This window comes from Dipodomys spectabilis, unplaced genomic scaffold (genome assembly GCF_019054845.1).
Source record: "Dipodomys spectabilis isolate Male_0828 unplaced genomic scaffold, ASM1905484v1 ptg000207l, whole genome shotgun sequence".
Taxonomy (NCBI): Eukaryota; Metazoa; Chordata; class Mammalia; order Rodentia; family Heteromyidae; genus Dipodomys; species Dipodomys spectabilis.
The window spans coordinates 9,899,329-10,015,653 of NW_024870884.1; the positions used below are offsets into that span (position 1 = coordinate 9,899,329).

The 116,325-nt window shown below is 42.8% G+C and overlaps 4 protein-coding genes across 18 annotated transcripts; 1 reads left to right on the top strand and 3 right to left on the bottom strand.

Annotated features, from left to right (window-relative positions):
* Nucleotides 1-13,051: 13,051 nt before the first annotated feature.
* Nucleotides 13,052-31,158, bottom strand: LOC122122370 (phenazine biosynthesis-like domain-containing protein). Of its 2 annotated transcripts, XM_042696532.1 has the most exons (9): nt 31,023-31,158; nt 26,931-27,030; nt 25,600-25,698; nt 24,569-24,678; nt 24,453-24,482; nt 21,489-21,577; nt 17,055-17,233; nt 14,379-14,441; nt 13,052-13,934 (listed from the first exon to the last, which is right to left on the bottom strand). In XM_042696532.1, exons 1-9 carry the CDS (start codon nt 31,104-31,106, stop codon nt 13,822-13,824), a joined length of 867 nt encoding a protein of 288 aa, XP_042552466.1. In that variant the 5' UTR covers nt 31,107-31,158; the 3' UTR covers nt 13,052-13,821. The 2 variants fall into 2 exon arrangements, with proteins under 2 accessions (XP_042552466.1, XP_042552467.1); XM_042696533.1 differs by lacking the exon at nt 14,379-14,441.
* Nucleotides 31,159-38,318: 7,160 nt separating this feature from the next.
* On the bottom strand, nt 38,319-72,545 carry Pbld (phenazine biosynthesis like protein domain containing). 3 transcript variants are annotated; one of them, XM_042696416.1, is made up of 9 exons: nt 72,341-72,496; nt 60,001-60,140; nt 51,613-51,712; nt 50,439-50,537; nt 49,171-49,280; nt 49,055-49,084; nt 45,614-45,702; nt 44,387-44,565; nt 38,319-39,194 (listed from the first exon to the last, which is right to left on the bottom strand). In XM_042696416.1, the coding sequence occupies exons 2-9, from the start codon at nt 60,082-60,084 to the stop codon at nt 39,082-39,084; spliced, it is 804 nt and encodes a 267-aa protein (XP_042552350.1). In that variant the 5' UTR covers nt 60,085-60,140; nt 72,341-72,496; the 3' UTR covers nt 38,319-39,081. The 3 variants fall into 3 exon arrangements, with proteins under 3 accessions (XP_042552350.1, XP_042552349.1, XP_042552348.1); XM_042696415.1 differs by lacking the exon at nt 72,341-72,496 and adding an exon at nt 39,636-39,698; XM_042696414.1 differs by lacking the exons at nt 38,319-39,194; nt 44,387-44,565; nt 45,614-45,702; ... (3 more) ...; nt 51,613-51,712; nt 60,001-60,140 and adding an exon at nt 61,749-63,959 and having other exon boundaries at nt 72,341-72,545.
* Hnrnph3 (heterogeneous nuclear ribonucleoprotein H3) lies at nt 71,677-81,952 on the top strand. 6 transcript variants are annotated; one of them, XM_042696417.1, is made up of 10 exons: nt 71,677-71,840; nt 76,633-76,767; nt 77,256-77,394; nt 77,906-78,090; nt 78,525-78,611; nt 78,790-78,905; nt 80,068-80,203; nt 80,440-80,535; nt 80,625-80,717; nt 80,824-81,952. In XM_042696417.1, the coding sequence occupies exons 2-10, from the start codon at nt 76,656-76,658 to the stop codon at nt 80,898-80,900; spliced, it is 1,041 nt and encodes a 346-aa protein (XP_042552351.1). In that variant the 5' UTR covers nt 71,677-71,840; nt 76,633-76,655; the 3' UTR covers nt 80,901-81,952. The 6 variants fall into 6 exon arrangements, with proteins under 6 accessions (XP_042552351.1, XP_042552356.1, XP_042552352.1 ...); XM_042696422.1 differs by having other exon boundaries at nt 77,906-78,045; XM_042696418.1 differs by having other exon boundaries at nt 71,677-71,820.
* Rufy2 (RUN and FYVE domain containing 2) lies at nt 73,089-115,670 on the bottom strand. Of its 7 annotated transcripts, XR_006150143.1 has the most exons (19): nt 112,164-112,347; nt 110,326-110,443; nt 109,062-109,163; nt 107,432-107,555; nt 106,753-106,814; nt 106,207-106,272; nt 102,056-102,125; nt 99,376-99,477; nt 99,165-99,281; nt 95,882-96,049; nt 93,829-93,926; nt 91,230-91,349; nt 88,376-88,505; nt 87,299-87,393; nt 85,463-85,511; nt 85,247-85,324; nt 84,959-85,164; nt 84,414-84,505; nt 73,089-74,227 (listed from the first exon to the last, which is right to left on the bottom strand). XR_006150143.1 is itself a non-coding variant. In XM_042696412.1 (18 exons), exons 1-18 carry the CDS (start codon nt 115,601-115,603, stop codon nt 85,021-85,023), a joined length of 1,818 nt encoding a protein of 605 aa, XP_042552346.1. In that variant the 5' UTR covers nt 115,604-115,670; the 3' UTR covers nt 84,576-85,020. The 7 variants fall into 7 exon arrangements, 4 of the variants coding, with proteins under 4 accessions (XP_042552346.1, XP_042552344.1, XP_042552343.1 ...); XR_006150144.1 differs by lacking the exons at nt 73,089-74,227; nt 84,959-85,164 and adding an exon at nt 82,552-82,672; XM_042696412.1 differs by lacking the exons at nt 73,089-74,227; nt 84,414-84,505 and adding an exon at nt 115,600-115,670 and having other exon boundaries at nt 84,576-85,164; nt 102,056-102,122; nt 112,164-112,337.
* Between the last annotated feature and the right edge of the window lie 655 nt (nt 115,671-116,325).

Sequence of the window (116,325 nt, forward strand, 5' to 3'; positions counted from 1 at the left end):
GATCTGGTACACGGACATTTTGATGGTATCTAGTAAGTGAATTGGGACAAATTATTAATATCACTATGCAACTAATTTGGCTATTTTCTGTGAAATAACATATCAAAAGGTATTAATGTGTACATCCAAAGCCATATTCTTCTAATTTTGTGCGTGGATTACATGATTTCAGATGCCTAGGCAAATTATTCAGTGTCTATATGTTATTTCCCTTGTTCATAAATGTTTGTGGGATACACAGGAAATGATCACTAATTCCTTAGTTTTTTTTCCATTTAAATCTAATAAAACCAATAATACACATATTTGTGCAAAGTGAAAACAGCTATATAATTACGAAGTTTTAAAAGATAATTTCTAAAGGTAGATCGTTTTTCCCCTCTCATTTTTCAAGGCTGCAGATACTTCGTACAACTTAAATATTCCATTTGCATCACGTGTCCTAAGGAACAAATCATACTTTCACCCATGAGAATCAGTATATGATGTATATAGAGAAACCATTAATTTGATGCTCTCATGTCAGCTTGTTCATTATTTGTGAGAAGACCCAAGAGGCAAGGAAACTAGTTCCAAATAGTTTCCATTCAAAACAATTTATGGGTATTTCAGGATATTTCCAAGCAAGCTCTCTGTCCTTCTGAAATCTGGACATACCAGTATTATTCTGGTATGTTTGTTGGATTAAGTCATCAACAAACTCTCACCAATCAAGAGTCCTTTAACTGTGACTTGCTTCTCCCTGCCATTACCTTGGACCAACCCCATTGTCACGACCCTGACTCCAACTCCTTCTGCCCATAAATAGTTGATTAATCCCAGCTGAAGCAGTGACAATGAAATGAAGTTGAATAACATGAAGACAATAAGATGCACTTGAACATTAATGACCTTCAACATGACAGATGTTGAGCACAGACTTTTGCACGGAGCCACTCAGCTCTGTTACTCTGGGTCATAACAGTCTTGGTTGCCAATAGCCCTCCTGTGATGGCAAAGTTGGTGCTGGCTAGTCATCAAAAAGGCAAATGTATTTGAGTTTTTGTGGAAATCTGCCCTTTTCGCTACTACCATTTCTCCTGTTCATTTATCTCCCTCTATGCTGCTCCATGGGATATTTCTTTACAAAACCATCCCTGGGCTTTTTCCCATCACTATTGTCCAACATATTAATGAGATGGATGGTTTTATAAGCTATGTTTCAGAAATGTCTTGGGGTGGGGCTGGGAAGATGGCTCAGTGGTAGAGCGCTTGCCTTGCATGCCTGAGGCCCTGGGTTTGATTCCTCAGTACCACATAAGCAGAAAAAGAAAAAAGCCAGAAATGGCGCTGTGGCTCAAGTGGTAGAGTGCTTGTCTTGAGCTGAAGAGCTGAGGGACAGCGCCCAGGCCCAGAATTCAGGCCCAAAATCGGACCCCCCCAAAAAAAGAAATGTCTTGGGATATCGGGGTGTCGTGGAAAAATAAGGACACCAACTCACAAAGAAATCAGCAAGGCAAAGTTTACTGCTGCAGAAGGGTGCACTACTGACAAGTAACAAAAGTGTGAAGCCTGTGTGTCTCTGATCATATAAAATAATATTTAGCGAAAAGAACTCCAGGAAAGGGAAAAAAGAGGGTTTTTTTTCTTTGTTGTTGTTTTTGTTTTCTTTTTTTTGGGGGGGGGGGTCCGGTCATGGGGCCTGAACTCTGGGCCTGGGCGCTGTCCCTCAGCTCTTCAGCTCAAGGCTAGCGCTCTACCACTTGAGCCACAGCGCCACTTCCGGCTTTTTTTCTTTTTGCTTATGTGGTGCTGAGGAATCGAACCCAGGGCCTCTGGCATGCAAGGCATGCGCTCTACCACTGAGCCACCTTCCCAGCCCCTGTTTTCTTTTCTTTTTGTCTTCTTATTTCTTTTGTCTGTCTTTGGGAGGGTAAAAGGGGTCACAGAAATGGAGGAACAAAGGGTGAACAAATGCAGCAGTGGCACTCTCTAGATACTATGCTGAAAATTAACTATACAGCTTGGGGATGGGAGGGAAAAACTGGGAAAGAGCAAGGGAAGGGATGATATTGTCCAAAAAGAAATGTCCTCTTTACCTGGCTTATATACATGTAACCCCTCTGAATATAACCATTACAATAACAATAAAAAATAAAAAGTAAAAAAGGGAAACTAGTAACTATAGCCAAACGCTGGTGGCCCATGCCTTTAATCCTAGCTACTCAGGAAGCTGAGATCTGAGAATCCTGGTTCAAGGCCAGCCCCAGCAGGAAAGTCTGTGAGACTCTTACCTACAATTAACCACCAGAAAAACCAGAAGTGGAGCTGTGGCTCAAAGTGGAGAGCCTGTCCCTAAGCTCTTTGGCTCAAAGAAGGCGCTCTCCACTTTGAGCCAAAGAGCTTAGGGACAGAGCCCAGGCCCTGAATTCAAACCCCACAACCACAATCAAAACCAAAAACCTAATAACTATACTAAAATATTTTGAAATGTTAAAAAATAATGAAGCCAAGTAAGCAAGATAGCTGGCAGGCAGATGGCCAGCTTTTACCTTTAATGCAAGAACTTAGGTTCACAATCTTGTACCATTGGTTAATTTCAGAGGGGTTAACAGTTTAATCTGAGCAATCAACCAAAACCAAGACACTTGTATAAAATGTGTTAGAAAAACAAATCTTATTCATCTGGTGTTCTACCACTTGAGGCCTGCCTCTAGTCCTTGGAAAGACAATTCTTTTTTTTTTTTCTTTTTTTTTTTATCAGTTGTGGGGCTTGAACTCTGGGTCTGGGCGCTGTCCCTCAGCTTTTCAGCTCAAGGCTAGCACTCTACCACTTGGGCCACAACACCAATTCCAGTTTTCTGGTGGTTTATTGGAGAAAAGAGTCTCACGGACTTTCCTGCCCAGGCTGGCTTTGAACCACCATTCTCAGCCTCCTGAGTAGCTTGGATTACAGGTGTGAGCCACCGGTGCCTGGCAACAATTCTTATAAACAGGATGTGATAAACTAAAATAGTTTCTTGTAAGATAGCAACTACCCTTAAAATGGTGGTGCTTATGTCAAACAACCACTTTGACAAGAAAGATTCTAATCTCTCCATATGTGCCCAGGGCTGGTGAGAGGAGCCCAACCAAAGCATCAAAAACATAACTTGAGCAGGCAGCAGTGACGTACGCCTATAATTCTAGGTACTCAGGAGGCTGAGATGGAAGGATCACAGTTCAAAGCCAGCAAGGCAAGAAAGTCTGTAAGACTCTTATCTCTAACTAACCACCAAACCTCAGAGGTGTCTCAAGTGGTAGAGTGCCAACCTTGAGTGAAAAAGCTAAGGGACAATGCTCAGGCACAGAGTTCAAGCTCCAGTACCAGAACTTGAAGAGAAAAGATCACAACTGTGACCAGTCAATACCTATACCTCAATTCTGTCTTCTACTATATGTGCTTCCTGTCTAAGCATGATACTGGCCAAAATACTTGAACCTACATGGTTTCAATTCTAGAATCATAAATAAAAGCTAAGAGATTTAAACTAAATTGTTGAAACTCTCTTCTCCTTCCCCACTCTCTGCTGGAATATGAAAGCTGGGCCTCAAACTTGCTGGTCTTGCTTGCTCAGCTGGCACGCTTCCACTTTAGTTATACCTTCAGTCCAGCTTTTTGCTGATTATTTTGGAGATAGAGTCCGGCAGACTTTTCTGACCCAGCTGCCTCCAACCTCAATCCTCTAGATTTCAGACTCCTGAGTAGATAGGATCACAGGCATGAGACACTCTGCCCAGTGATCGGTGGGAACTTTCAACAAGAAAGCCCTTTGGCTTCAGGAAGTAGCTAGGATTACAAACTTGAGTTGCCAGAGACCATTGATTGATTGATTGATTGATTTTGCTGGTTCTGGGCCTTGAACTCAGGGCATGGTTGCTGTCCCTGGGCCTCTTTGTGCTTAAGGCTAGCGTTCTACTATTTGAGCCTCACTGCTACTTTTAGCTTTTTCTGAGTAATTTATTGGAGATAAGAGTCTCATGGACTTTTCTGCCTGAGCTGGCTTCAAACCAAACCCTCAGATCTCAGCCTCCTAAGTAGCTAGGATTAAAGGCGTGAGTTACTGGTACTGGGCTACAGTGATTTCTTAACTGGTCAGCTCAAATCTGCCAACTATTAACAAGTGAGGTTTGATCACCCAGCAAAAGGAAAGATGCCATCCACAACTAAGGAGCTTGTCATTGAAGTCCTGGAAAGTTTCCTGAAGAGCTATGTGCTGGGTCTGATTTGCTATCTCAGGCTGTGCAGCTTTTGGCTCAGGGCCCTCCTTCTTTAGTTTCCAGCTCACCCTCACCAACTCTAAGACTCTTGTCCTGACAAAAGCCTGGAAGGAAGATAAATTCCATTCCACCTCAGAAGGACAGCAAGTCCTGCTCACAACCAAGACAGCCGTTTGAGTGGGAGATCAAGGATGGACCCATTACACCTGCCTTGAGGTTGCTCCAGCTTCCAATCAGAAGGAATAATGCGCAGTAGTCCCATGCCAAAGCCCTCGGGGGTGGGGAGTATTAAGCCTCACCCAGTATCATGTCATCCAAATGATAGTTTGCCTGGGCTGCAAGACCTGGACAGAGCCTCAAGTTGATATGAAATTGGAGCCTCAATTGGTAGACTTAAGTAAACTTAAGTCATGCTGGGTGCTGGTGGCTCACACCTGTAATCCTAGCTACTCTGGAGGCTGAGATCTGAGGATCATGGTTCAAAGTCAGCCTGGGCAGGAAAGTCTGTCAGACTCTTTTCTCCAATTAGCTACCAGAAAAACTGGAGGTGGAGCTGTGGCTCAAAGTAGTAAAGCATTAGCCTTGAGTAAGACAAGCTCAGGGACAGTGTTCAGGCCTTATGTTCAAGCCCCAGGACAGACCAAACAAACAAACACACAAAACCTTACGTCATAAATCCTCTCACTTGGGCTGGGAAGGTGGCTCAGTGGTAGAGCACTTGCCTTGCATGCTCGAGGCCCTGGGTTCGATTCCTCAGCACCACATAAGAAAAAAAGCCGGAAGTGGTGCTGTGGCTCAAGTGGTAGAGCGCTAGCCTTGAGCTGAAGACTGAGGGACAGTGCCCAGGCCGAGTTCAGGCCCCACGACCGGAACCCCCCCCAAAAAATAATGAATAAATAAATCCTCTCACTCCAATGGGTCTACCTACGAATACAACTTCTACTGCTACCAGACAGGAAGTGTGTAGAGGCAAAGGCAATGCTTTACCATTCCAGCATTTCATCTTTCTGACCATCCAGAACACCTTACCACAGGTAAGGATAGACTTCATCCCTAGAGAGTCATTTGACCCTCACATTTCCATCAATGCTATTAAGGTCCCCAAGGCCATGGGGCAAGATCTCAAGGCCCTGGACAAAACATTGTCTAATTCCATCAATAATCTGGCTTGCCAAGACATCACACTCCATTGGGACACTATTGGAAGGATGCTGTGAGCTCTGTCTGGTCCATTATGGGCTATAAATTTGTGCAAATAACCATAAAATTAAACCCACCCAGGGAGGACCATTGATTTCCAATTGGCATAGTTTGCCAGATGCTGTTTGGTCTAAGAACTGCTTTGACCTCTCCCAGTGATGCCACCTGCCCTGGGCTTTACAGGGTGTGTTCCCAGCAGGGAAGGCCTCTCCACTAAAGCTGGTTGCTGGAACTTGGGCTGAAAGCAAGGCAGGTTCCCCATATGTTGCAGGGGAAAGGCCAGCCACACCCTCTTACCCAACTCTAAGGCCCCCAAAGCCACCCCCAAGAGATGACAGACAGACGCCCCTACTCTCAATCAATTAACTAGGTGGCCTCCTGCTGCTGAAAGGGGAATGAGGGCGGAAAAACAAGAGGATGCCTGATTTAACTAGGACCAGAGTCAGTAGTTCACCAACCAGCCCCCAGCATCACTGAAGCATGCCTAAACAGTCTCTAATGGGTCCGGGTAGTTCTGTGCCTGAGACCTGGAGTTCCGTGTATTTTCAGCCCTTTCAAATCTTGTAGGCATATAACTCTTATTAATTTAAATACACTCATTAATATGTTAATGGATATATCTTAACTATTATAATCATACACAAACTCTGGTATTCAAATATTGCAATGGAAATTATTATCAAAGACACTATTTTTTTTCTCACAAGACAACCTGATGATTTGTATACACACACACACACACACACACACACACACACACACACAGCAGACTTCTAGATTCAAAGCTAAGGATAGGCTTAAGTTATCAGTACTGAATTTAAATATCTATGCAACTATAAGTTTCAATAGAAACCAAAATTGTGGTTTTAACTAAGGATAGGAACCTCTTAGATCATTTCCAAGTCCCAGCAGGTCACTGGCTCTTTAGATTTTGCTTCTGCCACAGATCCTTTAGAAGGAAAGAGGACCAGACTTGCAAAGAGGAAGACAGTTGTAATAATGGGAAATTGAACTAAATTAAAATGATCCTAAATCAAAGCACATGCCGGCCTCTTTGTCACCAACGTTTGATATTCTAATTAGGGTAAATGCAAATCAAATCAGTTACTCTTTTCCTCTACCCCAGCCTAAGCCTGTGATGGTTGCTGTGTGGACTGTTGGTGGCATAATTAAAACTCTCCTAAAAGTTGAATGAGAAATGGAAGATAATCTCCAGAGATGCCCTACTTTGTGGGTGACCCTGCACAGCTGTCCTTTTGTCCTGCCTGTCGCCAAGATGCCTTGAGTTTCTCCATCAAGTCAAATAGAATGTGACACTTGAGGTGTTCTCAAGCTTTGGTCCTCGAGAGTGGGGTAGAAGACAGCCGGTCAGGAGTCCAGCACCCCAGGTCACCTCCTTCCCAGATCAATTAGCTGAGCCAATGGGGTTACAGAGAGAACCCAAGCATAGCGCTCAAAAGGCACCTGATTTGTTGGGGGAGGGGTCAATATATGAAATTGGTCATGATTTGATATGTTTGAAACTTTATGGTGAGCACGTGTCTGGATAGGGAAGGAGTATATTTGAAAATTTCATAATCAAAAAAAATGATGCATACCCTACCAAGAAATAGCATCTGTCAAGGGGGAAAAGGTAGCTTCTTTGTTACAGTACTGAGAATTTAGCTCAAGGCCTCACAGTGAATCGGGGATGCTGAATCTAATCAGCACCATCTTGGCCACATGATAGATGTTGGAATGTTGGGTTAGACTGGTGCCATCTTGTCTTCATGGTGGAGGTGGGTAGGATCCACCTACCCAGTGATAGGCATGCCTGAATCCCTGGGCGTAGGGGTTGGGACTTGGACAGTGCTGGACCTGCCAGTCTTGGGTCATGAATCCTTGAGCTCGCTGTGGCCCTGCTCCCTGACCTGACCCTATTTGTTTCCAGACCAGCTCAGATGCCATTATACCATGCTTTGTGTGCTGTGTCTCCTGCGTCTCCTGTGTCCTGGCTCTCCTCTGGTCACCATAGTGTCCCAATTCAGCTCTCCATTGGAGCTGATCTGGTTTGTTGGTACTGTTTTTCTGCTTTTTCTCTCCTCTCCTGCTCTTATGGCTCAGTTTTCTGCTTGTGTTAAGTGTATTCTCAGGGCTGCAGGTCTTCGCAACAAGAGTCTGCCTGCTGTTGATGATCTTTTAATAAAGATTCTTAATTCGACCTCTCAAAATGTGGCTTCTTTGTTTTCTCACTGTATAACAACAGGAAGTGCTCTACCACTTAAGCCATGTCTTCCAGTCCTGAGAAAGTTCCTAATAGCAAAAGTCAACTTTTGGGCCCCTTCTTCCTCTTCCTCCTTTCTTCTTAATAGAGAAGGGTCATAGAAAAATTAATCTTTACAAATGGAGAGCTGTGTGTGGTGGTTGTTCTAGCTGCTTGGGAGGCTGAGGTTAGAAAATTTCTTGAATATGGGTGTTCTAGGCCACTCTGGGTAGTATACCAAGACTGTCTCTAAAAGGGGGATTGATGGGATACAGTTATTATGTCTCGTTAGAGACATATAATGTGTAATTGACACATCCCCTGATCTAACCTATCCCAATTGCCCCTGGCTCTTCCTAGTGGAGCCCTAGCTGAAATCAAAGCCAAGTGACTTGGAAAGATGGAGCTAAATAAGAGGCAGACATTTTCACAGAATGGAAAACAGTAAGTAAGACTCCCAGGTAACCCACCTGGAAGATAACTAAGAGGTAAGTATGAATGACTTCCATGCCATTAAAAAAAAGCAATATAATCCTATGACTGCAAAACAAAAATAATTAAGGCTCTTATTTTTTTTTTTTGTTGTTGGTCATGGGGCTTGAACTCTGGGCTGGGCGCTGTCCCTCAGCTCTTCAGCTCAAGGCCAGCGCTCTACCACTTGAGCTACAGCGCCACTTCCGGTTTTCTGGTGGTTTATTGGAGATAGGAGTCTCATGGTCTCTCCTGCCCGGGCTGGCTTTGAACCGCGATTCTCAGATCTCAGCCTCCTGAGTAGCTAGGATTACAGGCGTGAGCCACCAGCGCCCGGCAAGGCTCTTCTTTTTTTAAAATGCTAGGTTATCCAGTAGCAAGTAGTCTTATGATGGACAAGCCCTCCTTGGCAGCCTTGGGTGAGGATGGAATAGGAGAAGCAGTTGATGGTCTGGGTGGATAGGTGGAAGGTTTTGTTTTGTTTGTGCTGCTACTGGAGCTTGAACTTGGGGCCTAAGTGCTGTCACTTAGCCTTTTCACTCAAGGCTGGCACTCTACTACTTCAACTACAGCTCCACTTCTGACTTTTTGGTAGATAACTGGAGATAAGAGTCTCATGGACTTTTTACTGTCCAGATTTGGACTTTGATCCTCAGATCAAAGCTACCCAGATCCTGAGTAGCTAGGATTATAAGCATGAGCCACTGAGACCAGTGATAGGTGGAGATTTTTAATAGGGGAGCCCTTAGGCTTCAGGAGTCGGAGCTTTGGAGATCTCCTGTTTTGCAGGTTGTGAAATGATGCTTTTTTTTCTTTATCTTTTAGTAGCATCCATGTTTAGAGTGACAGTAATTAATGAGGTAGGATAAAAACTTCCCCAGCCGGGCTGTGCCCCTGTATCTCATAGCTTTGTTAGAAAAACTTGAGAGAATTAGGATAGGCTAATTAATTGGTCTTCAGGTAGGAAGTAAATCAAAGATCCTATGTGCCCTGGGAAGCCAGAGTCTCCTCTTTCCTGAGAATCAATCAGTTGAAGATTGATGAAGGGCTGCTGAGGTCAGACTTAGAAACACAAAACCATCTGCTAACTCTCTAGGGTTGGTACCTGCAGTAAAGCAATTTTAGAAGAACAGGTGTTCACTTTTAACTTACCTCTTCTTTTCTTTTATGCTGAAATCATAGTTTTAGCTGGAGAGAGCCCTCTGTTGAATGACGAAATTCACAAATTGTCTGTTGTAACTTAAAATAACCTGGCCCAAAGGTATTTCAATAACCTCAGCTGGCAATGGATCACACAAAGTCATACAGCAGTCTCACAGTGACAGCAGCCACTCTGGACTCTCTAGGAACCCTTGGCAGCCTCAGGAAACTGACTCCAAGGCACTACCCAAGAGAGTTACCAGCAAGGAATCACATCTCCAGTGACTGATGCAGCAATACCCAACAGATTGAGTTTGGTCCACGTCCTTCATATGGTGAACCTAGACCCAACCACTCTAACTGGCTGACTGACCTTAAACAGATTGTTTTGTGACATGGCCCAAACATTACTTTTCTCACATATAAAATGGGAATAACAATAACCACTAGGATATTCAGCAAATTACACAAGTCAAGATACAGAACAGTGTGACTAGGTAGCTACCATTAGTGAAAGACAATGAAATGGTCCTATCTTTAGCCTTCCTCTTAGCTGAGATCACAGGCTTGTACCACCATGCCTGCCCTTGCTCTAGCCCAAAGCCCAGTATATTTATTATTATTATTTTTTGCCAGTCCTGATGCTTGAACTTTGGGCCTGGGCACTATCTCTGAGCTTCTTTTGTTCAAGGCTAGCACTCTACCACTTGAGCCACAGTGCCACATCCAGCTTTTTCTGTGTATGTGGTACTGAGAAATCGAACCCAAGGGCTTCATGCATGCAAGGCAAGCACTCTACCACTGAGCCACCTTCCCAGCCCACCCAGTATATTTCTGATCAATCTAGATTTAGTAGCAGTCACCAGCCCCTAATTTGCCAGGAGAGGCAGCCCTTGGCCATTGCCCAGGCACTCACGGGAGTTTACCAACTCAAGGTGCCAGGCAATGATGTTTGGACACCAAATAACCCAAACGGCCAGTGCTCACAAACTGCAAAGTCATGAACTGCCTTTAACCTGAATTGAGTGTGGAACACCTCCTGTGATTTAGCGCTCCTTGATTTTCCTTGATTCCTCCTCAGGGAGATAGTCTTACTTATTTCTCTGCCCCAACGACACCAGGCTGTTATCCTCTTTTTGTGGGGGAGAGGAGGTAAAAAGGATTTACTGAGGTTTGAATTTAGGGCATTAGGTTTGTTAGGCAGCTGCTCCACCACTTCTGCCTTCCAGCACCCCATGCACACACCCAGAATTGGAGTGATTTATTTACTTATTTAGTTATTGATGTTCCTGGGACTTGAACTCAGGGCCGGGGCACTCTGCCCCTAAGCTTTTGTGTTCAAGGTTAGCATTCTATCACTTGAGCAATGGATCCACTTTCAGCTTTTGGGTGATTAATTGGTGATAAGAATCTCATACACTCCGGGCGCCGGTGGCTCACGCCTGTAATCCTAGCTACTCAGGAGGCTGAGATCTGAAGATCATGGTTCAAAGCCAGCCTGGGCAGGAAAGTCCCGGAGACTCTTATCTCCAATAAACCACGAGAAAACCAGAAGTGGCGCTGTGGCTCAAGCAGTAGAGCGCTGGCCTGGAGCTGAAGAGCTGAGGGATAGCGCCCAAGCCCAGAGTTCAAGCCCCACAACCAACCAAAAAAAAAAGAATCTTATACACTTTCCTGCCTGGGCTGGCTTTGAACTATGAGCCTCAGATCTCACCCTCCTAAGTAACTAGGAATACAGGTATGAGCCATTAGTACCCAGCATTGATGTGAGAATTTAACCTCTTTCTTTTCTACATCCACCCTGTAGAATGGACTGTGTTATAGCAGTTTGCATGTGCATAAAACACAAAACACTTCTCCCTTAAAGGTTCACTGGAGTACTACACACATATTGATGCAGGGATCCCTACTAGAAACTATTCTAATATTAATGTGCAGTGATTAATTAATATTGCCAAGTGAACTCCCTAATACTGCATAGTTTGTTCTAGCTCCTCTCAAAAATGAATATTTCTTATTCTTGCCGATCTCAGCAGCCCACTTGTTCTGCATATGGCTTTGTGTTTAATTAGTGGTCCTTCAGTGTCTACAATTAATATTGTGATGATTAATAAAATAACTTCTTTAAAGCTCTATTTGCTAGCAGAACTGCACAATCAGGTATAATAAATTCATCATTAATAAATCATGGCTGATTAGCTAACCTGTTTATTACTAACACATTACTGAACACTCCTCACATGAGCACAGATCATTTTTCTATGCTGAAAAAAACTAGAAGATGATTTTTTTAATGTTTTTTAAAGCTCCTCCAAAAGTGCAGTAAACAGCAAATCTATATCACAGCCAGAGGGAATTTGAAGCCAGGCACATTTAGAAGTCATCTGCTATACAGACAATTGTCACTTGGGAGTGAAGAAAGCAGTGGCAAAATCTGGAAGCTGGAACATCTTGTGGTTAGATTTAAACATAGACCAGAATCACCTGGAGGTTTGTTCAGACTCAAAGCACTGGACTCCATCTCCAAGCCAGTGTGATTTTTAACTCTGTCTTCTCTGAATCCAGCTCATAGACCCACTGCTTATAGAAGTTCAGAGGTATGTGAAAGACTCCCTTGATGTGGGACAGAGCCTGTGAATTTGCACTTCCAGCAAGATCCCAGGTGGCCTCATGCTGAGGATGAGGGCCTCATTGAGAGAATCTACTTCTACCATTTGTCTACTAGGGATGCTCAAAGTTGCTATGATTCTCATGTCCTTTTTTTCTTTTCTTTCTCCTTTCCTCCCCACCCGTCTCTTCCCCTTTCCTCCCCTCCCTTCTCCTCCCTTCCTTTCTTTTGCTAGTTCTGAGGCTTGAACTCAGGGCCTAGGTGCTGTCCCTGAGCCTCTTTGTGCTCAAGGCTAGCATTCTACCACTTGAGCCACAATGCCACTTCCAGCTTTTTCTGAGTAGTTTATTGGAGATAAGAGTCTCATGGACATGCTGGGAAGGTGACTCAGTGGTAGAGTGCTTGCCTTGCATGCATGAGGCCCTGGGTTCCATTCCTCAGCACTACAGAAGCAGAAAAAGCCAGAAGTGGCGCTGTGGCTAAAGTGGTAGAGGGCTAGCCTTGAGCTGAAGAGCTGAGAGACAGCACCCAGGCCCAGAGTTCAGACCCCACAACTGACCATAAAAAAATAAAATAAAATAAAATAAAATAAAATAAAATAAAACAAAAGAGTCTCATGGAGTTTCCTGCCCATGCAGGCTTGAAACTGCGATCCTCAGATCTCACCCTCCTGAGAAGCTGTATCTAGAATACAGGCATGAGTCACAGAACATTTTGCTTGCTAGGCAGGTGCTCTTACCACTGGAAGCTATGCTTCTAGCCTTTAAAATTCTTTCTATAGTTCGGTCAAGGTTGGAGAAAGCCTCACAGTTGTTGAAAACCTGTCAGTGATTCTCACCGCTGGTATAATGGCTCATAACAGTGTTGTGAATTGTTGTTAGTCATTCAGTTAACTGTTAACTCATTCAGTTGAGCCCAGGCTGACCCAGAACTCTTGCTCATCTTGCCTTAGCCTGACAGATCTGGTTAAATTCACTCTTAATTAGCAAAAGTAAATAAAAATAAGAAACATGGTAGTAGCAAAATTGCTAACATTAGCCTAGATTTTTTTTTGTGAGATGGCTAAGAATTGGCATCAATGACCACAATGAATCCTCTTAACCCCAAAGCCAGCTGTAGTACTGAATATGACAGATGTCACTGATTTAAAGTTCTGTTAAACTCATTTTATTAAGAGAAAGGAAGAATCCTTTTAAACTTATCACTCTAAAGCCATATATCAAAACAAATCAAGACACAGAACTTAATTTTACTATTATATTAAGTAGCTTACATACATACCTAGCTTTGTGGGGTTTTGTTTGTTGTTTGTTTGGGTTTTTTGGACTGGTACTGGAGCTTGAACTCAGGGCCTGGGTACGATCCTTTAGCTTTTTTACTTAAGGCTGGTACTGTACCAGCCATAGTTTGAGTCATAGCTTGACTTCCGGCTTTCAATGGTTAATTAAAGATAAGAGTCTCACTCAAACTTCCATCCTCCTATCTCAGACTCTTAAGTAGCTAGGATTACAGGCTTGGTCACCTGGCTTGTACTTTTTTTTCTTGGCATTAAATCATAAAATAGCTTTCTCTATATCCTCACAACCTTTCAAAGGCCCACAGATATTCTATAAGGCATTCACAACTAAATTTACATGGCTTCTCACTCTTCCCAATATATTCCCTCCCCCTGCATTCTTTGGTATTATCATCAAAAGAGATAGCATTATTCGAGTTGCTACCATCTCAACTAGAGTTTTTAAAATTCCCTTAGTTAATTATTCTGGAAGCATTATTACATTTCCATGGCTATGTCTTCCTTTTTCTATTTTTCACGTGAGGATTGAGTGGGCTACTAGGCAGGCTTGCTAAAGGCAGCCTCTTTCTTTTCATGCAGAAAACACTTTGTCCTCAGAGACAGCGGCATGCTAGTACAGCCTGTCTAGACCATCAGCGTGCCCTCTAAAACCACAGTAGCTGCACCCTTCACATCCACTCGTCCATCCGGTCGCAGAGAAATGTTCAGTTCTCCTCCTCGTCTGGAACACTGAAAGGCTGAACAAAGCACAAAAGGAGTTAAGAGTATAGTGAGGGGATAGTGAGAGACTTCTCATTACCAGCTTGGGAGTCCTCCTAAGGCAGTTGATGCTTTGGAAGTTTGTTGTTGCTGTTGCTTTCCCCCATCCTGGGGCTTGAACTCAGGGCCTGCCTACTGTTCCTGAGGGTTTTTGTTTGTTTTTTTGTTTTGTTTTGTTAAAGGCTAGCACTCTACCACTTGAGCCACAGCAAGTTAGTTTTAGTCAATGAACACTTACTGCGCACTTGGTGTATCCAAAGTGTCTGCATGTTGAGGGAAGCAGAGGTAAAGGGGTTTAGAAGTAGAGTACTCTTAAATTATGGAAGACTGTCGCACATGAGTGATACATAACATTTTACTACATTTTCAAGGGCATAGGAGACAGGCAAATAAAAAAAGCAATTGGAAAAGAACTGTCCTACCACGCATTTCTTTCTTCCCGAGCTGCTGGGACCAGTAGCTGCTGAGGATAGTGTGTGCAGATCCTAAAAAGAAGGGAAAAACTGTAAGGCAATCTCAAAGAAAACAGAGGTGCCTTTTCCATCTATATGTAAGTGATCACAATCCATTGTCTAGTTTGATTAAACCTTAGATCATCTAGTCTTCAAATTAACCTAGCCACAGCAGAATTTAGACTTATGAGCAGAGACCCAAAAGAAGACACAGAATTTATGAATAAGCTTCTTCCAGCTGACTGCAGATTTAATTTTAATTTTAATTGCTTCATATTAGTACTGGGGCTTGAACTCAGGGCCTGGCTACTGTCCTTGAGTGCTTTAGACCATGTTATACCACTTGACCCAAAGCTCCACTCTGGGTTGGTTTGAAGGGTGTGGGGGGAGTTAATTGGAGATGAAAGTCACACAGACTCCTGTTCAGGCTGGCTTCAAGCCACTATCCTCAGATTTGAGCCTTCTGAGTAGCTAGGATTACAGGTGTAAGCACTGGCTTCCAACTGCAGGATTTAATTTTTGTCCTTCAGTCAGTGCTTGATGGGAAAATCAAGATCTTCACACACATCTTTCCAGTGAAAGATGTAGCATGTCCTGGGGTGCACATGCAAGGAAAGTGGGGAACTCTGACAAAAGGCTATGCCCCCTTCCCCACAAGAGGTGCTTAAAAGCTGCCAAGAAACATTAACTGTCTTACCTGGGTCCATAGATGACCCAGGAACAGAATAAAACCTCGGCATCCTAGAGGTTTTCCATTTTATATCTATTTCTTTTCCCTAAGCCATTCTCTCCTATAGTCACTTTGTAGCCATCCTGGTTTGCACAAGGTGTGTCTGGCATGTAGCACTGCAAAGTCCACATTCCAAAAAGCCCCTGAATCTCAGGCCAATGCAGAAGGTTGCTCATCATAGTCCAAAGATCTTAGCACTCTAGAAAATGTCACTACACAGGTTAAAAAAATAACAAACCAACAAATATGCTCTGTGCCAATTGAAATCTTTGGGAAGCATCTGTGCTCCAGTGAATCTGCTCAGAATTTCTCTTCCATGGGGGGAAAAGAAGTGTCCATGTTGGATGTTTTCCTGAGGTGGCAAAAGGGCTGGCTTGCTGAACTTTGAATTTCTTTTGTTTTATTCCTCAGAGAATAACTAAGTCAAGGTCCTGAAACCACTCTCGCCCCCACCATCTGACAAGAAAGGGAGCCTTGAAACTAAGGGAGGCAGCAAGCAAGATCCCTGGTTGCTAGGACAACAGATATGGTTCCCAGGGCCCTGGATCTGCACACAGGATAGCCTTTCTTGACCTTCAAATAAAGGTCTGAGGTTAGCAAGTGGCTTACCAAATGATCCCTCCAGTAAGTCCTACCAAAAAGGGCTCCTAAAGATGCTGATCAAATCTCTAGGCTAGGCCCATACCTGGAGGGCATTAGGTAAGCAGGGCCTCCCCTTTGTATGCATGCATGAGGACAAGAATGATTATCCCACAATGACCTCTTTGCCCTATAATGCCCAGGAACTGGGTGGTTCAAGACTATTTCACCTCTATGAGGAGCCTGTGCAAATACACCTCTGGTACAGAAGCTGTACCTGTCAATCAACCTGTCCATCAATATTCACACCAAACAAAGAACCACCCACATCTCACCCTGACCCAAATAAAATCCCAGTCAAACTAAGCCTGGAACTATAGAACCTTGCTCAGCCTGCCCCTTGCTCTGCCCTCATTCATTTCAATAAACTTTTTCTATTATTCTCATGATGCTTTGTGTCTTGCTTGGATTTATCTCTCTCCAGATGGAAAGAGCTAAGGTAGATGTGTGGTACATTAACAAAACTTCCACACAGCCTCCTTCAGAGCTGGCATCCATGACACCCAGAATGATTCCCATCAACCCTTCCTCCTCCCTGGACTGCTAGAGCCATGGTTTTCAATGACCTATGAAAGGAGGAGGCATTGCATTCCTTTGATTTCATCCCTCTCTTCAGGCTGGTGGAAGATGTGTCCTTGGTTCAGTGAGCTAGTTGCTTAGTTACTAGAACAGCTCCGGTGATTAGTCAGTTTCTGAGTACTGTGTGCATAAAGCTAACTTGTCATCTGATCAAGATGGAGAACTGAAAGTTAGGAATGCATACCCAGGCTGTCTGACCCGGCTATAATGCTTTTCAGTGAAGAAATGGAGGGAGACAGAGAAACGAAGGGAGCTCAAGCAAGCATGGACAACTCATGCCTGTAACCCTAGCTACTCAGAAGGCTGGATCTGTGGATCAAAGTTCAAAGCCAGCCAGAAAGTTCCTGAGACTCTCAACTCCAATTAACCAGCAAAACTGCAGAAGTGAGGTATGGCTCAAGTAGTAGATCACCAGCCTTGAGTGAAAAAAGCTGAAGTAAGAGTGTGAGGCCCTGAGTTCAAGCTCTAGTACCAGCATATACACATAAGTAGCTCAGAACTAAAGCAACCTTGAAGGCCATGTGAAGGTCCTCTAGAGAGTTATTTGTTATCCTTGTCTTTTTTTTTTTTTTAAAGATGGGGTTATCACTATGTTGCTTAGTTTGGTCTTCAACTCTTGGCCCTCGCAGGTACTACCACTATACCCAGCTTCTCCTCTTTCATGTTTAACCCCTCCTGTGGTTTCAAAGAAAAAGTACCTGTTACAGGGTCCTCAGCCAGACCCCACCATGGAGCAAAATATCTGGAGTAGAAGTCAAATGCTTGGGTCTGCCCACCAGGCTCTCCTTTCAGAGTGAGAATGAGTCCTTTCACCTTTCCCGTATTTTCAATGTGAGGCAGAGTCTCTGTGTTCACCTTCAGGGTCTCTAGAAATGACCTTGGGTAGAAATGGTCTGGATTAGCACAAAGCCAGGTCATAGACTGCCGACTCCAGAAAATGGGAGTCAGGCCAGGGCAACTGCCCAGATGGCTGCGCAATACAGGGAGGCCGAGCAGAGACATGAGACAGAAAAGCCAAAAACATTAATATTGAAAACTTAGAAACTAGACCCAGAAAGTAAAGTGAAAAACCACCAGCTCTCTGCTCTTTTCTAGCTCTTTCTCAGCTCTTTCCTTCTCTTCTCTTTCCCAGCTCTCTTCTCTTTCCCAGCTCTCTCTCTTTCCCAGCTCTCCCAGCTCTCTTTCCCAGCCTTTCCCCACCGCATGGAGGACCAAGATGGCCTGGTGCCAGCCTGAACGAGGAATAAACCTACCCCTTACCTGAATACCATGTGTGTGCTGCTGTTCTTACTCACCTACCTAACATAAATGGTGCTGTGACTCGGATAAAGGGCTTAAAGTCAGGATAGGTGGGATTCCTCTCTGTTTTTTTTCCTCTTTTTTCTTTTTTGCTTGTTTTTCCCTTTTTGCTCTGAGGAATACCCACAGTTCTGACGGCCTTTTGCGAAGCAGTCTGTCTGCTGCGGACACAGCGCATCGATACCATTGCTGCCTTCACATCCACGTCCACACCACTTCTCTACTCTGGTGAGTGAAACTACTGTCTACGGTTCTCTGTTGCTCAGTCTCTGTCCAGACGTGGCGCCACGCCAGAGAACTCCTACGGCCTTTAGCTGAAAGGCCGGTCACCTCTGAAGCCGAGGACGCTTGGTTTTGGGGGTTTGGCCATTTCTCTCTAGAGGGCTCTGGGGAAGTCAGGACGCCGCTTCTGCCTGGTCAGCTCTCCTTCACTCACCAGACTGACTCTCCTACACACTTAATGGGGTGCTGCAAATCACACCTGAGCCGTGAAACCCCTTTGAAATGTCTCCTGTGCTCCCTGGAAAGCCAGAGCACCTCATTTTTATGCCATTCTCAGATGTACACAGCTTTAGCCACTGCAATGGTAAATGGTCAGAAGTCTCTTTACTTTCAAGCTCTCTTTGCTCTCCCTGCCATTCATGTCCAACTTTCCCTATCTCTCCCTTTCTCTTTTCTACATTTTGGCTTGTGTTCTGAAGAGTGCGATGCAGGCTTGGGCCCGGGGACCCCCCTCTAAGTTCCCTCTCAAAGGCTAGCCAATGTAGGCTTGATCTGTTTGTTCAGGGTTTCTTTGCATTCTTTCAGAAATTCGCCATCTTGAATTCGCCATCTTGGCCACATGGTAGGTTAAGGGTTTGGCCCCAGCTGATCCTTAACCTTCCACTAAGTTTACTACTCCATCTATTCTAAGGTGCCTTGCTAACAAGTTGCTCTTTTCACAGGCCCTGGTAACTGAGGCCCAACCATGTGATGTGCTTTGTTAGCAAAGATAGCTAAACATTGTTGTCAAAATTTTAGGCTTTGAGGGGCCGGGATGTAGCTCAGTGGCAAAGGGCTTGCCTAGCAAGTGCAATGTCCTGGGTTCGATCCCCAGTACAAAAAAAAAAAAAAAAGACAAAAACAAATACAGTTAAAAAAATTTTAGGCTTTGAGTTTTGTCTGTTTCGTTTTGTGTTGTGTATTCTACTGACTACATGGTTCTAAAATACTGGGCATATCTGTGCTAAAATTCTCATCACATCTAATGAGTTTTGTCATTTCAGAATATTTGTTGGCAATTCTTGATAAGGACCAGGTAAGCTCTACTTATTCTATTTGATCTCCTTGTTGCTTTAATTGGAAATAATAAAGGGCTTTTGTGACAAAGATTTCAGTTCAAAGCCAGCCTGGGCTGAAAAATCCCGAAGACTCCATCTCCCAACTACCCTGCAAAGAGCCAGGCTAGAAGCATGGCTCAAGACTCTTATATCTAACCAGCCAAACTCTGCAAGTGGTACTATAACTCAAAGTGGTTCATTACTAGCCTTGAGCAAAAGTGCTCAGGGACAGTGCCCAGGCCTTGAGTTCAAACCTCCTTGAATACCAACTGGGACAAGCCATCCCAGCAACGAGCACCTAGACTCAGCCAGTCTGGGGAACAAGGGACCATGGAGAGGAGTAAGAGGAGATGATGTCACATCAGCCACTTTGTGCCTGCCCTTTCAAAATTAACCAGAGCCGGGAGGTGAGTGGAAGTAAGAAGCCTGCCCATCTAATGTCTATACCTGTCTACCTATTAACTGAACAGGAATTTATATTGTTGCCTTTGTCACCTGACTTCTCTACCTAGTCGCCAGATGTCAGAAGTAGCTAGGGACATTTCTACCAACATTTTCAGCCCCAAGTCCTTCCTCTTGCCATTTATTTGCTCTCTAGTATTTTTTTTCCAGCCCCTCAGTGCTCATGAGATTTCTCCAGACTTCATCTAAGGATCACGCCACCAAGGGACAGCTACTTCTCTGGGAGGGGACCAAATTCCAGCCTTTTACCCCTATTGTCGACGTCCCTTGTCAGCAGGAAGTAGCCAGAGAGAATCCGCGCCCTATTTCATGATTATTAAAAGGCTGGAATGTAAGGTCCGCTCCTGGATGGCAAGCAGACCCCACCCTCCTCGCAGCAAAGTCTCCACTCAGTACCTGCGTTACCTAGGCAACCGGGACACCTGGAAGAGGTCACATCTGCATCTGCTGAGGTCACATCTGAATTTGATGTGGCCACACCTTTCTCCGCCCATACCCTAGATAAGGCCTGGCCCAGGCCCAGATGCCCTCTCTCTGCTCTTTACTAGCTCTTTCTCAGCTCTTTCCTTCTCTTCTCTTTCCCAACTCTCTTCTCTTTCCTAGCTTGCTCTTTCCCACATCTTTCCCAGATGCTCTCTTTTCTAGCTCTTTTCTCTCTCTTTCCCAACTCTCTCTCTTTCCCAGCTCTTTCTCTTTCCCAGATCTCCCAGCTCTCCTTCTCAAGCCTTTCCCCACCACGTCGAGGACCAAGATGGCCTGGTGCCAGCCGGAACGATGAATACACCTACCCCTTACCTGAAAAAAAAAAAAACACTAGCACTCTTCCACCAATTTCTCCTTTCAGTACAAGAATAAGAGGGGCTGGGAAGGTGGCTCAGTGGTAGAGCGCTGCCTTGCATGCATGAGGCCCTGGGTTTGATTCCTTAGCACCACATATGCAGAGAAAAAAAAAAAGCCGGAAGTGGCGCTGTGGCTCAAGTGGTAGAGCGCTAGCCTTGAGCTGAAGAGCTGAGGGACAGCGCCCCGGCCCAGAGTTCAGGCCCCATGGCTATACCTCCCCACACCCCCCCAAAAAGGAATAAGAGACAAGGGCTGGGAATGTGGATTAGTGGTAGAGTATTACCTAGCATGCATGAAGCCCTGGGTTTGATTCCTCAGTACCATATAAACAGAAAAAGCCAGAAGTGGCACTGTGGCTAGCCTTAAACAAAAGAAGCTGAGGGACAGTGCTCAAGTACTGAGTTCATGCCCCAGGTCTGGCAGTGAGAAAAAAAAATAATAGCAGACAACCAAGGCATTGTGGCATAGTCCTGTTATCCTAACTACTGAGGAGGCTGAGATCTGAGGATCTCAGTCCAAAGCCATCACCTTTTTGGCATCCCAGATCAATGATTAAGGGATTGATAAGTGATATAATCATGCGTGTATACCCCCAGCTCAGAAAGTATAAAAGACTGTACATAAGAACCACCATCTTGTGGCATCAGTGGCTCATGGCTGAAATCCTAGCTACTTAGGAGGCTGAGACCCAAGGATCATAGTTTGGAGCCAGCCCCGCCAGAAAAGCCCCTGTGAGACTCTTATTTCCAATTAACTATCAAAAACCAGAAGTAGTGCTGTGGCTCAAGTGGTAGAGCACTAGCCTTGAGCACAAAAAGGCTCAGGGACAGCACCCAGGCCTTGAGTTCAAGCCGTATGACCTGGGCGTGTGGGGGGCATGTGGAGAAACATCATTTTGAGACTTTACCCCCCTTTCTTGCATGGAAAGCAACCACTTTATTTCTCACTATGTTATCCTATTATTCTAAAACATTAAAATAAATCCTTGCTAAAACTTCCAACATGTGAAGTTCTTCTAGCTGTGATACATCTTGAAATTCATTCCATGTGTGGATCTCCAGTTCCTGTAGCTTTGAGTGCAAGCTGGGAGGCTGAGGAGACCCCTCTTTCTTCATCCAGTAAGTGTGGGCACAGAACAGGCAGACCAATACAGACCTAGAAATCCAAGGGTTCAGCCTTTCCAGTGCTGACTCCGTTCACCATTGTGTTTACCTTTTGTAAGAATCACTGAGCCGGACGAGAAGCTTGCGGGTGTCTGGAGAATACTGGATATCTTGGACCAGGGTGTCACCTATAGCAGTCTGTGCAAGGAGACAAAAACTCCTCAGAAACACACTTAAGGCCAAGGCCTTGATCCCACAAAAGAGAAGGAAGTATTCATGAAGCATCTGCAGTTCTCAACAGGATTAGTTCAATCTCATGACTGGAAGGTATTCCCGGCACCACAGGGCTTTCCAGGGCCATGTCGTTTGTACTCTTTGAGCTCAAAACCTGCTCACAAGGGACTTGTTTCATGTTAACTGGAAAGCCTATATCTCCACTAGAGCTGGAATTTTTTGGTCTCACAATTGCTAGGCAGGCATTTTACTGTTGAGCCAGGTCTCTAGTCCTATTTTTGCTGGCTTTTTTTTTTTTTTTGCTAGTCCTAGGGCTTGAACTCTGGGCCTGGGCACTGTCCCTGACCTTCTTTTGCTCAAGGCGAATGCTCTACCACTTGAGCCACAGCACCACTTTTAGCCTTTTTGAATAGCTTATTGGAGATAGGAGTCTGCTGGGCTTTCCTGCCAGACTAGCTTCAAAGCCTGATCCTGAGATCTCAGCCTCCTGAGTAGCTAGGATTAGAGGCATGAGCTACTGGTGCTTGGCAGAGGCAAACTTTTTTTTTTTTGGTATGGGGCTTGAACTCAAGACCTGGACATAGCCACATGTCCCTAGCTTTTCTGCACAAGGTTAGTGCCTTACCATTTGAGCTACAGCACCACTTCCTTTGCTGGCAATTTTTAAAGAAAAGTTCTCACTTCCTATGCAGGCACATACCTGGGAATGACCCGCTTATATTATGCTTCCCAGTAACTAGGCCCAGCACTTTATTAAGCAGGAGCCTTGAAGCCAGGAACTAGGGATTCACTCCTGTAATCCTAGCTACTCACGAGGCTGAGATCTTAGGATCACAGTTTGAAGCTAGTTCAGACAGGAAAGGCTGTGAGACTTACCTCCAATTAAACACCAAATAAGACAGAAGTGGAGCTGTGACTAAAGTGGTAGAGTACTAGCCTTGAGCACAAGCTCACAGGCAGTACCCAGGCTTTCAAGTCAAGCCCCAGGACTAGCTCCAAAAAAAAGAAAAACCCGTTCTTTCTGCTCAGACTAGAGTCAAACCTCGATCCTCACCATCTCAGCCTCCCAAGAAGCTAGGACTATATGTATGAGACACCAGCTCAGCTTGGCATGTAATGTCAGTGTCTCAGGAGAAACACAGAAATGACAATATTTATATACCCGATTATCCCTTTTCACAAACGCTGACCCAAGATTTAGAGAGACAAGGTGATGTTCTTCCTACCATAATAAAGTCCACTATAATTTTCTGAAGACTTGGACAATGCAAAACAATAAAGAGATTGTAAATGCTACAGCTGTATGTTAACTGAGAAACACTCCAGTCATTCCCACAACAGGCTATCCACAGCACCATTCTCTTTCCATGCAGCCCATGTGTTAGTCCAGACCTTCTTGCCTTCTCTGCACTCTAAGCGCCTGCTCATCTGGGCTCCTCGGGAACCCCTGTGGGACAACTGCAGTGACTCCTCACTGCATGACGCTAAGAATGAAATGGGATAATTCGAGGGAAACACTTAGCACCCATACGTTCAGAGGCAATGCAAAAACCAGTCACTACCCCAGCCTCTAGTGGCTAGTGGCTACAATCATACCAATTAAAATGTTTTATAATCATAAAAACGTAACTAGTATTCAATCATAAGGGTTATATAATTATGAATGATATAGCTCTATAATTATGGTGACATAATAATTATAAAGAGGAAATACAATTATATATTATTATAAATTTATTAATACAAATTCATATAGAATTATGTTATTAGCCCTACCTGTACATAGAGTCTCCATGAGGACACCAGGCTACATTTCCTGTTTTTTCAGGAGGCACCCACGCTTTCTAGTCTTTTCTATGCAAGCATATCTCTCCTGCCTCAGTCTCATTTTCCCCACTGAAACCAGGCATGCTGACAATGGCCAGGTGGTTTCCATTCTTTCCCACCAAGGCTTTTCTCTATTTATTTCATGGAATGATTTTTTTCTGTCCCAAATCCCTGACTCTCTTGAATTTTCATGATCATCCTCAGGATTCATCTCTCTCCTTGTAGCAAGAAATGGATAGAAATGCAACATCCCTTCATTGTGCAAAAGTGCCAGAAGATGCCCTACCCGCCTTCCTCACCAGGAATCCTCCAGGGATGTCTTGCACTTTCACGCTCTCTCCAACAGTCTCTCCTTCCCTCATCCCACAATGGAGGCTGATGTTCACAATTAAGAGTCAAGAAAACTGAGAGTGAATGGCTCACACCTATAATCCTAGATCTGGCAAGGCTGAAACCTAAGGGTTGTGGTTGCAAGCCAGTCCAGACCAAAAAAATGTCTAGAGACTTCATGTCCAACTAAGCAGTAAAAAGCCAGGCCGGAGGTATGGCTCTAGTAGTAGAGTAGTTTCTGTGATCTAAAAAGCAAAGTTACAATGCCAGATCCCTAGTTCAAACACTGGTACCAGCGCATACAAAGTTCTTCTTACCAGATACATTGCCTATTAGACCTGAAATCTAAAATCACTGGCAAAAGCCTATCTTTGAGAATCAAATCAAACAAAACATTGAGTTCAAGCAAGAACAAATGAACAAATCATAAAGGCTCAATCAGATTTTTTTTGGGGGGGGGGGTTCCGGTCGTGGGGCCTGAACTCTGGACGTGGGTGCTGTCCTTCAGCTCTTCAGCTCAAGGCTAGCGCTCTACCACTTGAGCCACAGTGCCACATCTGGCTTTTTTTTTCCTGCTTATGTGGTGCTGAGGAATCAAAACAAGGGCCTCATGCATGCAAGGCAAGCGCTCTACCACTGAGCCACCTTCCCAGCCCCAATCAATCAGATTCTTTTTACCAACCTTTATCAAGGTCTCTACTTCATGGAAGTCCTAGAAAGAAGAAAAGACAAATCATTACAAAGCAGGTGAACTGTTGGAGGTTGTACAGTTGGTAGCTATGATTAGACAAAGCTGACCTGGGAGTAGGTTGGATAGAGAGGCAAGTCCAGGATAATGCCATCCTCCGCTCTTCTGGCCTTTAGTTCCCCACTCAGAGTGTTAAAGGTTAGAGTGCTATTTGTATTTTCTGGCCAAAAACAAAAAAAACAAAAAGGGGTTGGGGGAAAGGATCAAGAAATATAAAGACCATTTGGGTACCATGGGCTCATACCTGTAATCTAGCTACTCAAAAGCCCATAAATGGAACATTGTGCTGCTTAATTGGAGATGAGAATCTCATGGATTTTCTTGCCCTGGCTGACTTCAAATGGAGATCCTCCAACCTCAGCCTTCATGGGAGGTAGGATTGATTACAAATGTGAGTCACCAGCACCTGGATATCTTCTGCCAATCTTGATTTCAAGAACATCCCCCTCAGTTCTTCCTCCATGCAATAATTGTGTCTCAGAGCTTAATTATTAGGCGACTTTACCCTGCAACTCCTTCCTTTACCATCTCATGTAAATGAACAACCGTAAGATCCCCATGCCCCAATTCACCTTGCCACACCATTCTGTTTGTGTCCGTGTTAATTGCTCTGTCTTTTGTCTCTCCTTTGAGGGTACCTCCAGGCACTCCCCGCCAAAGACTTGATCATTCCTTGACCATTAAAGAAATAAGGTCAGAGTGGAACTGACAATATTAAGTCCTTAAGGGAGTCAATAAGGAATTATTCAAACTCAGTGCAGGTGAGCTCTCATCTGAGAGTGAATTTTAATATGAGTGAGGAAATACTTGAACAACATGTGCCTTTTGAGTTCTTACCCCATATATAGCATGCCTGTTCTACTAGTATAAATTCTCCCAACTTATCGATCACATGAACCAGAGAACCCCTACTGAAAATCACATTTCATGTAGGGAACAGGCCATGGATGTCCAGTGTGTTCTCAGAAAGATCAAGGGTGACTGAAGGTCACTGTTTTCTGCACTTGTATGACATAAACGCCGCCGTGTCTTCCTACCAGGAAGAGCACAGTGACACTCTGCTTAAAGAAATTCACATTACTCATTTTGTAAAACAGCACAGCGGCAGAAGCAAGGGTAGCATGGCCACACAGTGGGACTTCGCTTGCCGGGGTAAACCACCTGAGTCCAAAGCAGGAACCTGCCAGAGGGGAAAAGGCAGAGAGAGACAAAAATCACTGCCAGGCAAACACGTCGCAAACTTCTCAGATTCTTCTTCTTTCCCAAACATTATGCTGACACAATTAAGAACAGAAGTCTGTTATAAACTATAATGCAGTCCAGACAAGCATTCTGGGGTTCCCTGGCTCTAAATTAACCTGAAACATTCATGTTCACTAACCTTCCAGGTCTGCTTAGTATTGCTATTGCAGAATACCACAGATTGGGTCATTTATTAAGAAGAGAAGGGCATTGGCTGTATTCTAGAGCTTGGGAATCCAACTTGACAGGACTCGCACCTGGAGAGGGCTTTCAGCTGCATCATTTCATGACAGAAGGCAGAAGTGCCAGAGAACGCGCCTGTGTGAGCAAATGAACAAGAGGGGCCCTGAACTTGCTCCCCTAAGCAGCTCACTCTTGGCTGGAATTGTGGCTTAGTATATGGAACTAGGTTCAATTCCCTGAGACTTTTAACTTTTACACTTTTTCCTGAGTGTGGTAGTACATGCTTATAGTCTCAGAATTCAGAAATAGAAGCAAGAGGATCAAGAGTCCAAAGCCAGCCTGGCCTACCACACTTGGTGGAGATATGTAGATTTGGACAATAAACGCTATAGAGCTTCGACATGGTCTTGACATGGATCTAGAAAAGAGGGCAGATTTTGCTGAGTTGCCCAAGAAAATGTGGGGGTGGGGAGAAGGGAGGACAGGAAAGAGAGAGCAATAGAGAGGGACATTTGGGTTGAAATATACTATATGTGAAACAAAAATGAAGCCCACTCGAGATAAAGAACAAACTTCCACGCTGATCCATCACCACTTCTCAGGCTCGCTTTTCAGCACTCTTAGAATGTATTTTCCAGTGCAAGTGTAAACTATAAACTTAAACTCTAGACATTTAAGCATACCCTCTCCCAGATGATCCAGAAAAACAACTCCCAGTGTACTATTTCCTGCAAATAATAAATAAATTTCCTCACACCAATCCTAGCTACTCAGGAGGCTGAGATCTGAGGATCACGGTCCAAAGCCAGCCTGGGCAGGAAAGTCCACGAGACTCTTATCTCCAATAAACCATCAGAAAACCAGAAGTGGCCCTGTGGCTCATGTAGTAGAGCTCTAGCCTTGAGCTGAAAAGCTGAGGGACAGTGCATAGGTCCAGAGTTCAAGCCCCATGACTGAAAAAATAAAAAATAAAAAAAGCTTATTTACTTTGGGTAAAGTTGTCTGTTGGGCTCAATTTTCGAACAAATGCAGTTTCAGACAGGTTCATTTCCTTTGCGATGTTTTGATATGTGTCATTCTCCAGTTCCTTCATGAAAACACAAGGAGCAAAACATTATATGCTTAAAAGAAAACCCAAGAAAACATACTTGGTAGCTGTGTGTTTGTTTTGTGTTATTTAAGTGCTAGGAATGGAACCCAGGTTCTTTTTTGTTGTTGTTTTTGTTTTGAGTCTGGTCATGGGGCCTGAATTCTAGGCCTGGGCACTGTCCCTTAGCTCTTCAGCTCAAGGCTAGTGCTCTACCACTTGAGCCACAGCGCCACTTCCGGCGCTTTTTTTCTGCTTATGTGATGCTGAGGAATCGAACCCAGGGCCTCATGAATGCAAGGCAAGCACTCTACCACTGAGCCACCTTCCCAGCCCCGGAATCCAGGTTCTTGTACATGCTAACAACTTTGCTATGTTTTTATTTTTTAGGACAGGGTCTCACTATGTAGCCTAGCCTGGCCTTGAACTCACTCTATCGCCAGAGCTAACTCTGAACTCACAATCTTCCTGTCTCAGCTCTCCAGTGCTGGGATTCCAGGTGTGCAACACCACACTTGATGGAGGTATGTACAGTTTGACAAGAAGCGCTATAGAGTTTTGATAAGGCCTTGCCATGGATCTAGAAAAGAGGTCAGATTTTGCTGAGTTGCCCAAGAAAATGTGGGCACAGAACTTTGTATTGGGACAGTGTGATTGGTGAGTCATGAACTCACTTCTGTTCTCTTTGTTAATCAGGGATTAAGGTATGATAACTTTGTTACTCTAGAATTCTGTTAACACATATGCAAGCACAAATGCTGAGTCATGTCTGTTTGCTTTTCTGAGTTTCAGTGTCTGGACACTGAGCTTCTATCACCTGATGACCCCAAAGATCCAAGAAGCAGAGTAAACTTTTAAAATGCTTCCATCTTGTGGCAGTTTAGAAATATGGCAATATAAACATGACAGCCCCTCTCAGTCCCTGTCCCTCTGCTGGACAAGACTCCAGCAAAAAAGAAAAAGAATTGATGTAGAAAGTTCTAAAATCCACCTGGGAAGGACTGCAAGCATCCTGAATCAACCAAATTTCCCATTGTGAAGCTATGCCCAGACAGTGTGGAATTTAAACCAAGGAACTGAGTGAACATAATCATTCAAAAGGGGGGAAAAGATATTAAATGGAGACCTGGAAAACTATAACGAGATTCTTGACAAACAATTCCATCAGTTTTCAATAACATTCAGCAGGAAGCTGTGCTTTGCAGATTGTTCCAAAGGAAGTTCACAATTCAGAAGCTGGGCACAAGTGGCCCAAGCCTATAATCCTATTTGCTCAAAAGCCTGGGATCTGAGGATCATGGTTTGAATCCAGCCTGAGTAAACAAAATCTGAGAGACACTTATCTCCAATTAACCACCAATTAACCAGAAGTGGAGCTGTGGCTCAAGTGGGAGAGCACCAGGCTTGATCAAAAAAGCTAAGGGAGAGAATCCTGATCCTGAGTTGAAGCCCTAGTACTAGCAGAAAGGAAGAGGAGGGGAGGGAGAGAAGGGGAGGGGGAAGGGGGAGAGGGATGAGAAGAAGGGAGGAGAAGGGAGCGGAGGGAAAGGGATAAGTCTGCTTGTTAATCATTCTCTCACTAATCCTCCCACTCTCATTACTGGATAAAGTTCCTAAAGAAACTTCAGGACTTGGAATCAGGTTTATTATTTTTCATTTATCTTTCCAAGCTTTAAAAATTACTGGTGAAGTCTATTAACTTTATTGCTATCTAATTTTTTAAAAAGAAAACATGAGCTGCAAGCTTGCCTAATGAAAGCAAGCCAGGGAAGATAAGGGAAGGACTTTTGATCACCATTTTCCTGCTCCACCTGAAGGGAGAGAGGAAGCCTTATAGGATATAGTTAATAACAACACTGATCCATCTCAGTGAAACCGCAGCAGGTCTGTATGTGCCTGCACACTGGAATCAAAGGAGCTTTTAAACCCAATGCTGCCTGGTGCCCATGCCCAGATTTGTTCTGGTCTAGGATGTGGCCTGGCACATGACATTTTAATGCACCTGGTGTGGACAAGTTGAGAAACATTGTGCTCAAAGGCGCTAATGGTTGTTATGGACAGCTTCATCTGTATGACTTATTTAAGAGCATCAATTATTTATTGTCTTCCTTCTTCTCTTTTCCTTTTTTCTCTTTCTTTCTTTGGAAGGGAGGTTATTGTTTTAGCGTTCTGATTTTTTTTTTTTTTTGGTCATGGAGCTTGAACTCTGGACCTGGGTGCTGTCCCTCAGCTCTTCAGCTCAAGGCTAGAACTCTACCACTTGAGCCACAGCACCATTCCCGGTTTTCTGAGTGGTTAATTGGAGATAAGAGTCTCAGGGACTTTCCTGCTAGAGCTGGCTTTGAATACAATCCTCAGATCTCAGCCTCCTGAGTAGCTAGGATTACAGGCATGAGCCACCACATCCAGCTAAAATGAGATACTTTGCCAGCTAAGTTCTCTACATCTCTTTTCTTTTCTTTTTCTTTTTTTTTTGGGGGGGGGGGGGGGTCCGGTCGTGGGACTTGAACTCTGGGCCTGGGCGCTGTCCCTCAGCTTTTCAGCTCAAGGCTAGCGCTCTACCACTTGAGCCACAGCGCCACTTCCGGCTTTTTTTTTTTTTTTTTGCTTATGTGGTGCTGAGGAATCGAACCCAGGGCCTCATGCATGCAAGGCAAGCGCTCTACCACTGAGCCACCTCCCCAGCCCAGTTCTCTACATCTCAGAACTCAATTACTTCTACCTTTCTACTTGATTACTTAGTACTTTGCACAGTGTCTCCTTTTCTTGGTTCTGAGAATTTCTAAATGTCGGTGCTACCGATAAGGTTAAAGACAGCTATCTAAAATAAGATAAGGCAACTGTAATTTCAGCCATGACTAGTCACATAAAACTCACCTAATTTCATTCCCCCAATGTTTGGCTTTAAGTAAATGAACCCCCCTGGCCCAAAGGAGCCCTGTGAGGGCAGGGCTTACTTAGGAGAGCACCTGCTTAGGAAATGCCAGGCCCTGAGTTCAAACCCCAGTCAAAACAAAGAAAACAATCAGAAAACTAGTTATTCCTTTATAATTGCCCCCAGTTTTTCTTCATGTTTCTGGACTGAATCTAGAGATTCACATGCTTATCAGATAATCTGATCATGAGGACTGGGAATATGGCTAATTGGTAAGTGCTTGCCTAGGCACTTGCTAGCATGCATGAAGCCCTGGGTTCCATTTCTCAGTACCACATAAGCAGAAACAGCTGGAAGTGGCACTATGGCTCAAGTGGTAGAGTGCTAGCCTTGAGCAAAAAGAAGCTTAAGGACAGTACCCAGGCCCTGAGTTTAAGTCCCAGGACTCGCCAAAAAAAATTAATAATAATAATCTGGAGCCAGGGCACCAGTGGCTAGCGCCTGTAATCTTAGCTATTCGGGAGGCTGAGATCTGAGGATGGTGGTTCAAAGCCAGCCTGAGCAAGAAACTCTGTGAAACTCTTATCTTCAATGAATCACCAGGAAACCGGAAGTGGTACTGTGGCTCAAGTGATAGAGCTCTGGCCTTGAGCTGAAGATCTGAAGGACAGTGCACAGGCCCAGAGTTCAAGCTCACGACCGACATAATTAATTAATTACTTAATTAATAATAATTTGGTCATGACCAACTTGAAGATATACCACCCCTGATGCCAGGACAAAGAACACAAACCAGGGGCTGGGAAGGTGGCTCAGTGGTAGAGTGCTTGCCTTGAGTGCATGAGACCCTGGGTTCCATTCCTCAGCACCACATAAGCAGAAAAAGCCAGAAGTGGCTCTGTAGCTCAAGTGGTAGAGCGCTGGCCTTGAGCTGAAGAGCTGAGGGACAGTACCCAGACCCAGAGTTCAAGCCCTACGACCAATAATAATAATAATGAAGAAGAACATAAACCAAAGACCTCAACAAACAGGAGAGTCTTACTTTCTTTTTTAAAGAAGTACTTGGTCCTACAGGACTGTTCAATTTCAGTAGTGTACTTGAAGCTCGAGTACTTACATTTTCCAGGAGGCAGACAGCTGCAGGGTTCCCACAAAATGCCCTTGCTGTGAATGCGTCTGCAATGAAAATCGGGAGCTTCATCTTCCTCACTGCAGTTTTTCACGAGGTCTCACAATTGCCAGTGTTCTGCTTTACTTCTTGTTATGGCAAAAAATCAGAAAGTTAATGTTTTACTCAGTGTAGTGCAGCAATGAACAGGTCCAAGATACAAAGTCAAGCAATTATTCTAAAACACCAACATGGAAAGCCTCTACATTGCATTTGTTTAAAATACTGGCTGAACATGCAGAAAACTAAAAGTGGACCCCAGCCTATCACCATGCACCAACATCAACTCAAAATGGATTAAAGACCTTAACATTAAACCTGAATCTCTGAAACTACTGCAGGACAGAGTAGGAGAGACACTTGAACTAATAGGCACAGGAAGGAACTTCCTGAACAGAGTCCCAGGGTCACAACAAATTGGAGAGAGACTTGACAAATGGGACTACCTTAAAATAAAAAGCTTCTGCACAGCTAAATCTATCACAACCAAGCTAGAAAGACAACCAGCTAATTGGGAAAAAATATTTACCAGCAATATATCAGACAAGGGGTTAACATCCTGTATATACAGGGAACTCAAGAAACTAATCCCTCCCAAACCTAACAAACCAATTACTAAATGGGCAAGGGAACTAAAGAGGGACTTCTCAGATGAAGAAATAAAAATGGCAAAGAAACACATGAGGAAATGTTCATCATCCCTGGTGGTGAAGGAAATGCAAATAAAGACAACCCTGAGATACCACCTTACCCCAGTCAGAATGTCCCATATCCACAAATCAGCCAACAACAAATGCTGGAGGGGATGTGGAGAAAGAGGAACCCTATTACACTGCTAGTGGGAATGTACACTTATACAACCACTTTGGAAAGCAGTCTGGAGGGTCCTTAGAAAGCTAAAGATTGACCTCCCTTATGACCCAGTCATACCACTTCTAGGCATCTACCCTGAACAACAGGAACCAATATACAAGGACACGTGCACCTCCATGTTTATTGCAGCACTGTTCACAATAGCTAGGATATGGAAACAACCCAGATGCCCCACCACAAATGAATGGATCCAAAAATTGTGGTATCTATACACAATGGAATATTATGCAGCCATTAGAAATGACAAAATAATGGCATTTGCAGGGAAATGGATGGAGCTAGAAGGAATCATGTTGAGTGAGGTAAGCAAAGAGCAAAGAGACAAACAGTACATGGTCTCCCTGATAAGTGGATGCTAAATCCAAAATGTTAGGTGATACGACAAAACTAACAGGACTTAAGAAACAAAGAACTCCCACTCATCTGGTCAAACCACTACTAAATATCCCCATGCTGCTGATCACATGTATGGTGTATATGTGTACACCGTTATATGTTATAGACTGTGATAGACAATTTGCTCCAGGAAAGTTAGAATGAACTTGTGACTTTAAATGAGCATCATTATTCCACAATACTGTAAAACTTGGGAAATTATGTAATCACTTAATCACAATTTTGAAAAAAAAAAGAACCTTGGGGAAGGTAGGGAGGGAAGGGATGATAGGGGGAAAACAATGGAGGGGGTAACAATGCTCAATAGGAAGTGTAATCATTACCTTACTCATGTAACTGTAACCCTCTGTATAGTATCTTTACAATAAAAAATTTAAAATAAAATAAAATACTGGCTGAATGGAATGAGTTTTTCAAGTTTATATGAGCTTTTCATACCAAACCAAGAACTCAGCCTACTCACAATTATTTTCTTAGTTTTACCCTCTCTCCCTCCCTCCCTTTCCTCCTTATTTCCTTCCTCTCTTTCTTTGCCCCTACTGGTGCTTGAACTCTGGGCCTAGGTGCTGTCCTTTAGCATTTCCACTCAGGGCTGGCACTTTACCACTTGAGTTACAGCTCCACTTCTGTTTTTTTGGTGGTTAATTGGAGATAAGAGTCTCATGGACTTTGCTGGCTGGCTTTGAACTGTGATCCTCAGATCTCAGCCTGCATCCTGCCTCTAAGTATAAAAATCTTGAAAAGTCAAAGTACTGACCCCTAACCCACACAAACAGAAAATAACATTTGTGTTTTAAATATAGGTTTTTAATCAGATTCTTGGGCTAAGATATATTAGTTGTACAAACAAGATCTTTTCTAAATATATATATATATATATATATATATATATTTTGGGGGGGGGTCCGGTAGTGGGGCCTGAACTCTGGGCCTAGGCACTGTCCCTCAGCTTTTCAGCTCAAGGCTAGCGCTGTACCACTTGAGCCACAGCGCCACTTCCGGCTTTTTTTTTTTAATGCTTATGTGGTGCTGAAGAATCGAACCCAGGGCCTCATGCATGCAAGGCAAGCACTCTACCACTGAGCTACCTTCCCAGCCCCTCTATTTTCTTTTCTTTAGGTAGTTGTATTTATTTTTCTGTAGGTAGTTGTACAAAGGTGCTGCTCTTCAACAGAGCAGTTTATGAATACATTCTCACCCCTCTCACCCCCCAAAGAAGATTCTGTTGTGACATTTCCACACATGCTTATAACGTAACCTGATCAACCCCAGGTCTTCTACCCCTCTCCCCATCCCACTCCCCCTTTCCAGAACAATCTCAACAGGTTTCATTGTTGTATTTTCATACAAACTGTCTGACTGTATTCACCTTCAATGCTATTCCTTCTGGTACACACCCTCCTCACCACTTTCCTGTCATTCCTGTTTTCATTTTGCATTAGTTATACTAAGTTGCTCTCAACCATGATGTTTCAGGTGTGTACATTCCATACCTTACTAAGAACAACCATATTGCTTTCTCCCTGTCCATCCTCCAAAACCGTTTCAGAAAAATGTTTTCATTGTTTTGGGCCACCACCACCACCACCACCACCACCACCACCCTCACCCTATCATGGGGCTTGAATTCTGCCTTCTTAGTCAAGGCTAGTGCTCTATTACTTTGAGTCACAGCTCCACTTCCAGTTTTCTGGTGGTTAATTGGAGATAAGAGTCTCACAGACTTTCCGTCCTGGGATGGCTACGAACCGCATCCTCAGATCTCAGCCTCCTGAATAGCTAGGATTACAGGTGTGAGTCACCAGTGCTTGGCTTGTTGGGAATTTTTTTTTGGTCAGTCATGGGGGCTGAACTCTGGGCCTGGGTGCTGTCCCTCAGCTCTTCAGCTCAAGGCTAGTGCTCTACTACTTGAACCACAGCACCACATCTTGCTTTTTCTGCTTTTGTGGTGCTGAAGAATGGAATCCAGGCCCTCATGCATGCAAAGCAAGCACTCTACCACTGGGCCACCTTCCCAGCCACCCCCTCACTCCACCATTTTTTTTTTTTTTTTTTTTTTTTGTCAGCCATGGGGCTTGACCTCTGGGCCTGGGCACTGTCCCTGTGCTCTTCAGCTCAAGGCTTGAGTGCTACCTCTTGAGTCACAGCGCCACTTATGGGTTTCTGGTGGTTAGTTGGAGATAAGAAACTCAGATTTTCCTGCCCAGGATGGCTTTGAACTGTGATCCTCAGATTCATGAGTAGCTAGGATGATAGCCGTGAGCTTTGGGCACCTGGCTGTTTGGAAATTTTAACAGTTATGACTACTTTGTGCCAGATTCCAAAGCTAGTTGCCTAGGGGCAAGAAGTTTCTCACAGAATGTTTAGTCCCTGAACTCTGTGCTAATTCCAAATAATGACAGCAGGATTTTAGAAAAAAGGAAAATAAGTTTTATTGATCTGACAGGCAAAGGAAGAAAACATCACACTAACACCAAAAGCTGTCTCCCTCCGCTGTCCTCCATGGATTGAGGATTTTTAAGTAAAAATCCAAGAAGTGAGTTCTGTATATTCAGAAGCCATGATTAGAAGCCATGACTCAGTGCTGGACGGTGATCTGAGGGGATCACTTATCTCCCGATTACTGGTGCCAATTTTCAAAGATGTATGTCTTGCTGACGTTACTTTCTTGCTTTCCTATGTCAGCAAGATAGGGAGCCAAATGTTAATCTTGAATTCTAATTTTGAATTCCCCCCACAAGGAAGGAATGGGAAAGACAAGAGAAAGAAAGAAACAAAGAATATTGGAGTCATCACACAAAGCAGGCTGGTTAGTAAAGCAAGCTCGCTTCACTAAAACTACAACCAAGAGCATATTTAGGTTGTCACTTAAAATTTTCCTGTTGGCATTTTTTTCCCCTCCTGTTTCTATGAAGACATAAGGTTTTGCGATCATCATTGCTTTCTGCTGAAGTTGGGTGATATCAGAGACGTTTTCTGAAAAGTGTATATACTTTGTCTTTGTCAGTAATCTCTGTATCTTTTACAGGCCCAACTGTGGTTTTGCATAGGTAGGGTATGCAGAATGCCCAGGCAAAAAAGTATATATACTGACCCACACAATGGTCATCTCAAGATGCAAGATAACTAATAAAACAGACTAGATACCATTTGGGATACAGAGAACAAGACTACAAAATAGTCAACCTAGCCCTGAAATCATCTCAGAGTGGAGAAATCCACGGAAGCACAGTCAAAGCTGACAAAGGAGTCTTTACTAGCTAGCCAGCGATGGCCCAGGCCTGGAATACAGTGTCTCAGAACTAAGAGCAGCCCGGACCTCTACTGGGGCAGGGATTATAAAAGCAAAAGCCACACAAAGGTTGCGGTTTTGCAAGCAAGCAAGCTGATTTAAGCAATTTCATGAGGTCTCATCCCTGAGTCATTAGGGGCAAAGGTATTCTGCAGCTGCTGGACATTAAAGATAGCACATAGCTTGGTCTGGAGCCATTTGACCCATTAGGAGCAGGGGTACGCTACACCTGCCTCACACCCAGGGCTTCATGCATGCTAGTCAAGCATTCTACCACTAAGCCACATTCCCAGCCCAGCCAGAGGGAATTTGAAGCCGGCACGTTTAAAAGTCATCTACTATACAGACAATTGTCGCTTGGGAGTGAAGAAAGCAGTGGCAAAATCTGGAAGCTGGAACATCTTGTGGTTCTCAGGTTTAAACACAGACCAGAATCACCTGGAGGTTTGTTCAGACTCAAAGCGCTGGGCCCCATCTCCAAGCCAGTGTGATTTTTAACTCTGTCTTCTCTGAATCCAGCTCATAGACCCACTGCTTATAGAAGTTGAGAGGTATGTGAAAAGACTCCCTCAGTGTGGATGAGAACCTGTGAATTTACACTTCTAGCAAGATCCCAAGTGGCCCCATGCTGATGGTGAGGGCCACATTCAGACTTTTACCATTTGTCTATCAGGGATGCTCAAAGTTGCTAGGATTCTCAGGTTCCTTCCTTCCTTCCTTCCTTTCTTCCTTCCTTTTTTTCCTTTTCTTCCTTCCATCCTTCCTTCCTTTTCTTTCTTCTTCCTTCCTTCCTTTTTTTTCTTTCCTTCCTTCCTTTTTTCTTTTCCTTCCTTCCTTCCTTCTTTCTTTTGTTCTTATTTTGCCAGTTCTGAGGCTAGGAATAAGGGCCTGGGTAATATCCCTCTTTGTGCTCAAGGCTAGTGCTCTACCACTTGAGCCACAGTGCCACTTCCAGGTCTTTTTTTTTTTTTTGTCAGTTGTGGGGGTTGATCTCTGAGCCTGGGTGCTGTCCTTCAGCTCTGCAGCTCTTCAGCTCACAGCTAGCACTCTACCAATTGAGCCACTTCTGGGTTTCTGCGCATTTATTGGAGATAATAGTTTCACGAACTTTCCGCCCTGCTTGGTTTGAACCGTGATCCTCAGATCTCAGCCTCCTGAGTAGCTAAGTGTGAGCTACCGGCGCTCAGCTTCTGAGTAGTTTTTTGGAAATAAGTCTCATGGACTTTCCTACCTGGGCTGGCTTGGAACTGCCAAAGTCAGATCTCAGCCTCCTGAGAGGCTCTATCTAGGATACAGGCATGAATCAATAGAGCTTGGCTTAAGACCTTTCTATTTGTGTGTGTGTGTGTGTGTGTGTGTGTGTGTGTGTGTGTGTGTGTGTGTGTGTGTGTGTGTGTGTGTATACTGAAGCTTAAATTTGGACTGTGTATGTGTGTGTGTGTGTGTGTGTGTGTACTGAAGCTTAAATTTGGACTGGGCCCTATCCCTGAAGGTTTTTTCCTCAGGGTTAGCATGCTACGCTTAAGCCAAGCAGTGCTTTTGACTTTTGGGTGCTTAATTGGAAGTAATAGTCTCACAGACACAGCTGAGAACATGACTCAGTGGTACAGTACTTGCCTTGCATGCATGAGGCTCTGGATGTGATTCCTCAGCACCACATAAACAGAAAAAGCCCGAAGTGGCACTGTGGCTCAAGTGGTAGAGCACTAGCTTTGAGCTGAAGAGCTCAGAGACAGCACCCAAACCCAGAGTCCAGGTGCCACGACCAACAAAATAAAAGAGTTTCACAGACTTTCCTGGCTTCAAATTAAATCCTCAGATCTCAGCCTACTGAGTAGCTAGGATTACAGGTGTGTTTCCAACTATATATAGTTTTTGTTTTGTTTTGTTTTTATGGTATTTAGGTTTAAAGTGAAGACTTTTTGCTTGCTAGGCTGGTGTTCTGCCAGTGGAAGCCACACTTCTGGTCCTTAAAATTATTTCTATAGTTCAGTCAAGGTTGGAGAAAAACCTCACAGTTATTGAAAACCTGTCAGTGATTCTCACCTTTGGTATCCTTGCCTATAATCGTGTTGTAAATTGTTGTTAGTCATTCAGTTAACTGTTACTCATTCATTTGTGCCCAGGCTGACGCAGAACTCTTGCTCTTCTTGCCTTAGCCAGACAGATCTGGTTAAATTCACTCTTTTTTTTCCCTCTACCATCCCTTCCCTCCCTACCTTCCCCAAGGTTCTTTTTTTTTTTTTTAATTGTGATTAAGTGATTACATAATTTCCCAAATTTCACAGTATTGTAGAATAATGATGCTCATTTAAAGTCATAAGTTCATTCTAACTTTCCTGGAGCAAATTGTCTATCACAGTCTATAACATATAACAGTGTACACATATACACCATACATGTGTGATCAGCAGCATGGGGATATTTAGTAGTGGTTCGACCAGATGAGTGGGAGTTCTTTGTTTCTTAAGTCCTGTTAGTTTTGTCATATCACCTAACATTAAATTCACTCTTAATTAGCAAAAGTAAATAAAAATAAGAAACATGGTAGTAGCAAAATTGCTAACATTAGCCTAGATTTTTTTTGTGAGATGGCTAAGAATTGGCATCAATGACCACAATGAATCCTCTTAACCCCAGAGCCAGCTGTAGTACTGAATATGACAGATGTCACTGATTTAAAGTTCTGTTAAACTCATTTTATTAAGAGAAAGGAAGAATCCTTTTAAACTTATCACTCTAAAGCCATATATCAAAACAAATCAAGACACAGAACTTAATTTTACTATCATAATAAGTAGCTTACATACATACCTAGCTTTGTAGGTTTTTTTTTGATGTTTGGTTTTTTGGACTGGTACTGGAGCTTGAACTCAGGGCTTGGGTACTATCCTTTAGCTTTTTTACTTAAGGCTGGTACTGTACCAGCCATAGTTTGAGTCATAGCTTGATTTCTGGCTTTTGATGGTTAATTAAAGATAAAATTCTCACTCAAACTTCCATCCTCCTATCTCAGACTCTTAAGTAGCTAGGATTATAGGCATGGTCACCTGGCTTGTACTTTTTTTTCTTGACATTAAATCATAAAAAAGCTTTCTCTATATCCTCACAATCTTTCAAAGGCCCACAGATATTCTATAAGGCATTCACACCTAAATTTACACGGCTTCTCACTTCCCAATATATTCCCTCCCCCTGCATTCTTTGGTATTATCATCAAAAGAGATAGCATTATTCGAGTTGCTACCATCTCAACTAGAGTTTTTAAAATTCCCTTAGTTAATTATTCTGGAAGCATTATTACATTTCCATGGCTATGTCTTCCTTTTTCTATTTTTCACGTGAGGATTGAGTGGACTACTAGGCAGGCTTGCTAAAGGCAGCCTCTTTCTTTTCATGCAGAAAACACTTTGTCCTCAGAGACAGCGGCATGCTAGTACAGCCTGTCTAGACCATCAGCGTGCCCTCTAAAACCACAGTAGCTGCACCCTTCACATCCACTCGTCCATCCGGTCGCAGAGAAATGTTCAGTTCTCCTCCTCGTCTGGAACACTGAAAGGCTGAACAAAGCACAAAAGGAGTTAAGAGTATAGTGAGGGGATAGTGAGAGACTTCTCATTACCAGCTTGGGAGTCCTCCTAAGGCAGTTGATGCTTTGGAAGTTTGTTGTTGCTGTTGTTTCCCTCCATCCTGGGGCTTGAACTCAGGGCCTGCCCACTGTCCCTGAGGGTTTTGTTTGTTTTTTGTTTTGTTTGTTAAAGGCTAGCACTCTACCACTTGAGCCACAGCAAGTTAGTTTTAGTCAATGAACACTTACTGCGCACTTGGTGTATCCAAAGTGTCTGCATGTTGAGGGAAGCAGAGGTGAAGGGGTTTAGAAGTAGAGTACTCTTAAATTATGGAAGACTGTCGCACATGAGTGATACATAACATTTTACTACATTTTCAAGGGCATAGGAGACAGGCAAATAAAAAAAGCAATTGGAAAAGAACTGTCCTACCACGCATTTCTTTCTTCCCGAGCTGCTGGGACCAGTAGCTGCTGAGGATAGTGTGTGCAGATCCTAAAAAGAAGGGAAAAACTGTAAGGCAATCTCAAAGAAAACAGGGGTGCCTTTTCCATCTATATGTAAGTGATCACAATCCATTGTCTAGTTTGACTAAATCTAGTCTTCAGATTAACCTAGCCACAGCAGAATTTAGAATTATGAGCAGAAACCCAAAAGAAGACAGAATTTATGAATAAGCTTCTTCCAGCTGACTGCAGATTTAATTTTAATTTTAATTGCTTCATATTAGTACTGGGGCTTGAACTCAGGGCCTGGCTGCTGTCCTTGAGCTTTTATGCTTAAGACCATGTCTACCACTTGACCCAAAGCTCCACTCTGGGCTTGTTTGAAGGGTGTGGGGAGAGTTAATTGGAGATGAAAGTTACACAGACTCCTGTTCAGGCTGGCTTCAAACCACTATCCTCAGATTTCAGCCTCCTGAGTAGCTAGGATTACAGGTGTAAGCACTGGCTTCCAACTGCAGGATTTAATTTTTGTCCTTCAGTTCAGTCAGTCCTTGATGGGAAAATCAAGGTCTTCACACAAATCTATATCCTTCTAATGAAAGATGTAGCATGTCCTGGGGTGCACATGCAAAGAAAGTGGGGAACTCTGACAAAAGGCTATGCTCCCTTCCCCACAAGAGGTGCTTAAAAGCTGCCAAGAAACAGTGACTGCCTTACTTGGGCCTATAGATGTCCTAGGAGCAGAATAAAAGCTAAGAATCTAGACTTTTCCATTTTGTATCTATGTCCTTTCCCTAAGCCATTCTCTCCTACAGTGACTTTGTAGCCATCTTTCCCCCCCTGATCATGGGGCTTGAACTCAGGGCTTGGGCACTGTCCCTGAGCTTTTTTACTCAAGGCTAATGCTCTAACACTTTGACCCACAGCTCTATTTCTGGTTTTCTTGTGGTTAATTGAAGATAAAAGTTTCACAGACTTTCCTGCCTGGGCTGGCTTGGAATCATGATCCTCAGATCTCAGCTTCCTGAGTAGGTTCACAGGTGTGAGCCACCAGTGCCTGGCTTTGTAGCTATAAAAACTGAGAGGCAAGCAACTGATAGGGACTCAAGACTGTATTGGGGGACAGACCTGCTGGGCTGCTCCAAGCAGCAATGGAGGCAGCAGCAGTGGACAGGTGTGAGTGGAATTTAAGCAAAATATTAGGAAGCAGTTGTATGGGTCACATGGGTCACATTAGGTGGATCATGGGAATTAGGATACAGAGTCAGTTCCAGGAAGGAATTGGGCTATGAGAATTTCAGGGAGAGTCACATTCCAAGAAGGAGTGTAAAGAGACTGTTCCAACTGAGCCTGGAATTTGTATGTCAAAGCAGAAAAACATTACAACACTGGGGCAATAGAAACTGAACAGAAGTGGCGCTGTGGCTCAAGTGGTCTAGCGCTCACCTTGAGCTGAAGAGCTCAGGGACAGCGCCCAGTGCCAGAGTTTAAGCCCCATGACTGACAAAACCAAACAACCAAACAAAAGAAACTGAACAGATTTTTGTAAACAGATAGAACAAAGGACGGGAACTTAATCAGCAGGCTGACTCTCAGACCTTATAGTAGCCATCTTGAAAGCCAAAAAGGAATGAGGGGGAGACAGACCACGTGCCAGATGTCAGTGACTCATTGTGACAAGTCTAACAGATGACCAATCCTGAGACAACAGACTGTCTCCCCATCTCTGACCCCTTCCGTGACTTGAGACTATTTTGCTCTGCATACCTTTCACTCCCTGCCCCAACTCTACCATTTTAACCTAAGGCAAATGTCGATACCCAAAAACATCTACTCCAAAGAACTAGCTGAAGTGATGTCCTCCATGGCTGCCCATGCCATAAAATGAATCTCCTTCCTCTCCCCCTCACCGTGTATCTTTATTTAGTATATAGACCTGACGAAGGAAATGCTGGAGTTTGGTCCTGAGGTCTAACACTGAAGTTTTACCCTGAACCAGCATTCCTGGGCTTGGGAGAAAGGTGAGCCAAATGACTTTGTCAAGGACTTCCCCCCCCCCCCACATGATTATATCTTAAATTTTAACCAGAGATCAGATATGAAAATAAAGAAACAAAGGCACCAGTGGCTCATGCCTGTAATTATAGCATCTCAAGAGGTTGAGCTCTGAGGATTACAGTTCAAAGACAGCCTAGGTCAGGAAAGTCCAGTTGACTCTTAATCTCTTTAACCACCAAAATACCCAAAGAGTAGCTGTTGTTCAAGTGATAGAGCAATAGCTCAGGGACAATGGATTCAAGACCCAAAACAGGGAAATAAATAGTAAGTAATTCAAAAAATAGAAAAAAAAAGAAAGAGGAAAATTAAGAAGCAAAATGTAAAGTTATAACTGACTGAGAAACCTTTGTGGCAAGAAAAAGGTGTCCTCCCTCAGGAAAGTTTATCTACTGCAATGGAATGTTCAAGTAGGGGAATAGCCGTTCCTCTTTGTACAAGGTTTGGCTTGGTTTTAGCACTGCAAAGTCCATATTCCAAGAAGCCCCTGAACCTCAGGCCACCCCAGAAGGTTGGTCATCATAGTCCAAAGGCCTCAGCACTCTAGAAAACACCACTACAGGGGTTAAAATATGCTCAGTGTAGGAGCTGGGAAGGTGGCTCAGTAGTAGAGCGCTTGCCTTGTTTGCCTGAGGCCCTGGATTCGATTCCTCAGCACAACATAAGAAAAAAGAAAAAGGCGGAAGTGGCACTGTGGCTCAAGTGGTAGAGCGCTAGCCTTGAGGTGAAGAGCTGAGGGACAGTGCCCAGGCCCAGAGTTCAGGCCCCACGACCGGACCCAAAAAAAAAAAAAAAAAAATGCTCTGTGCCAACTGAAATTCTTCGGGAAGCATCTGTGCTCCAGTGAATCTGCGCAGAATTTCTCTTCCAAAGGGAGAAGAAGAAATGTCCACATTGGACATTTTCCTGAGATGGCAAAAGGGCTGGCTTGCTGAACTTTGAATTTCTTTTGTTTTATTCCTCAGAGAATAACTAAGTCAAGGTCCTGAAACCACTCTCGCCCCCACCATCTGACAAGAAAGGGAGCCTTGAAACTAAGGGAGGCAGCAAGCAAGATCCCTGGTTGCTAGGACAACAGATATGGTTCCCAGGGCCCTGGATCTGCACACAGGATAGCCTTTCTTGACCTTCAAATAAAGGTCTGAGGTTAGCAAGTGGCTTACCAAATGATCCCTCCAGTAAGTCCTACCAAAAAGGGCTCCTAAAGATGCTGATCAAATCTCTAGGCTAGGCCCATACCTGGGAGGGCATTAGGTAAGCAGGGCCTCCCCTTTGTATGCATGCATGAGGACAAGAATGATTATCCCACAATGACCTCTTTGCCCTATAATGCCCAGGAACTGGGTGGTTCAAGACTATTTCACCTCTATGAGGAGCCTGTGCAAATACACCTCTGGTACAGAAGCTGTACCTGTCAATCAACCTGTCCATCAATATTCACACCAAACAAAGAACCACCCACATCTCACCCTGACCCAAATAAAATCCCAGTCAAACTAAGCCTGGAACTATAGAACCTTGCTCAGCCTGCCCCTTGCTCTGCCCTCATTCATTTCAATAAACTTTTTCTATTATTCTCATGATGCTTTGTGTCTTGCTTGGATTTATCTCTCTCCAGATGGAAAGAGCTAAGGTAGATGTGTGGTACATTAACAAAACTTCCACACAGCCTCCTTCAGAGCTGGCATCCATGACACCCAGAATGATTCCCATCAACCCTTCCTCCTCCCTGGACTGCTAGAGCCATGGTTTTCAATGACCTATGAAAGGAGGAGGCATTGCATTCCTTTGATTTCATCCCTCTCTTCAGGCTGGTGGAAGATGTGTTCAGTGAACTAGTTGCTTAGTTACTAGAACAGCTCCAGTGATTAGTCAGTTTCTGAGCACTGTGTGCATAAAGCTAACTTGTCATCTGATCAAGATGGAGAACTGAAAGTTAGGAATGCATACCCAGGCTGTCTGACCCGGCTATAATGCTTTTCAGTGAAGAAATGGAGGGAGACAGAGAAACGAAGGGAGCTCAAGCAAGCATGGACAACTCATGCCTGTAACCCTAGCTACTCAGAAGGCTGGATCTGTGGATCAAAGTTCAAAGCCAGCCAGAAAGTTCCTGAGACTCTCAACTCCAATTAACCAGCAAAACTGCAGAAGTGAGGTATGGCTCAAGTAGTAGATCACCAGCCTTGAGTGAAAAAAGCTGAAGTAAGAGTGTGAGGCCCTGAGTTCAAGCTCTAGCACCAGCACATGCAAATAAGTAGCTCAGAACTAAAGTAACCTTGAAGGCCATGTGAAGGTCCTCTAGAGAGTTATTTATTATCCTTGTCTTTCTTTCTTTCTTTCTTTCTTTCTTTTTGCCGGTCATGGGGCCTGAACTCTGGGCCTGGGCGCTGTCCCTCAGCTCTTCAGCTCAAGGCTAGCGCACTACCACTGGAGCCACAGCGCCACTTCCGGCTTTTTCTGTTTATGTGGTGCTGAGGAATCGAACCCAGGGCCTCATGCTTGCAAGGCATTCACTCTACCGCTGAGCCACCTTCCCAGCCCCTTTCTTTCTTTTTTAAAGATGGGGTTATCACTATGTTGCTTAGTTTGGTCTTCAACTCTTGGCCCTCGCAGGTACTACCACTATACCCAGCTTCTCCTCTTTCATGTTTAACCCCTCCTGTGGTTTCAAAGAAAAAGTACCTGTTACAGGGTCCTCTGCCACACCCCACCATGGAGCAAAATATCTGGAGTAGAAGTCAAATGCTTGGGTCTGCCCACCAGGCTCTCCTTTCAGAGTGAGAATGAGTCCTTTCACCTTTCCCGTATTTTCAATGTGAGGCAGAGTCTCTGTGTTCACCTTCAGGGTCTCTAGAAATGACCTTGGGTAGAAATGGTCTGGATTAGCACAAAGCCAGGTCATAGACTGCCGACTCCAGAAAATGGGAGCCAGGCCAGGGCAACTGTCCAGATGGCTGCGCAATACAGAGAGGCTGAGTAGAGATAAGAGACAGAAAAGCCAAAAACATTAATATTGAAAACTTAGAAACTAGACCCAGAAAGTAAAGTGAAAAACCACCAGCACCCTCCCACCAATTTTTCCTTTCAGTACAAGAATAAGAGACAAGGGCTGGGAATGTGGCTTCATGGTAGAGTATTGCCTAGCATGCATGAAGCCCTGGGTTGATTGCTCAGAATTACATAAACAGAAAAGGCTGGAAGTGGTGCTGTGACTCAAGTAGTAGAGTGCTAGCCTTGAACAAAAGAAGCTAAGGGACAGTGCTCAGGCCCTGAGGAGTTCAAGCTCTAGGACTGGCCAAAAAAAAAAAGTATCACCATTTTGTGGCACTGGTGGCTCACAAGAGTAATTTTAGCTACTCATGAGGCTGAGACCTGAGGATCATGGTTTGGAGCCAGCCCCAGCAGAAGAGCTCCTGTGAGACTCTTATCTCCAATTAACTATCAAAAACCAGAAGTAGTGCTGTGGCTCAAGTGATAGAGCACTAGCCTTGATCACAAAGAGGCTCAGGGACAGCACCCAGGCCCTGAGTTCAAACCCTATGACCTGGGCAGGGCGGGGTGGGGGTGGGGGAATACCATTTTGAGTCTTTACTCCCATTTCTTGCATGGAAAGCAGGAAGTACCCCTCAGCCACTTTATCTCACCATGTTATCCTATTATTCTAAAACATTAAAATAAATCCTTGCTAAAACTTCCAACATGTGAAGTTCTTCTAGCTGTGATACATCTTGAAATTCATTCCATGTGTGGATCTCCAGTTCCTGTGGCTTTGAGTGCAAGCTGGGAGGCTGAGGAGACCCCTCTTTCTTCATCCAGTAAGTGTGGGCACAGAACAGGCAGACCAATACAGACCTAGAAATCCAAGGGTTCAGCCTCCCCAGTGCTGACTCCGTTCACCATTGTGTTTACCTTTTGTAAGAATCACTGAGCCGGACCAGGAGATTGTGGGTGTCTGGAGAATACTGGATATCTTGGACCAGGGTGTCACCTATAGCAGTCTGTGCAAGGAGACAAAAACTCCTCAGGAACACACTTAGGGCCAAGGCCTTGATCCCACAAAAGAGAAGGAAGTACTCAGGAAGCATATGCAGTTCTCAACAGGATTAGTTCAATCTCATGACTGGAAGGTATTCCCGGCACCACAGGGCTTTCCAGAGCCATGTCGTTTGTACTCTTCTAGCTCAAAACCTGCTCACAAGGGACTTGTTTCATGTTAACTGGAAAGCCTATATCTCCACTAGAGCTGGAATTTTTGGTCTCACAATTGCTAGGCAGGCATTTTACTGTTGAGCCAGGTCTCTAGTCCTATTTTTGCTGGCCTTTTTTTTTCTCTAGTCCTAGGTCTTGAACTCTGAGCCTGGGCATTATCCCTGACCTTCTTTTGCTCAAGGCGAGTGCTCTACCACTTGAGCCACAGCACCACTTTTAGCTTTTTTGAATAGATTATTGGAGATAAGAGTCTGCTGGGCTTTCCTGCCAGACTAGCTTCAAAGCCTGATCCTGAGATTTCAGCCTCCTGAGTAGCTAGGATTAGAGGCATGAGCTACTGGTGCCTGGCAGAGGCAAACTTTTTTTTTTTTTGGTATGGGGCTTGAACTCAAGACCTGGACACATGTCTCTGAGCTTTTCTGCACAAGGTTAGTGCCTTACCATTTGACTACAGCATCACTTTCTTTTCTTTTCTTTTTTTTGGTCAGTCATGGGGCTTGAACTCTGGGCTTGGGCTCTGTCCCTGTGCTCTTCAGCTCAAGGTGAGCAGTCTATAGCTTGAGCCACAGCGCCAATTCTGGTTTTTGAGTGGTTTACTGGAGATAAGAGCCTCATGGACTTTCCTGGGGCTGGCTTTGAACCTTGATCCTCAGATCTCAGCCTCCTGAGCCTGAGCCTGAACCACCAGAGCCCGGCTACAGCACCACTCTCTTTGCTGGCAATTTTTAAAGAAAAGTTCTCACTTCTTGTGCAGGCACATATCTGGGAATGACCCGCTTACATTATACTTCCCAGTAACAAGGGGAACAGGTGTTGGCTGATGGGCCCAGCACTTTTATTAAGAAGGAGCCTTGAGGGCTGGGAAGGTGGCTCAGTGGTAGAGTGCTTGCCTTGCATGCATGAAGCCCTGGGTTTGATTTCTCAGCACCACATAAGCAGAAAAAGCCAGAAGTGGTGCTATGGCTCGAGTGGTAGAGCACTAGCCTTGAGCTGAAGAGCAGAGGGACAGTGCCCAGGCTCAGAGTTCAGGCCCCAAGACAGGCCAAAAAAAAAAAAGATGGAACCTTGAAGCCAGGCACTGGGGATTCACTCCTGTAATCCTAGCTACTCACGAGGCTGAGATCTGAGGATCACAGTTTGAAGCTAGCTCAGGCAGGAAAGGCTGTGAGACTTACCTCCAATTAAACACCAAATAAGACAGAAGTGGAGCTGTGACTAAAGTGGTAGAGTACTAGCCTTGAGCACAAGCTCACAGGCAGTACCCAGGCTTTCAGGTCAAGCCCCAGGACTAGCTCCAAAAAAAGGGGAACTCGTTCTTTCTGCTCAGACTAGAGTCAAACCTCGATCCTCACCATCTCAGCCTCCCAAGAAGCTAGGACTATATGTAGAGACACCAGCTCAGCTGGGCATGTAATGTCAGTGTCTCAGGAGAAACACAGAAATGACAATATTTATATACCCGATTATCCCTTTTCACAAACGCTGACCCAAGATTTAGAGAGACAAGGTGATGTTCTTCCTACCATAATAAAGTCCACCATAATTTTCTGAAAATTTGGACAATGCAAAACAATAGATTGTAAATGCTACATCTGTATTTTAAGTGAGAAACACTCCAGTCGTTCCCACAATAGATTATTCACAGAACCAATTTCTTTTCATGCAGCCCTTTGTGCTGGTCCAGACCTTCTTTCCTTCTCTGCATACTAAGTTCTTTCTGGGCTGGGAAGGTGGCTCAGTGGTAGAGCACTTGCCTTGCATGTATGAGGCCCTGGGTTCAATTCCTCAGTACCTCATAAGCAAAAAAAGCCAGAAGTGGTGCTGTTGCCAAGTGGTAGAGTGCTAGCCTTGAGCTGCAGAGCTGAGGGATAGCTCTCAAGTCCCATGACTTACACAAAACAATATTATTCAATCATAATCGTTACATAATTATTGATGATATAGCTCTATAGTAGTTATAAACAGGAAATATAATTATGCATTAATATAAATTTTTAATACAATTTCATAAATAATTATATTATTAGCCCCACCTGTACATAGAGTCTCCATGAGGACACCAGGCTATATCCTTTCCTGTTTTTTTCAGGAGTTACTCAGATTTTCTAGTCTTGTCTTTTCTTTTTTTTTTTTTTTTTGGTTGGTCGTGGGGCTTGAACTCTGGGCTTGGGCGCTGGCCCTGCTCTCTTCAGCTCAAAGTAAGCGCTCTACTGCTTGAGCCACAGCACCACTTCCCATTTTCTGGTGGGTTTTATTGGAGATAAGAGTCTCATGGACTTTCCTGCCCGGGCTAGCTTTGAACCGTGATCCTCAGATCTCAGCCTCCTGAGTAGCTAGGATTACAGGAGTGAGCCACCAGTGCCTGGCCTTTCTAGTCTTTTCTATGCAAGCATATCTCTCCTGTCTTAGTCTCATTTTCCCCACTGAAACCAGGCATGCTGACAATGGCCAGGTGGTTTCCATTCTTTCCCTCCAAGGCTTTTCTCTACGCATTTCATGGAATGATTTTTTTCTCTGTCCCAAATCCCTGACTCTCTTGAATTTTCATGATCATCCCCAGGATTCATCTCTCTCCTTGTAGCAAGAAATGGATAGAAATGCAACATCCCTTCATTGTGCAAAAGTGCCAGAAGTTGCCCTACCCGCCTTCCTCACCAGGAATCCTCCAGGGATGTCTTGCGCTTTCACGCTCTCTCCAACAGTCTCTCCTTCCCTCATCCCACAACGGAGGCTGATGTTCACAATTAAGAGTCAAGAAAACTGAGAGTGAATGGCTCACACCTATAATCCTAGATCTGGCAAGGCTGAAACCTAAGGGTTGTGGTTGCAAGCCAGTCCAGACCAAAAAAATGTCTAGAGACTTCATGTCCAACTAAGCAGTAAAAAGCCAGGCCGGAGGTATGGCTCTAGTAGTAGAGTTCTTTCTGTGAGCTATAAAGCTAAGTGACAATGCCAGATCCCTAGTTTAAGCACTGGTACCAGCGCATACAAGTCCTTCTTACCAGATACATTGCCTATTAACCTCAAACTTAAAATCACTGGCAAAAGCCTATCTTTGGGAATCAAATCAAACCAAATACTGAGTTCAAGCAAGAACAAATGAACAAATCACACAGACTCAATCAGATTCTTTTTACCAACCTTTATCAAGGTCTCTACTTCATGGAAGTCCTAGAAAGAAGAAAAGACAAATCATTACAAAGCAGGTGAACTGTTGGAGGTTGTACAGTTGGTAGCTATGATTAGACAAAGCTGACCTGGGAGTAGGTTGGATAGAGTGGCAAATCCAGGATAATGCCATCCTCCGCTCTTCTGGCCTTTAGTTCCCCACTCAGGGTGTTAAAGGTTAGAGTGCTATTCACATTTTCTGGCCAAAAAAAAAAAGGTGGGGTGGGGGAAAGAATCAAGAAATATAAAGACCATTTGGGTACCAGTGGCTCATACCTGTAATCTAGCTACTCAAAAGCCCATAAATGGAACATTGTGCTGCTTAATTGGAGATAAGAATCTCATGGAAAGCTGGGGTGGCTCACAACTAATCCTAGCTACTCAGAAGGTTGAGATCTGAGGATCACAGTTCAAAGCCAGCCCTGCAGGAAAGGGCCTGAGACTCTTATTTCCAATTTACAACCAGAATACTGGAAGTGGTACAGTGGCTCAAGTGATAGAGCAATCACCTTGAGCTGAATGACCCAGGGACAGCGCCCAGGCCCAGAGTTCAAGTCCCACAACCAACGGAAAAAAAAAAAAAAAAACAATCTCATGGATTTTCCTGCTCAGGTTGGCTTCAAACCAAGATCCTCCCATCTCAGCCTGCAGAGTAGGTAGTATTACAAGTGTGAGCCCCAGCACCTGGTTATCTTCTGCCAGTCTTGAATAAGAACATCTCCCTCAGTTCTTCCTGCATGAAATAATTGTGTCTCAGAGCTTGCTTCTTAGACTTTGCCCTACAACATCTTCCCTTACCATCCCATGTAAATGAACAATCCCAAGACTCCCATGCCCCAATTCACTTTGCCACACCATTCTGTTTGTGTCCGTGTTAATTGCTCTGTCTTTTGTCTCTTCTCTTGGGGGTACCTCCAGGCATTCCCCCAAAGATTTGATCATTCCTTGGCCATTAAAGAAATAAGGTCAGAGAGGAACTGACGATATTAAGTCCCTCTTAAGGGACTCAATAAGGGATTGCTCAAACTCAGTGCAAGTGAGCTCTCACTTGAGTATGAATTCCAATGTGAGTAAGGAAATATTTGGACAAGATGTGCCTTTAGATTTCCTAATATTACACCATAACATGCCTGTTCTACTGTATAACTTCCCCCAACTTGTTGATCACATGAACCAGAGAACCCCTACTGAAATTCACATTTCATGTAGGGAACAGGCCATGGATGTCCAGTGTGTTCTCAGAAAGATCAAGGGTGACTGAAGGTCACTGTTTTCTGCACTTGTATGACATAAATGCCACCGTGTCTTCCTACCAGGAAGAGCACAGTGACACTCTGCTTAAAGAAATTCACATTACTCATTTTGTAAAACAGCACAGCGGCAGAAGCAAGGGTAGCATGGCCACACAGTGGGACTTCGCTTGCCGGGGTAAACCACCTGAGTCCAAAGCAGGAACCTGCCAGAGGGGAAAAGCCAGAGAGAGAGACGAAAATCACTGCCAGGCAAACACGTCGCAAACTTCTCAGATTCTTCTTCTTTCTCAAACATTATGCTGACACAATTAAGAACAGAAGTCTGTTATAAACTGTAATGCAGTCCAGACAAGCATTCTGGGGTTCCCTGGCTCTAAATTAACCTGAAACATTCATGTTCACTAACCTTCCAGGTCTGCTTAGTATTGCTATAGCAGAATACCACAGATTGGGTCATTTATTAAGAAGAGAAGGGTATTGGCTGTATTCTAGAGCTTGGGAATCCAACTTGACAGGACTTGCACCTGGAGAGGGCTTTCAGCTGCATCATTTCATGACAGAAGGCAGAAGTGCCAGAGAGCGCGCCTGTGTGAGCAAATGAACAAGAGGGGCCCTGAACTTGCTCCCCTAAGCAGCTCATTCTTGGCTGGAATTGTGGCTTAGTACATGGACCTAAGTTCAATTCCCTGGGACTTTTAACTTTTACACCTTTTCCTGAGTGTGGTAGTACATGCTTATAGTCTCAGAATTCAGAAATAGAAGCAAGAGGATCAAGAGTCCAAAGCCAGCCTGGCCTACCACACTTGGTGGAGATATGTAGATTTGGACAATAAACGCTATAGAGCTTCGACATGGTCTTGACATGGATCTAGAAAAGAGGGCAGATTTTGCTGAGTTGCCCAAGAAAATGTGGGGGTGGGGAGAAGGGAGGACAGGAAAGAGAGAGCAATAGAGAGGGACATTTGGGTTGAAATATACTATATGTGAAACAAAAATGAAGCCCACTCGAGATAAAGAACAAACTTCCACACTGATCTATCACCACTTCTCAGGCCTTCCTTTCCAGCCACTCTTAGAATGTATTTTCCAGTGCAAGTGTAAACTATAAACTTAAACTCTAGAAATTTAAGCATACCCTCTCCCAGATGATCTAAAATCCAATTCCCAGTGTACTATTTCCTGCAAATAATAAATAAACATTTCCTTTAGATATCATTCCCCCACCTAAAAAAGTAACTTCAGTACCATTCAACTGTTGTTGTAAAAATGCTTATTTACTTTGGGCAAAGTTGTCTGTTGGACTCAATCTTCGGATAAAAGCGGTTTCAGACAGGTTCATTTCCTTTGCAATATTTTGGTATGTATCATTCTCCAGTTCCTTCATGAAAAACACAAAGAATAAAACATTATATCTGGCTGGGCGCTGGTGGCTCACGCCTGTAATCCTAGCTACTCAGGAGGCTGAGATCTGAGGATCGCGGTTCAAAGCCAGCCTGGGCAGGAGAGACCGTGAGACTCCTATCTCCAATAAACCACCAGAAAACCAGAAGTGGCGCTGTAGCTCAAGTGGTAGAGCGCTTGCCTTGAGCTGAAGAGCTGAGGGACAGCGCCCAGGCCCAGAGTTCAAGCCCCACGGCCGACCAAAAAAAAACATTATCTCTGGAAAGAAAACCCAACTTACTTACTTAATAGATACGTGTTTGTGTTCTCTCAGTGCTAGGAATGGAATCCAGGTTCTTGTACATGCTAACAACACCCTTCCGTTTTGATATGTTTTTATTTTTTAGGAAAGAGTCTCACTATGTAGCCTAGCCTGGCCTTGAACTCACTCTGTCGCCAAAGCTAACTCTGAACTCACAATCTTCCTGTCTCAGCTCTCCAGTGCTGGAATTCCAGGTGTGCAACACCACACTTGATGGAGATATATACAGTTTGACAATAAGTGCTATAGAGTTTTGATAAGGCCTTGCCATGGATCTAGAAAAGAGGTCAGATTTTGCTGAGTTGCCCAAGAAAATGTGGGCACAGAACTTTGTGTTGGGACAATGTGATTGGTGAGTCATGAACTCACTTCTGTTCTCTTAGTGCATCAGGGATTAATGTATAATAACTTTGTTAATCTAGAATTCTGTTAACACATATGCAAACACAAATGCTAAGTCATATCTGTTTGCTTTTCTGAATTTCAGTGTCTGGACACTGAGCTTCTATCACCCGATGACCCAAAAGATCCAAAAAGCAGAGTAAACTTTTATGTTTTTTTTTTTTTTTTTTTTGGGGGGGGTGTGGTTGTGGGGCCTGACCTCTGGGCCTGGGTGCTGTCCTTCAGCTCTTCAGCTCAAGGCTAGGGCTCTACCACTTGAGCCATAGCGCCACTTCTGGCTTTTCTTTTTTTTTTTTTTCTGCTTATGTGGTGCTGAGGAATCGAACCCCGGGCCTCCTGTATGCAAGGCAAGTACTCTACCACTGAGCCACCTTCCCAGCCCCCAGAGTAAACTTTTAAAATGCTTCCATCTTGTGGCAGTTTAGAAATATGGCAATATAAACATGACAGCCCTCTCAGTCTCTGTCCCTCATCTGGAAAAGACTCCAGCAAAGGAAAAACAATTGATGTAGACAGTTCTAAGAACCAACTGGGAAGCAGCTGAATTTCCCATTGAGAAACTGCCCATTCAGTATGGTATTTAAACTCAGGACCAAGTTCAGTTGTTCCCAATGATCTCCATGAGTGCCCACTCCCTTCTGCTCCTTCTCAGAACCCAAAATCCATATCCACTTGTTTGAGCTGGGGATTGAACCCAAGGTCTCAACAATGGTGGGCAAGCACTCTACCACTAAGCCACTTCCTGAGCCTCCATGCTTCTCATACCCAATCTACTCTACCCTAACTGGTAAGACCATAAGATCAATAATGGTTAGTTAAATAATAACTCCTAGAAAGGGATTTTGCCATAATTTATAATAGTAATTGATTATAATTTTTTCACATTCACTCTACCAACAGCTACTTAGTGTAGCATATGTGCTGGGCAGGGTAGGTTGGATCAAGCTGGAATTGGTTATGGTCTCACTAGTCTAGTGAGGAAGACAGGCATTGAATGAATGATGTGTGTCACCAGCTGGGAAACAGGGTGCAGTGAATGTGGGGGTTTAGGGCAGAGAGGATGAGCAATCAGCACAGCTGATCTGGGATCCCTGTGGCCCCTTTGTGTGCTCACCCCAGGCAAACTTTCCTGTCCAGGTCCCTTGATCTGTAAAATCAGGGGCATGGATAGTAAAACCTACTGATAGAATGATCGTGAAACCGTCTGAGATTTAGGAAAACCCACAGGGTTTCTGGCTGAGTTTGCCAGAAATCCTTGTTCTCAAGCAGAAGGTTATGTCTAGAAGCCAGTGAGAAGGCAAGGGAAGCAGAAATTCCTACACCAACATCTCCTTCTCCTTTGACTCCCTCTCTTCTCTGCTCTAACCCCACATATACATATGTACAACCCCTCAACAACACAGAAGGAAAATCCCTGAGAGCTGTCTAGAATATGAATGAGTCTCAATGTGTGCTCTCTACCTTTGTCAATGTTGTTTCACTAGGTGGTAAAGGTAGTTTATCAATCAATCAATCAATAAAATGCTGCTCCTTAACACTACATAGCTGTCTGACCTAATTCTAATAGTAACCATGGTTGGCACAGTTTCTTAGCAACTGTCGTGATGACATATTTCACTTTTCGCATTGTTTCTATATATATTTCCATCATTCTATGTGACCTTCATTATCCAATAGATGGTGAAGCATCATTTTTAAAATTTTTCTTTCCTCAAAAATCTACTCCATCTTCCACTTAGCCCTTAATCTGCTCTTCTACAGTCTCCTATGTGCAATATTTTAAAAATAAGCTTGCCTTGAAAACAAAATGGCTTTTGGGCTAGGACCATACATAACTCAAGAGGCAAAGTACTTCCTGAGCACGTTCAAAGCACTGGAGTCAATCTCCAGTATTTGAAATAACAAAACACCTTTAGATTGGTATTGAAGTTCTTTGAACTTTATCACTCAGAATCTTCTTTTCTTCTAGCAGTCTTTCACTAAGTGTTCAGAAAGTTCAAAATACAATTAGTCTACCCATCACTCTATACACCAAGTTGTTCTATGCTTAGTCTCGTCTCAATTAAATCTTTTCTTTTTTTTTTTCTTTTTCTTTTTTTTACCAGTCTTGGGGCTTGAATCAGGGCCTGAACACTGTCCCTGAGCTTCTTTTGCTCAAGTCTAGCACTCTACCACTTGATCCACAGTGCCACTTCTGGCTTTTTCTGTTTATGTGGTACTGAGGAACCAAATCCAAGGCTTTGTGCATACTAGGTAAGCACTCTACTACTAAGCCACATTCCCAGCCCTTTTCTTTTCTTTTCTTCTTTTTTTTTTTTTTTTGGCACTTGTGGAGCTTGAACTCAGGGCCTGGGCACTGTTCCTGAGCTCTTTTGCTCAAGGCTAGCTTCTAGTTTTTGAGTGGTTAATTGGAGAGAAGCATCTCACAGGGACTTTTTTCCCCAGACTGGCTTGGTACCACAGTCCTCAGATTTGAGCCTCCTGACTAGCCAAGATTATAGGCTAGAGCCACTGGAACCCAGCCAAATCCCTAATTCAATTCACTTACTTGGAATTAAATTAGAACATAAAAGTTATACATCTTAATGTTGTATATTGCAATTTTTCATTCAGTTTATTTTTGTTGTTGTTGTTGGTAGTGGGGCTTGAACTTTGGGCTGAAGAGCTCAAGGAAAATGCTCTACCACTTGAGTCACAGTGCCACTTCCCGTTTTCTGGTGGTTTATTGGAGAGAAGAGTCTCATAGACTTTCCTGCCCAGGCTGGCTTTGAACCACGATCCTCAGAACTCAGCCTCTTGAGTAGCTAGGATTACAGGTGTGAGCCACTGGTACTCGGCAATAAGATCAAATTTTAGCCAAGTTAAAAGTAGGTAAGTAAAACAACAGAATTGCTAGTGAAGCATTGTACTTTAATTCCAAAGTTTTCCTCCATAAAACCACACATTGTTCCTTCTGAGTCCCCACTCTCTCCAATGTGTTTAGGTCTTACCCTCAGTGTGACTACTAAACAAGGTTTTCTTTTCTTCTTCTTCTTCTTCTTCTTCTTCTTCCTCCTCCCCCTCCTCCCCCTCCTCCCCCTCCTCCCCCTTCTCCCCCTCCTCCCCCTCCTACTCTTCCTCCTCCTCCTCTTCCTTTTGTTAATTGTGGCATTGAATTCACAGCCTGGATGCTGTCCCTGAACTTTTTCAATCTTCCTCAGTCACTTTGAGTACAATACCACTTCTGATTTTCTGGTGGCTAATTGGAGATAAGAGTCTCATGGACTTTGCTGCTGGGCTCAGCTTTGAACTGCAACTCTCAGATCTCAGCCTCCTGAGTAGCTAGGATTACAGGCGTGAGCCACCAGTGCCTCTCAAGGGTTTCTTAATTTTAAAGGCTGTCAGTTTGTTAGCCTTGTGCCTTTGGACCCTAGCCCAGAACCTGACTAATGATAGATATTGACAAATATTTGTAGAAGGTATTAATGGCAGGCTAGTTCTCTACTAAATTGTGTCAATATTCTAATGTTTGCCCTTCATTTGTGATATTTTCCAGTGTGTGCTGTGCTTTCTGTAAATATTTGGGAATATCTACCTTTTCTAAAAGGTAAAATCCTAAGGGGAGAAATTATGACATACTTCTACTATAATTTATTGTGATTGACAATTGGGAAAAGTGCTACATTAGACTCCAGGAAGAGAAGCTTCTCATGTCCAAAGAGTTTCCTAAATTTCCTTTAGATATATATTTAGGTGACTCTGAGAGGCCCTCAAATTAGCCTCGTCTCACAGGCTCAAGGCCCCAAAAAGTGAACTGGAAGATTTAAAAAGTTTTTGAATCATGGTCTCCCTTATCTTCCTTTCCCTTCTTCCATTACTACTGAAACATATTGCTTAACTTTTGATTTTCTAATTTTTCCATATATGCAAATAACATAAACTATATTTTAATGGAGAGATAGAAATACACATCGCTCCGGGAAGATCCCTCAAGTCTTACATTTAGTGTATATTTTGGAGATAAGTCAGGGAGCTGACTGCTAGCAGTGCACGCCTCTGTATACCTAACTACTCAGGAGGCTAAGATCTAAGGATCATGGTTCAAAGCCAGTTTGATCAGAAAAGCCCATGAGATTCTTATTTCCAGTTAACCACCAGAAAACTAGAAGTAGAGCTGTGGCTCAAAGTTGTAGAGTGTTAGCCTTGGGCAAAAACTCTCAGGAACGGGGCTGGGAAGGTGGCTCAGCGGTAAAGTGCTTGCCTCACATGCATGAGTCCCTGGGTTTGATTCCTCAGGACCACATAAACAGAAAAAGCCAGAAGTGGCCCTGTGGCTCAAGTGGTAGAATGCTAGTCTTGAGCTGAAGAGCTGAGGGACAGCGTCCAGGTCCCAATACAAGCCCCACAACCAACAACAACAACAACAAACTCTCAGGAAAAGGCCCTGAGTTCAAGCCCCATGACTGACAGAAGAAGAAGGAGGAGGAAGAAGAAGAGAATGAGGAGGAGGAAGAACAGGTGGAGGAGGAGGAGAAGTAGTATTAGTTAGGGAACAATGCCAATTTTTGTTATCTGGTACAACATGAACATATAAATCACTCAAAATTATTTACAAAATGTATATACTTTTTACTGGTGGGGGTGGTACTGAGCTTTGTACTTAGGACCTTAGGTTTGCTAAGAAGCCTCATCTCCAACTCTACTTTCAAAACCCTTGAAGAATATTCCATGGGCTACATAGCAAGACCTTGTCTCAAAGGGAAAAAAAAAGATATTACATGGAGACCTGGAACAACTATATTAAGATTCTTGACAAACAATTACATTCATTTCCAGCAATACTCAGCAGGAAGCTGTGCTTGGCAGATTGTTACAAAGAAGTTCACAATTCAGAAGCTGGGCACTGGTGGCCCATGCCTATAATCCTAGCTGCTCAAGAGGATGGGATCTGAGGATCATGGTTTGAAGCCAGCCTGAATAGACAAAATCTGAGAGACTTTTATCTCAAATTAACCACCAAAAAGCCAGAAATGGAGCTTCTGTGTTCAAGCCTTAGTATTGGCAGAAAGGAAGGAATGAACAAAGGAAGGAGAGAGAGAGAGAGAGAGAGAGAGAGAAGAGAGAGAGAGGTTCACAGATTTGAGTCTAGTTGTTAATTAGTCTCTCACTAATCTTCCCAATCTCTCATTTCTTCGAAAATTTAAGACTTGGAATCTGATTAATTATTTTTTCATTAATCTTTCTAGGCTTTTAAGTTACTGGATAAAGTCCACTGACTTTATTGGCATCTATATTTTATAGGCAATCTGTAAGCTTGCCTAGTGAATGCAAGCACTGCAGGATAAGAAAATACTTTTTTTTGGCAGGGGAGGGCTTGAACTCTGGGTGCGAGCACTGTCCCTGAGCTCTTAGTTCAAGGCTAGTGCTCTACAACTTTGAGTGGCACTTTGAGTACCACTTCCAGTTTTCTGGTGGGTAATTGAAGATAACAGCTTCATGGACTTTCCTGCCCTTACTGGCTTTGAACTGCGATCCTCAGATCTCAGCCTCCTGAATAGCTAGGATTACAGGCTTGAGCCACCTGTGCCCAGCCAAGGGAAAGACTTTTGATCACCATTTTCCTGCTCTACCTGAAGGGAGAGAGGAAGCCTTGCAAGGATATAGTTAATAACACTGACCCAACTCAGTGAAACCGCAGCAGGTCTGTATGTGCCTGCACGCTGGAATCAAAGGAGCTTTTAAAACCAATGCTGTCTGGTGCCCACGCCCAGAGAGTCAGTTGTACTGGTCTGGGATGTGGCCTGGCATGTGAGGTTTTAATGCACCTGGTGTATACAACTTGAGAAGCATTCTGCTCAAAGGCTTTAATGATTATTATGGATAGCTTAATCGGTATGACTTATTTAAGAGCATCAATTATTCATTGTCCTCTTTTTCCTTATCTTTTCCTTTCTTCTTTCTTCCTTTCTTTTTTTCTTCTTTTCTTCCTTCCTTCCTTCCTTCCTTCCTTTCTTTCTTTCCTTTCTTTCTTTCTTTCCTTTCTGTCTGTCTATCTGTCTTTGGAGAGGAGGTTATTGTTGTTTTAGCTTCCAGGATTTTTTTTTGAAATAGGATCTCACTATATAGCTCTGGCTAGCTCAAACTCTTGCTTTTAATTTTAATTTTATTGTCAGAGTGATGTACATAGGGGTTACAGTTACTCAAGTAAGATAGTGAGTACATTTCTTGTCAAACTTGTTACCTTCTTAGCTCAAACTCTTGATTTTACTGCCTCAACCTTCCAAATGCTGCTATTAGAAAGGCTTGCACCACCATGCCTGGATAACTGTCTCTGGAAGTAATTCTTAGATAATCTACTCTTATCCTAACATCCCTGAATGGAAGGGCACCTTAAATGTTTCCTACTACCCAGAACACAACACAAAGTCAAGAGGTATTTCACTATTCCATTAACATTTATCCTAATCAAAAATCCTTTTCTAAAGTAGGATGCTTTGTAAGCTAAGTCTCTACATATTAAAGCTCATTTACTTCTACCTTTCTACTTGATAACTTAGTACTTTGCACAGTGTCTCCTTTTCTTGGTTCTGAGAATTTCTAAATGTTGGTGCTATAGATAAAGTTAAAGATAGCTACCTAAAATAAGATACAGCAAATGTCATTTCAGCCATGACTAGTCACATAAAACTCACCTAATTTCATTCCCCCAATGTTTGGCTTTAAGTAAATGAACCCCCCTGGCCCAAAGGAGGCCTGTGAGGGCAGGGCTTACTTAGGAGAGCACCTGCTTAGGAAATGCCAGGCCCTGAGTTCAAACCCCAGTCAAAACAAGGAAAACAATCAGAAAACCAGTTATTCCTTTATAATTGCCCCCAGTTCTTCTTCATGTTTCTGGAATGAATCTAGAGATTCACATTCTTATCAGATAATCTGATCATGAGGACTGGGAATATAGCTAATTGGTAAAATGCTTGCCTAGCATGCATGAAGCCCTGGGTTCCATTTGTCAGTACCATATAAGCAGAAACAACTGAAAGTGGCACTATGGCTCAAGTGGTAGAGTGCTAGCCTTGAGCAAAAAGAAGCTTAAGGACAGTACCCATACCCTGAGTTTGAGTCCTAAGACACCCCCCCAAAAAAAATAATAATATGGAGCTGGGCGCTGGTGGCTCACACCTGTAATCCTAACTACTCAGGAGTCTGAGATTTGAGAATGGTGGTTCAAAGCCAGCCTGGGCAAGAAAGTCTGTGAGACTCTTATCTCCAATAAACCACCGGAAAACTGGATGTGGTGCTGTGGCTCAAGTGGTAGAGCTCTGGCCTTGAGCTGCAGAGCTGAGGGACAGCGCCCAGGCCCAGAGTTCATTCCCCACGACTGACCAAAAAAAAAAAAAGAAGAAGAAGAAGAAGAAGAACATAAACTGACAAAAAAGCAAAAGAAGATGAAGATGAAGACAAAGAAGAGGAAGAAGAAAAACCAAAGACCTCAACAAACAGGAGAGTCTTACTTTCTTTTTTAAAGAAGTACTTGGTCCTACAGGACTGTCCAATTTCAGTAGTGTACTTGAAGCTCGAGTACTTACATTTTCCAGGAGGCAGACAGCTGCAGGGTTCCCACAAAATGCCCTTGCTGTGAATGCGTCTGCAATGAAAATCGGGAGCTTCATCTTCCTCACTGCAGTTTTTCACGAGGTCTCACAATTGCCAGTGTTCTGCTTTACTTCTTGTTATGGCAAAAAATCAGAAAGTTAATGTTTTACTCAGTGTAGTGCAGCAATGAACAGGTCCAAGATACAAAGTCAAGCAATTATTCTAAAACACCAACATGGAAAGATAAGCAATCTCCTAGTCTAGAAGCCTCTACATTGCATTTGTTTTAAAATACTGGCTGAATGGAATGAGTTTTTCAAGTTTATATGAGCTTTTCATACCAAACCAAGAACTCAGCCTACTCACAATTATTTTCTTAGTTTTACCCTCTCTCCCTCCCTCCCTTTCCTCCTTATTTCCTTCCTCTCTTTCTTTGCCCCTACTGGTGCTTGAACTCTGGGCCTAGATGCTGTCCTTTAGCATTTCCACTTAGGGCTGGCACTTTACCACTTGAGCCATAGCTCCATTTCTGGTTGTATGGGTGGTTAATTGGGGATAAGAGTCTCATGGACTTTGCTGGCTGGCTTTGAACTGTGATCCTCAGATCTCAGCCTGCTCAATCATTAGGATGATAGGAGTGAGCCACCTGCGCCCTGCTTCTAATTGTAAAAATCTTGAAAAGTCAAAGTACTGACCCCTAATCCCACAAATAGAAAATAACATTCGTGTTTTAAATATAGGTTTTTAATCAGATTCTTGGGCTAACATACATTAGTTATACAAACAAGATCTTTTCTAAATATGTATTTTCTTTTCTTTAGGTAGTTGTATTTATTTTTCTGTAGGTAGTTGTACAAAGGTGCTGCTCTTCAACAGAGCAGTTTATGAATACATTCTCACCCCTCTCACCCACCAAAGAAGATTCTGTTGTGACATTTCCACACATGCTTATAATGTAACCTGATCAACCCTAGGTCTTCTACCCCTCTCCCCATCCCACTCCCCCTTTCCAGAACAATCTCAACAGGTTTCATTGTTGTATTTTCATACAAACTGTCTGACTGTATTCATCTTTGCTGCTATTCCTTCTGGTACACACCCTCCTCACCACTTTCCTGTCATTCCTGTTTTCATTTTGCATTAGTTATACTAAGTTGCTCTCAACCATGATGTTTCAGGACTTTCCTGTCATTCCTGTTTTCATTTTGCATTAGTTATACTAAGTTGCTCTCAACCATGATGTTTCAGGTGTGTACATTCCATACCTTACTAAGAACAACCATATTGCTTTCTCCCTGTCCATCCTCCAAAACCCTTTCAGAAAAATGTTTTCATGTTTTTGTTTTCATTGTTTTGGGCCACCCCCTCACTCCATTATGGGGCTTGAATTCTGCCTTTTTAGTCAAGGCTAGTGCTCTATTACTTTGAGCCACAGCTCCACTTCCAGTTTTTTGGTGGTTAATTTGAAACAAGAGTCTCATGGACTTTCCTGCCTGGGCTGACTTCAAACCGGGATCCTCAGACCTCAGCCTCCTGAGTAGCTAGGATTACAGGTGTGAGCCACCAGCTTTTGGCTTATTTGGAAATTGTAACAGTTATGATTACTTGGTGCTAGATTCCAAAGCTAGTTTTGTAGGGGCGAGAAGAATGTCACAGAAAGTTTGGTCCCTGAACTGTGTGCTAATTCACAAATAATGACAGCAGGATTTTAGAAAAAAAAAAAAATAAGTTTTATTGACTTGTCACACATAGGAGGAAAACATCACACTAAATATCAAAAGCTACCTCCCTTCCCTGTCCTTTACGGATTGAGGATTTTTAAGCAAAAGTCCAAGAAGTGAGTTCTAAGTGTTCAGAAACCATGACTAGAAGCCATGACTCAGTGCCGGATGATGATCTGAGGAGATCACTTATCTCCCGATTACTGGTGCCAGTTTTCCACGTTGTATGTCTTGTTGACGTTACTTTCTTACTTTCCTGTGTCAGCAAGCTAGGGAGCCAAAAAACTGCTAATCTTGAGTTCTAATCTTGAATTCCCCCCACAAGGAAGGAAAGGCAGAGAGAGAGAAAATTGTCAATTAAATGTGAATCATCACAAAAAGCAGGCTGGTTAGTAAAGCAAGTTAGTTTCTAGACTAAAACTACAACCATTTAAATGTCTCTTTTAAAATTTTCCTGCTGGCATTTTTTTCCCTCCTATTTCCATGGAAACAAGGGGCGTTATAAACATCTGTCCGCTTCCTGCTGAAGTTGGGTGACGTCAGGGAAATTTTCTGAAAAGTATATATACTTTGTCCTTGCCAGAATCTCTGTGTCTTTTAAAGCCCCACTGTGGTTTTGCATATAAGTATACTGAATGGCCAGGCAGGAAAGTATATATATATATTGACTATAACCCACATGATGGTCATCTCAAAATGCAAGGTAACTAATGAAACAAATTAGATACCATTTGGGATCTAGAGAAAAAGACTAGAAAATAGGCCTGTCAACCTAGACCCCGGCTGTCTAAAGTGGATACCTGATACTCTCATGCTAGCTTCAACCAAGTAGCTTTCTGCCTGATCTTTTCTATACTGGTTTCCACCAGAGAAGAAGTATTGATATAAGTACAACAGGACATGTTAGCAACTGCACACACCCCCCCTTGCTCAGCCTGCATGTAATCTAGGGCCATTCGATTATCCAGCATGACTTTGGCAAGAGAATCCAAGGAGTGATGTAGATCAGAAAGGGATAAAGCTGTTTCATTGGCTATAGTTATCAGAGTTTGGGAAAGGTTCTGAAGTACCCATTGATGGGCAGCCACTCCCCACCAGGGTAAAAAGGAATGACCAAAATTATACCATCTGGTACCTGGTACCTCTGGTACCTCTCTTGGTAAATCACGAGTCACTCTAGTCAAAAGCTTCAAAGGGCTTGCCCAATGAGAAGATTCATTTACAGAATGAATGGAGAATGGTGTAATGAGGGTACCCAGCAGACACTGAGTAGGGGTGGAAAAGTTTCTCAGGCAGTTTGTTGCCCAGGGGTGTCCACTAATTTGACAGACAAACACAAATCCTGAGGGGGCACAGAAAACCATTTCATCTTTAAAATACTTCAATGGATCTCTGGTGTGGAAGTATTCCCCGACTCGAAACCCTGTCCTTTCTATCCAAGGATGATTCTGGAAGGAGTAATCAGCTACTACTTTAAACTCCTCTGCAGAAAACCGAGTGTTTTTCTGGATACACATGGGTAACTGTCCTGACTTGGGAGGGGAGATCATTTCAAAATACTTGGGAATCCGAGTTTCCTTGCCATTGTCATCAATGTGGGTTATGTAGATGGCATTAGCTGCGATAAGTGGAAGAGTTAGACAGGGGACAGGGGACGAACCCTCAACTGGATAGTGTACTATCCGTACCCGGTACATAATAGTACGGGCCCTGAGGTCCAGTGTTGGTGTCCACACCCCATCTGGAACCTGAGTGAAATTAGTGACAGGGTGGACAAGAGGATCACTATGATCTACGACAGCTCGGGCTCTCGGGACACAGATCCAACAGTCTACTGCCTGCATGGAGGAAGCCAGTGACTGAGCAATACGGACCATCGAGTTGTCCTTCCATCCTGCAGAGAGGATACAAAGACAGAAACAAATTAGTAGGCTTCTGAGAACATTCATTGTACGTTTCTTCTCAATGGAAGCCTTTGGTATTCCAGGGGCTGGCTTTCCACTAGAGTTCTAGTTATGGCAGGATGTCTCCGTCTGAGCTTCTTGGCTTGTGCGGCGCATTCACAGCTGGACCCTGGGAGCTTCAGAGAGGTGTGAGCTGCCAGAGGCACTTTGGAAGTCCCTTTCTACTCTTCTTCTAGGTGTTCGGGCACTGCTCTTTCCAAGTGTTCAGAAGGACTTAAATCTCTTGTCTTGAAGGCAGGAAGAAGAATCTTCAGCTGGGCTGATGACCTGGAAGAAGCAAACTTATGGGTAGCAGTCAGTATTGGATTTATTGGTGGTATATACCGCTTTACCTTAAGTTTCTTCTTTTTGTTTATATTTTCACCATTTTTTTCAAGGGGCCAGAAGAGTTCACCAAATACTATTTCATGGGGGCTTAATAACTTCTCTCCATAAGTGGAGAAAGGTAACTGGCAATACCTTGTCCCATTTTAAATGGGTTTCTTGACATTGTTTTGGCTATTGTTCTCTTGAGCATATGATCCAGTTCTTTCAGCTTGTCCAGTAGATTGAGGGCTCTATGATGCATGTAATTGTCATCTGATGTCTAAGGCTTTACTTGCTTGTTGGCTAACTTCTGCTATGATGAAAAGTCCCTTGTCATTCTGGGTTGAAGGTGAGAGTCCATACCTTATTTATTTATTTATTTATTTGGTCATAGGGCTTGAACTTGGAGTCTGGGGGCTGTCCCTGAGCATTTTTGCTCAAGGCTAGCACTCTACCACTTGGAGCCATATCTCCACTTTGGTATTCTGGTGGATAGCTGGTGGTAAGAGTCTCATGGACTTTCCTGCCTGGGCTGGCTTTGAACTGAAATCCTTAGATTCAGCCTCCTGTGTAGCTAGAATTACAGGTGTGAGACATCAGTGCCCAGCTTTTTTTTTTTCTTAATGTAAGGTCTTTGTCACCTTTGATACTTTCTCAGTTTGGGTAGGGTAGACTTTGACTTACCCAAAAAAGGTATCAACTAGTATCAATAGACATTTGAAGTTGTCAGTATTCTGTAGCACTAAGGTCTACATTCAGTCTTTAAAAGGATGTTCTCCTGTGTATTTGGGTTCCTTTCTCTAAAAGTCTTTTTGTTCTACCTTACAATTATTCCAAGTGCATGAGTGATAGTTTTGAGTGACTGGTCATTCAGACTGTTATAGTTGAGGCTCCCATAGTTGAGGCAAGTTCTACTAATACATCATGACTACAATGTATTCCCTCATGCAAATGTTTTACTAGTTGCAGGACTGGTGCCTAGGGCACGAGTATAGACATGTTCCTGAATTCTAATCTTGGTTCCATTTACCCTGTAAATGCAGGGTAATTATAAATCTCCCTTGTCCAAAGAGCTTAGTCTCTAAGCCTACCCCTGGGCATGCCTGGAAACACTAGTACTAACTTTCTGGTAGTACTAACTTTCTGGAAACACTAGTACTAGCTTTCTGGTAGTCTAAGTTTGTTTGTTTTGGCTATAGACAACTGACAGTTGATTCTTGCTTGTCCATAGTGGTCATTTGGCTGCTGTGATAAAACAGGCCATTCATTAATAAACACCAGTTTGTTCTTTGAAAGTTTATATATTTAATCACATAGTGCTGGCACTCATAGTATAAATGAATGCTATTTTTTTCAATTAATGAAAAGAAACTGAGTTTAAAAAGGAATTAAATTGTAAGGAAAATGTTTTGTTTATTTGTTTGTCAGTCATGGGGCCTGAACTCTGGGCCTGGGCACTATCCCTCAGCTCTTCAGCTCAAGGCTGGCACTTTACTTGAGCCACAGAGCCACTTCCAGCTTTTTCTGCTTATGTGGTGCTGAGGAGTCGAACCCAAGGCCTCATGCATGCAAGGCAAGCACTCTACCACTGAGCCACCTTCCCAGCCCATGCAAAATGTTTTAAATCACAATTTGGACTAGGCTGGGTGTCAATGGCTCATGCTTGTAAGCCTAGCTACAGAGAGTAGAGATCTAAGGATTGCATTTTGAAACCAGCCAGGGCAGGAAAGTTTGTAAGACTCATTTCTTCAATTAACCATCAAAAAGCATGAAGTGAAGCTTTAGCTCAAGTAATAGAACAGCAGCCTTGAGCTAAAAAGCTAAAAGACAGCACTGAGTCTAAGCCTTAAGACCAACATTCACACACAAATTTGTGTGTGCACACAAGCACATGCAATAAAATTAATTTGTAAGCTATTTTCATCTAGCTGCACATATGCATTTATCAAGTTATATATGAGTATATGTAATCAACCACTACATATAAATAGATAGCTCAATACTTCATGTTTACTTTTACTTTCTGGACTTCAAAGCTCTGGAAAAACCTCTATGATTAGTCGTGAGGCCACAATGCTAAGTAAGTGGGGAGCCAGTCACAAAAGAACAAATATTCAATAATTCCCTCATATGAAGTATGTGTATTTTAATTTTTTCATTTATCTTTTTATTTATTGACCATGTGCTCCTTTACCTTTCTCACTCAAGACAGATACTCTACCACTTGAGCTAGTTCTCCATTTGGGGCTTTTTGATGGTTAATTGGAGATAAACGTCTTTCATGGGGCTGGGAATGTGGCCTAGTGGTAGAATGCTTACCTAGAATGCATGAAGTCCTGGGTTCAATTCCTCAAATCACATAAACAGAAAAACCTAAAAGTGGTGCTGTGGCTCAAGTGGTAAAGTGCTAGCTTTGAGCAAAATAGAACCTCAGGAACAGTGCCCAGGCCCTGAATTCAAGCCCTGGCAAAAGAAAAAAAAAGTCTCCCAGGCTGGTTTCAAATTAAGCTCTTCAGATCTCAGCTTTCTAAGTAGCTAGGATTATAGGCATGAACCACCAGTGCCCAGCCATATCAAATAAAGTAGTCAAAAATCATAGAAGCAAGCTGGGTATTGTGGTACATACTTGAAATTCCAGGACTCTGAAGGCTGAGGAAGGAGGATTAAACATTCAAGGCCTATGTAAACTAAATAATGAGACTCCATAAGATCTAACAACAACAAATATCCGAAATGGAGATATGGGAACGGGTGCTGTAGCTCAAGTGGTAGAGCACTAGCCTTGAGCTGAAGAGCTGAGGGACAGCGTTCAGAGTTCAAGCCCCATGACCAACAAAACAAAAAACAAACAAAAAAAAAACCAGAAATGGAGATATGAATCTGCCTTCTCAGTGATTACTTTAAATGAGTAAAAGCTCCAATTAAAGTGCAGAGATTAGAATGCTTCTTTTGTGTTTTTTATTGTTTGAATGCAGGTTTTTACATAGCCCACTTCAACTCCTGCCTCGGCCTCCCTGTTTCTGTGATTAAAATCATATACCATGATGCCTAGGTAAGAATGAATTTTGAAAATAAATCTAACCCAATCATTCTTACAAAAGACAAAACAGTTTTAAAGACTCAAATAGGTTAAAAATTAAAACAAGAAAGAAAGAAAGAAGGAAGGGAGGAAGGGAGGGAGAGAAGGAGGGAGGGGCCATACAAACTGCCAAGCATGGTGACACATAACTACAATCCCAGCACTTGGGAGGTAGAAGCAGGAGGATTTGAAGTTCAAGGCCAGTCTAGGCTACAGTCTAAAGTCAGTCTGGACTACATAGTGAGACCCTAACTCAAAACAAACAAACAAACCAAAAAACAAAACAAAACAGGAGTGTTAAAGAAGGCAAAGATACGCCATACAAAGAGTAACTGAAAGAGAGCTAGGCTTACTATGCCCAGAAATTCCTGAGCTGGCAACATTTCCCAATGTTCCCTAAAGCCTCTAGAGTTATATTCTGTGTCCATAACTCCAGAAACTATAATTCCAGAGTCCTCTATCGTCCTTGGGCATTACATGATCAAACCTGATGTAACCTTCAAGTAGGATCAAGGAGCCCAGCCATGGATGGTGAAAGATTTCCCTAGTACAGTCTCCTGGATGTCCAGAAAGTAAATGACTGGAGTAAAACCAGCCAGGAAAATCGAAACAAGCATTTGTAGCAAGTTGTAATCATTGACTGCAGCAACATATTGATCAGAGGAAATAACTGAATTGGGAAAGGTATTTTATATTGAACCCTAATTTGAATCTGACTATAAATACTTGAAGGTATTTAGGCCTGAGTCCTCAGAGGGGGAGGAGGAGCGACAGGAGGTGGGGGAGGAGGAAGGGAGGGACCTATAGAATGATCCACCACAGGAGTGGAGGCAACATATTCTTCTCAAGGTCATGTGGAATATTCTCCAGGAGAGGACAATGTTAATTCATCAGTTGTAACAAGTGTGTCACTGATATAAGATAGTGACAGCATGAAGCTGAGTTCAAGCCTGCCTATCAGGTAGTTCCCCCCCCCCCCCAAAAAAAAGAACAAACACTCAAGAAACTTGAGAGGGCTGGGAAGGTGGCTCAGTGGTAGAGCGCTTGCCTTGCATGCATGAGGCCTTGGGTTCGATTCCTCAGCACCACATAAGCAAAAAGAAAAAAGCCAGAAGTGGCGTTGTAGCTCAAGTGGTAGAGTGCTAGCCTTGAGCTGAAGAGCTGAGGGACAGCGCCCAGGCCCAGAGTTCAGGCCCCACTATCGGACCAAAAAAAAAAAAGAAACTTGAGGAAGGATGATTATGTCAAGGGAGATCAATGCTTTTTAAAGACAGTAGATATGTATGATATAAATCAAAGAATAAGCAGTTCACAAAGCCCTACTAAGTCAATATTTTGTGTTATAAAACCCATTAAATACCTTAATTAGACATAGTTTTAGTAAACTGGCGTGGGTTTTGATTTGTTTCTGATATAGTGAAAATGATTGTGCTAAGTTGGTCTTTATGGTGCTATACAGTGCCATAGGGGTCTATGAACAAATATCATAAACCAGTTTTTTGTAAATGCACCTCCCTCCCTCCCCCAGTAATCTTCAGTCTCTTTCAATTTCTTTCTCTTTCACTTAGGCTCTGCATGGAATTTTCCTCTCCTCTGCATCCCAGTGTAGCACAAGATCACATGTTCAAAGGCTTGTTTTCCTCTGGGATGTATGGGTACTTGTATTTCCCTCTCCTTTTTCATCTCTTCTCTCATTATGGCCCCTAACAAGATCCTCTCCAGGGTCCCTCTGATCTCTATGCTAATAGGAAAGCACAGAAAGACCAAAAGAAATACAAAGAGAGAGGGGGGGAAAATCCTGAAAGCAGCTGGGAGTCCTTAGTTCAAGCCATCTCTATGGAAACAATTCCTCAGAGATTGGTCTGGAAACAATTCTATAGGGCTCACTGGGGCAGCAGTGAGCCAATCTAATCAAGCCTTACATGGTCAGGGTTCAATTTGCAAATGGGAATAGTTGTCTTTTTTATTTTGTGTAGAAAAGTAGTGAAAGAGGAAGCAAAATAAAAATAATTTACCATTACATAATATATTTTAAACTCAAATTTCCCTATTTGCTGTAACAATAAAAAGACAAAAGGAATGCATAGACTAATTCCATGACCTTCTGAATCTTCACTCAGGCAGAGTGCCCAAGACAAAGACATTAAGACCAGAATCCTGCATAAGAAACCACAGCTCAATGGTGAAAAGTCATTCATGTCATTAGGATGATTTTAAGATTATGGTTCATAACTACACCCAACGCGTGGAAAGAATTCCAGATTCAATCAGGCAGCAAGCAGGTTATTTGTATTCCTACAATGCGTAAAAGGATTACAAAATTCTTCCCACCAAATCAGGTTGAAAGACTGAAAAGATAAAGTAACCATGTAATTTAAGCCCATAGAGAGGAATCCATCTGAAGAGTAGGAGCTTGGAGTTTTACTACTACAGAATTTTTTTTTTAGGTTTTTGTTTTGTTTTGTTGGTTTTTTTTGGGGGGTCTGGTCGTGGGGCCTGAACTCTGGGCCTGGGCGCTGTCCCTCAGCAATTCAGCTCAAGGCTAGCACTCTACCACTTGAGCCACAGCACCACTTCCAGCTTTTTTCTTTTTGCTTATGTGGTGCTGAGGAATCGAACCAGGGCCTCAGGCATGCAAGGCAAGCACTCTACCATTGAGTCACCTTCCCAGTCCAGTATTTTTTTTAAGAGTAAAAAAATTGGTGGAGAGTGGTTGCAGTCAGTGATATCAAGACAACTAAGTGTCAGGCCAATAAACTAGTGTCTATACATCTCCTGAGATTGTAAAGTCAGGGATAGTTGTTAGGAAAAGTAACTGCTTTGCCTAAAATGATGTCTGTCCCCTCAATACACAAGTATTATAACCATAACTTTTATACTGGTGTGAAACTTTGTCCTTTGAGGTAAAAATTGTTTGGGTTCCAATCCTAGCTTTGTTACTGGACACTTTTCTGGAACTAGGCATCTGTAAAATAAAGATAATTATTTTTCAGAGCAAGTACTCAATAAATGTGAGCTGTAGTCACCGCAACATTCTTTCTTGTAAAGATCATCAAACTCCCTCCAATGGTCTCCAGAATAGCCATGAAATGGAAGTTTCCATTGCCTGAAGGTAATAACTGACTTCTGTCTCCATCATAGACAAGAATTACCCATCGTCTTTGAGAGAGTATACAATCTACATAACAGCCTTCACCTTCTGCTCCACTCCATCGCTAATGTACTTCCTAATGTCCTAAATCTTTGGGCTGGACACTGAGGGTTGATTACAACCTACCTTCATCCACCTTGACAACCCTAACACATCCTAGGGGACATACTCAACTTTGGTTAACATCGTCTCTCCCTGGAAGTGCTGGTACCTTCCTACCTCAGCACGTTTAACTTGTCTCCATGTTTTACACTTCTTACAAGTATTGCCCTCCAACCCTCCCACAGAAATTCGGCTTACACTTGTTTTAAAATCTAACAAAACCTAAAAGCCGATAATGTGTCATGAGGAATTGTGGTGACACGACAGAACCCAAAGACTGTCTATTGTCACTAGTAAGGGCAATTCTCCGGGTTGTAAGGCTCTATTTAGGAAATAACCCAAATGCCTGGTGCCATGAGCCGTTGGTCAGTCGCTGATGTTTTAACACATAGAAGAAGAAAAAAAAGACAGGGAGAGATGTGTAGACCCAAAAAAAAGAGACATGGGGGCTGGGAAGGTGGCTCAGTGGTAGAGTGCTTGCCTTGCATGCAGGAAGCCCTGGGTTCGATTCCTCAGTGCCACATAAATACAAAAAGCCAGAAGTGGTGCTGTGTCTCAAGTGGTAGAGTGCTAGCCTTGAGCAAAAGCAGCTCAGGGATAGCGCCTAGGCCCTGAGTTCAAGTCCCAGGACTGGCCAAAAAAAAAAAAAAAGTCCTGCACCAGGCACTGGTGCTACACCAGTGGGGACTGAGACCCCTAGCTCCAAGAGAGTGGGGTCAGGGGAGAGAAGGAAACCCATCCTGATGGACTCCATGTGCCTTGGCAGCCGAGACACTGCATATATTAGATATGCTTTATATATATTTATATATAAATATATTGCACGCTATGTTATATACTGTATTACATATTTTGCACATGAAACATGTCATACACATATGCATATATTGTTATGTGTGTGTGCATATTACGTGTGTGTGTGTATACACACACACACACACACACACACACACACACACACACTCGCAGGGTAGGGGCGGGGCCCCGGCCCGGGTTTGTACTGAGAAGAGCAGGACAGAACTTTTTCCAAACTGCGACGCCACAGTGTTTTCAGAACTCACATCCTTCCGGAGACGGCAGGAAGGTGAGAGCTCTGAAAATGGGATAGTGGTAAGTAAGAAGAAGACGGATCGTCCGCCCCGTTCAGTCGTCTGCAGGAGGGGTGGAGGGAGGAGGCGGCGGGCGGGAGGGGGGCGGGGCGGGAATCAGCCTGGCAGCGCGCAAGCGCACTTCATCCAGCCCGGGCTGAGGCGGACTCGAGCCTCTCCTCTCGCGAGAGCAGGGCGGCCCGGCTCCAGCGCTCTCGCCCCGCCCCCCCCCCCCCCCCCCCCCCCCCCCCCGCCGTCGGCTGCGCAGCTTCCTCAGCGGTTGCCGCCGCCGAAGACGGTTGGAAAAACCGTTGTACGGAGCGCTGCCCTGAGGCGGAGGGTTTGTCCGGCTCCTCGTCGGACCCCGCGAGCCCGGAGTCGGTGTTTCTATCGCCCGACAGGGTATCTGAAGTAAAGAGGGGGTAGGTTGGGCTGGCGGTGTCCGGCGCGGAGTCGGGAGCAGGACGGCCGGGAGGGTAGCGGGGTGCGGCGGTGGCCGCTCGGAGGCGGCCGGGCCGGGCCGCGCGCGCCGCGCCCCCCGCGCGCCCTCCCCCTCGGAGGAGGGAGGACGACGTCCGGACCCGGAGTGTGCGGGGGGGGGGGCTACATTTTCTCCGCTTTCCCTGCCGGCCCGGCCACCGCCATTTTGGGCCCGGCGGCGCGGACGACCTCCTTCCCGCCCTTCCCGGCTCTCCGTACTTGGTGGTCCCCGTTCCCCTCCCCCGAGCGTCGGAAGGCCGGCGGCGGGGCGGGGGCGGCCGGCGCTCCGGGGCGGGCTGAGGGCGGGAGTGAGGCGTGCAGGGCCAAGGCCGGGCGGCCGGGTGCGGGGACGGAGTGGGGCGGGCGGGGGGGACTCGGGGCCGCTCGCACGGGCCTGGCCTCCCCCCCCCCCCGCGGCCTCCCCTTCCCTCGGCAGGGCTACCTGGGCTGGCAGGACTGCGAGTGACTTCTGACGCAGATTCCCGAGATGAGAGAGGCTGGAGCTGGGGGAGGAAAGCCAATGGCGACGGAGGCTCTCGACTCCCCAATCCAGGACAAAGGAGGCAGCCGAGCCCTTTGTAACTCCGCCGCCCGGCGGCGAAGGTTTTTAAGCCCGGCGCGGCCGCGGCGGGGCGGGCGGGGGAGGGGGCGCGCTCTGCCTAGAGCTCGGGTCTCTGGGGCAGCTAGATAACAGGAAAAGCCTCTTCCGGGAGGAGTACGGGACGCTTAGCCGGCCCTTAGATTCCAGATTTGGAACTTCGAGCAAACGAGTACGTACTCCCCTGCAAGGGCGTGCTGTGTTTTTGTTGGTTGGTTTGACCTCGCGGTGGAAACATTTTTTTAAAAGGCAGCCCGTTTCCGAGCGGCAGCGAGGGTGGCTTCTGGTGGGCCTGGGGCTGGGGCTGGGTATCCATCCGAGTAGGCCGCACGGGCCCCGGCAAGTACGCCACCGCTTCGTGAACTTTGGGGCGGGGCGGGTAGTTGAGGAGTTTGTGGTTTGGCACCGTGGATTAGAATTGGTCTTTCGGAGTTTACAATCGGTGATGACAAAAACCGTGCACATATCAAGAGGAATATAGTGTAGTAGGTTTTGATAGTAAATTCCGAAGAGTTCAGTTTGGGGGAGTGATTTTTTTTTTTTTCCCTTGGCATGACGGCTGTGAGCGTCATGTAGCTAAGTTTTTTGTTTGTTTTTAGTATAGGCTAGAACTGTATTTTGAACCCGGTGATAAGCCTATTAAGCAAAAAAGTATAAGCCTAATCACGTGGGGGGAGGGGGTGAATAGGTCCTCAGAATCAGGACCGTGTTGGTAGCTTTCTTGGAGACAACACAAAAGGGATAGGTAAAAGTCTGAGAATGTTTCCAGTGAAACACTTAAATCTTTATAAGAAGTCGATTACCTACTTTGCAGCTTTAGGAAAAATAAACTTTTCTTAAAGTTGCTGCCTGTTAAATGTTTCATGGTGCTTTGTCAAGATTGCCAAGGAAGTTTATCAAATTTTGGTTTAAAAAAAAATCCACAAAACAGGTTTTTAGTGGCCTTCCAAAGGACAGATAACCTAGAAATGCCATCAAGCAATATGACAGGACTGAGCTTTCCTTACTGGATTAGACAGACTGCTGACTTCTTATCCTGCTCTCTTGTTCATCTTTTCATCTATCATAATTGAGGAAATTTATCTGATTGCCTTGTCTGCCATCTTTTGTCCTCCCTTGGTAAACAGGTTTTTGTATTTTTTACTTAAAATCTCCATGTTAGAGTCATATATTTTAGTTAACAGATGATCCTTAGCAGTTTTGTTATACAATTTACATGTAAAAATACACATTTCAGTGGGTTTTAGTACTTTCCAAGTTTTCAAACTATCACTACCTTGTAATTTGAAAAACAGCCTTCATTCCAAAAAAAACATTCATTAAAAAAAAAAAAGAAGAAGAAGTATACCAGCACTCCTGAGGTGGAGGCAGAGGAATTCAGGCTAGTCTAGGCTGTACAGCAAGATCCTGTCTTCAGAACAAAAAAGAAATGTCAACACACCACACTATTAAGATCTTTGTGAAGAGTTTAATGAGAAATTAATGCTTGGTATAACATCCGTTCCACTCTTTCCTCTTGTTAAATCATGCTTAACAGGAAATAACTGGCTTCTTGGGTTTGTTGCTATTTTTCTTTTAAGAAAAAAAAAACTTAAGTAGTAGATCTCTTCAAAATATCTCTGACTTTTGTTCCCTGAGTTTTGGGACCTCCTTTTTCAGAGATACTTGATTAGTATCAAGCTGTAGAAACATTTTGTTGACTTTGGAAAACTTGTTTTGCTTGTCCTTCCTCTGAAGACAGAATAGTTTTTTTGTACTTTAAGGTTCAGATATTTTGTTGGTGGTATATTTCCTTCATTTCATAGAGCTCTTTAAATCCCATCAATCCACCCCCCCCACCCTCAATGCTTAGCCTGAAGCAAACCAAACACATTAAATAACAATCTGAGACGTATGTACTTACTGCTTACTTTATAACTGAACAGGCTTAGAAGTTGTAGCCAGTGAATGGCAGAGTAGGGATTCAACCCAGGATTTCCTTTATCTTAAGGATTTGTATTTAATTTACTTGTGTACTTAAGAACTTTAAAAAAAAAATTTTTTTTCTTCCCATTTTTGGTTCTTTGACTAGAGCTGGACCTGGGACCTTAAGAAGTAACCAAGTGCGTGGGGAGTATAAGGGGAGGCACAGAAATGGAGGGAGAATGGGTGAACATGCGGCAGTGGTACTCACTGGACACTGTTTAAAGTATACATCTTGTGGGTGAGGCTGGAAGAGGAAAACTGGGAGATGAGCAAAGAGGTGACATTGCCCAAAAAGCAATGTACTGTTTACCTGACTTAGGTAACCCCTCTGTACATCACCTTTAATGATAATTTTTTTTTAAATTTTAAAGGAATAACAAAAAAACGGACTGGAAGGGGGCAGTTCAGTGAGGCTCTTTAAAATCTTTAGTACATCAGAACACAGGTGCGTGCTGAAGAGTAGAGATTATTAGTTACTTTTGAGAGTTTCTACATTAGCTTATTTTAATGCATAATGAGTTCTAGAAAAGAAAACATGACCCTTCTGAGGCTCTACTAACAGTTGCACTGATAATTAGATAATGTGGAATTAAGCATGAGTGAATAGTTATTGTTGATGTAAAATATAATCTTTAAGCATAGTGAAATCAAGTGAATAAATTGTTTTGATTACAGAGGAAGGTGGTGGTGGTAAGGGGAACATTTGAAATATTCAGGTGAGTAGAATTCCTACAGCTGCATAGTGAAATGTAAGGTGTGGTAAGTTTCTGCAGCTGAAGGACTTCTGCATTAGGCTATTGAAAAAAAGTTTGGAATTTTAAAAGGAAAGATGGTTGCTTCTGGAGAAGAGAACAGACTTGAGTGGATGGGTTCATTTTGGAGGCAAAGAAGGGTCAGTTGCTGTTTTGTATTTTGTGAATGTATTTAATAAAACTAGGTTTGTTTGATAAAGTAATAGACATAATGTGTGTGTAGTGATTTCACAGTAGGTGAGCTTTAAAAATACAGGTACAGCTGAGCACCTTTAATCCTAGCTACTTAGGAGACAGATCTGAGGCACACAGTTCAAAGCCAGCCCATGCAGGAATATCCGTTGAGACTCTCGTTGCCAGTTAACCACCAGAAAACCTGAAGTGCCACTGTGGCTCAAGTTATAGAGTGCTCACCTTGAGCTGAAGAACTCAGGGACAGCACCTAAGCCCAGAGTCAAAGCCCTGTGTCCCACTGAAAACAACAACAACAACAAAAAAAAAACAAACAGATACTGTTTGAAGCGTTTTTTAGCTGCCTGGCTTGAATTCTGTATCGTCCTGCCTCTGCCTTAAAAGTGCTGGGATTCCAAGGCATGTCCCATCATGCTTTGTGGCATTCAATTTTGAGCATCTTTTTTTAACCTTAATTTTAACTCAGGTCATTTAAAACTCTGCTCTTGAGTATTTAAATTGGACTTAAGAATCAAAGCCATGCATCAGTGGCTCTGCCTGTAATCCTAGCTACTCAAGAGGCTGAGATCTGAGGATTGAGACTGGAAGCCAGCCTAGTCAGGAAAATCCGTAGACTCCTTATCTGCAGTTAACCAGCAAAAGGCCAGAAGTAGAAGTGGCTCAAGTGGTAGAGCGCTAGCCTTGAGCAAAAGAGCTCAGGAACAGCGCCCAGGCCCTGAGTTCAAGCCCCAAGACTGGCACCCCCCAAAAAGTGAATATTTAAGATTCAAAATCAGTAACGTATCTAATAAATTTTAGGCTTTTATAATGCCATTTTTTCCCAAAACAAGTACGCAGTGCATTTTTATGGACTCAATATGAGTGGTGGTATTACATACAACTTCTAAACTGTAGAAGTTTGAATTTGCATAACCTTTCACATAAATAATAAAATGTAAAAAGTGAAAACTTAAAAAGATGGTGAAAGGGCTAGAGTTGGCAGTCATGGTTTGAAGAATCTGAAATTGCCAGTTATCCAAGTCTTAAAAAATCTTAGCTAATGTAATATTTAGTCTTGGGTTTTACTGCTTGCTTTTGTAACCTCAAGTCGAAAGTTGGTAGAATATTGTGGTATTGTTATAGGAGTCACTTTAAACTTATTTTTCCCGTTGTGATACTTCTGAAAGGTGTTTCTTGAGAAGAGTATATTTTGATTGACTGCTTTATGTGCTTGTTTATTTTTTATAGCATTTAAATCAAACGTTATTGAGATGGATTGGGTTATGAAACATAATGGTCCAAATGACGCTAGTGATGGGACAGTACGACTTCGCGGACTGCCATTTGGTTGCAGCAAAGAGGAAATAGTTCAGTTCTTTCAAGGTACCTCTAGTATTAGTCAAAGTTCAGTAGCATTTTAATTTTATTATATGTGACCAATTTTTAATTTGTACAACTCATTTGATTTTGGAACTTTTAGATTGTTAGGTTATATCTTAAAATCTGAAATGTGCTCCAGTTTAATATATTCAGTACAGAATGCATAGAATGTGTAAAACAATGTACAGCGCAGTTAGTTGAGAATAATTGTGATGAGATGAGCTATGAATTAGCATTTGGAGCATAGTTGCATTTGATTTGTAGCTTTGTCCATGTAATATAGGTGGGCTTTAGAGTGTAATTTGAAAAAACTGGTGGCAAAATTTTTTACTTAATCCAATAATATTATGGGATGTATTATGGGGTGATGGGAAACTAAGCTTTTTTTTTTTTGTTTTGTTTAGACTTGTTTTAAATATTTGATTCAGATGGGAATGTTTCAGCCTTTAACACTGTTCCCCTTGATGGGGTTATTTGTCCTTGGGTTAAAGGGTTGGAAATCGTGCCAAATGGGATAACATTGACGATGGACTACCAGGGGAGAAGCACAGGGGAGGCCTTCGTGCAGTTTGCTTCAAAGGAGATAGCAGAAAATGCTCTGGGGAAACACAAGGAAAGAATAGGGCACAGGTGGGGATGGAGAGTTTGGGATGGTGTTAAATTTTTATTTTTGGGGGTTGTGGGTCACTTGCTTAAATGGGGGGGTAACCATAACATTTTTCTGGGGTAGTTTAAAAGAATTGATTATTACCTAAATTTAACATGGAAACTACAGATTTGGGGGGGGAATGATGCTAATAGTTGGCTTAAATTAAAAATTAGATTGTTTCCATTTCTTGGTAGGCTGTTAATAAATACTTGTTCTATAATCACATATTTTCTTTAAACATGTATCATGTATAAACGGAAACAAACTAAAAGTATATTTGAATTTATTGCTTTCAAATGACTCATTTGTCTATGTAAAACTTAAATATTTAATTATTTAAGTTTGGAGGTATAAAATGTTGATTTATGGTGTATTTAGGCAATTTAAATTGGGTTATATATCTAGATGTAGAAAAAAATGCATTTTGCCCAATGTCTAATTTATTCTAATGCATTTGTGCTGAAACCTGTACCTTAAAACATTTTTAAATAGGTATATTGAGATCTTCAGGAGTAGCAGGAGTGAAATTAAAGGATTTTATGATCCACCAAGAAGACTGCTGGGACAGCGACCAGGACCATATGATAGACCAATAGGAGGAAGAGGGGGTTATTATGGAGCTGGGCGTGGAAGTATGTATGACAGAATGCGACGAGGAGGTGATGGATATGATGGTGGTATGTGTATCTAATGAACAAAGGTTCTGTTGTCATTTTCTTAATGTTCCTGACACTTTGTCAAGAAATACAGAAATGGCAGTAATTTCAGTACCTACTAGGTTTTAAAACCTGTTCATGAGTTCCCACGGCCAGCTGTGGGACTTGATTGATGCACATATTGACACCTAGAAAACTTATATAAAAGTGAAGATAATTGGCACTTTTCTTTTTGTACTGTAAAGATGAATATAATTTACATGTCATGACTGAATTTGTCCTTTTAAAGTTTTAAATCTCAAGGGGCTAGCTGCTTTGTATGTGCTAATTTGGGATTTGCAAATGTGAAATGGTGAAAAAGGCTAAATAAACCTTACCACAATGTGATTTGTAAACTAAATTGTAAAAATACCCTCTTGGAATGGTGTTCATGTATTTCTCCTTCAATTACATAGGCTATGGAGGTTTTGATGAGTATGGTGGCTATAATAATTATGGCTATGGAAATGAAGGCTTTGATGACAGAATGAGAGATGGACGAGGTAAAATATTTTCATTTTGAAGTAAATTTTATTAAAGTTTCAATGGTAATATAAGTGGCTTATATAACTGAGCTCAGGCATCTTTTGGTGCATTCCTTTATAGGACTTTATACCTTGCATATAACTTCCTACATGTATCCATAATGGTTTATAATCTTAGCAAAATTTTATTTCCTAGGTATGGGAGGGCATGGCTATGGTGGAGCTGGTGATGCAAGTTCAGGTTTTCATGGTGGTCATTTTGTACATATGAGAGGGTTGCCTTTCCGTGCAACTGAAAATGACATTGCTAATGTGAGTAATTGTAGTAATAAGTCATTTTATATCAGTACCTCACAATTCTGCTTGAATTATGGCTGTGCCCCACCATGCCTGGCTAGTTTAGAAACATCTTTTCATTTTAAAGTTAATATAACCTAGCTTATTTTATTTTTTCTCTATTATCTTGCCAGTCCTGGGGCTTGAACTCAGGGCCTGGGCACTGTCCCTGAGCTTCTTTTGCACTCTACCACTTGAGCCACCGTGCCACTTCCAGCTTTTTTTGTTTATGTGATATTGAGGAATTGAACCCAGGGCTTCACTCATGCTAGGCAAGGACTCTTACAACTAAGCCACATTCCCAGCCCAACCTAGTTTATTTGAAAGGCAATGAGTTGTTTGCTTTTTTTTTTTTTTTTTTTTTTGGTCAGTCTTGGGGCTCAAACTCTGGGCTTGGGCTCTATCTCTGAGCTCAAGGCTAGCACTCTACCACTAGAGCCACAGCGCCAATTCCTTTTTCTGGTGGTTAATTGGAGATAAGAGTCTCAGGGAGTTTCTTGCCTGGACTGGCTTTGAACCTCAATTCTCAGATCTCAGTTTCCTGAGTAGCTAGAATTACAGGCATGAGTCACTGGCACCAACTGTTTGCCTTTTTTTTTTTTTTTTAGTGGGTAGGAGGAGGAACTGAGTTTGTTTTTTTGTTTTTAGTGGGTAGGAGGAAGAATTAAGTTTGAAGTCCGGTCTTTGTGCTTGCTAGGCAGACACTATCAGTTGAGTCATTTGCCACTAGTCTTTCATGTTCTGGTTAATTTTGAGATAGGGTCTCACTTGTTTCCCTGGATTGGCCTGGACTGCAATACTCCTATAGCTGGAGTGGCAGATAATTGCCACCAGGCCTAGATGGAGTCACATATGCTCTTTTTTGTTGTTGTTCTAGTCGACCTCAAGCAGTGATTCTCCCAATCTTTGCCTCTCAAGAAGCTAGGATTACAAGTGAGCCATCAGCACCATTCAGCACCATTTTTCTTAAGTGGGTAATTATGTTCATAGGATCTTTTTTAACTATTGCTAGGCAAATAGGGCAACAGAAGGGTTTGTTCAGGGTTTATTCCAATGAACTGAAGAAGAATCACGGTAAACTGGTAACTTTAAATAATTGAAATAAAAAGGTGAATAACAAGTGTTTTGTTTTATTTAGTTCTTCACACCACTAAACCCAATACGAGTTCATATTGATATTGGAGCTGATGGGAGAGCAACAGGAGAAGCAGATGTAGAGTTTGTGACACATGAAGATGCAGTAGCTGCCATGTCTAAGGATAAAAATAACATGCGTAAGTGTTTTCCTTGCCATGCTGTCTTATTTCTTGGATGTTACCCAGATTACAAAATGAATTTCTCATTGATTTAAATAGATGTAAGAGATGTTTTACATTTAAGTAGCTATGGCACAAGTATAAAAGCACTTAGAACTCTTAACTCATTGAATCTAGATAATTGATTTTTTTTTTAAAGTTTTTATTGAGAAATTTGATCCAGTGCCTTTTTCTATCCACCTTTTTCCTTTAAGAACATAGATACATTGAACTCTTCTTGAATTCTACTCCTGGAGGTGGCTCTGGAATGGGAGGTTCTGGAATGGGAGGCTATGGCAGAGATGGAATAGGTATGTAATTTTTTTATGGAATAGATATGTAATGCTTTTTAAATAAGCAATGTTAGCTACCTGACAATTCTCAATTATTTTTTGTAAAGATAATCAGGGAGGATATGGATCTGTTGGCAGAATGGGAATGGGGAACAATTACAGCGGAGGATACGGTACTCCTGATGGCTTGGGCGGTTATGGTATGTATGTGTAGTTTGGTTTATGTTAGTTCCCATAATATAATGCCTGTAATTAAAGGTAGATGTTACTTTTAGCATCTTAATGATTTTTGTTTTTTTTTTTAAGGCCGTGGTGGTGGAGGCAGTGGAGGTTACTATGGTCAAGGTGGCATGAGTGGAGGTGGATGGCGTGGGATGTACTGAAAAAAAATGCACCAACATACAAGTCTTAACAACACAGCATCTGGTCTACTAGACTTTCTTACAGATTTAATTTCTTTTGTATTTTAAGAACTTTATAATGACTGAAGGAATGTGTTTTCAAAATATTATTTGGTAAAGAAACAGATTGTGATGGGAAAATCTGTTTTCTGTAGGTTTTATTTGTTGCATACTTTGACTTAAAAATAAATTTTTATATTCAAACAACTGATGTTGATACTTTTTATATATAGCTACTCCAAAAGATGTGCTGCCTTCTTAAGATTTGGGTTAATGTATTTTACTGTTAGCTCTATCAGAAGTTGTATAGTGTGTAATGTTAGAGGATAATGGTTCACTTCTGAGTAAACAGCAAGCTTAATAAGCAGTATCTGGCATAGAGCTTTAAAAATTAGTGAAACTTCTTATAATTTCTCCTATACAACACTGTAAATATAAACCTTAAAGATGAATTGGGTGGCTTCAGGAGCATAATTTCAGCTAATACTATATTATTTTTAGAATATCATTTATTAGACAAAGCTACCTGAATTTCTTAGTATAGGTAGGTGTGCTGCAAATTTAGCCTTAGACTTTAGAGTAAGATCCCCTTTTTGACTGAAGTACCAAAAATGTTTCTAAAAAGATTTGTAAGTTAAGATGTCTTAGAGTAGCTAAAGGTTTTTGATGACATAAGAATTCAATGCAAGTATGTGGCTATGTACTATAGAGAGTGTACTTCACACCTGTATTTTCAGTTTCTCACATGACTCTATAAAGTGTTTTATAAAATGTAAAAGAAATCCATGTCAATTAAAATAATCCTTCAAATGGATTTTACATCTAATATCAGCTTTGAGTTTTAGTTGAAATACTATATAGAGCAAGGAAAAGGTGCTTTTTACCTCTTTTTGTCAGTATGGCGCTTTTATTTTCCAAATTGACTAATGGGTCAAAGTGAAACCTGTCAATGTGAATTCATTTATTCAACTTGTAACTTGTTTTTGCTAGAAATGTTATTCATGTAATAAATGTCAATGTGGGAGACAATAGTATCTTGTCTGTCCTAGAATGTTTTTTGTTGGTTACTGAATTGGTAGAAAATACTATAGTGGTATCTAAATTGAAGATGAATAGACAAAGTGATTCCAAAGGAGTGATTTCTGGAGTTACAAAGGAAGTATTGACAGCTGGTGTAGGAGCCTGTTGTCCTTTGGCATTGGTGTTTTGTTTTGTCCAACGTGGAGCTTGAACTCTGAGCTTGGGCATTGTCCCTGCGCTTTTCAGCTCAAAGCTAGCACTCTACCACTTGAGCCACACAGCTCCACGTTCAGTTTAGGGGCAGTTTATTGGAGATAACAATCTCATGGACTTTTTCCTGTATGGGCTGGCTTCAAACTGATGCTTCCTCAGACCTCAGCCTCCTGAATAGGATTCTAGTCATGAGCCACTGGCACTCGTGATTTTTTTTTCTTTTTATATTTTCTTTTGATTGGAGACTGAAATCAGGGCTTCTGTGTTCTAGGCATTTAGAGCTCTACCACTCAACACAAACACCGGTATTTTCCCTAGGAACTGCCCTCAAATTGTTAAAAGCAGTCAAAGTATACAAATGCTAGAAATAAATATCCTAAAGGAGGCTAGTTTTTCCAAATTGTTTTATAAAACTCACGTTTTATTTTTAAAACATTACAGGTTAGAATTACAGTAGCAATTCCTTGGCACCGTGATCACATCATCATGGGTATTGTCTATGTAAAGGAATGGCATGAAGTCTGTTTTGAAAAGCAAAAGTAGTGTACACAGGTCATAATTACACAATAATTAGGAAAGTTTTGCAGTAAAATCTAAAAATATTATGTTTTTGTTTTCATGGTCTGGGGAATCAAACCCAGGGCCTTACACATGCTTAGGCAAGCACTATGCCACTGAGCCGCATCCCTAGTCTATAAATGGCTTTTAAGTAAGCTAAAACTAAACAGCCAAGTTACACTTTTTGAGAACAGCTGCCTCAAAGAAAATGAACCTAAGATGTAATGACATCATTTAGTGAGAAAGTTTCAAAAAATGACTAAAAATCATGGTTTATTTGTTGTAAATCAACCTTGGAATTTAAGCAACTTTGTGTGTGTAAGTGCCATTCCTGGAGCTTGAACTCAGCCTGAACTTTTCTACTCAAGGCTAATGCTCCACCACTTGAGCCACAGCTCCACTTCAGGTTTTTTTTGTGTGTGTGGTTTTTTGTGTGTGTGTGTGATTAATTGGAGATTAGAGTCTCACGGACTTTCCTGCCTGGGCTGGCTTCAAATTGTGATCTCAGATCTCACCCTCCTGAGTTAGCTGGGATTATAGGCGTGAGCTACTAATGCCCAGCTCTTAAATTACATTTTAAATTCTGAAGTACATAATAAAAAACATTTGAAACTTATGTTTACTAATTTTCAGCAGTCATAAAAATGTTATTATATCCCATCAGTACAAAAACAGTTCAAGAATATAATTCTATTTCTTAAGGACACATTTCTGTCCATATTAGAGAAAGGATATCTGAGATCTATGTTAGATCTAACTGAAATTGACCTCAGAAGCTCACTGGAAATTTATAGGTTCTGGAGACAGTAGATCTTCAAGTAAAACACTAGTTTTTACTTTGGCAATTTAGAAAAGCATCTTATACGCATCTATGATTAATCGTAGATGTAATAATGCTCCTTGGAATGTAAAGTTTGTTATTCTTGGAAGACTCAAAAGTGCATAGCTAAAAATTAATACACAAAGGATTCTAAATGGTGGTGTGACTACAGAAGTTAACAATAGAAATTCTTAGTATGCTACAACAAAATAGTGTTCCTTGAATCTAAGAAATGGGCTGGAAGCCTCCATTTTCATTTACCCAACACCAATGGTAGACTAGGACAACATTTCTGAGAAATTACTCCAATGGGAATAGAATAGGACGTGGGTGCTGTCCCTCAGCTCTTAAGCACTCTACCACTTGAGCCACAGCACCACTTCTGGCTTTTTCTGCTTATGTGGTGCTGAGGAATCAAACCCAGGGCCTCGTGTATACAAGGCAAGCACTCTACCGCTGAGCCACCTTCCTAGCCCAGAATCACTCTTTTCTATGTTGTTCCAAGGGAACGGATTTTTTCCCCTCATTTTTAATGCTTAAGGAGAGAAACTGGGTTTTGTTCCCCTGCAGCCTGTGCATAAAACCACATTTCCTGAGGGATTTATGTTTTCAACTTTGAATTGGGATACTATCCCCCATTCCGTGTTAAAAACCAAAAAAGCATCTGAAAAGATCTGTCCCAGTAACTTAAGGTAAAAGGATAGTTATGTTTAAAAGGGTAAATGTTAAGCCAAATCAGTGTCCCTTATAATCCCACCAGCATATGAAACTGACAAGACCAAAAGGAAATGACATAGTATTGACATAGTATAAAATATTGGTTGTTTCTATTGCAAATAAGGGAAGGGTGGGGGGGGGGGAGAAAAAACACATCAAATACTTACGTTGGAATCTTGCCGAAATGAAAAGCCTACAGGCTAGATGTGGTGGCATATAACCCCAGCACTCAAGGCTGAGGAACACAGGATGGATGATCCTGTGTTAAGAAAGATGGTGTGTTGAGATCTTGTCTCATAACAAATGCTGAATTGGGACATAAATTCTTCTAAAAAAGTTGATACATTTCAGTCTTGCTCTGAGAACTGTGAAGCTTTAAAGTGCATTAAGAGAATTACAGGCACCATCAAATGCCAATTTGACAGAATTCAGAAGACAATCTGAAGCCTTATTTTTAAGAAGGCCTTTACAAGATAAGGCAAATGTGTGTTCGCTTCTGTCTGGCTTTCAATGGACTTAAGTTACATGATTGTTCTGTGTAATATTAATTAGGCTAAAGTTACTCCAAAACATGCTGTTTAAAATTCTGGATAACAATGGAAAAAAGTAAGTATCAAGTCATCCAGCTTATGATTCCCAAAAATTAAGTCGAGAAGATAAACTGGTACCAATACTGACTGGAAGCTGCTTAGAGGGGCTGATGTCTGCACACCTTGCATACATGGAATATTCATTGCAGGTACTGTCATACAGGAAGGACTTAGTTCTGGAGTTTTATGGCAAGTTAGATGAGCATCTCTGAATGAGTAATGCATGACAGGAATCACAGACTCGTACTGGCTTTGGTGAAGAAGGCAAAGGCAGTTCGTTGTCAGAGCAGGCATTACAGAAAATTTCCCCACAGTTTCTACAGTGGTGCTATTAAATGGAAAGAGAAAACTGAATGAAATTTTAAGTCATTTTTGAGCCAAAAAATTTTGGGACTCCCTACCTCTCTTACCTTTCTCTTAGAAAGTGAGAATTCCTTTTCACAAAGCTTACAATGTGTTGCTTCTTTGTCTTTCAGCCAAACCAGTCCCTAATGGGAAGAAAAAACCCAGGGCATGTGCACTGCCACCAAGCAACACCCTTAGCCCTAAAATGCTTCACATTTATACAGCGTATTTGTAAACTCACACCAATGGGTTGAGCCTTCTTACTTAAAGCATCTACTCACCTGCAATGCTTTGTTGGCTTCTTTTATATCTTCTATTTTCAGTTTGGATCTAAAAGAGTTACAAACAGGTGCAAATTTTAGTGTACATTTTTAAATATGACTGCCTAGTAATTAGGTGCTGGGTTTTCATAGAATATGAAATTATACACACTATTAGATCCTAGTGATTGTGTCTGGCCAGAACAATGTCATTCTCCTATGTCTTTTGTTTTGGTCAACTTAGCTTTGTGCTTGCTAAGCAGGCACTTTACCACTTAAGCTGCATCTCTAGCTAGCACTTTATTACATTTTAGTATTAAACTTTTATGATCTTAAGGTAAGTGTTTGGTCTTGGCTCAAAGTGCTTAGTAAATGGATGCCAAATTGGTAACGGAATCCTGCTTATCAGAACTACAATGCAAATTGTTCTTTGAAAACACTAATTGAAGCCGGGTGCTGGTGGCTCACGCCTCTAATCCTAGCTACTCAGGAGGCTGAGATCTGAGGATCACAGTTCAAAGCCAGTCCTGACAGAAAAGTCAGTGAGACTCAACTCCAATAACCACTAGAAAACCGGAAATGGTGCTGTGGCTCAAGCGGTAGAGTGCTTGCACTGAGCTGAAGAGCACAGGGACCAGCGCCCAAGCCAAGAGTTCAAGCCTCACAACCGACAAAAAAAAAAAAAAAGAGAAAACTAACTGAGCTGCGATGTAGCTCATTGACAAGCAAGTGTAACATCCCAGTACTAAAAGAGACAAAAAAAAATTTTTTTTAAGAAAAAAGAAAAACTAGGAACAAAAAAAAAAGCCTTGTCCCTCCTTTCCCCCTTCCCCCCACCCCTTTTTTTTGATTGGGGATTCAGGGCCTGGGTGTTGTCCCTGAGCTCTTCAGCTCAAGGCTAGCGCTCTACCACTTGAGCCACAGCGCCACTTCTGGCTTTGTTTATGTAGTGCTCAGGAATCGAACCCAGGGCTTCATGTATGCAAGGCAAGCATTCTACCACTGAGCCACCTTCCCAGCCCTCCCTGAACATTTTTGGTCAAGGCAAAAAAGGTAGAGCATTATCTCTACCACTTAAGCCACAGCTCTACTTCTGGCTTGTTTTATGCTTAACTGGAAGTAAGATTCTTGTGGACTTGCTGCCCAGGCTGGCTTCAAACTGCAATCCTCAGATCTCAAGCCTCCTGAGTACCTAAGATTAAAGAGGTAAGCTTCCAGTGTCCACCTAATAGCTTTATTCTTTAGAAGCCAAGTTTCCTTCATGGTTCTTGTAAATTATAATACTGTTCCTTATGCCCTTGGAAATGAGGCTCAATACCTCCTAATGGAATCTCATCTTCAGCAACAATTAAATCTCTGTTCTACTGTGATTTCTACTGAGTTAATTTTTACAAATGGCATGCACCCATATATATGATGAGATGCTTACATTTAGATTTATTTTGAGGTTGGCTAGAGACAAGACGTGATTAAAGTATAGGTCACTGTAGATTTCTTATTTCTACTTTTCTATATTAAAACAGATAGTCCATGCCTGTTTTAAGACCTTTGGTGGTGGTGGTGGTGGTCGTGTGTCTTGAACTCTGGGCTTGGACTTGGGCCTGGGCGCCGTCCCTCAGCTCTTCAGCTCAAGGCCAGCACTCTACCACTTGAGCCACACCACCATTTCCGGTTTTCTGAGTGGTTTATTGGAGATAAAGAGTCTCATGGACTTTACTGCTTGGGCTGGCTTTGAACCACAATCCTCAGATCTCAGCCTCCTGAGTTGCTAGGATTATAGGCATGAGCTACCGGCACCTGGCATTATAAGACCTTTTTAAAGGAGTCTACTTAGTTGAAGAATAAAAGAGAAATTACTCGCTAAGTTTGTTGCCAAGTTCTTGAAGAGCTTGTTCTTGTTCATGATATATTTTCTTCAACTGCTGATTTTCATCCTGAAGGTTAAGAAATTCCTTCAAAATAAGACAAAATGTAATTTAAATTCTACGCATACTAATTTGAAAAACATATTCTTAGGTTATTTTGGCTTTTTAAGACAGCCTTGCTATATGGTCCAAGCTGTCCCCCAACTCATGATCTTCCTCTTAGCCTCCCAAGTACCGCCTTTCTTTACGCCTTTTAATAAGAAACACAACTGACAAATGACAATGGGTGACAATGATCAAGATGCACTGGATTTACAAGCTCACATGTTGAACTGACACTCTCTTGTACAGCTACTGAAAGATAATAAAACAGAACTCTTTCCAAAACTGTGTGTGTATATGTGTGTGCGTATGCACATGCTGCTCCTGGAGCTTTAACTCAGACTGGGAACCATCTCTGAGCTTTTGTGCTCAAAGAGAGCACTTTAGTTGGGCTACTGACTCACACCTGTAATCCTAGCTATTCAGGAGGATGAGATCTGAGGATCACAGTTCAAAGCCAGCCTGGGCAGAAAAGTCCCTGTGAGACTTATCTCCAATAAACTTATCTCCAGAAAAAGATAGAAATGGTGCTGTGGGTCAGGTGGTAGGCTCAGGGACATGTCACACCCAGGCTCTGAGTTCAAGCCCCAGGACTGGAAAAAAAAAAAATAACTACTCTACCATTTAGGCCACAGCTCCACTTCCAGCTTTTTTGGTGTTTAACTGGAGATAAGAGTCTCTCGGACTTTCCTGCCTGGGCTGGCTTCAAACCATGATCATCTAATCTTAACCTCCTAAGTAGCTAGCATTACAGACATGAGCCATCCAAGCCTGCCAAACTTCTCATCAACAATTTTCCATTCACTTTAATCTTCTTACTGATACTTCCAGAAATAACTAGTATATACTGTTTCTTCATATATGATACTTCCAGAAATAACTAGTATATACTGTTTCTTCATATAAATGTACATTTTTAAGTTAACAGTTGTCAAGATGCAATATTTAAAGTTTTACCACTATTTACTTTTTTAAGACTAATGATTTGTTGGGTTTCATGTCTAAGATGAGATAAGGCATCTTTCTCCTTTTGAAGATCTTCCTGCAAAGTCTGCCTCCATTCCTTTTCAATCTTCAAGTCAGTTTCCAGTCGCACCCTTGAATGACAAATGACACACAGAGCTCAGTGCTATTTCTCACAGAACAGTTGTATCCCTTCATATAAGCATCTTATCTTTTTGTTGATTATTTCAGCCTCTAAATAGGATTGGAGATACTTTATTTCATAAATATTTCTTGATAAGTTCAGGATTTTCAGCTACAAAATACCCTTCTTACTCATTTGTCATTTATTACATATACATAAATAATACATAATGGAATGGCAAATGCCATACTGTAAAAACTAGTTACGTCTTGGAAATGGAACTAGTGAAAACAAGGGAAGGTGGGATTTTTGTTATTGTTTTTGAGACAAAGATTCTTTTTGTAGCAGGCCGGCCTCAAACTCACAGTCTTCCTGCCTCCGTTTCTGGAGTGCTGAGATTATAGGCATGTGGCTTAGGGTGGGGTTGTATCCCTATACCATGTGAACTTTTTTACAACAAACTAAAGAATTGCTCTGGTGTAATTATTGCTGTTATCAGAATAGAAATCAACTGGGGCAAAGTGCTAATTTACAGATTACTGCTAGAAGCTGAACAGTATCAGGATAGATCTATGAGCAGGCCATCTTAGGAGAAAAGTCCATGCTGCTTAGAAATGCTAATTCTACCTCATTCTAACAACAAAAGTAGTCAAAGTACTACATTTTAGATTGATCAAAAAAAGTCTTTTTCGCTGGGCGCTGGTGGCTCATGCCTGTAATCCTAGCTACTCAGGAGGCTGAGATCTAAGGATCGCTGTTCAAAGCCAGTCCAGGCAGAAAAGTCCATGACATTCATCTCCAACAAACCACTCAGAATACCAGAAGTGGCACTGTGGCTCAGGTGGTAGAGCGCTAGCTTTGAGCTGGAGAGCTGAGAGACAGCGCCAGGCCCAGAGTTTAAGCCCCACAACCAACAAGAAGACATTTTCAAAATTATTCTTTGCAAGTGGATAGAATAACAAGGGTACATATACTGATAATAGTTCAGAATGGGTGTTGAAGAGCCCTAAATCTATAAATGCCAATGTACACAGAAAACATTCTCCCCTGAAATAATGTATGGCATGCTCTGACAAAAGGTCCGAGGAAAAGACAGTCTAGTAAGAGAAAATTTTTGTGTGTACTGGGACTTGAACGAGAGCCTGGGCACTGGGTCCCTTAGCTTTTTCACTCAAGGCTGGTGGCTTTACCACTTGAGCCACAGCTCTACTTCTGGCTTTTTGCTGGTTAATTGGAGATAAAAGTTTCATGGACTTTCCTACCCAGGCTCACTTATAACCAAATCCTCAGATCTCAGCCTCCTGAGTAGCTAGGAATACAGGCGTGAGGCACCGGCGCCCAACTGCATGTTCTTTGATGACAGTTCTTTGGTGTTAAGTTCTAGTACTCCATATCTAATGGCCATCAGATTAATAGAGAACAAAACTGGGGCACAGGTCCTTGGAAAAGTGCTAGCTTAGTACGTATTAAACCCTGAACTCAAACTTTAGTGTTACTGCAACCAAAAACAAAATTAAATTAAAAATAAATAAAAATAGGGGCTGGGAAGGTGGCTCAGTGATAAGAGTGCTTGCCTTGTATGTATGAGGCCCTGGGTTCCATTCCTTAGCACCACATAGGCAGAAAAAGCCAAAAGTGGAGCTGTGGCTTAAAGTGGTAGAGCACTAGCCTTGAGCTGAGGGACAGTGCCCAGCAGAGTTCAGGCCCCACAACCAACAATAAATAAACAAACAAATAAATAAAATCTCCTAAATATGACAGCAAGACATAGCTGAAAGTACTCAATAAGCAATAATGAAAGTGAGGGGCTGGGAAGGTAGCTTAGTGGTAGAGCGCTTGCCTTGCATGTATGAGGCCCTGAGTTTTATTCCTCAGCACCACATAAACAGAAAAAGCCAGAAGTGGCACTGTGGCTCAAGTAGTAGAGTGCTGGCCTTGAGCTGAAAAGCTGAGGGACAGTGCCCAGGTGAGCTCAGGCCCCCCCAACTGACAAAAAAAAAAGAATAAAAATGAAAACATGTTATCACAAATTTTCAGTTTTTGTGTGGAACTGGGAATCGAACATAAAACTTTGGGCAAATGCTCTTAACACTAAAATATATCCTTAGCCCAAATTTTAATTTTTTTTTTTTTTTTTTGGTCAGTTGTGAGGCTTGAACTCAGGGCCTGGGAGCTGTCCCTGAGCTCTTTTGCTCAAGGCTAGCATGCTATCACATTGGGTCATAGCTCCACTTCTGGTTTTCTAGTGGCTAACTGGTAAGAGTCTCAAGGACTTTCTTGCCCAGGCTGGCTTTGAAGTGGTATCCTCAGATGTCAGCCTCCTGAGTAGCTAAAATTACAGGCATGAGCCACCAGTGCCTAGCTAAATTTTTAGTTTTTAAAATGAACATATTAGCCAGTATCATTGGATAAATAAAAAAATTTGTATTTTATTATGGTGTGCAAAAAAAAACTGAGAGGAGGCTGGGAAGGTGGCTCAGTGGTAGAGCACTTGCCTTGCATACACGAGCCCTGGGTTCCATTCCTCAGTAACCACATAAGCAGGGGAAAAAAAGCCGGAAGTGACGCTGTGGCTCAAGTGGTAGAGCGCTAGCCTTGAGCTGAAGAGCAGAGGGTCAGCGCCCAGGCCCAGAGTTCAGGCCCCACAACCGGACCCAAAAAAAAACCCAAACAAAAACTGAGGGGAGGGGATTATATCAATACAATTCTTTGTTTCTAAGAGTAAACTACTCACAGCTGTTTCTCCTTTTGGGAAATTTGTTTCTGCAGACTGTCAGATTTACTGAGGCATTCTTGTCGATATTTCTCATCCTCATCTTCAGCTTCCACTTGCGCCTTCTCTGCTTGCTGCAATCTGGTGTAATTCAAATCAACTTTGGGTAAAACTGAGGCTAGAACTAGGGTGTAAAAGGGTGAAGAAGACAAATAAAAGAAAAATGGGGAAATAGAAACATTTCTAAATGAAAACAAAGTTTGGGGGGGAACTCACAAACTCAAACGTGAAAGAGCCACACAATGTCTAGAAATCGGTTTGTGATTTTTTTTAATACAACATATAATATGCCCAGAATACTATCTTTAATTTTGTTTTATTTCTTGTTTATAATTAACAATGTAATGCAATACAGCCTTTACCAATTATCTAGAGCATAATGAATGGAATTTCAAAGTATAAGTATGTGTGTTAATGGAGGTTTTTTTGCTTTGTTTTTTTTACAAAATCAAGAAAAGCAAAATACTTCTGTCTACAGTAGGTGGAGAAGGCCCCAGCTATGTTCTAATAAGGGGTGTAGGCAGGAATGAAGGGTGCTGCAAGGCCACAAGCAAGACCTACAGAGGCTCCAAGTAGTAGTGGAGTCCTTCCTACACATCTTCACGCTTTTACTAATTTGGTCAAAGATGTATATGTGTATGGATGCATATTTGAAAGATTCAAAAAGAATTTAGTGCTAGTTGGCATCATTCTCTAGAGATCATTTTCCTTATCACTGAATATTAGGCATTAGGTCAAAATGTGATTTTTCAGTTTTTCTATTTTTACTTGTAAGCCATTGCTTTTCCTCAGGCTTACTTCCATTCTCACCTTGCTTGGCCATCAGATTTCTGAGACTTAACCTCAAGGTTCCCTAAAAAAATAGTTTCAGGACAAAAATTCCTGCCTCTTTCTTTCTGCCTTAAAATCATACTAATGGGGTGAATTTCACTTATCATATGAGTATGTATGACTTCAAGATAATGTTATCTATAAGTTTAAATTTTAAGGCAGTGGGAAGGAACCCAAGCTCTTCTCTAAGTTACCCAAAGTAAAATAAAAGTGAGAGTGAGGTAGGGCTTGAAGTTGTGCTATCCCATAGGGCTGAGGGAACTGGAAAATTGAGATGCTAACGCACATACCAATAGCCAATCTGGGTATAAACTGTTTCAAAACATATTAGAAAATTCAGTAAGGGAGCCATCAGGCAAAGAGCGGGGCTAATAGGGGGGAAATATCTGAGCCAACACAATGTGAAACCAAAGGTTACCTTAAACTTTTTTTTACACTTTCCACCAAAAAGCTAAAAAGGTAAAATTGCATTTGAAAATCCTGACCTCTACATGGGTCAATAGTGGAATGGGCCTCGTGCACGAGGCCCATGGAATGTACTGGGATCCAAGTGCACATGCTCTGCTTGCCGGCAGCGTGCTACCTCAGCAGCTGACCCCAAAATGGAGAGGGAGCCAGATACCCTTAGAGTATTTAATAGCATAAATCCTTTTCCATTTAATACACTATAAAATTATGGGTTCTCTCAGTCTGTTTAAAAGATGTGCAGTCTTCAGAAAGATATATCTTTGACCAGCTTGTACTGGTCCTGTCTGTCACTGCCAGCACACTTCACCAACGACATTGCAATTGTCCTAGTTTGAGTTAACAGATCGTTGTCACTTCATAATGGAATGGACAGAAATCAAAGACAGAAAAAAGGTAATAAAGATGTCCAAAATGTAAAAATGGGGATAAAGAAAACAAAAGAAAAAGAAAAAAAAGAAGAAAGAGGATGTCAATAAAAGAATATTCATGTCAATAAAGCATTAATAGTTATGTTTTTAATAAGTAGATTCAAAAAAAGCAATGGTAAGACATATGTTGACATCAACATGACAAGGCAATGGAAATACATTACATTTTCCAACAATCAAAGTGAAAAATGCCAATCTGAAACAATTCCACCAATGCAAACTTCCATCTTGGGTAAGGCTGTGGGTCTGTGCTCAGAGAAAGCAAACTGAACTGCTTCTCCGAATACCTCTTTTCTGGTAGAGAGCAGTGAGTGGAAGACTGATGATCACAATTCAGGGAACCAGATAGGCTAATCCTCATATGGTTTCTACTTTTCATTTTTCCACTTTTTTAAAATGTGTATTTGTTTTATATTATAGATAGAACCACAGGGAATTACTGTTATTAGGTCTTTTAAAAAAAATCTAGGGGGGTGGAGGGAGGATGGGAAGAGACAGGAAAGGGAAACAAAGGAGGAGGCTACAATGCTTGATAAGAAATGTACTCATTATCTTGCCCATGTAATTGTAACCCCTCTGTACAGTATTTTCATAATAAAAAATAAAAATTGAAAAAAAATCTATAGATGGAAACCTCAAATGAATCAGCCTAACACAGAACAACTTGATTCCATGCAGTAACTAAAACACAAAGTCAAAAACTCTGCTTGCCTTAAACAAAAGAGCATGCCCTAATCTATGTCTTCCTAAGTAGTCCTTGTGGCAGGTGTCAGAGTGAATAAAGAAAAAGAGGAGAAGGAGAAAAAAAAGAAACTAATATGGGAATGCTGTACCTTTGTTCCAGCTGCCTCATGGCTGTAGTGATTTTATTGGTTTTTTCTTCTAGTTGGGCGATTATTTCATTTTTTTCTTTCAAACCGTCTTCAGAGCCCTGAATTATTTATAAAAAACGTAACAGCTATAATGGTTTTGATTTTTAAACCTGAATGTTTAAAAATTTCCCACTTGTATTTTGCAATAGAATTGTTACTTTGAAATGAGCAGAATTCATTACTTTTAAACTATTCTGTTGGGCTGGGAAGGTGGCTCAGTGGTAGAGCACTTGCCTTGCATGCCTGAGGCCCTGAGTTCGATTCTTAAGCACCACATAAGCAAAAAGAAAAAAGCCAGAAATGGTGCTGTGACTCAAGTAGTAGAGCGCTAGCCTTGAGCTGAAGCTGAGGGATAATGCCCAGGCCCAGAGTTCAGGCCCCACAACTGGACCAAAAAAAAAAAAAACAACAACAAAAACAAAAAAGGACTAGGATGTAGCCCAGTGGCAGTGTGCATGCTAAATGTGAAAAAGCCTGAGATCCATCCTTGTACCCTATAGCCCTGGGCTTAATCGCACTGCAAAGAAAGAAGAGAGAAATGAAAGGGGGAAGAAGACTAGGTACCAATGACTACCCCTGTAATCCTAGCTACTCAGGAGGCTGAAACTGAGGATCACGATTCAAAGCCAGCCTGGGCATCAGAACCAGTAAGTCTCTTTTTTATTTTTTATTTTTTTGTCAGTCATGGGGCTTGAACTCTGAGCCTGGGCGCTGTCCCTCAGCTCTTCAGCTCAAGGTGAGTGCTCTACCACTTGAGCCACAGTGCCACTTCCATCTTCTGATGGTTAACTGGAGATAAAGAGTCTCATAGACTTTCCTATCCAGGCTGGCTTTGAACTGTGATCCTCAGATCTCAGCCTGCTGAGTAGCTAGGATTACAGACATACAGCACCTGGCATCAATGAGTATTTTATCTCCAATTAACCACAAGAAAATCAAAAGTGAGGAAGTAGCACTGTGGCTCAAGTGGTAGAGCTCTAGCCTTGAGCTGAAGAGCTGAGGAACAATGCCCAGGCCCAGAGTTCAAGCCCATGACCCACCAAAAAAAAAAAAAAAAAGAAAAAGAAAAAAAGGAAGAACTAATAAAGCAACCCTTCAAAAAAAAAAAAGAAAGAAAGAAAATTAAAAGTGGTGCTGTGGCTCAAAGTGGTAGAGCACTAGCCTTGAGTGAAAAAGCTCAGGGACAGCACCATGGCTCTAAGTTCAAGCTCCATGACTGACAAAAAAAAAAAAGGAGGAGGAAGGAAGAAAAGAAGGAGAAAGAAATGGAGGAGGACTGGGAATGTGGCTTAGTGGTAGACTGCTTGCCTAGCAATGCATGAAGCCCAGAGTTCCATTCCCCAGTACCACATAAACACAAAAAACCTAAGTGGTGCTGTGGCTCAAGTGGTAGAGTGCTAGCCTTGAGCAAAAGAAGCTCAGGAACAGTGCCCAGGCCCTCAGTTCAAGCCCCAGGTCTGGCAAAAAAAAAAAAAGAAATGGAGGAAAGGAGGAATACAACTAATATATTTTTTTACTTTTTGATATATCTTCATTACATATGTTAAACTTCCATTTAGAAAAAAAAAGACTGACTTTTTTTTTGTCTGTTGTGGGGCCTGAACTCTGGGCCTGGGCACTGTCTCTCAGCTCTTCAGCTCAAGACTAGTGCTCTACCACTTGAGCCCAGCGCCACTTCCAGTTTTCTGTTGGTTTACTGGAGGTAAGAGTTTCATGGACTTTCCTGCCTGGGTTGGCTTTGAACCACAATCCTCAGATCTTAGCCTCCTGAGCAGCTAGGATTGATTACAGGCGTGAGCTACTAGCGCCTGGCAAGACACTGACTTTTAAAACCACTAGATCATAATTAAAATAGGCTCATCCTCTTAAAACCTTCCTTCAGAATATTCACTTACAATCTATATAAAAAGGAATTGGGCTGAAAATATACCTCAGAGGTAGAGCATTTCCCTGGCATGCACAAAGCCCTGGGTTCGATTCCTAGCACTGCAAACAATCTAAAAACATTCCTTACCTGCAACTTTTGATACATCTCTATGTTAATGGCTTTCACTTCTTCTAGTTGCTGCCGAAGGCCTATCAGGGTGTCTTGTTTCTCGTGGATATCTTTCTCCAACAACTTCATGGCAAGTTCAATCTCATGTTTCATACTCACTTGGACGGAAAGCTCATTCTCCACATCCTGCAATTCAAAATATCTTCAATTCATATGCCACAAATGAAATTCATGAAATAAAAGGTTCTCTACCTAACCACTCCTTTTAAATTCACTAAAGAAGAAATCAATCTGGCAGGGAATGTGGCATAGTGATAGAGTGCTTGCCTAGCATGCATGAAGCTCTGGGTTCGAAGCTGGAAGTGGCACTGTGGCTCAAGTGGTAGAGTGCTAGCCTTGAGAAAAAGGAAAAAGCAGCTCAGGGACAGTGCCCAGGTCCTGAGTTCAAGCCCCAGGATTGTCAAAAAAAAAAAAACGACGAAGGAGGAGGAGGAAGAGGTAGGAGGAGAAGCAGAAGAAGAAGGGGAAGAACGAAAAGAATCAATCTATTCTGCTCATGGAGGTACATAACTCTAATTCCAAAACCTGTGAGGATGTAGCAAAAGGATAACAAGTTCAAGACCAGACTGGGTTACATTGGGAGGCCCTGTTTAAAACAAAAACAAAAACAAGTCATCCAGGCCCTGTAACAATTAAATATTTTTTTCTTGGATACTGAGCTTTGAACTCAAAACTCTATGCCTGGTGTGAAGACATTGTATCCTTGAGTCACACCTCTAGCGAAAATGAGAGTATCTTCCATATTCTGTTAATTAACACTATTCTAACAGTTCAAGAATTAAATATGGTTATGTTTTAAATATTCAATATTACTTTGTTTTAATAAAAGCAAATGAAGTATGCATAAGACCCAAGATAACTCAAAATAGTTTATTAGTGCTGGGCCTGGGGCTTGAACTCAGTGTCTAGTATCTAGGCACTGTCCCTAAGACTTTTTGCTTAATGCTAGCATTCTACCAATTGAGCCACAGCTCCACTTCTTCTTCACTTCAAGATTTTTTGGTGGTTAGTTGGAAATAAGAATCTCATGGACTTCCTTCACAGATTGGCTTTGAACCTTGATCCTCAGATCTTAGCATCCTGAGTAGCTAGGACTACAGACATGAGCTACTGGTACCTGGCAGTTTTCTTTTCTTTAAAAGAAAATTACCAGCTGGGCCTCCATGGCTCATGCTTGTAATCCTAGCTACTCAGGAGGCTGACATTTGAGGTTCGTGATTTGAAGCCAACCCATGCAAGAAAGTCTGTGAGACTCTTACCTCCAATTAACCACCAAAAAAGCTGGAAATGATGCTGTGGTTCAAAGTGGTAGAGGCTTAGGAACAGTGCCTGGGCCCTAACTTCAAGCCTCACGATTAAAAAGAAAGAGAGAGAGAGAGAGAGAGAAAGAGAAGGAAAGAAGGAAGGAAGGAAGGGAGAGAGGGAGGGAGGGAGAGAGAGAGAGAGAGAAAGAGAAGGAAAGAAGGAAGGAAGGAAGGGAGAGAGGGAGGGAGGGAGAGAGAGAGAGAGAGAAAGAAAGAAAATTATGAGAGCTAGGTATGGGTGGCACATACTGTAATCCCAGGTAGTAAGTAGGTGGAGGGAAAGAATCACAAGTTTGAGGCCAGCCATCCCAGGAAGTTAATGAGAATCTATCTCAAAGACAAAAATGAACAAAAGGGCTGGGGGTATGGCTCAAATTGTAGAGCACCTGCCAGGCATGCATGAGGTCCTGAGTTCTGTCTCCACTAACATAAACACACACATTCAGTTAAAGGATAGGGAAGAAATTTAGTGATAAACTCATCCCTGGCAGGGATGAGGTCCTTGATTTGACCCCCAATACAGAAGAAGAAAAAAACCCCTCAAATTAAGCAAGTTTCTTAGCTGGGCACCAATGGTTCATGTCTATAATACTAGCTACTCAGGAAGCTAAGATTTTAGGATTTTGGTTTAAAAACAGCCAGGGCAGGAAAGTCTTTAAGACTCTTATTTCTAATAAAGTACCAAAAAGCCCAAATGGAGCTGTGACTCAAGTGGTAGAATGCTAACCTTGGGCAAAAAAGTTCAGGGACGGGCTGGGAAGGTGGCTCAGTGGTAGAGCGCTTGCCTTGCATGCCTGAGGCCCTGGGTTCGATTCCTCAGCACCACATAACCAGAAAACAAAAGCCAGAAGTGGCAATACGGCTCAAGTGGTAGAGTGCTAGCCTTGAGCTGAAGAGCTAAGGGACAGCACCCAGGCCCAGAATTCAGGCCCACGACCGGACCCAAAAAATAAAAAGTTCAGGGACAACACCCAAGCTCTATATTCAAGCCTTAGAACTGGAAGAGAGAAGAGAAGCAAGAGGAAAGAGATGAGAGGAAGAGAGAAGGGAGGGGAGGGGAAGGGAAAGAAGGGGAGAGAAAGGGAAAGGGAAGAAGGGAAGAGAGAGGAGAGAGAAAAGTTTCCTTACAATAAAGAGAAACAGGAAAAGGCTGGCAATATTCTCTTCTAGACCTGGATAGTACAGTCAGAAGTATCTGCCATTATTTTCATTAAATGGTTCTTACGCATTTCCTGCATATATGTAATTTGAAAGATTAAAAAAAGTTATTTGAAAATAATTTGCATTATTCTCTTCCACTGCATTTTTGTTTTTTTTTTCTTGGGTCCGGTCATAGGCCTGAACTCTGGGCCTGGGTGCTGTCCCTCAGCTCTTCAGCTCAAGGCTAGCACTCTACCACTTGAGCCGTAGTACCACTTCTGACTTTTGTTTTATGGTTATGTGGTGCTGAGGAATCGAACCCAGGGCCTCATGCATGCAAGGCAAGCGCTCTACCACTGAGCCACCTTCCCAGCCCCACCACTGCATTTTTGTAATGCTGCTCACATTCCATTCATTTTAGCCACAGATTTTTTTTTTTTTTTTTTGCCAGTCCCGGGGCTTGAACTCAGGGCCTAGGCACTGTCACTCAGCTTCTTTTGCTCAAGGCTAGCACTCTACTACTTGAGCCACAGTGCCACTTCCAGCCTCTTCTGTTTATTTGGTCCTAAGGAATCCAACCCAGAGCTTCATGCATGCTAGGCAAGCACTCTACCATGAAGCCACATCCCAGCCCTAGCCATAGATTTCAATTCACAGTTTCAAAAACACTACTAGAGTGAGAGCTTAAAGAATGCAAAAGCATATGGTGTGTGCCTACAGTGCAGCAAAGCAGTGGCTGGGAGTGATGGGTAGAGCGTGCTTGAGGACTGTGATCTTGGCACTGTGATGGAAGCTACCTGCCGGAGCTGTGACTCATCTCGAAGCTGCCTTCTGGCATCATTGTACATTTCATCCAGACCCTGCCGAGAATGTTTGTAGGTTTGAAGCTCAGTTTCCACATCCACTTTGGTCACCTGGTAAGAAAACACCAAAGGTTTCTGTAACCTAGCTCCTATGAGCTAACACTTAGGTTTCACCAGAAGAATATCTGACCACAGACAGTCTTACCTCCATATGCTGCTGTGTTTTCATTAAAATCAATTTATTCTCACTTCGCAATTGGTGGTTTTCTTCTTGTAGTTTAATGATATTATTCTTTGCTATTGCTAACTGAAAATTATGAATCAGAAACAAAAATATTTGAACATATTTACAGGTAATCTTGATGGCTATAAAAAGAAAAAATGTCTCACATTTGCAGTTTCATAACAAAAATTGCTGCATAATCTACAGATACTAATTTTTAAAATTATACTCACCTCATTTTGTACTATTCCTTATTTTCTTTTACAGCTGAAACTCATTATGCTTATTTATTATGTGTATTATAAACAGAATGCTTACTGTTAGATTTGCAATATGTCCCAAACACATTGTAGGAGTAAGCGTATAAACAATTATGTGTCAAACAAGAAGACTGTTAAGACATGTATAAATAGACAAATGTGTGTAGGGAGAGCAGGTTGAGACAACACTGAGAATATAACAGCTATTCATGGAAAGTAAATGGAACACCGCACAGAAGTAACAACAGGACACGGACAGGAAATCACTGGCAGCTGTCACCATCCATCCAACTAGCTGAAAAGCAACCTAGGAAAGCAAAGTAGGGGCCAGTTTCTAAAGGCAACTTGCAACAAATGCATTATCAAGGATCTAATTTGAGCTTCTTTGGCAGACTAGAGTCAGGCAAAGGCAAACCCATCACTAGTGCCACCATCAATGTGCAGAAGTGTTCTTGATTGCCGCCATGCAAACTATCATTCCTGGTTTGGAAAAACACCAGACCAGTTGGGAATGAAAAAGTAAGAATTTTAGGGCTCAGAACGTGGCTTAGTGGTAGAGGGCTTGCCTAGCACGCATGAAGCCCTGAGTTCAATTCCTCAGTACCACATAAAAAGAAAGTAGCCGGAAGTAGTGCTGTCTCAAGTGGTAGAGAGCTAGTCTCTAGCCAAAAGAAGCTGAGGCACAGGGCCCAGGAGTTCAAGTCCCAGGACTAGGGAGAAAAAATATTTCTATTCAACATTGAATTAATTGAATTAATAAAAAGGTGCTTCTAGTCAGGCGCTGATGACTCATGCATAAATCCTAGCTACTCAGGAGGCTAAGATCTGAGGATTGGTTCAAAGCCAGCCTGGGTAGGAAGGTCCGTGAGACTATCTCCAGTTAACCACCAGAAAACCACAAGTGGCACTATGGCTTGTGGTATAGCACTCACCTTGAGCTGAAGAGCTCAGGGATAGTGCCCAGGCACAGAGTTCAAGCCCCACGACTGAAGGAAAAAAAAAAAGCTGCTTCTAATGGTCTGAATAAAAATTAAAATAGGAAGCACTAATCCCTTGGATATATTTTTCTTAAAGAAACTTTTCTAAAAAAGCAACTCTACAAGTAATATTCAAGAGTCGAGTTTTGTTTTGTTTTTTTTAAAGATAAAGTAGTTACTCTACAAATGAGCTTTGGAATGGCTAGAGGCCAAGTTCACAGCAGTTTTACAGAGGGTGGAGGAGGGGCAGGTCAGCCGTGCAGAGACATTTCTGATAAGCAGAGCTACAGGGACACGGTCACTTCAGGATTTCTAACTAAAGGTCATTCTACTACCTAGCTATAGGCCACTGGGCTCTCTCTTTTCCTTTCTTTCTTTCCTTCCTTCTTTCCTTTACTTTTCTTTTCCTTCCTTCCTTTCTTCTTTCCTTCCTTCCTTCCCTTATTTATTTATTTTTTGCTAGTTCTTGGGCTTGAACTCAGGGCCTGAGTACTGTCCATGAACTTCTTTTGCTCAAGGCTAGCACTCTGCCACTTGAGCCACAGCACCACTTCCAGCCTATTCTGTTTATATGGTATGGAGGAAGAAAACTCAGGGCTCCATGTGTGCTAGGCAAGCATTCTACCACTAAGCCACATTCCCAGCCACATTTTATTTTTTGACGGCTGTGAGGCTTGAATTCAGGGCCTTGGCGCTCTCCCTGAGCCTCTGTGCTCAAGGCTAGCTCACTATGAGCCACAGCCCCAGTTCTTGTTTTTGAGTGTTGGAAATAAGACTCACAAGTACTTTTTTCTGCCCAGGCTGGCTTTGAATTGTGATTCTCAGAGCTCAGCTTTTTGAGTAGCTAGGATTACAGGCAAGAGCCACCAGTGCCCAGATCTTTTTTTTCTTTTCTTTTTTTTTTTTAATGTCTGTTCTGGTACTTGAATTCAAGGCCTGGGTGCTCTAGGATAGTGCTCTACCACTTTGAGCCACAGCTCCATTTCAGGCTCTTTGGTAGTTCATTAGAGATGAGAGGCTCACAGATATTCCTGCCCCGGCTGGCTTTGAACCCTGACCCTCATATCTCAGCCTCCTGAGCAGCTAGGATTACAGACATGAGTTGCCAGTACCTGGCTCATCCTGCTTTCAAATGAGAGTTATACCGTATCAACACAACAGTTTGGGTAAGCCACAACTTATTTCCAGAAGTTGGGAATCACTGATAATGCTACCTCACGAATACAAATAACACAATTTGCCTAAGAATATGAGATCTGTCTAGAATTTATCATCACCAATTACAACTGCAAGCATTCTATCGCAATGAAAGTGTGTGTTTGCACACATACACTTATGTACACACATAGCTTCATACTTAAAATGGAAAAGGAACACAAGCAAATGATCCGTGAAAGACAATTATCCACTACTAGGTGACAATACCTCTTCAATCAGCTTAGTATTTGACTTTTCCAATGAATCAACTCTGGAATGGAGGGTGCTGACTGTACTGCTGAAATTAGCAAAGAAAAAAATCCATTCAAAATCAGGTAAACTCACAAAGGCAGAAAAGAGTACATTATGTGGACTCATTATGTTATCATGCATCAACTACCTTGAATGAATTTCTGAATGTGGGTGACTTCATTAACTTGATTTGGCTAGGATCACAATGAAGACTGCAGCAAAAGAACAACTTTTCTACTAATACTCCACTGGTACTGCTTACTCTTTAAACTGGGGATCAAACCTTAATATGCTCCAAGTACTCTGTTCCTGAGCTATATTCCCAGGCCTTTGGTTTTCTGAGACACAGTCTTACTATGTAAGTTATGCTGATCTGGAATTCATGATCCTCCCATCTCTGTCTTCCCAAGTGCTGGGATTACAGGCATACACCACCAAGTCTGGCTCTCATTTTTTTTTATTACCTTCGCAGGGTCTTTTTCTTTTTTCTACTTCTCGATTTTCTTTTTGAAGCTACTTACAACTGAATTCAGGACCTTGCATATACTAGAAAAGTATACGACCACTCAATTTGTATTCCTTACTTCGTACAATTAACCGATAATGTCTGGGAATGGAAATTACATACAAAGCTTACTGAACATTGCTAAATTTTACAGAAAACACTGAGAATATAACACAGCCTGGGCTCTGTCCCTGAGCTCTCTAGCTCAAGGCTGTGCCACTTCCTGTTTTCTGATAGTACTATTGGAGATAAGAGTCTCACAAGCCAGCAGGTGGCTCACACCTGTAATCCTAGATACTGAGGAGGCTGAGATCTGAGGATTGCAGTTCAAAGCCAGCCAGAGCAGCAAAGTCCGTGAAACTCGTATCTCCAACAAACCACTAGAAAACTGGAAGTGGCGCTGTGGCTCAAGTGGTAGAGCGCTAGCCTTGAGCTGAAGAGCAGAGGGACAGAGCCCAGGCCCAGAGTTCAGGCCTCATGAACGGACCCAAAAAAAAAAAGTCTCACAGACTTTCCTATTTGGGCTGGCTCTGAACTGTACTTTTCAGATCTCAGCCTCCTGAGTAGCTAGGATTACAGGTGCAAGCCACCGATGCCTGGCTTGATACCTAATATTTTTATTGATAGAGATGTGAGTCTTGAAGATGTTTTTTGCATGGGCTGGTCTTGAACCTTGACCATCTCAATTTCTGCATCCTATTAGATAGACCACAGGGATGAGCCACTGTGCCTGGCAGTAAAAAATATTTTAAAGGACAAATTTAAATGTATACTTTATAATTATATGGCTTTATTAAAGCATATAAACTGACATTTTCAAGCCTCATTCTGATTGCCCTCTCTACTTTCATAACTCAGAAACCTAGAAAGACACATAGTTTAAGAAATATGAGGGGCTGGGAAGGTAGCTCAGTGCTAGAGTGCTTGCCTTGCATGCATGAGGCCCTGGGTTCGATTTCTCAGCACTACATAAGCAGAAAAAGCCGGAAGTGACGCTATGGCTCAAGTGGTAGAGTGCTAGCCTTGAGCTGAAGAGCTGAAGGACAGCGCCCAGGCCCAGAGTTTAGGCCCCACCATCAGCAAATAAAAAAGAAGAAATATGAATATGAGATAGCCAGTGTTGGGGATTTGGTCCACCCTAGGCTGGACACCCTATTTTCCAAAGATATACATACTCGAAAATCAAGTGACATCATATAAGCAAACTTATTGTTTGTGTTTTGTTTAAGTGGGTCAGGAATGGACATTATCATGGATTTTCCTAGGTTTCTTTTCCCAAGCCTGCTTATTGACACACCTAAACTTTCCCCAGTAAAATACAACTGGCACACAACAAACATTCTATCAGTTTGTTGTTTTGGGGTTTGGGGGGTTTTTTTGGTCAGTTGTGGGGCTTAAACTTTGGTCCTGGGTGCTGTCCCTGAGCTCTTCAGCTCAAGGCGAGAGCTCTACCATTAGAGCCACAGTGGCACTTCTGGTTTTCTGGTGGTTAATTGAATATAAGAGATAAGAGTCTTAGGATCTTTCCTGCCCCAGCTAGCTTTGAACTGCAATTCTCAGATCTGAGCTCCTGAGTAGCTAGGAGTATAAGCATGAGCCACCAGTGCCTGGCTTTCCATCAGATTTATAAACTAGTTTGGTACTTAAATTGTTTGTAAAGTAAGAAAAATGTTTATCCATTCATATTATTTTGGTGGTATAGTTTCAATGGTAAAGGCTCCAAGTTCAAACCGTAGTTCCTCCAAAACGAGAACAAAATATTGTACCTTAGGTATAATAATTCACAGGCAAACATATGAATTATCCCACAACCTGCACGCCAGCAAGTTAAAGGTAAGACTATTAGAATAGGCCTGAGAAATGCAAGATCATGGTGTGGCCTTGCCTCCTACTTTGTAACTGTGTCACCTTGAAAGTTATAAACCTTTCTGGACTTCAGTTCCCTTTTTATTTTACATCCAGTCATTTTAGATTCCTTTCTATTAAGTCAGACAACAGCTGGGCACTGGTAGCTCATGCCTATAATCCCAGCTACTCAGCAGGTTGAGATCTGAGGATCACAGTTCAAAGCCACCAGTGGCTCAAAATGGTAGAGCACTAGCCTTGAGCAAAAAGAGCTCAGGAATAGCTGCCCTGGCCCTGAGTTTAAGCCTCAATGATCGACGAAACAAAATAAAATAAAAAATAAAATCAGACAATAATATCTGCCTTGCCTTTAAATATGACAATCAATACCATAACAGAAACAAATGCTTTGTTGGAGGAGTTGCCTTGGACTGTGTGTGTATGTCGGGATGGGGGGGGGGGGGGGGGGAGTTGAACTCAAGAGCCTGGGCTCTCACTCTGAACTGTTTTTTTCAAGGGTACGTGGGTAGTCTACAGCTTTAACTACAGGCCCACTTCTGGACTGGAGATAAGAATCTCACAGGAGGGACAGGGGTCAGTGGCTCATGCCTGTAATCCTAGCTACTCAGGAGGCTGAGATCTGAGGATCTCAGTTTGAAACCAGCTTGGGCATAAAAGTCCTGTGAGACTCTCCATTAAACTACTCAGAAAAAGCCAGAAGTGGTGCTGTGGCTCAAGTGGTATAGCACTAGCCTTGAACACAAAGAGGCGCCCAGGGCTGGCAAAAAAAGTCTCACAGTCCTAACTGCACAGGATGGCTTTGAACTTTGATCCTCCTATCTCAGACTCCTAAGTAACTAGGATTACAGGTGTGAGCCTTGAACATTCTTTTGAGACAAGGTCTCACTATATAGCTTAGGCTGGCCGTAAACTGAGCCTCTGTCTCTTGAGTGCTAGGATTACAGGTGTATACCACCAAACTTAGCTGTAAAATACCTTATAATTTTTATATTCATATTGAAATATATTTAGTCATATTGGATTAAACTATATTATCAAATTCTTTAGTTTTAATGTGGTTGCCAGAAATTTTACAGTAGTCTCTTATCTTGCATTATATTTCTGGTAGAGGTGCACTAGACTGTAATGAGAAAACTTCTTCCACAGACAATGGCCATTTACACATGAAGGAAACCCTCTGAGATAGAAAAAGGAGTCTCTGAGCCATCAAAATACTATAAACTTTCACCTTATCTAGGGTATGGTGACAAGTTTAAAGTTCTATATAACTTCTATGAAGATTCAAAACTGGACTCTAATCTTCTGCTGATATGAATAATTCTCTGGGGTGTTTTTTGTTGTTGATGTTTTTTAAACAGTGTAGAGAAGGGCTGTGTCGGGCTGGGAAGGTGGCTCAGTGGTAGAGCGCTTGCCTTGCATGCCTGAGGCCCTGGGTTTGATTCCTCAGCACCACATAAGCAAAAAGAAAAAAGCTGGAAGTGGCACTGTGGCTCAAGTGGTAGAGCACTAGCCTTGAGCTGAAGAGCTGAGGGACAGTGCCCAGGCCCAGAGTTCAGGCCCACTACCGGACCTCCCCCCCCCAAAAAAAAGAGAGAAGGGCTGTGTCTGCCAAGTAAGTGCTCTACTGCTGAGCTGTACCCAGCCACTCCATCGCTCCCATTTCTGTTCTCAGTTATCCCCTCTTAGAACAGGATTAAGCTGAAAACAAAACCCTAAAGCAATATTTATAAATTTGCTAAGTATCCATAATACTTACTTGAGCTGTCTGTTTAATTCTTCAACGTAATTCTTTTGATCTAAGATGGCTGCAATTTGAACATTCCTGGGGGGAAAGAATATTTTTGTGCTAGTGGGAAGGGTAGAAAAAATTTAAATCATCTAAAAAGTGTTGTAACACTGTAATAGTAAAACATTGTTTGCCTTTAAAACAAAACTGAAGAATCTTTGTTATCACCTAGAAGTGAGCTGCGTACCAAGTAACTAACACTTCGTTGAATGAATTACTTGCTAATATTTGACTTAACCATGCCATTATAGTTTAAACTTAAGCCTGAAATACACTGTCACTATTTTAAAAAATACAGGTATCAGTAAGGACAAGTTTGACTGAAAGTATAACTTCATACTAAAGGCACATTCTTCTATGTGATATTTATATGTCTTAAAAGCTTTTAAAGGAAGTAAATAGAAAATAAAGCAGAAACCACAGGGGCATGGGAAGGAGCATGAACTACACTGTGAATTTCAAATTTATTTGTAAAACTATAAAAAAAAAACATGCAGAATAACATAAAAATCATACCTCTCTTTATTTCCAATATCTTCTTCATTCTTTAAATACATGGAAAAATCAATCACTCCAACCTAAAGTTAATAAAATTATTTTATGTGATTAGAACAAATACCTTATCAGAAGTACCATCAATGCGTGATGGTTAATTTTGACTACCAACTCGGCTAGACTGATAAGACACTTAGGAGATTAGTAAAGAGACCTCTGGCTGAGTCTGTGGGGGCATTTCCGGATCATCAGGGCTCTGCTCTGATCAATGGTCTAATCCAGCAGTAGATTCAAACTCGGAAAAGACTACTTACTTCAAGGTGGTGGGAAAATGGAAGGTAAGGCCTAGTGGGAAGAAGCTGTGGCTGGGGGCATGCCTTTGAAGGATGGATCTTGGCCTTGGCCCCTTCCTGTTATCCTCTCCATTTCCTGGGGAGCAGCTTTTCTCTGCCACCCCCTCCTGCCCCACCATAGGTCCCAGAGCAATAGAGCAAGTTGACCATGGGCTGAAAACTCAAACTCTGAGCCAAAATAAATCCTTCCACCTGAAGTTGCTTTTCTCAGACACAGCAATGACAAATCCGATATACCGTGCAACTGAATTATGGTTCTCATTAAGTGATTAACAGCACTATTTATAACTTAAAGGAACCCTATATCAAGGAGGAAGTGTGCAAACGAAAGCACCGTGCTCACTTACTTGTGAGTCTAAATCTTCGCCCTTTACACACAGATTAGCATCTATCACATTCAGGCCAACCAGCAGCCCAACAATTACTGTTCCTTCTTCTTCCATCATTAACGCATGATACTCATAGAACTCACTGTGGAAATTAGAACAAAATCAAATTGATCAATCACAAATTGATCTCTAAAACTAAATTTTGAAACCTTAGCATCTTACCTTCCTTATCTTCAATCCTATAAACATGAAAATAGTCTAAATGCCTTCAGATTAGCCTTACATGTTAACTTTCCAAAATGTAAATGCATATATATAAATATTAAAAGAAAAAGACTGAGAAGTGGCACTGTGGCTCAAAGTGGTAGAACACTAGCCTTGAGCAAAAAAAAACCTCAGGGATATCACCCAAGCTCTGAGTTCAAGCTCCAAAACAAATTTGGAGAGGAAGGGAGAAAAGCGGAGGGGAAGGAGAAGTAGGGAAGGAGGATGGGAGGAGAAGGGTTGGGAATGAAGAGATGCCACTGAGACTTGGCATATTTGACTCCCAGAAGGTCACAGTGACTCTTGATAATCTGATTATACTTTTTATTAGAGCTGAATTTTCCATCCCAGGATTCATTAAAACCTCTGGGATAAAGACTAAAGTCAGAAAGGACTATGAAACATTCCAGCGCTCAAGCTGAACTGATGATCATTGACTAAAGACATGGATATTGACATTTTTTTAAATGTTCAATTGAGACTTGTGAAAGAAATAGGATAGTCTAAAAGCTCAGACTTGTCCATCTATATTCAGAGAATACTTATCCCTGTATTATGCCTTCATTAATAAATCCCATATGTGTCCCTTAATCATTTCAATTCATCTTCAGAACACTACTAAAAAATAGCAGTACTTATGTATGGTCACTCTCGATTAACAAACAGGAAATCCAAGATACAAAACCTGAATGACAAAAGCAAACTCAGGGCCATGCTCCCACATTTGCTAGCGCCTCAGAGAGGTAGGTGCTCCAGGAGGATGAGAAGGGCAGCCCTGGGCCCACACCCTTCACACAGATCTCTTTCTCTCAGAGTCTGCCCTAAATATTCCCTTCAGCTTAAGCATGCTCGCTATGATGCATTTATTTAGATATTCAACATTTAAGAAAAATAATTAAACTCCAAAATGCCAAAGTAAATATTTAGCCACAGAATTAACTATAATTCGGAAAAATGAAATTAACAGAAATATATATAATTTTGCCCATATTGGATGATAAAAAAGCAGCAAGTGGTATTTAGGTTTGGGGCTTGTTTCTTTTTTTGGGGGGGGGTCCGGTCATGGGGCTTGAACTCTGGGCCTGGGTGCTTTCCCTCAGTTCTTCAACTCAAGACTAGCACTCTACCACTTGCTTATGTGGTGCTGAGGAATCGAACCCAGGGCCTCAGGCATGCAAGGGAAGCGCTCTACCACTGAGCCACCTTCCCAGCCCCGGGGCTTTTTTCTGATCTATACTGTACCCCATACTGTTTTCATCTGTTTTATTTCTTTTATTATAGAGCATCTTATTGTATCACATATATCTTTTCAAATAGCTTCAATCCTTTTTGGAAGATAGGACAAGGTAAAAACTGAAAATAAACATGATTTAATGGTACTAACCTCAAGAGATCCCTCTGAATAATTAAGCAGCGCAGGTAATCAGCCATTTTTTTTTGCATGAGAGCTAATCGAAGCCAGGCTCTTGCTCGACCCAGGGGGGTCCTAAAAGAAAAAACCAAACTGATTATTCAGAAAAACAGCCTTTGCTCAGAGACCATGAACTATACATGTTTTATCTCCACTGATGTGGAGATAACAAATAAAAAAGACATTGTTACCATATTTTCATTTTTTTATGTTAATAGTTTTAAGCTCGTTTTTTGTTTTTTAGGAACCAAACTAATCTTTAGTAAAAGCTCAGTCTGCTCTTGCAGAACACTTTCTCCTTTTTGGGGGGGAGCTAAGGGGATTTGTAAACTTGGTTGGCTGGCACCCCTACAAACTGAGCCATACCAAGTACCCTTTTCATTTACACTTTGTTAGTTTTTGAATGGGGTATCAAGTTACAACCAGACTGGACTAGCTGTAATCCTAAATCTTTCTCTTGTTGCTAGACTGACAGGACTGCATCACAATGTCCTGATTGTTCTGTTGAGACAGGAGTCTCCAATTAACCAGCAAAAAGCCAGAAATGGAGCTGTGACTCAAGTGGTAGACTACTACTTTTGAGCCAAAAAGCTCAGGGACAGCACCCAGGCATGAGTTCAAGGCCCAGCACTGGTGCCCAGGCCCAGAGTTCAGGCCCCATGACTGGCCAAAAAAAAAAAATGTACTCATTATCTTGCCCATGTAATTGTAACCCCTCTGTACAGTATTTTCACAATAAAAAAATAAATAAAAATTTAAAAAAAGAAGGGCTGGGAAGGTAGCTCAGTGGTAGAGTGCTTGCCTTGCATGCTCGAGGCCCTGGGTTCAATTCCTCAGCACCACATAAGCAAAAAGAAAAAAGCCGTAAGTGTTGCTGGGACTCAAGTGGTAGAGCGCTAGCCTTGAGCTGAAGAGCTGAGGGACAGTGCCCAGGCCCAGAGTTCAGGCCCCACGACCGGACCCCAAAAAAAAATATACTCATTACCTTACTCATGTAATTGTAACCCCTCTGTACAGTATCTTTACAATAAAAAATATTTAAAAATATGAAAAAGAAAAAAAAGAGTCTCAGGGAGTTTCCTGCCCAGACTGGCTTCAAATTGTGATCCTCAGATCTCAGCCTTCTGAATAAGATTAGGCATGAGCCACTAGCTCCAGCACCAGTTGTAAGATACTTAAAGGGGCAATAAATGCATCTCTGTGAGTAAGGATGAGCAACTATAATAAGATTACTTACTTAAGACCAGGTAAATCCCGGACACTGGCTCCTATTTCCTCTGCTTCTGGGTAGAGCTTTTCCACCAATTCCAAAGGGCCCCAAATAGTTTTGTTATAACTCAAAAATGACTTTCTTACTGGAAAGAAGAAAATATAATGTACACAATTCCAACATGTACAAGTGTAACAACTTTATCTTATTTCAACATTTCTAACTACCATTTTTTAGAGACCTTTTCATTCTTTTAACTACTGCATAGCCTCATTGGTGAGTAACCTGTTCAATCAGGATCCTGTTGTCCCTCCTGCTACTTTTGGTTATACCAGAAAAGTGTGCCTTGTCCATTTTTTCATGCCAAATATATGCAGAATGTTGCGAGCTGGGGGCTCACAACTGTAATCCCAGCTACTCAGGAGGCTGAGATCTGAGGATTCAAGATCTAGCCCACCCCTGGCAGAAGAGTCCTAGAAATTCTAACTTAAATTATCCAGTAAAGTCAGATGCCAGTGGCTCACACCTGTAATCCTCCCTACTCAGGAGGCTTAGATAAGAGGATCTCTGTCTAAAGCCAGCCTTGGCAGGAAAGTATATGAGACTTATCTTCAATTAACTACCAAAATGCTAAAGGGGAGCTATGACTCAAGTAAGTGGTAAAGTGCTAGCCTTGAGTAAAAAGAAGCATGGGGACAGTGTCCAGGCCCTGAGCTCAAGCCCCCAGACTGGCTAAATAAATAAATAATGCAAAAAGAATTAATGGCATGGCTCAATCACTAGAGCACCTGCCCAGCAAGTACAAAGCCCTAAGTTTAAACTTCAGTACCACCAAATATATATATATATATTTTTTATTTACTTATATATATTTGGTGATACTGGTTTATATATATATGTATATATATATATATATGTATGTGTATACATTTTTTAGGGGCTAGGGTATAACTTAATGGTAAGGCATGATACCATATCAAGTTCAGGATTATTTTCACTTTATTCTGACACTGGTCTTAATGACCAGATCTTCTACAGATAAAATTACAATGTACCTATCATATGCATTGCTCAGCTAGGCAAATTTTCCTTTGGAGAGAAAGTCACAAGCACAAAATAGAAAATAACAGTATATTGAAAAAGCCCGAAGTGGCACTGTGACAAGTGGTAAAGTGCTAGTCTTGAGCAAAAGAGGCTCAGGGACATTGCCCAGGAACTGAGTTCAAGCCCCAGGACTGGCAAAAAACAAAAACAAAAACTGAAAATAACTGTATAATTATCCTAGAGAACAGTTCAGGGTACATGTTGAAAAAAAAAGTAAATCCTGGGGCTGGGAAGGTGGCTCAGTGGTAGAGTGCTTCCCTCATATGCATGAGGCCCTGGATTGGATTCCTCAGCACCACATAAACAGAAAAAGCTGGAAGTAGAGCTATGGGTCAAGTGGTAGAACGCTAATCTTGAGCTGAAGAGCTGAGGGACAGAGGGCCCAGGCCCGGAGTTCAAGTCTCAGGACCGACCAAAATACAAAATAAATAAAAAAAAATTTTTTAAAGGTAAATAACATGCAACTGGCTGGTTCTGTGGTGTTGGTGGGAGGCCAGGGTCTGACACACATGAGGCAGTCTATCATTGACCCACATCTCTCACCTCAGATAGCTTTAAACACAATAGTAACATCAAGCACTTTCTGAAGATCATCTGTTAGGAAACAGACTAGTAATACTTCCTTTCAAAATCAATCCACTTAATATTTACACATGTAAAGTAACAGGAATTATGGCCTCAACATACACATTTTCAAAGACATTTAAGATGAAAAGGAGGGATTCTAAACTGTATGATAATTTTTTGGAAAATTCTAGTACCTTTAAGACCATGTTTCAGACAGTGTTCCATTACAACAAAGAATTGCTGCAGAGGGGGATAGTCCGAGTCCAAAGTGCGGCCAAAGCTTAGCGCAGATTCAATGAGTCCTTTGATGCTCAGCTTTGCCATGTTCAACAGGTTGGCTCTCTCTACTGCAATGGGGTCTTTTGTAGCTGAAAGCATAAAAGGAGTCTGGCATCATTTCTCAGATATGACAAGGAGAGAGATACATAACATCCTCCCCTGATAAAACCAGCAGGGGCTTTGCCTTGGTGGAAAACTAATTGCTTCTTCAAGCCAAATTTAACTATAACCTTCTTAACTACCGTTTATATCTCTCTCCCACATACCACAGTACACTACCAAGGCCTACCCCATTTGCTAGCACTCTACCACCTGAGCCACACTTCCAACCTCTAAACTATTCTCCAAATCTAAAAATTTGGCATTCTCCTGGATTTCTTTTGTTTTTGTGGGATCTCTTCAGAGTATAGCTTTTTAAAGACTTTCTGTGTAGATAGAAATTTTAAGGGTGGGGGGCTGGGAAGGTGGCTCAGTGGTAGAGCGCTTGCCTTGCATGCTCAAGGCCCTGGGTTCGATTCCTCAGCACCACATAAGCAAAAAGAAAAAAGCCGGAAGTGGCGCTGTGGCTCAAGTGGTAGAGCGCTAGCCTTGAGCTGAAGAGCTGAGGGACAGCGCCCAGGCCCAGAGTTCAGACCCCACGACCGGACCCAAAAAAAAAAAAAAAAAAGAAATTTTAAGGGTGGGCTGGGAAGGTGGCTTAGTGGTAGAGTGCTTGCCTTGCATGCATGAGGCCCTGGGTTCAATTCCTCAGCACCACATAAACAGAAAAAGCTGGAAGTGGTACTGTAGCTCAAATGGTAGAGCACTAGCCTTGAGCTGAAGAGCTGAGAGATCATGCCCAGGCCGAGTTCAGGCCCCACGACTGACCAAAAAAAAAAAGAAAGAAAGAAATGAAATGTTTATGTAAATGAACAGTAGGTATGGAATAAGGGTGAAATGTTCAGAATAAACTGGTAATCACATAAAAGGTACAGTTCTAAGATTCCAGTATCTCCCACAACATGACATATAAAGCATACAATGAGGATACAAGAAAATATGATCCCTGGGGCTGGGAAGGTGGCTCAGTGGTAGAGCACTTGCCATGCATGCATGAGGCCCTGGGTTTGATTCCTCAGCACCACATAAGCAAAAAAAAAAGAAAAGAAAATATGATCCCTTTTTTAGTCATTTCAACCCTCTGTTTGCATTGATTGTTTTGTTTTTTGTTGTTATTGTTGTTTTTATTGTTTGGGTTGTGGGGCCTGAACTCTGGGCCTGGGCACTGTCTCTCAGCTCTACCACTTGAGCCACAGCACCACTTCCGGGTTTTTTCTTTTTGCTTATGTGGTACTGAGGAATTGAACCCAGGGCCTCATGCATGCAAGGCAAGCGCTCTACCACTGAGCCACCTTCCCAGCCCCTTCTTTGTTTTTTTTTAATGCAGGTTTCTTTTTTTTTTGTGCAGGTACTAAGGTCTGAACTCAGCCCTTAGCTTTTCACTCAAGGTTAGTGCTCTACCACTTGAGCCAAGCTCTACATCCAGCATTTTGGTAGTTAATTGAAGATGAAGAGTATCAAGGACTTTCCCGCCAGGACTAAGTTAGAACCATTAGCCTCAGAACTCTGCCTTTAATTATTTTGTATGACTGCTTTAAAAGTTTCTCATCCTTCTAAACAGCTGACCAAGTCCGCTGTTTCATAATACCAAAAGACACATCTTTTTCTTTCTTTTCTTTTTTGGTCCATCACAGGGCTTGAACTCTGGGCCTGGGAGTTGTACCTGAGATTCTTCACTCAAGGCTAGCACTCTTTTTTTTTTGGTTGGTCATGGGGCTTGAACTCTGGGCCTGGGCGCTGTCCCTCAGCTCTTCAGCTCAAGGCCAGCGCTCTACCACTTGAGCTACAAAGCCACCTCCAAAGCTAGCACTTTTATCACTTGGAGCCACAGCTCCACTTCCTGTTTTCTGGTGGTTAATTGCGTTTCCTGCCAGGTCTGGCTTTCAGCCATGATCCTCAGATCTCTGCCTCTTGAGTAGCTAGGATTACAGGTGTGAACCAGCAGCATCTGGCTTTTTAAATGTTTTTATGGTTACTAAAAGACACCTCTTAACGTCCTAATTGCTAATTGATATGTTCAAATCAAAGAAAAATATTTCCTTTCCCACAATTTTTTCTCTTAGAAATTGAGTCATATGGGGCAGGGAATGTGGCTTAGTGGCAGAGTGCTTGCCTACTATGCATAAGGCCCTGGATTTGATTCCTCGGTACCATATAAACAAAATATAAATAAGATTAATTTAAAAGAAAAAAGAAATCGAGTCAGACATTGTTGTAGCTTGTTTTCAGCAAACCACCAACGAAACTGGCATTTCGTAGTCTCTGACAAAGTGTCCATTTTAGTTTCGTGCCGTTCTTGGGATCCAGGGACCTTGCGTAGGCCAGGCACGTACAGCACCACTGAGCCACACGCCCAGCCTTAAGTGTCCTTATTTTAAGCAGCACAGATCGAGAATCGAGGCCAGCCTGGGTTGCATAAGGAGACTCTGTCTCGAATCCTCCACCCTTAAAAAGCAAACCCAGCATTCCCAAAGATCTAGCAGTCTCCTTGGGGCTAAGGTCCACGGCAGGGAGCCTAACTTGGAGTGCTCAGCAGGGTGACGGACACGGGCTCGGGGCGGGCGGGTGGCCGGCTTCGTACCCGCCCAGAGGGGAAGCCATGGGAGGCTGCATCCCCCTCCTAACTCCCATTAGACGGTGGAGTGAGGCGCCGCGGGGCGCTGGCGGCGGCGGGGCGGGGAGCCGGGGATGTGACTCGGGCCACGCCCCGGCTGGGCGTAAGGCTCCACAGGTGCGCCCCAGACCAGGTGACCCCCTTCCCCCCAGCGGCGGCCGCAGCTCGCCGCGCCCCTCCTCCGCCCCGGCCTGCAGGCCTCGGGCGCCCCGCACCCCCCGCGCTCTCACCGCGGGCTTCGCAGGGCGTCGCGGCCCCGCTCTCGCCCCCGGCGGCGTCAGGCAGCACCCAGGCCAAAACCTGAGGTGCATCTTCCTTCCGCCACCCCCAAACCTGAAAGGTCATCGCTCCGCCTCGACGGCTCCCCGGCCCGCCTGGCCCTGGCTCCCTCCCGGCAAGCGGCCGGACCCCGAGTCTCGTCCGCCGCCAGACCCCCAAGCCGGGGTGGGCAGGAACGGGGTGGGGCCGCGCGTTGCCATGACGACTCCGGGAGACCCCGGGATGCGCCCGCCCACCCCAGGTTCCGGCCCCCGAGGCGACCCGTGCCCTCCCGCCCCAGCCCTGCCCGCGGGCGCCCACGGCGCCCGGGACCCGCAGCCAGGGACTCAACGCCACCCGCGCGGCGCCGGCTCCCTTACCCATGGCGGCGGCGCGGTCTCGGCGGGGTCTCCGGCTCGGGCCACCAGCTCCCTGCAGGCGCGGCGGCCGCCACGGCAGCTGCTCCGGCTCGCGGAGGCCACAGCGCCCCCGGCGGCGGGAGGACCCCGCGCAGCCCTCCCCGGAGAACCCCCGCCCCGCCCCGCCCCAGGCATTTCCAGCCCACCCGGACAGGTGCACGGGGTGCACCGGGCAGGCGACTCGGGGGACAGGGACAGGGTCAGAGAGCAGACTGGATGGGAAGGAGATTGGAGCCACCTCCATGGAGGGGCTGGGTTCCATCAGTGCATCGAAATGCTCGGCTTCGGTCTTCCCAGATGGAGAGCTTTCAGAAAATCCGACAAATTTAACAGTGCATAGAGGTCTGCTCAGAAATTAGATCCAAATCACATTTAAATCTGTAAATACCCTGGTTCACAAGAAGCAATGAGCGATGATCTCAATAATCAAGAGAAAGAGACGCGGAGGGGGGAGGGGGAAAGGCAGTGCTTTCTCATTTCAGGAAGGGGGAAAACAAAACAAAACAATAGTCAGATGACACTCGATTTGAGTTGTATTCATTTGGGGAAAAAAAATTTAAGCTATTTACTTTTTCAGATTTTCAGCTGTTTAGACTGTAATTGGGCTAGAAAAATACCAGTACTTGGGCAGGGCCCTGAGTTCCAACTGGGGGTTGTTGCATTGTTGGACAGTATTTCACAAAAAAG

What these genes read in the sequence shown, in the direction of transcription:
- LOC122122370 (XM_042696532.1), bottom strand. Translation starts at nt 31,106, where the DNA reads ATGAAGCTCCCGATTTTCATTGCAGACGCATTCACAGCAAGGGCATTT. An exon ending in TGTGCTGTTTTACAAAATGA is followed by an intron (nt 24,679 to 25,599) that starts GTAATGTGAATT and finishes GTTTTTGGCCAG; the next exon opens with AAAATACAAATAGCACTCTA. An exon ending in GGCTGAGGACCCTGTAACAG is followed by an intron (nt 14,442 to 17,054) that starts GTACTTTTTCTT and finishes CCTTCTTTTTAG; the next exon opens with GATCTGCACACACTATCCTC.
- Pbld (XM_042696414.1), bottom strand. Translation starts at nt 63,677, where the DNA reads ATGAATGTTCTCAGAAGCCTACTAATTTGTTTCTGTCTTTGTATCCTC.
- Hnrnph3 (XM_042696417.1), top strand. Translation starts at nt 76,656, where the DNA reads ATGGATTGGGTTATGAAACATAATGGTCCAAATGACGCTAGTGATGGG. An exon ending in AAGGAAAGAATAGGGCACAG is followed by an intron (nt 77,395 to 77,905) that starts GTGGGGATGGAG and finishes ATTTTTAAATAG; the next exon opens with GTATATTGAGATCTTCAGGA. An exon ending in CTATGGCAGAGATGGAATAG is followed by an intron (nt 80,536 to 80,624) that starts GTATGTAATTTT and finishes TTTTTTGTAAAG; the next exon opens with ATAATCAGGGAGGATATGGA.
- Rufy2 (XM_042696409.1), bottom strand. Translation starts at nt 112,347, where the DNA reads ATGCTTTCAGCTACAAAAGACCCCATTGCAGTAGAGAGAGCCAACCTG. An exon ending in ATTCAGAGGGATCTCTTGAG is followed by an intron (nt 107,556 to 109,061) that starts GTTAGTACCATT and finishes TAATTTCCACAG; the next exon opens with TGAGTTCTATGAGTATCATG. An exon ending in AGATGTATCAAAAGTTGCAG is followed by an intron (nt 93,927 to 95,881) that starts GTAAGGAATGTT and finishes TAAATAATTCAG; the next exon opens with GGCTCTGAAGACGGTTTGAA.